Source organism: Pholis gunnellus, assembly GCF_910591455.1.
Source record: "Pholis gunnellus genome assembly, chromosome: 20".
Lineage (NCBI taxonomy): Eukaryota > Metazoa > Chordata > Actinopteri > Perciformes > Pholidae > Pholis > Pholis gunnellus.
Genome location: NC_136547.1, coordinates 16799944 through 16944122, shown reverse-complemented (window position 1 = coordinate 16944122; position 144179 = coordinate 16799944). Strand labels below are relative to the sequence as shown.

The window sequence follows — 144179 nt, the reverse complement described above, 5'->3', positions numbered from 1 at the left end:
GCGACATTTTCTTAAAGAATTGATGTTTTGGTTTTCCAACTCAATTGACAAAAAAACTGAACAAAAACTGGGATGAAGTAGTGGCTGGGCAAAGGAAAAGACAGAATAGAAACAAGAAGTCTACAGCCAGCTGTTTATTGAGGCAGAGCTTTGAGCTAAATGCTAACAAAACTATTGTTATCTCTATTAAGAGACATTAAGAGACAAGAGACATTTGAATACAGAATCCTTAGGCAACGGGACATCATTTTGGTGTGGGAAGCATTCGGGTTTGTAGTCCGAGTAGTATTGATCGACCAATCACGTAGCAGGCTTTCGTTTGCATTCAGGTGAACAGCCCATGTTAGCCCATGTGCTAATCGAACTGTAAACAATGTGTTGGCCTGGATATCAGTTATCCGGATATCTACTGGCTACCTGGAAACTCCTGAAGGATTGGCCATTGACGCCAGAGGCTAAATCAGAACGATGGTTTCCGAGATTGCCAGAATGGCAACATGCTAACGACCATAGGTATAGTGTTTTAACCATCTTAGTATAGTGTGTTAGCATGCTAATAGTTGCTAATTAGCACAAAGTACAGCTGAGGCTGATGGGGATGTCTTTAGTTTTGTAGGAAAAAGAAATTCTGACGTGATGATGGGATCAACAAAGTGATCCATCACATGAATGTTCATACAAAATTCCATGACAATGCATCAAATAGCTGTTAAGATATTTCAGTCTGGACCGAAGTGGAAGCCTGCATTGCAACCCCGAGAGACCCATGCCACTAGCTAACAAAATATAATAATCTATCTTTAGTGTGTCAAAACTCTCCAAATTACAGCTAAATTTAGATAATTTTGCTCAACTCTGTGGTTAAATAAAAGCTGCGCTACAGTGGGTGTTGAGTTTACACTCTGCTCTGCTGTAGGCCAATAAAATTAGCAGTCCCATTATAAGCTTACATGCCTTTCATGGGTGTCTTTATACGTCTGACTGTGTGGATATGTTCTTATATGCTCTTATGATGGTTTCACTTAAGTCATGTTAACTTGATAACATACCCTCTGTTATATGGGAGACGTTTGTTTAGTCTGACTGGTTTCCCAGCACTGTTTTAGGGTGGGTCTAGTTAGAGTCTTTATTGTATATTACAGAGGACAAATAAAGTGTAATTATGCGCGTTAGTTTAAAGGCCACCAACTGTGCTACCAACACACAGTGAATGTGTTTTGCTTACTCAGTTTTGCTTACAGTTCTTAATTTATACCCCAAAAATAATTACAGAAAGTTCCCAACTTTGATATTTCCTGCAATCTATTTTCATTGCTGACTCAACTGCCTGTTGGGTCTTTAGGTTTAAAGGAGGGTGCTTTAGTGGGAAAGCTATTTCCAAATGTGCCCTTTGGTTTGGTTTGTAACATGGTGACATCTCACACAAAGTTGCCTTTCTTCACTATGTGTGAACTGTGTATCCGTACATGTCACAACTGGCAAAGAGACGCTACGAGCGGTGATTAGCTCTAACGAGAGGTGTGGATAATTAATAGAAATTACTTCTGACAGTTGCTCAACACTATTTCTTGTTCAATCGGTGCAGGAAAACACTCCCAGGGTGACGCACATCGACAAAGAGCAGCATGAAATTAAGTTGCAGGGTTGCAGTTGTAGCTGCCCGGGGAGATTTCGGGGACGGTACTTCCTGAGGAACAAATGGTAGCACAGTTCACACAGCCTTCTTAATAGCTTCAGTACAAAATAAATACTTTGAGCCAATGAGTTCCTGACATTTAAGCAAAGGAATAAACAATCACACTGTTTTTTTCTACACACACACACTCTTTGTCGGCCCATGTGACACAGGTGGGCGGGCGGCCAGAAGCAGACATCACACCCACACTCCAGCGCCTGGGGGGTGAGGAGTGATTTTGGAAACTTTATGTTCACTTGGCCCGTCTAATGAAGCATTTAATACACAGCCCTGGGAATGCAGAACAAGCATGATTCATGCAGCAATTAAACTGTGCTCCAACATCTACTGGAAAGTAAAAAAAAAATTCTAATAAAATGCTGCTGCCGCTAGCTATGCTGGACCTCAGAAAGAATCAACCAACGTCAATAAAAAGCTGCATGTACACAAGGTTTGATGTGAAAATCTGTTGGCGTGTATTTGGTGCTGATGTGTATGTTGTGCACATTTCTGTTTGCAGCATTATTTTATGATAAGGTGGAGTGCAAACATGGGTCAATAATAATTATTTTGCTTTTGTTTTAGCCCGTTGGATGGGAGCTGCCATGCAGAGGAACAAGGCAAGTGCCACTAACTGCCAAAAAGCGTATGAAAAGCATTCGAAAGACAACTAATATAGCACTTAGCTAATGCTAATGTCATTCAAATGGCATGCAATATGTTTTTTGATACGACTTTTTGACAACATCCATTTGTGTTTTTTTTAAAGAAACAGCTAGTATATCACAACATTATTACAGGGTTACAGAAGAAGACACTATTACAGGACATGTAAAACTTAACTTTTATTTCCAAGTCTAAGAGTCTACCGCCGTGCTAAAAGCTCTGTGAGGCTCTGAGTAATTTGAGCTAGATAGTTGCAATGACAATACTAACATGCTGATGTTAAGCAGGTATAACTTCACCATGTTCACCATCTTATTTTAGTGTTCAAGCATGGTGACATTCACTAATTAGCACTAAACACAAGGTACAGCTGAGGACGAGGGGAATGGGAAATGTATTACAATTATTTACCAAGATCTCTCTGTCTTAGCAAATTTAACATTCGGTTAATATTTTATAAAATGGAGACGCTGTATGGCATTCCTGCCATGCACAATTTGTGATTAGCCAGTATTTTGCTCCCGCTTCCAATATACAGTTGTTTTTCCGCTCCATCCATAGCTGACATTTAGTTCCATCGCCTCTCCGTCGCCATGACTTCTCCATGGTGGGAATTAAAAAAAACTGTGACTTTTCTATTTCCAGTGAGAAAAAACAACAACCAAAAGGCCGACTCAAGCCTCACATTGTGAGGGGAGTTTTTCAAGTGGCGCAACTGCAGGACTCTTTTGAAAGAAAACATTATGATTGCATTAGATGAGCTGGCAGTCCAGAGTCAGCACTTCTCTGTGGTTTTTTTTGTTTTGCGTTGTGACAGAGCTTGTTTACGATCTCCATCCCAACTGCAGGCCGGCGGCGCGATCTAAACACAACTGTTCCGCAATTCAAACCAGCACGCCGTTTATTCAGCCAACTCACTGTGTATTGTTCCTGAGCAATTACACCGCCATCCCGTGTAGGACACAATGCAACCAACACAAACAGAAACCTGATATCCCTTTGAGTGGTTCACTGTCCATTCAGCCTGAGAGGGGGAGAGTCAGTGTGTGTGTGTGTGTATGAGGGCAGAACAACATTATATTTTATTCCACAAATGATTCCTGTTTTCCCTTACAGAGCCAGAGGAGCTTGAGGAATGCAGGACTATCTTATCCACCGGCAATTAGTTGCTATAGCATCAAGTTTTATGATGACATGCAGAGATATGGGTGCATACTGGACGCCACCCTGCTGGATTATTGATAATTGGGAAATATTTACAGCACTCCTTGGCGGCTAATGACTCGACTTTATTTACCTAGCGATAAGGCTTTATTGCGTTTATGGCAGGGAACTAAAGCAATTACCAGTTGTAGGGCAAACAAGCTGCAGGGTCCCTCCCTGTGTTTGTCAGAGTGGCCACAGACCTCGGCTCACCTGCCAAATACCATCTGTCATTCGACATGCTGAGCACTGACGTTTCACTTAGTGGTTCATGAAAATCAAACTTTATGGATCTGTTTAATGTGAAATCCTCCTCAGCTGGCTCCCTGGTCTATTGACTTTGTTGGGAGTGTTTCCCTTTGGTTTCCACCATTTCTCCATTTCCCACAAAGCCCAGACAGACTGCTGTTTTTGTAGTCCGGAGGATTTTGAACTTTAACGTTTCATTCTTGCAGCTCGGAAACAACGCTTTGCAAAACGGTCTCGCCTCAGGGCATGGGGCAGCGGTAGGGTGGGACTACAAACACGGGCCTATAGCCCCACCAAGAAATTACCATTGTTGGCTCCCATTGTTCACTTGATTCGATCTAATAGCTTCCCCAACCGCCACCCTCTGTGCCCTTGAGTACATTAGCGGTGTGATGCAAATGCATGTTTGGTTATCAAACGATCTCGTCAAGAGGAACCAGAAGCTAGTAAAAAAAAATGAATGAAGTGGCATCAGGAGTTACAGGCAAACTGAATTGAATGCCACAAGATTAGTGTAAAAGGCTTCAGCAGCACAGGGTTCAGCATGCACAGAGAGAGAGTGTACTTTATCTTATCACACCCAGTATGTCGTTAGACGCTGTAGTATATATATAATTTTTTCGGAAAAGCTCCTTTCTGATGTATGATGAGTGCCCGGTCGGACAAATATTTAGCTATGAAACCGCGTGATACCCAACCGCTGGAAACATCTAGTGTCGTAACGCTGGTGAGAGCCTGACAAACACTCAATGGAAGCTTTCCCTCCACATCAGCCCAATTATTGCGACTGTTTTCTCATCGGGAACATGCTTCCCATTTTAATAGCAGTGCCGTCATACTGCCACCATTTCACATAATCACAGATATTGACAACTGCGGCGTTCCGCCGGGCGAGCGGAGCTCCCAGGTCCTCATATAAACACAGACGCTGCGTTAACAGACTTTTTATAGGAGCGGACTCGAACGAGGCAGGCGGGCTTCAGAACAAAGACGGTGCGAATGTGTGAGCCAGTTATCGGCTCCAGCAGAGCTATGCGCGGCCTCCAGACAGGCCCGCATTGATGTGAAAGTGTCGCCCCCCTCCTCTGTGACCCTGGAGCAAAAGGGTTGGGGGTCAGGAGGGGCAGACAGAGTACGTTGAAGGCCCAGGGTGCGATGGTTATCTCTGGGGTAGAGTTTCAGAGAGTGGTAAGGGGGCGTTGGAGGGTGGTGGGCACTGGGAGTCTTGTCTGTGCACAGAGGGAGCCACTGTTTCTCCAGGGGTCCCTGCTTTCTGCCCCCCCCCCCCCATCCCCAATTCACCTTCCCGTCACACAGCCGCATTCTGCTCCAGGGAAAATAAGAATCTGCACCAACTGCTGCCTCCAATCCAGTCACCCAGCGCCGCTTGTCTCACACATACACACACACTGTGGACACACACACTCAAACAAGTCCATACAAAGAAGCTAACACATCATTCAGCCTTTAATTAAAACCTAAAACCAATTGAATTCAGAAGTGCAGATTAACCATTGGGTATGCACTGGGTACAAAAAAAACATTGAGGGAAACTCCAACGATTTAACTTGAATAAAGGTTGCTTAAAGCCTATCGTGTCTCCAGGGGGAGCTGTGCGGGAAGTCTGATAAATGTCCTCAAGTAACGTCACTTGAGTCAGCGTAGGTTGGGGCCGAAAACTACAAATTTGAGAATGAAAACAATCTGGGGGTGTGGAGTTAGGAAGAAGTGAGCTCACCAGGCCTCTGTGGCCCACGCCTCCTCTATGCTGGAGGCTCCGGGCTACATTAGTCGCAACTAGTCTGACACACCCGAATCACCCGAACAAACTGCCAGCGGTCAAGTTGCATTGTGGGTAATGAAGGTGCCAGGTTTTGGCAGGGAAGAAGAAAGCGTGGAATGAAAAAAAAGACGATATCTTTGTTTCCGCTGCATCCAACTGTGTATCTTGAGTGCAATGCTAAAGCACTGGAACATCTATCCCCGATCTTAAATTCTTTCACTTTGACTAAAATAAGTGAGCCTTTTAAAAGAGAAAGTTGCAGTGGTGAAAACTAGACCACATGGTTTGTTAGTAAGTGCACTGTTTGCGCCCCAGGCTCGTAGCCACAGCGTGTCGGGGCCTGTCCGGATGGCCAGTAGTCAGCTTCTTCCTCATCCTGAGAGAGAAACCATTATCTCCTCTCCCATCACAGTCCTCAAAGGGAACTGCTATCTGCTGGAAGGAGGAGAGGGAGGGGGGGTCTGTGTGTATTATGTGTTGTAAAGGCACGTGGACAGGAACTTCATACATGCTACATACTTCTTCACACAAACAGATTTTGTACGTCGAAACTAATATTAAAGTGAACTCTTGATGGCTGCCATCTTCCCCTGTTATCTTCAGTCTGTGCTTTACATTGAATTCCTGGAGATAACTCGTGATGTCTCGTAATGCCATGCTGGTCGGTGATGCAGAGCAGGGTTCTCGACTACTGCTAATAATACTACTTGGCATAGTTTTGTGAGATACTGTGTGGATATTCATGCTCTCCAGAAGATAAAGTACATTTTTACTTTGTACGTCTTCTCATAGATGGCGTTTGTGAATATCTGTCTCTTTCTAGCATTCAAGAATGAACTTTCATGCTCATATCTTTTGTTATAAAGCACCCGATGGTCTTCCCTCTAGTGCCACCCTCAGGACAAACTTTCACCCTTTTTGTTTTTTTAAAACCTGTAATGAAAAACAGAAAATACAGTTGTTGATTTTTTCTTTTTGTACTGTTTTTGATAAAGAGAAAGACAAAATGCCAAATGTGATTTACAGTACTGTTTTTATCTTAAAAAAATGTATGAAATAGTTTTTCTACTTTTTATTTCCTTTCGATATATTGTAAATTGCAGAGTGTGCACAAACAAGAAGGCAAAAGATGCAAAGACAAAGTAGAGAGAAGACAAATGATAGTAAAAGACAAGAACGGCAGAAGAAAAAACCCCACACAAAAAAACATGTAAAAACATGTCAAAAACATTGACTAAAAACATGTCAAGTACAAATAAAAAGAATAAAAGCAATAAAGGGACAACATCACATTAAAACAAGTAGAAAACCCATAAAAATGGGTTTCAAGAAGTGATTTAAAGAGGTCACTGATTCTGCAAGCCTCATCTCCTCGGGCAGGTCGCTCCACATGAAAAAGCCGTGCAGCACATTAACATCTGCATCCTAAGCTGGGATGTGTGAGGAAGCAAAAGCTCCAAGAGAAATAAAGACAGTATTCACGTTTCTCCATCTTTCTCATTTCATCGCCCAATTTTAGTTTCCTCTTATAATTTCCATTTTAGCTGTGATCGGAATATCAAGATTAGACATCCTCCTCTTTTGGCCCTGAATGAAATTAACCAAGGACTGCGATGTATATCGTCATTATCTATGTGGAAAGCCTTAATTGTAAGTATTTTCCCTTTAAACCAATAACCATAGGTCTAATTCTCTCTATTGGCTATCAGGGGGCGACTCCTCTGGTTGCAAAAGTCTGATTGTATAGAAGTCTATGAGAAAATGACCCTACTTCACTGAGTACACTTTGTAAACGGGTTTATAGTCTCACCTGCTAGTTTCAAGTCTTCCTCAATCCAGAATGATGTCCATTTAGTAAATGCTTTAGGGCGTGGCTACCTTGTGATTGAGCTTTGTCCGGTCTGGAGTTGTCCATGTTTTTACTCTTACAACTTTAACCCATTCATAGTGTGTTTTCAGCTCATGAAAATTATTTGTAACAATTTGTAACAAAAATGTCTTATTCAGTCTTTGTAATTAGCTCCAACATCTAGTGTCACTTCTGGTTTCAAAAACCAAGATGGCGACGGCCAAAACACTGAACTCGAGGCTTCAAAGCAGCAGTCCACAAACCAATAGGAGACGTCACAGAGACTACGTCCACTTCTTATATACAGTCTATGATCCAAACCCTAAACCTACCCACTATACTTGGTCCAAAGGTGTGAATCTTTCGCTCTCTCTCTCTCTCACTCACACACACACACACACACACACACACACACACACACACACACACACACACACACACACACACACACACACACACACACACACACACACACACACTCTGCATAGTGCTCTGACCCATAAGCCAGAGCTTGTGACCAGAAGTCAGTGATCTAATGAAGCCTGCTCTGCTTGAGTGGCCTGGAAGTGTATGGAGAGGTGGTGCAAAGGCCATCATTCCATTGACCCATATTCCACTTTACATAACAACATTTACTCTGATGACATTTACAGCAGCCTGTTAACGTCAACACGCAATCCACTTCAGCTCCTGAATGATCCTGCTTCCAACTTGAAAAAACATGAATCACTCCTGGTGCTGGTTCTCATTAAGAAATAATGCTCTGGAGAAACTGATGTTGAGTTTGTGCCAGAGCCCTGCGGGGAGAGAATTTCCGTCATATCCAGACTGTGACCCAGGAAGTAGACTTAGACGACAAGCGTGATACTGTAGCCAAAATATGTCTTGGCAGCGATAAAGGGAGCGTGTGTATATAAATCTAATCTGTCTCAATGTGGTGCATGGAGCCAATGGTTAACCAGCCCGTTGTTCAGCGACAGCCCTCAGATAGGCCGGGCTCGCTGAAGCTGATTAGATATACTAAGAGTAAATACAGAACCAGGCCAGTGCTTTCCGGCACCGAGCTGCAATTAGACTCCCAATTATCTTATTAAAAACACAAGGAAGGAATGTGCCTCCTGTGTCTATTTCCAGCTATCTGCATATGGTGCTATCTGCTGGATAGTAAAAGGCTGAGCTGACGTTATTGTATGACTGTGGTACTGATGTCATGCCCATAGCTGAGGATTTGTAAAAAAAAAAAAACGTAAACAGTTGTGCAAAGAGTTATCTGATACAATGTGTGTTTTTGCACTAGGGTTTGACCATTATACTGTATATTGGCCTTTTACTGAAATAATGTGAAAGCCAATCAGGGTCCTGTTTCCCAAAAACATCTTAAGGCTAAGATGATCTATGTCCCATTATTAATGTATGGGTTATGATCCTCTTAGTCTTATGATATAATGGACATTATGCAATTGTTTGGTTATCAGTCCAAAACGTATGCTACAATAAGTGGCCAATTTTGTATTTTCCAAAAGAAAATTGCCACAATAAAACATGCACGAAAAATAATTTACAATATTAAATTGTGTAATAAGTTACAACAGGGCCGGATCAACCCACTACGGGGCTCTGGGGCAAATATGTGCAGTGGACCCCTTTGGTTGTCCCCTGTTTTTTTGTGGAGTAAATAAAGACCAGGCTGAGAAGTGAAGCCAATGCCGAAGCGCCTTAAACTTCCATTCTTTGTGATGGCAAGCAGTTTTGGTCACCTTAAAATGTCTTTTTCACCAGGCCGTTGTATAGGCTCCCCCCTCACGTGTCACCTCTGGTTGCAAAATGACAAAATGACGACGGCCAAAATGCTGAACTCAAGGCTTCAAAACCGCAGTCCACAAACCAATCGGTGACGTCACGGTGACCACGTCCACTTTTGTTGTATACAGTCTGATTGAAAGACAACATATGTCACGATATACTGACGGACTCTGGAGTACACTATTACATATCACTGTCGCAAGATGAGAAGTCAAACAAGTGGCAGTAAGCAAACACATGATTTTAAGTGGTCATTTAAGTTTTAGTGATGCATTCAATACTGAAATGTATTGAATTCGGCGCGGCCAACATCCTCCATGAATCAAATGGATAATGTAATACCTTGGGGGCGTGGGCTGTTTGAAGAAGACAACTCAGGGAAATAAAGTCTTTCCCACCAATTTACAAGAGAGCTCTGAATTCAATTATTTTAATGTGGAAAACAGCAGTGACTGGTGAAATTGGCAAGCATTCTTCCCAGCCCTCCAGACTCGCAGGGGCTTGAAGATCTCGCACAACACTTTGACTGGTTGAATTTTAGTTAATACGACAATAACACAAATTCCTTGAGGGATTGTAAAAATTCTCATTGGTTACATTGTAAGCCCTGAGCCGGAACTGATTTTGCTGCATCATCAATAAGGACTACACGAGTATGCATGTTGTTTGTGATTTCTATTACTGTGGCCAGTTTTAGATGAGGCTGCAATAGCCTAACAAAAAACAGTTGAACCATCAGTTTTAGTGTGTGCACTCACGTCCTTTAGGAGCTGACCCGTCCCTGCAGCCAGTCTTGTTAGGAACCCCGCCCTCACCCCCTATGGCAGTCTTGTTAAGAGCTCGCCCCTCTTCACCCCCGGGGCCTCTGGTCCCCCTGGTTTGACCTGGCCTGCCACTTTTCTGCCTCATCTCTTCTTCCTATCACTCCCCTCTCTGACCTCTCTGTCAGCCGGGGCCACAGGTCAGCAGTCCCTGGGATAATAGCCTCGAACACCGCAGGGAGTGCAATGCTTGCATACGAGCACAAGGAGAGCACCGAGCTTCTCCTTCTGCCTCTGGTGTGTTACTACTTACCGTGTGGTTTGCTCGGTGGCAGCAGGGCTACTTTGAATGTGTTCCCCAGATGTGCCTGAGCGAGGCGAACGAAGGAAAGGCCGGGGAGTGCAAACAGGAAGTGGAAAGCATCACGCGGGGGCCGGGCAGCATCCTCCCCATTCCTCAAACGGGGGGCTCAGCTAATTGGCTTGGCGGGTTAAAGGCTTTTAGCACATGGAGAGGCTTGAGACCTCCCGATAACACCGACTCAGCAGACACTACAGCCTCGTTACTGACAGGGAGATATGACAGTCCCGCCGCAGTGCCACTCAAACACTTTCACAGTCGCAGCGCAACAGCGAGGCAACAGCAATTATTTTCATGTTTGTTTTAACTGGCTCTGACTCCCCCCAGACAGTTTCCATGTCGGGAGCTATTCTCTTTACCCTCTCAGTATTTTGTGAGCCATCCAGGGCTCCTAAATTAGACGCTTCGGACTGGTTTTACTCCGGCCTATCATCTCCTTTTGGCATTGTTGCAGACGTCAGGCTTCGTAGCCCTTGTTCTGCCCGGGATGAGGCGATGGAGGATTCTCTCTCCTGCTTAAAATTCATCATTCTTTTGGTTCAGAAGCCGCAAGCAGCTGCTTCAGTAGGCACTAAGTTCTGGGCCCGAAATGGACTTCCAGGATATGGTCTCCCCACCAAGAATGACATATCCATGCAAACCCCTCCTTTGGTATTGTTCCCACTCATAATACCCCATCTGTCATGTCTGGGGCAGTAAATGATGGACGGGAGGGAAGGAAGTTCCACACGACCGGCTGAGCGGTTTGTTTGTAACTTGTCATAAACAACAACGAGAGCAAAACAACACTTTATGCATAAATCTCGCTGCCAGGGTTGCATGGTTGAGGCCGGATTTAGGCCACAGTAGATTCCGGTATGCACGACGTGTGGGGCATAAAGTCGAAGGCTGGAAGGCCAAGATAAAGAGCAGACTGCTAGATAGGGTTGAGAGTAGAAATAGAGAGGAGGGAGACAGATGTGGAAGGTGGAAGAGATAGAGAAGCAGAACAGAAGGAGTCTGGAGTGCCGGGCAGGAGAGGGAATATGAAGGAGCTTGAAGTGGAGGGAAGACAAGCGGAAGCAGGATACTGGCTGCTACTCTCGGTCTGTAGAAGCTCAGTAACACCTCCCTGCAGAGAGCCTTCATCTCCACAACCTCCCCCCGCCCCAAAAAAAAAAAAAACTGATACGGATAGCTGCTACTTACAGACATGTGCATCTCTGCACGCAACAAACTCACAAACATGCACACGTTTTCAACAAATTCCGACATTAACCCATCCAAATCATTATTAGATGGCCACAGTAAGTGACAGTAAGTCCGCTTTGGGGAGAGAACTGGGTGGATAGTTGGGTCAAACAAACTTTAGACTTTCACCCAGGAGGCCGCTGTTTGTTTCCTGAGTGAAACCAACGCAAGATTGAGTTATTTAACGTAGTTTTGTTACATAAGTTACATAGTGTGCATACTTATTGGACGTAACAAACGTACCAATTTTAACCCAGCCCCCAATATTTTCCTGAGCCTAATCCAGTATTTTTGCTGCGTTAGCAAACCTATAAACTAAGTAAACCTACTTTTATTTTATTATGCAAAGGCACTATGCATGTCCCTGATATGTCCGAAACAGGCGCTAGAGGGGCACCTAGAGGGTCATCGTTTGAAGCATGAATCCACTAACAAAGCGTTTGAAGCGTTGCATTGAGAATGTAGAAAACATGATTTTTTTTACTTAACAAAATTTGCTCAATATCGACGTTCTTGTCCGCTGATAAAGTTGACAGAACTTGGTTGCACAGATTAGGGATCAGTTATAAATACAGTCAGTACAAGTGTCGAAGTTGCTCTTTTTAATCCTGTCGCTTTAATGTGACAGTGAAGATCACAGGGGCAAAGACAATAGGTTCTTCCACAGACCACACATACAGTACAGCATAAAACACTATATATGTGTCTAGGAGAGTTATCAAATTATCAAATTAAGTTAATTTGAACTGTTGGATTGCAATCTGTCTTGCATTTATGCATTTTTTGATACGCGATGTGCAACAACATGCATGAAGTGTGCAAGTGTAGCCTACAATAGGGTGAACGCACATGAATAACGGAAGGAGTCTAACACTATGTAACTATATGTTACAGAGATTTTCCTCTCGCTGGCCCAGACTGACAATCATATTGAGGACGTTTTATAGTCGTTTCCATTTCGCCCTTCCAATTCCATACTGAACACACTTGAATGTAAACCATGTTATAGTACTTGTATAATAAGAAGCTCCATATTCTGCTCCACAAGCCCCTCGAGCTTGTCAGTTTCCAGTAGGTATGGAAAAAATGAAGGCACCACATTGCATCATGCGTCGACTGTCAGAATTCATGAGCACGAGGTCATTTGCATAACGTCTAGAGAGAAGTCTCTTGACATTTTACAGTGAGCGGTTTAGATTTTTTAAATTCATTCATTCATGTGTCAGCATTGGCACCCTCACTTTGACTTATGTTTTCTTAGCTGCGTTCATGCACGGATGAATGAGGAAAGCAAATGTGTCTCCTGCTTTTAAGTGCCAGCTGGAGTGTCTTTGCTTTGGTGGAAACTTGGCGGTCGCACCCAGCCTGGGTCAGGGGAGTGACAGCGAGTGGGGGACCAACACGGTACGGGCAGTTCTGGCGGTGGTGATGGTGGTGATGGTGGACATATGGCAGCGCCGCGCTCATTCCATCCCTCCCTTCCTGAGACGTTGTGTCCCTCTGCTTCTTGGCCTACCGAGTGCAGGAAGGCCCCCGGACCGTCCCCGGACGGGACTGAACCGTGGCTTGACAGAACGGCCCTTTTCCTGTTTACTGTCGGTCTGACCGCAAAACCAACCGTAAACACACCTCTCTCTCAGTCCTCCCTTCCGCCCTCTTCTCCATCCGTCCATGCCTTGAGGCTGCTCTGGCTTCTCAGGGACATCCTGGTTTCTACCTGGACTGTAGTCAGAAAAAATGCTCTCCCCAGACAAGACACCTCAACGCAGTTAGTTCTGAGTTCATAGGCCAAAAAGGCAGACACAATTATTTGATTTACCTATCTCTCACATTCCTTTAGTGCTGCTATTGAAGAGAATAATCAACCAGAAGACATTAGGAGGGATAGCGAATAAGAAACAGATAATGAAGGATCTCCTTGCCGCACCGAAACAGAATGCATACTTTCATTGATTTATATTTAGCTCTTCCAGCCAACTCCTCCCCCTCCTCTACTCTAACCCCAAGAAACCCAAATCACCCAGAATAAAAATAATTGGTGGTCTCGTCTCCAGTTCTGACTGGAACGAAGTCTGTATGGATGAGCCGCAGCTCCTGGCAGGCTTCTCCGCTCCAGTCTTATCCCGAGGAAGAGAGGATTTGGCCCCAGAGCGGGTAAACATGCCGCGGTTTTAACCTCCGTCACCCGACATCCCTGACACGGCTCTATCGGAGCACACCAGGCAGTTGCATTAAAAGCCACAGGGCGGATCAGCGAGCACAGGGAGATGAAGCATCCTCCTCGAGCCAATATGGCGGCCAGCGCTTGACGTGTCAAGCTTCGCTTAACCAGACAATGTTACATGCTTGTGAAACACGGGGGCATCACTAAGGGTCAGGATCTCCCCTCAATTTAGGGCTTATTGTGAACCTCATCCAAAATGATTACATCTGTTAAATCACTGATGAGTGGAAGTTTAACATCGTTGAAGACCCTTTTCCTCCTCAACCATCAGTGCCTTGGCCCCTTCTCCGCTCTCTGCAAAATGTTATTTTAAACGGCAACGCTTGTTATAAGAGCTTTGTTATAATACAGGGACTTGGGCAGGAACTCTTAAGAGACGATGTGACCGGGTTTGTTTGCGTCAGGGTCAGGTCTCAGTTTGTCGTTGTATGTACGCACACAGTACGACAATGTCTCGCATGATGCTGATGTCACGGCAGAGAATGTTTTCATGGCACTTAACGCTTTGCTTTGTTCTGAATTCATTTAGAATATTTCACAAAACATGAAGCTTGAACTTGGCATTGAACACATCTTGACTTCGCTACGTACAAAATCTGTTCTCTGCCAGACATACAATTTACAGGTGTGTCGGAGGGACAGAATACCTGCTGGGTGTACATCTCCCCCATTGCTTTTCAAAATTATAGTTTTTTTAATACACGACTTACTCTCCTCATGCATGTTTTTGAACACAATAAAATAAAATTGCACACAGTAACGCTGGATTATATGCACGCATCATTTCTTGTAAATTCCCTCATGTGAAAGCAATTAGAATCCTGCACAAGAATGGCGGACTCCACCACTAACAGCGCAAACTGCCATATAGAGGGGGTAATTACAGAATGTAAATACATTGAATGAGTGTTTGCAGACAAAAAGTGCCACCCATAAATGCTATAAAGATTGGAGTTTGATTTCACGAAATTATGACTTAAAATGTATATTTTGAGTTATTTATATTTTTCTAGTCAAAGACACTTTTTATAACTTTTGTCTGTGTGTCAGTTAGACATGAAAATACATCGTCCCATCAATTAGACTCTATAATTTACAGGCTTAGTGCAATAATAATACAGAACTATGGGCTGCAACTCTTTTGTTAGTCTTATGAAAGGCATGGAAACCAGTTACATCATAACATGTTATTGTCTATGTTAATATATATGTATGCATAAATGCTTAAACAGGTTTTATTCTGGTTGAAGAACCCCAGACTTTGTGTCCCTCTGCTTCTGACACCACACCCACAATACATACTTGAGAATTGTAATAATGAGTTGGATTTATGGGGCACGTTTGAATAAAGTTTGAAAAGGAACTAAAGATACTAAACCAGAGTTATTACAAAGGAACAATGAAAAATGAGTGGGCTGCACAGTGGGGGAAAAAAAACAATCCCCAAGTCCCCTTTAGTCCATTTAAAATGGAAACTTTCAAATTCCCTAACAACGCAAAACATATTACTATTATGTCTCCCGTCGATTTATGAGCTATTTAAAAAAAACAACTACTGTATACTGTCATTGTTCATTCAGCCGCTTCCTCTGCTTTCCATTCAAAGCAAAAGAGTGGAGAAGTGAAACAGAGTCCGGGATAGGGTGTGGAAGGCTGATGATGTGGAGGCTTTGACCCAATTCTCTCACACACACACACACACACACACACACACACACACACACACACTCACACACCAACCGCACATCCAGCTTTTCCTCGGCACCACCATCATCAGTGCGTATTGACCTGGGAGTGGTGGCGGCACACTGGATGGAAGGGAGGGACGCCGTAGGGCCTTATTACAGTGCGGCGCTCGGAGAGTCTGATGACAAGGCTGCTGAGACATTTAGAGGAGGGTTTGTGCCTCAGGACTGGACCAGATCTAACCAGAGCCTCTGTGAAGCCTCAGCCAAACCTCTCATCACGGCACCACACTCTCTTACTGGGCTGCACTTTAGCTCCGAGTGTGTATATTTGTGTTTTTAGTGCGAGCATGTACAGTATGTATTTAAGACTTGTACGAACTTGTGTGTGTAGCATTGTACGTGGGTGTCTCTGTGTGCATGTGTGTGTGTGTGTTTGCATGCATGCATGGATGTGTGTGTGTGTGTGTGTGTGTCAGTTTCACCATCCAGCCAGGCACCAGAGGAAAACAATGGATTTTCCCTGAAGGAGGTAAAACAACAGTGGATTTATATTCCCCCCCCCCCCCCTCCTTGCTCCCCCCGCCCCCCTTCACCGCCTACAACATATTACTTTCATTGGACTGGAACGCTCTCTCACCGTGAAAAGGCTCTGGCAAAACCCTCGCGTCTCCCTTGTGCAGAATGTAGCGAAACTTGGACGCCTCCCTCCGCATTAGTGCCGCCACACACATCGCCGGGTGGGGGGGGGGGTTGTAAGGAGTCGACCCCTCGCTGTGCCCCCCTCTTTTCCCCCTGCTGATGTTAAAGAACTGATGACTTAACAGCAGTAAGCCTTCTCATTGTATTAACTACCTGCGGCTGTTGTTGTTTCTATGATTTGGCTCACATTTATTTTGTGTAAAAGCAACTTTATGGGTTTACACGACGCCAAGCATGAAAGCTGCAGCGAGGAAAAATGGTGATGATTCAGTTTGTCATATGCGTGTTGGCAACCACAGGTTTTCACAAAGTATTACAGCCATTGTTAAATTTGAAGTTTAACAACACTGTGTGAACAACAACGTCTGCAAAACACCTTCATTAGTTCAAGACAAGAGGTTTACACGGGAATGAAACTCAATGCCAGAAACATGCCTCTGGCTGTTATTTGTTTAAACAAATCCATAGTAATTTCTACGAATTGATTTGAATACAAACCACGTAGCCTTTGCTAAAACATGTTGTCGGATTGATGTCACATTCATTCGCGGTGCCACCACTGCCCCATTTGAGAAGCTTGCTTCCATTCACATTCAGAATGCTTCCATTCACATTATGGATACACAGACTGAATATAAGAAGTGGCCGTCTTTAGAACCACAAGTGACCCGAGTGAGTGGAGCTACATACAACCACTGAAAAAGACAATTAGATGATTAACTTTCATCTTAACACTGTGAAAGGGTTGAAGTTTTAAGAAGAAAACACAGAAAACTCACAGACTGGACAACGCCGTGGTAGCGACTTGTCAAACACAAGGTAGCCACGTGCTAAAGCATACTCTGCATTATGGTCTGTTTGACACTAAGTGGACCATAATTTACCAAATGAACATCATGCTGTATTGAAGAAGACTTGACACTAGCGATTGAGACCATAAACTCATGTTTACAAAGTTTACTGAGGTAATAAATCAAGAGAGAAGTAGAGTAATCTCATAGACTTCTATACAATCAGACTTCTTTTTGATGGCCATTATAAAGAATGCAATTTTAAGGCACTTCCTCATTGACTGAACATTTTAGACCCAGAGGTTGCAGCCTGGATGGGTATTGAATATAAAAGTACTGGTATTGGAACTGGTAACACAATTTTTCTAGCAATGCCTACTGAGCTCATGCTATGGGTCAGATGAAGAGTGCATTTTATGTGTGGGAGTAGATGACTTGGGCTGTTGCGCGAACAAGGTTTCGTTTTGTTCTCATGTTTGAAGGGTAGTTTGAATTTCAAATAAAAAGTGACAGCCCTAGAATCTCCCCAACTGGCGGTGCCAAAACTGAAACCCAAAACCTGCACAACATTATGTTTCTGTCTAGGTGCTTTAGTAATGTTGCAATAAAAGCCCAGTTCCCCTCTTCAGACAGATGCATTCTCACAGGTGCAGTCTCACAGTGGTTTGCTGCATTGGACTGAAAGCACCGTCTGCTGAGTTACATCGGTATTTAGGCTTGACATTTTACATTTTTTTTCAACAGCTTCATATTGACCCAAACCCAACAGAGCCTGAACCAGGCAGCAAACATTAAGCACATCGAGTCAAACACACCTTCACTTCTGAAATGAGGCGATACCAGTAGATATAGAAATGACTCCCTAAGGGCCGAGTGAGCTCATCGCCGGGACAGAATCGCCCCGTGTTAGTGATTGCAAATGAGGAGGCGAAGAGTCCACTCAGACAGCGCGCATTAAGGAGCTGTTGGCCCGGTGAGGAAAAAGCCCCTGGCAGCCAGGCTGTCTGGGGTTGAAGTTTCATTATCATCTGCTATCAAGTGTCTTCCATTGAGCCCGATGAATCGCAGGATTACAGGGGAAACAGTCCATTGTTGTCTGAAGGCGTCAGTGCCTGTGATCCATGTCTCTCCCCCGCCCACCTCTGCTCCCCTTTGCCCGCCCTGGTCATAAACCCAGGCAGTGCCCCCCACCCCCTCTCGCTCTTCTCTCCGTTACTACGTCTATGTCTCGGTCCGTCTACCTCTCTACCTCTGGTCCTTCTGCCCCCCCCCCCCCCCTTCCTGATGGATCGTGAGCTGTAGCGCCACATTAACACACACCGGACTAACCTCTGTAGCCAATGGCCAGGCTTTAATTAAAGGCATAACTCAGCAGAATGTATCAATCAAGATGAGAAGCGCCTGGCTATCTGCTAGACCGGGCTCTATTACCGCACCAAACTGTACATACGCTTACAGCAACATGTACATATTCTGTATGCTGATGTAAAACCAGATAAATGTAGTTTTTTATATCACAAACTTGAAGTAACAACTAAGACGGGGAGAAAGAGAAGAATGTTTTGGCCTCTTGGAGGTAGCGGACACTCGAGCGGCATTCAGCATTCATTTGAAGTTACCTGATGAATGTATGTCTCTCCTGAAAGAAAAATGTGGGATGTGACTTTGTCAACGGGCCTGAAACAATCTAAGGAAGATGTATTTTGTGAATTCATCCTGCTCTCTCTCTCTCTCTCTCTCTCTCTCTCTCTCTCTCTCTCTCTCTCTCTCTCTGCCTGCCCGATGCATGAAGCGCGGGTTTGTCAAAGGAGAGCTGTAAATGGAGGCGCTCTGTTCCGTGAACTGTGGCTGAACCTGTTGGAAATGGGCAGGAACTTTGGACAAACACGGCGTCTGCAAACCTCAGAAACGTCGTTCTTCCGGCCCTGCCTCAAACTCCCTCCCCCGCCCACAGCCCTTCATCCCCTGCCAGTCCACGGCCTGACATTTTCCAAGGCTGCCAGGACAGGGGCCTGCATGTAAAAGTAAGAGAGGGGCTCCCTAAACTAGATTTACTGTACGTCAGAGGTTTTTTTCCCTCTCCGTGAACTTTTCCATATTGCGCGGTTCAGAAAGGTCATCAGTGGGAGCCTCACTTTCCCCTTCTTGGTCTTTATTTGGTAATTCGCTGTTTTTTTCCCCTCCTTTTTCTGATTGGTTCAAATAGTTTTCATCACCAAATGGAAAGATTTCCTGTTTGATTGGTAACTAAACAAATATATTAGGCAATTGGAGGGTAGATAGCAAAGAACACTGTATGGGTGGTTGAGTTTTTTCCTGTGTCTTAGTCACAGTCAAGAGCGGATGCCATCAGTCTTGACAGCGCTGTGTGAAGAAACCAGAAACATAAGTGTGGTGAATCGCCCTTGTTGTTAGTCCACTGTTGTTTTGGAAAAGCCTCCTTCCCCTTACACCTCCTCACCCTACAGCGACAGGAATAACAATCTATCGCCCTCCCCTGGCTCCCCCCTCCTCTCCCACACACATTGCCCGCCGACAAAGACGCCCATTTTATGTGCCATGTTTGATCTGATAAGTGGCAAACCTGAGTGACGGGATGCCTTTGTGAGATGGAGAGGGAAAAATCCCCCGCTCTGTTGGCAGAAGACAATTATGACTAAGGGACTTCTGTGAAGTTTGCAGTGAGAAGGGAGTGTGTGTGTGTGTGTGTGTGTGTCTGGGGGTAGAGAGTAAAATTGAGATAATAACCCTGCCTATTGTCTCACATTCAATTATGAGACAAAGGTGTGTCTTTGCCCGGGGACGGGGATGAGCGCGGCCCTGCCCGAGGCTTCTCACGGAGCTAGATGGCGTGTAATGGACTTGAACTGTAAATGTTTGAACTTTCACTTTTTGGAACAAGAAGAGTTCACACGGAAAGGTACACAGTGACTACAATGGACCTCAAATGGTGTTGTCGGACCTTTGTGCACTGACGACCGACTGCTCTCTGAACCCTTCGCCCGAACGGAGAAGGTCGAGTCATGGTTTAGCAACGGTAGCTCGGCGAGGCAGGGCCCAAGCGGCTTTTATGGGGTTGTAAGAGCGGTACAAAATGTACAAATGTCTTTTTTGAATTTCTTTACGAAAGCAAAAATTACAAGAGCAAAAGTTGTAAACCAAAGTGATACTCCTCGTATTGTGCTACTTGGGCAGCCTTTTGTGTAGTATCTTGACACATAAGGCTTGCGTGTGGTTACCGATGTCAAGTGCCAAAATAATTTTTTCTGGTTTTGGAAATTCAACAAAATGTGCATATCTGACAAAATGCCAATGTCTTCCATTCATATATTCCTCACCAGCCATATAACATGTCTTCTGCACCAACTCTATTTTGTCTGGTAACATTTCCAAAGAGAAATGTTTTCCCACAATAAATACAAGTGGATCATGTCAAGCCCACTTAGTCACCAAATACTGGTCGACCAGTAATGCAGTTCCAAATATGAGGCTCAAACCTCATGAACCGTAGCTGTCCCGTGTTATTGGAAGAATCTTGATTTTTTTTTTTAAAGGAAAATCCTAAAAGGTCATCCGTTCTGCCACACAACCCCATGTAACACTCTGTGTAGGACCCATTCTGAAAGAAAAACAAGAAAAAAATCAATTTCCCTGTCACATGGCTTGACCCAAATCAGGTTGAAGTGAGTTACATGATCCACAAGTTTCCTTCTCTAAACAGAGAGACCTACATGGGGGTGGCAGAGAGAGACAGAGGCCCCTAAAGAGCCCCAGCCAAGTAAATACTTTGTCTCAGAGAAAGCCTTTATGGCAAAGGAAGTGTTTTGTCAATTCATAACCTCATTTCCTGAGACAGAAAAAGACACCACAACACTGACGACATTATCAGTTCAGGAAATAAGTTTCAAACCAAACATTCTGCAGCATATCATTCCAATATTACATTGCTGCCACAGAAATACTTTACAGATATGAAGATAGGATGTAAGCGGAAACATGTAAACATATAATGTGTAAGATGTGCCAAGGATTTAAGTTTAAAACATTTAAGAAATGTACAAAGTTACGGTATCAAAGACGTCTATGTATGGCGTTGCCGACCTGTCCTGTCCTGTAATACCACTTGTACCTTAAGAGACAATAATGAGTCACTGAGGCGTGCAGTCTGTCCTCTGTCCAACATGAGAGGACAAAGAAGTAGAGCAGCCCTGGAGGGCTTGTCAATCACGTTGAAGGTACAGGGACCGTGTACAGTTTCACAGTTTGCTTACTGGATTAAATCTAAAGTGGCAGAAACGAGAAAACATCTTGTATTTTCATTTCGGCCTCTCTGCCACCAGGAGAATACTTTGCTGGGTGGGCTGCGGCTTCGGAAGAGGGACTTTTATTTAGCAGTTAGCTATAGAAACCTCTGTTCAGCCAGGGAAAACCCCAGTGCCAGTCATTTTTGATTTATTTTTAACAAATACTTATAACTGATGACTGTAACTTTAGATTGTATGTAGTAGAGGTGAAATGCTGCCCCCTATTTGTGTGGAGCATGTGGCCAGGTATTACACATTGCACCTTTTAGATTTCTTCTAAAATATCTAATGGTTAATGGTTAAAATACATTAACTGTGGTTAATTACCATTGTCTCAGTATCGTAAACCAGCTTCAAAAACGTATGTTTATATTTGGTACTATATATCCAGTTCCATGCACAAGTTATTTTTATGGATTCATGTCACAAATGGAGACTCCTTCATGTACAGTACATTGTTATTATCATCAATCTTTACTAATTCATGGACAAAAGCTTGTACCTTTTTTTTAAATCTAAGAATCAGATGTTTTCCCACATGGTTGATCATCTTTTTTTCCTGATGATTCAGTTTCATGCCCGTCCAAGCAGACATTGTCTCTGCAGAAAATACTTCCGGGTCTTTTTCCTTCCATACCTGTGGAAATTGTCCCGATTCCACACTACATACTAATTCTAACAGGTTTTAAGCATATATATATATAGTCACACAGGGAAAAACATATAGCATTATAACAGTAAAAACAACACAAAGTCAACCCCAAAAGTCACTATGCACACCAAAAAAAACATGTTTTTGAAGTGTTCTGTTGTATACTTTTGTCCAACAATGAATTGCACAAAGGGAATGCAAGTGCTCACAGCTGCAAAAGATTAAAATTACGGGTGGTGGTGAGACAGCTACAGAAAGATCTGGGAGAACTAACAAAAATAAGTATTAAATCTTCATAAAAACATTTTTTTTCTTTTTTTTTGTGTGAAGTTGAATAAGCAGGAGCAAGTCACAGTTTGATTGATGGCCAAAGGCACACATATCAGATCATATCCTGTTAGAACAAAACAATGTGGATTTATTGTATCAGCACTGCAGCAACAATGTGTCGTATGATAATAAGTAGTGCCTGGAGGTTAAGTACTGATTTTATCTAATTGTATCCAAGTACGTCAGCTCACACTCGCACAGATTTTTGCGTTGATACGTTCAGACTTTGTACAACACACATTGCATCTGGCTATGTGCTTACTTATATTCACTGTTGAAAATAAAAATTGCAGGAGGTGGGGAGGAATATTGTTGCCTTTCTGACACACTGTTGTCAGAGTTAGTCAATATTGAACTTATAACTGTATTATGAAGTATTTTATTTTATGGATTTACATAGAATTGAATGCTGCAATGAATGAGAGACATGTATTCAGTCAGTTTGCTGGAGGCCCTGCTGATGTCGACCAAACGACCCTCGGCTGTACAACACACTCACCAGGGAGCACACACACACACACATGCGGGTACACAAAACCCATCAGGGCTGTTTTGGCTGCATACTCCCAACTACTCCAGGCTTTATTTACTGAGTGAAGAGGTAATGATGGAAAATCAAACCGGAGGTGGTGATGACGGAGGAGAGGAGAGGGGGTGATGAGGAGGTTGACTGATCCAGCTGAAGGGAAATGGGACTGGGATTTGTTAAAATGCAAAATTAAATAGTGCTTTCTTTCGCTCGGCCCCGTTGAGGGTTTTTTTTTGTTAGCGGATATGTGGGATTGAGTGTTTGTTTGTTTGTGCGGGTTGGAGGGTGCGGCGTTTGAGGAGGCCACAAGGAAGCAGAGGCCCAGCGGAGCTTTTGTTTTTGGGGGCGGCCAGCGAGGGCTGTGGAATGGGGGAGGTTAGTAGCTGCGTTTTGGGGGTTGAACGCCCAGAACACAGCAGTGCGTCATCAGCGTTTTACTGGACCCTTCTCCACCAGCGCCGTCAAGAACAAAGCCCACAACCAAAACACACTGATGAATCACAAATGTCCAGGCATAGCTCCAGGAAGCCTTCCCCGGGCCACAGAGTGTAAGGAACACACGCACACACATTACCGAGGGAAGGAGGAGATGGTTCCTCTGTGAGGATTTAAGGGAGGCTTTCGCGTTCATCCGCATGCCTGATGAGCGTGTGTGTGGGACGGACGGGGAGGAAGTAGGATGGACGGGCGGACGGATAGGAGAGCTCCAGAGAGCTGTAGCGTTTCAATGCCAGTTGCTATCAATGCACTGACTCATTCATCTTCAGAGGACCAGGCCTCCGCGCTCACCACAGGAGCCGTGGAAAACAAAGACTTTTTCTTTATGATGGAAAAACTCTGTTTAATGCGGATTACACTTTTCTATTTCAGCCATTGTTTGGAGTAGAAATAAAGAAAAAAAAAGTCATTTCAGCGCTGCAGCCAGACATTTTGAAAACATACATAGTTTATATAAACTGTGTGCAGTGCTCACATAGGTACCGTTTCAGCACTTTGTGGTTTTTGGACACAGGAAATCAAATTTGGTCAAACGGCGTTACGGTTCCTGCAGTGATCTCAGAAAAAAAACGAGTTTGTGGGAACTGAATACAGTGTTTGTACGCTCTGCAAAAATACTAGAAAATCCACATATGCATCCGAAGCACATTTGCTGGTTTTCATACATGAAAAATCCCATTTCCCCCCATGAAAATTTACTTTTGTGAGCTATTTCCCACGAAAATTAAAGGTGCTATGTGAATTTTATTGTTGTAAATAATTACGTTTGTATAATGGCGGTCAAAATTGGTCGAAAAGGACGTTACAATATTCGTTCTAAAAGTATGTCCATGGCTGGCCGCGAGCGACGTAGCATTGCTTGGGGCGCCGGTTTGGAGCTGGACTTTAATCAGATTCTCTGTTTCCATTTATTCCTGTCGCTCCCTTTGAAAGTGCCACAATTGGCGAGGAACGACTGATTGGTGGAGCTGAAATGAGACACTTGAAGTAAGCAAGTTATGTGACAAGATCATCAACTTTGACTTCTCATCTCACACGGGAAATGGACAGCGGCCTCCTGGCCGAAAGATCGCTGTCTGCCCCGCCCACCCATGGTCGGCTTATGCGGTTATTATACTTTCTTGTTCATGATTACGTAGATAACATACAAAATAAAATATGAATAGTGCAACGTCTTTGGCGATTGGTCTCCATCCTGAAGTAATATAACCGAGGGTGGGGATGCTGAGGTCACATAAGGCCTAATCCCTCTGGAGTCCAGACATGACTGGTGATGAAGGGAGTTGCTGCAATCCGCTGATGAATGAGGAGCATGACTGTGATGCCGACTGGACGTGACTGGGGTGGAGGAGGGAGACTGAGAGATTATGAATGAAAAAGAGTGTTAATATAGTCTTCCTGACTGAACTTCTGCTTAAGCTTCACTTTGTGTGATACGAAGTACGCCACATTACTTTTCGTAGGTATAGTCACAAATGCTGGATGAGACCAGCCTGAATGAGGAATTACCTCCTCCTTTCACAACAAAAACCTAAATATGGTGGCGGCTGAAAGGTTTCTACTTGCTCTTGGCTATATTTTATGTGTTTTCAAGTAAATATCACAATATGCAACTTGTGTTTTCTCTTTTCTGTAAAAGGCACAAACGTCAAAAGATAGCCAGTACAGCTAGCCCATCTTTGCAATTGCTTGCAAGGTCTGCAAGTTTGTTTGTCTGTAACTGTGTGTTCTTCTCTTCTTCTCTCTTTCTCTTACAAGGGGCCTATTCCAGCTCACATGCTAGACATTACCCCTCCCCTTTACCCTCATAAATGCAGCTTCCACAGCAAAGACGAGCCCAGGACTGACAAGACACGGCAATTTACTCATTTCACAAATTGTTTGGGGCTGCTGTGATCTCTCGCAGCTACTGTGTCCAATTAATGCTGTGTTCCGCTGAGGCCGACGTGGAACTGAACTAATGGCCCCCGAAGGTATGCCCTGGCTCTGCGTCTTCATTCCCAACACACAGTCACACACACACACATACACACACACACACACACGCACAGGCGCGCAGACATACACCACATGCGCCCTCGCCACCGCGACCCGGCAGTTTGGCACCAGTGTCCGCTGGGGTGGGGGGGAAAAAGGAGGAGAAGGGGGGAGGCTCAGCATAAGTGCAGTTGTTCTAGCACAGTGCCCCCCCTCTTCTCTCTCTTTCCCCGTTTGTCTCCGTGGAAAGGGGGGTTGAGGCTGCCTCGTCCCCTCAGTTACTCCTGTGCTACTTATAGAGTCAGTCCTATAGTAATGAGGGAAGTTTGTGGTTGTAAACACCGGCCATTGCCCGTCTCGTTCCAGTCCCGGAGACGTCAGCATGGTTTGGAAAGCCTCTCAGAAAATGCGGGGAATTATAGCCCTGTGTGTCACTCACTGGACCCGGGCAAGAGACTCGCCCGCCATTGTCTCCGCTTCGCTTCTTTAATGTAGTTTGTATGTTTGTGGTGAAGTGAATGGGGTTCCTTTCATGTCAACTTTTTTCCTATGTGTGTCTTCGCCGCTGCACCCATCTGATCCCAAGTGTGTTTACCGTTTGCGGGTGAAGCGAATGGGATTGCGAGCGAGCAGCTACTAAAGAGCTTCTGTTTTATGCTTGAGTTTCCATTGCCTATTTCCCTGATCTCGTAAATGGGGTTTATTTATATATTTAAAAATAAGAGCATCGTTAAAGCACATCCTATTTCCCCTCACAAACACTTAAAAGGGGCAAACTTGCCCCAAAACACACCAACTGCTTCTTTTGTGTGGTCATCCAGCCAGAATATGCCGAGCTGGCTGACAGCTCGGCGCGTACTTTGACTGGCCGTCCCCGCCAGGTGCGCTGAACAAACAGCAGTCCTGAGATTTACCGAAGCCATTGTACCACTGAAAGACACAGCTCACCATCTGTGTGTGTGTGTGTGTGTGTGTGATTCGCTGCGCTGCCTTTCACACTGTGTGTTTGCCGCCTGCGCCCGGGCCAAAGCAAACACGCCGCCCCGACAGCGTCTTTGTGATTGTTAAGGCAAAGAAATCCATAGCTTGTGGCTAACAACATCATTCTCTGAGCCAAAAAACTTGCCGTGATATTGAAACGCATCCCGGGTCAGAGTCAATTTCTCTCTAACTGAAACAAACGTGGAGACCAGAAGCAGACATTTTGTTCCGGGTTGTCACAGTCCTACGACAGCCTGAACGCAGCTTAAAGTCAACTGCATGCTTCATAATGCATCATTGCTGTGTGTGTACGTGTGTGGATCCAGCCTGTATTGCTTCTCAAAAATGTGGCTGCGCACAGTCTGCTGTGACACGCATGGCTGCGTGTGGCCCACTGTGTCAGTTGCTGATGGCGTGAACGCGACTGCGGAGGCACGTTCACGCCTCAAGAGCTGGTGATTTATGGGGTCATTTTTTGTACTTCTTTTACCATCTGTTATTGCTAGAGGCGGCAAGTCTGACTGTCAGACTGTTTGGGGGAATTACATTAATGTCTAATTGATGATTTATTGATATGACCTGATATGAAAGCGCGGAAGGAGGAAGAAGAAGAGGATCTTCACCCGGTCTGTGTTTTATTCGTTATAAAAAGAACCTTCTAAAAACTTTTCAAAAAGAACCTCATCAGTTGAGAAAATAAAATCTCGGCTCAGAGTAGCGTGCAGCTACAGCACATGCTGCTACCAGCAGGTCTGCACCGTAACTGGACCGACTGACCACTCAACTCCAACCATGAACTGAACTGAGGAGCTTCTCTACCTCTGGCTTTTCGACGAGAATCAGACAAACCAAATGTAGTTCAATTAAACCCAATGAGCAATATTTCTCTCTGGGATACAATATCACACATTCCAATTACACTAACATTGAAATATGGGCATAAAAAAAAAAAAAAAAGACTGAACCAATGAAGAACCAACTCTGGTTCCAAGTCCAGGTAACCTCCCAAATCCATTGGGTGCTCTTACTCCATGTTCATCATGCTAACCTAGCCTCAGGCCTTAAGCTACATAACGCAGAGAAGAGAGATGCAATCTCTTTATTGCCAGCTGGATTGATTCAATTATAGAGTTGCCTTCTACTTGTCTATCAGAATCACATTTATTTGCCAGGTACATGTGTCAATACAAGGAGTTTGAATGTTGTATTTCTTTATCGTCTCTGTATGAACTCACACAGAAATATAATCACAGCTAGGAATAAGGACAACAAAGCTGAACAAATACAGCTGAAGGATGGACAGGACTGTAAAGAATTCTGTTCCAGTGAAAACTACGGGATCAAGATCAATAGATACCGAAATAAAGTGACTGCTCGTGTAATTTACCAACAAAATAAGAAAAACCAAATGTTGTTTTGACCCCTTCTTTGTTACAGTATCCTGTTTTCTTATTAATGAAGTATGATACTCCCATTACAGAGAGGGAGAGACAGAGGAGACAGGACAGGTGGAAAGGCTGATGGTGGACTTCATCATGAAGACTCATGATAACGCCACACAGCTTATGGCGTAACAAATGCTCCGGCTGCCACCAATATATATTTATTTCAAAAGTCCCTGTGTGGGGCAGGAAGTGCTCGTCTCTTTCGGGTGATGCTGTGCACTATTAAAAGCCCGTTCAGTTGTCAGGCAGTGGATCACTCTCCTGCTGATAGGCTGCTGCGTATCCCTCAGCCAGGACAGACCGCGGCTTGTGTTGGCTAATTTAAAACATCAGCAATATCCTGAGCCCACACTACCCCCCCCCCCCACTCCCGTTTGTTTGGATATCTCATTTCCCTGGCAACTGGATATGTTGTCAAGGGTACCTGGATCCAGGTGGAAGGTAAAAGCAGCGCACTTCCTTTGCGAATTGGTTAACCGAGACGGACCACCTTTGGAGCCTGAAAGTTCATTTGACGCATTAGTAAATAGAGGAACAGGGAAGAAGGACTGTTATTGACCCATGCAACAAAAAAAAAAATCCCCTTTTATCTTTACAGGTTACAGGAGCAAAGAGCAACATTTGTCCGTGGCATGCTTGAGGCTTAAACAAGACTTGAGAGCAGCTGTGCCCACTGACTCATTCGGAGCAATATTCTACCAACGGGAGCCAAGCACTTCACTGGACGGGAATGCAGAGTGTGATGCTGTCATTTGGTTTCCGGTGGGGGGGGGGGGTGAGAGGTGGTGATGGTTGGGGGATATTTTCATTAGCGATGGGGTTAGAGGGAGCGAGTGAGCTGGAGAGAACGAGGCCTCGGTTTACAAGGTTCAGTTGTTTATCCAATGATTTTTCTTGCGTAATCACCCTGCTGAGCCATCGCTCCGCATTAGCTTGTGATGTGATACATTTTGTGCGAAGATTTTTTGGAAAGCGAATCCCAAACTCATTACCGGTAATCAGGAGCACTTATTCAAGCTGTGCTGGCCAATCCAAGAAAAGCACAAGGAACCGTTTACTTTTGGATTAAATGCTCTTTAATTCTAAATTTGAAATCGGAGCCAATTACGCTGAGATTTTTATTTTAATGGAAGTTAAACATTCAAGTTACATTTCCCTGCACACTAATACACATCACTGGAACTCTCAATATCATATTATCTGACAGTTTTCTTTGTCGATTAAACTCATATTTGGTTATCAGCACCAGCGGCATCCTGAAGCAATGGAGACGAAATAGTGGCAGTGTGTTGAAAAATGATCCAGACAAATGATTTTGTAGCTGTCAAGGAATATTTGGCTCACATTCGTGTGAACATAAATCAATAGGCTCGTTCAAGATGAGCTGCGCCTCGCCTGGAAAGTAGACGAGAGCAGGTGGCAGCAGCAGGGGGTGGTGACAAAAGGCTGCGGTCAAGTCAAACAGTTTTCATGTGTTATATAAATAAGCTTTATTATTATCACACAAGATATGTTTTAGATTACACCTTCGTCACACAACATGAGACTAACAGCCAACAAGCATTCAATAAAACAACTACACAGAAAAACAGCATTTTCTACAAAACGTGGTGTTTGTTGTAAAATCTAAGAGCCAATCAGCTCTTCGATGAGGCGACATCCAGGCTTTTCCCATCATGCCCTGGGTCTTGCAGTCGGTTGTGAGCAACTGCGGCGCCTGGGTCCAAAAACTGCGGCCGCCTCGATCTCGTCAGGTTAACGTTTACCAAGTGTGCATGATGTCAGAGCAAGTCGGGACACAAATCTAACCAGCATGGATTGTGCGGCGATTGCCGGTGACCGATTCTGCGAAGGCCAGGCTCATCTCGAACGAGCCTAAAGCCTTTTTTTTGGCGGCCATCTTGTTTGAATAAAACTTTACTAGAATTGTCAATGGACTTCAGGATTACATCTGATCCAACTGTAACAGTGTCAGGTTTGACTCTGCGTTAGATGTCCTGGCATCGTGTGTGAATCTGACACAAACCTGCCCTGTCTAAACTCTTCTGCCTTTCATTACTTTGTGAGAACCTGCTGTGAACAACCCTTGCATGTGAGGTAATCTTGTAATGTAAAACCTTTGACAGTATGTTAGGAAGTAAAGGTCTCCGGTAGGTTCATGCTGCGTTCTCCCCCCCCCCCCCCCCCTGTCCTCAGAGACCAGAGATAATCTGTCTCGGCTGTCCAAGTCACTTGGCAGTTAGTTGCGGCTGCTGGCTGGAGTCGTGACAAGTCTGATATGGAGATATTGTCCAGACCACGAATGAAATCCCTTGATGCTGGCATCAATAAGGAAAAACAGCTGCACTACACTTAACACTAATATCATGATTTATGTTTCTCAACAATCTTGTCCTTCCAATATGTTTTTCTCCATCCAGGCTAGAGCAAAGAAAAATATTATATTTATCGTGGGACACGTAATGACGACGAGCACCTATCAATATCCTGAGTGCATCATTATCCTCTCAGTTCCTGCAGATTACATCTATAAAGGCAGCCAGACTGCAGAACACACTGTGTGACTGAGTCCACTCAGCGCTGACGCAGCATCCGAGTGATGGAAAAGACAAGTGAGTGGACGGGCGCCATAAACAACGAGAGAGCGGCGGCCTCAATCAGAAGCCATTCATTTTCGGAACCGCTGCACTGCGTTTATTTCATTTCCTGTCTCACTCCGTCTTCGCAGTGGGAATAATGGGCCGGGTAATATGAGGGGACTGGGATAATGGGAGACTCTGGCCCCTGCCTCTGTAATGAGACTGTGGGCTCTGCGCTGGAGGAGAGGGAGAAAAGAAAAAAGCCACAACCATGGGGATATTGAGAAGTGTTGAACGTCGGCGTGAGCTTGTTATTGTTACGCGGATGGGGAAATCAGGGATTGATAGTGTACTCAAGTTACTGTGTTGTGTGCGACTTGAGAACGGAATGATGAGGTAAACGTATCACTTTTGACATGTCCGTGAGCAGGATTTAGGGGGAAAAATCTGAATGAAAATCCTCGGAACTTATCAACTCTCTCAATCGATACAAAACACACACACACACACACACACACTGGAGTGGAACCATTTCCAGGCAGGACTATTCATCTTCATGAATAAAACGAATGAGCCCAGCAATCCACAGAATTATTTTTATGAATGGGCTGTGAGACGACTGTGCGAGGGATTTTTCATTTAATTCAATCAAATAGCTGTCTGCCATGAGAGCTTTATTAGAGCGCCATTTTTCCAAGCTCACAGCTAGAACGCATCACACGGCACAGTGACTCTTTGTCCAGCAAACAAGACAGAAAATAAGGATATTTTCCACAAGTGGAAGTCACTCGCCCCTCTTTCATAAATCAACCTTCTTCCTCGTGGGGACCTGTGGCCTTGCAGAGCTGTATCCTGTTTCACAGCCTGTTATTGTATAGACAGACTTGTTGGTTATTTCTTTTAGCAAAAGAGCACACGCATGCATTTCTGCAGAGGCAATATTTATCAAAAGAGAACCCAGGGTGTTTGGATGTACAGGTTATAAATGTATAGGTTTGCAAAACCACCCATGTGCAATTACAGTGGTATGCTCTGTTTCCTTCATTTGTGATGTGAGCCTGAGTCGCCTGGCCGTGCAGTATACTGTATGAATGTGTGTACAAATGAGAAAATGTGGCCCCAAATTGTCTCCATGTGGGTCTGATTAACGCCAGTAAGAGGGGAAAAAATAAAAACCCAGTGTCCCGTAGTAAGTGTCCCACAGTGGGTCCCCACCCAGCCTCCACAGGCCTCAGGGAGCAGGGGAACACCCAAGATGGCACCTTACTGGGGTTACATTAGTTACATTATGTCCTGACTATGAAGCGCTCATCATGTTCCAAGTCAAGTCTATGAAGTCCCAAGTCAAGTCCTAAGTCAAGACTACCCAGTCCCAGTAAGTTCCAAGTCAAAACCAACACGTTCTAAATCAAGTACAAGTCAAGGACAACAAGCCCCAAGTCACGACAAAGAAGTCTCTCGTCGAGCCCTCAAGTAAAATCCATTAAGCCTCAAATCAAGCTCAACAAGTCTCAGGGCAAGTATCCAATCAAGTCCATTTAAGTCCTCGGTGTATGACAAAAAGTTACAGGTGAAGTCCCAAGTCAAGTCCATTAAGTCCCACGTCAAGTCTAGCAAGCCTTAAGTCAAAACCCAGGTCAAGTTAAGACCATCCAGTCCCAACAGATCCCATGTCAAGTCCAACAGTTGCCAAGTCAACAAGTCTATGGTCAAGTTCTGAATCAAAAACAACAAGTCCAACAAGTTCCAAATCAAGTACCAAGTCAAGACCATGTTTTAAAAGTAAAATTAATTGTGTTATTCCTGTGACAAGGTTTGGGGTTGGATAGCATTTCATCAACTCTGAATCTAATTTCAACTCTCTAAAATGATGTTACACTCAAAACTAAAAGTAAACTCCCAGTTACACAACTGAAATGAATGTGAAGCACGTGGATCTGCCGCACAGTTCTTAGTAACATAACTTGCATTTGTTTTTCAGATCATTACAAGTCGAAACGCTAAAGCTCAAGTGCAATCACAAGCCATTGGTCTCAAAGTCAGGTTGCAGGTCAGATTCATGCCTCACATCTGACTCGGGTCCACATCGCTGCTGTAGTTGTGTCCCATTTGCTTCCTGCGGACTCTGTACCCACAAACAAATCCCTCATGTCCAACAAGGCCTCCCACTAAGTTCACATTACCTAATCGGTAGCTTAAATAGTCTGCCAAGTAGCCAGCGTATGTTTTAATCCTGTGAGAATTCAAGCGACTTAGTCTAATCCTTTTGTGCTTGTTGGGAGAAGCCGAGTCCGGACGTAGCGTGAGAGCACCTCTGGAGATACACAGATATCTCTGCATTTCACTTTTTTTGTTGGAAGATGTTGGTTTTCTTCAACATGCAATCACGTCTTGCAGCAGGATTGGACACATTTGTTCTACGTTTTTATTTCATCTACGTTCTCAGACATCAGTCTGAAAGATCTCGTTGATAAAAAATGTTTCTGTCTCTCACCGTGAGTTTGGGGGTCTGTCTCGGAGGCTTGTGATCCTCGGAGGATTCAAGGACGTGGAGGAGGGGAAAGGAGGCGGCGGTGGAGGTGGGGTTGATATGAAGAGGAAGACAGGGAGAGGAGGAGAAAAGAATGCGTGAAAGCCACATGTTTTGACAAATATTGTGTGCTAATGTGCGTCGTACCAGATCATATCAGCGGACTTGAGCCTCTGCCAAGTTGCTGTATCTCAGAGATAGTAAATCACTGCAGAATGAGACTCACAAGATTAGAGGAACAACAAGAGAAAACGTCCCATGAATTCCAGCCCTGGATGACACCACGTTTGTCATAAGAAAGAAAGAAAGAAAGAAAAAGAAAGAAAGAAAGAGTCCTTACTTTTTTGGCGGGGCTGCAGAGTTTCATTTCTGCATTAATGTGACAGCTCATTACACTGAGCCCTCTCTTCCTTTACTTGTAATCTCCGAATCAGGAAATCAGCGGTGCCTGGAAAAAATAAAATGGAAAGAGCACACTAATAATTTGCATAAGTCAAGCAAGACCTCTGGTGAAAGAGAAGACGGATAAAGGAAAAAAAAACAACCAGTGTGGGAAATATAAAACAGTCTGCAGCAGTGTGAGGAGAGGGTGGCTGGAGGTGGTTTCCAGGGAAATGAGGCCGTATCTGATTTGACAAACATGCTGCCAGGTTGAGGCCTGTTTTTCGGCAAGACCCACAGAAGCCACATCTCTCTCCCTCACCCTCCGTTGTTATTTGAGGGTTTTCCTGGCAGCGTTACGGGCACAGGATGCAGGCCATTTGCTGCAGGAAAGTATAACCGCATTGTCTGAGCTCGGACGGCCTAATTGCCCCACAACAAACAGAGTGTAAACTGAGGCTGATTATAATTTGAGCCCTGGGCCTCAGTTTGCTGATTGTAGAGGGGGGCCTCCAGCGTCTATTTCATTAAGTCCCCGAGGCCAGCAGGCTATAAGGAAGGAGCTCTTATGGATATATATTTACCCACATTTCTTGTGGTGTGTGGGCAAGCGAGGTTAGTACCGAAATGAAGGTCTCTTTTCATTCCTCGCAGCCCAGCAGTAAATAAGTATGTAACACAAGCGCAGGCCCACGGACTGTGATAGTCCTAAACACCTCTGTGTGTCCCAATGCAGAGGTGACACAGTGAAAAACGCAGCGCACTGATCCAGAGCAGCGGCAGCTTTGGATTCAGCTTTCCGGCTTCATTGCTTTCTCATGTCCTCTGATAATAATGAACAACATCCGGATCGTCAAGGAAACACTTCACACGTCCTTTCTTTGTCTTTCCAACAAGTCTCACTTTAATGGTGTCCTAATGTGTTTGTACAGTGTTCCCAAAAAAAGCAAATACCCCCCCCCCCCTTCTTCATCGCTTCTGTTTTCAGCCGTTCGAGATCCCCATCTGAGCCTTGGACTGTGGAGCGGACAAGTGGAAATAAACAGGATGTCCAATACGTTTGTACATCTAAGATCTGTTTGCAGATGGCTATCCGAGAGTAAATCAACTTATCGGTGCAGGATTTAACCGAACTTTCATCACATGCCATTACATTTAGTATGGTTTTCCAAGTTTATTTTTTTTCAAATGGCGGCACTGTAAACCATTAAGTGTTACGTAAAGTTTGTTCTTTTGACAGGAATAGGGCTCTGCATGTCCTCCTCTCAGATGGTTCGATACAATTTGATTCATCTGCGAAGAAAAATTCTAATAATGAATCAGAAATGCCCCAGAAATCTTTACTATACTTTGGGTCCGTTTTCGGTTCAGTCTGCGTGTACAAAGGTTATTAGGAGTTATTTCACTTTGACTCTGCACTGATCCACTGTTCGCACCGATCCCTTCTCCAAATTATTATTATTATTATTATTATTATCTCAATTTACTTTATAAACGCCTTGGACTTGGTTTTACATCCATTCAGAATATGCTAAATAAGAGTACGATTACTGCGTTCACAACAACCCAAATGAACCGCACCAGTGGTTGATTAAAACTGTTTGCTTTTTTCACTTAAATGTTGCACACTCTGTTTTGTTTCATGGGGTCAGTGTCCGCTCCTCTCAGTAACTTTGCCGGCTGTGCACACGTCACCTTCTTAAAGGAATGGCTTGTCTTTACTCGCTTCCTTGCAGAGAGATTGGATCTGTGGTGTCTCAGTTTCGCGTATCGGTTTTCCAACCCATATCTGCACACCCCCCGTACAGAAAGAAATATGTAAGTGGTGTATATATTCCAGGTACAATAATAAAAACACTGTGGCGCAGTAGCAGAGCCCGCTCTCCTGGCCCTACGGAGGACATGTACCAGCCAGTGGGGTCCTCTTGTGTTAGGGAGGGCTGATGTTTGCAGATCGTGTCACACAAACTGTCACGTTTGGATGAAATACAGAGAGGGAATTTTAAGTGGGGTGACGGTGAGAGTGAGTAAGCAGAGAGGAGAGGAGAAAACGAGACTGCGGAACAGAAAACACAGCAGATCAGAGTACTCCTCACTCAGAAGCTTGTCTCTGTCCCCCCCTCCTCTCTCCTCCCTCCTTCCTCCCGTTCTCTCGGGGGGTTATTATTGTTAATCATCCTATTACTGAAGCCAGAGTGGATCCCAGGTTCTGGGCCAGATGAAAGGTCGGCCGCTGAGCTCCGCAGACACCGAGCCGTCAACGGATCAAAGCCGACGCTCTCTGATGAGCCCACACCACGCCGCTTTGATACTGTAGCACACAAAGGAGCGTAGGCCTTGGCTGGATGACAAAGTTTGATCGCGCTTTTCAACTGGTACCTCTACCCTTTTTCCTTTCAAAGTCATGCAGTGTGCCGTCCTGATAATGCAGCTCTTTTATGAGCCCATGTTTTGTGGCGCATTGGGCCGGCCGACGCGCTTCACTCACCTTGTTGTCATGAGAGGGGGTCCTGGAATATACAAGTCTGAAAGAGTGGGACGGTAAAGCTCTCTGTGTTTGTGGCTTTTGAAGTTAGGAATATAGTTACATGTGGAACTTAGTTCTTTTTGTAGGTTTGGGGATTATACAATGTTATGCTGTAACCGACATCCTTTTTTGTAATATGTCTTATGAGTTAAAACACAAAAAGACAAATACCACAAAGAAACATGTTAACACAGTTCGTCTGGTTACCACTTTGGTCCAGATTAAAATATCTCAACATGTACAGGATGGATTGGCACACAGTTTAAACAGTGGACAGGGCTTCAGGAAAGTTCCAAGATTGTTAGACAGAGTTTTTACAAAAAGCAGTCACAAAATGTCTTCAGTGATGGACAAGATCAAAACTGACGTTGCAGGTTGTATCTGTCGCCGTTTTTGATAAAATAAGATATACCACATGTATACTCTTGAACTGTAGAGGACAAGAGGGGAACAGGAAGTTGTAGTGCTTATCCTTTTAATTGCCTTGTCCCATCACTAAACACCTAGTCCTTGTCTCTGCACTCTTTGGCTTGATGAAGTGTCTCCTGTCAGATTTTGACTTTATGAAATCACTTTGAGCAAGCTCTGTTGGCTACACAGCGTCCACAACAAACATTAGCATAAGCAGATAACACATCAAGGTAGATCGTGTTCTCCAAGATGCATACTTCACTGTCTAGACTCCCGACAAACTTGATATCTGCTATGATACCGCTGCTCGCACTCCGTCTGTTTTCCCACACAGCGGCTGTTTAGCTACCGGAGGCTCGCAGACACCCGACAGGAGGCCGCCTCCCCCCTGTGGTGCAGTGCCGCGAGGTGTGAATGAGTTTCTGTTGCGACCCCCTGACCTTTTCCTGTCTGAGGACCTGCAGTCAGCTCAGGGTCAGAGGTCATCTCTTCCTTGATAAACCCCCCTAAACGATGGCTGCTTCGCGCTGCCTGAGACTGGACACGGAGGGGGGATTAGCCTGCCCTTTGATCGATTAGCCTCCCAGCCCAGGGCAGGAAGCAGCAGATACGGACCTGACGCTGATTGGATGAAATGTTCCGTAACTTGTTTTTTCACTTCTGTTTCAATACCATAATCTGGCGAGATAAAAGCAGCCTGCCAGGGCTTCGGTTTGAGCACGAGTGACAGTTAAGAATGGAACGAATGTGAAAATGAAGTAATGAGAACACTTTCATTGAGGCTAAATGAACACAGAACAAGAATAGATTTTGATACGAGCAGCGGCCGTCAGCCGAGAGAGATGTCTGGCCTTTCAAATCAAACCGTGAGGCTGTTGGCCCTCAATTCTGCACACATTCTCCAGAACTGATACGGAGAAAGTCCCTTTTCCTTTATCACAGGCCTTCTGATTCAGGATCCACTCATGGCCGCCCCCGTCAGGACAGAGAGGTGAACTGTGTGTGTGTGTGTGTGTATAAAGGAAACCTTGAGCCTGGTTGTGATTATCCTTTCGTCAGTAAGATAATTTGTATCCTTATGATTCCAGGGTGAGCAGGTTTATTTGGCCAGCTCACCAACTGTCAAATGATGACACGCATGCCAGGAGCTTATTCGGTAGAAGGCAGCAGAGCATGACTTTGACATATTTTGTTGAACAAATATCAATCGGAGCTGGATGAGTTTTGTCAACAAATCCTTTCGGCTGCTTCGATAGAAAGCAAAAACAAATCAGCTCCACATGTATGTTAGGATCTTCCTCTCCAAACCATGACCTCAGCCCTTGGCGGACTGACCTGTTATCTTTGTAACCTCAGAGGAGTCTTTCATATCCGAAACGACCAGATCAAATTGGCCGCTGGGACCTCCGGCCAATCCCAAAGCTGAAAGAGACAACGCCAGAGCGTGACAACAATGACATCAGTGATGCTTACCGTATGGGACTGTGTTTATGTGTGTAGACACATCTGCAGGTTGTGTGGACACAGATCGGTGGACAGAGACAGGACATACTGACAAACAAACAGTGGGAGAGCCTCTGAGTGTTTGACTAAGCAAAGTCAATGACAGTAACTTGGTGGCAGACACACTGACAGGAGACATGCCTGAAAGCATGTGATCATAAGCAATTCTGTAAACACACACACAGAGTGCATATTTAGGTAATAGCTAGCCCAGACATAGCTGCATTTTCTTTCTACTACTCAGAAACACTAACATGGTGATGAGTGGGCTGTTTATTTAAAAGGTACACAAACGAACATTTAGCAGCTTAAGTGCCATATGTTGCTTCCTATACCTGGCTCTTTATATTGATGTTGTTTCAGTTGGTGGAGACCAAAACAGGGCAAAAAGACGTGAACATTGTACTTGCATTCATCAGGTGAGCAGAAACGCGTGCCCATTCTGAACGTTATCAGCCGATGAAATGCTCAAACACAGTGTAACAGAAGCAAAAGTAGAGAAGAATCATAAAGTCAGCAAGCTCTCTGTCATTTCAGTTACACAACAATAACTCTAGTTTACTATTATTTGAGGATTCAAGGATGTTCGCATTGCCATAAAGCAACACAGGGTAGAATAATGAAATGCTTCTTAACATTACAGATTCAACATCAGGAAACATTGTCCATCACATTTGCTATGTTTGACCGCCAAGCATCATTGACGTAAACAGAGTGCGCCTCCTCTTGTCCCACCGGAGTCCTGCTTGATCCGGGACGACACTATGGAGCCAGGTCTCTGTGAAGATGTGGCGTTAGCCAGAGGACATTAGCTGCCATAAGCTAATGGTCGTACCGGACTAAGTAAGGCTGCAGCTGTTTCCCCTCTGACCACAACCAATCAGAAATGTGCTCTGTTGCACCTGTAACCACACCCAACAGTGATGTCACAGGGTCCTGGAGTGTACCAGTACATCACTGCAGCAACGTGAGAAGTTCAGCCACTGTAAGTTGACAAAAATACGTTTTTCAGCAGGTGTTTACTTACTTTTAAAGATCCAATGTTAGAACGAATGTTTATGTTCATGTAGAGTCCCATTAGAAGCTAATCATGGACCTTGACAGCAACACAGTCTTCTCTTCTCCAGAATTTACAATGATAAAACCTCCTCTTTCATTTTCAATATTTAATTTAATTTCAGGATGTCTGTTGTACTTTGCAAAGTCATTAAATACTATTCCCACAGAAAAAGAAAAGGAAGTCAAGGGGGGAATGGGAATCGCTCGGCCAAACCAAAAAATTGGCCAAGTGTATACTTTTCCCCCAGAGAAGTCTCCGTGGACTCCTAACTGCTCCGAGGGAAGAGGAAAGCCCTTGTCTGTTCACGTCTTTGTTGGAGAGAGAAACAGGAAGCCCAAACATATGTGCGCACATTAGCTTTTCTGGACTTTTCAACATCTTTACCTCTGCGGTTGGATTTGAAAGTTGGCAACGCTTATCTGTCAGCACGCTCTGCATGCTGGCAGTAGGCAGTTTACAGTGGCATCTGTTGAGTTTCCTACTTCTGTTTTGTATTTAGTTTTCGTTCTAGCAAAAATGTTCGTGAGTCTTTTTCATTGTGCTATATTCACTCAGGCAAAGGACTGAAATACTGTTTCCAACACTGAACACCTTTAACTTTGTGTTTCTTGACCGCCACATGACTGCATTTCGGCATTAGATCGTCACACCCTCAGGTGGCAGCATGGGTTCCCTATCTGCACTGTTTAATCCCTTGAAGCCCTCTCTTTCTCCTCAGCCTCCCCCTTGCAGCACTGCGCCCTCTGACCCGGACAGGAGAAGCTTTTAGCAGGCACAGATTGGGAGTTTATCTGCCTGCTCGTGGCTGACGTGGAGCCCTCAACCTCATCAAAGAGCACTTATGTCTTCGGTGGGGGACACTCGCTTTAATGAGCCGACCCCTGTGGCCTGAGGATATGGAGACACTCTGTCCCTCTCCGCATGAGGCACGCATCAGCTATTTACTGTAACCTCTTGTTACGCATCGCTATCTGGCCACAGACTGTGTGTGGGAGTGTCGAGGAGACGCTCTCCGTCCTCTCGTTGCTTGTCTGCGCTGTTGTCTCTCTTTCGCTCTTTGTCAAGTGTGACTTTCTTTTTATGTGTGCCACTTTTGTTCCCTTTCCGCCCTTTCTTTTCATCTGTCTCCATCGTGCTTACCGCACGGCAGCTGCAGACATGACGGTATCCCACGGCGTATCACCATGACGCCTGACCCCCTGCCTCCCCTTCTCCGCTCGCCGCCTCCGAGACATGACGTTACTGTGGCAGCAGCAGCACTCAGACTCGTATCTTCTCTCCTGATAGTCAAGGACAACACATTCCACACTACTGTCTCAGCCTGTCACGTTCCTGCTCTCATCATGGCAGCTTCAGACCGCTAGTTTGGAGATCTTGTCTTCCTTGGGTTTGATTTAAGACGCTGTAGGGCGAGTTTTGTGTCTCCGACCCCCTGTATTTGACAACCTCTTTTAGGTCAGCGTCCTACAGGCCCCTGCTGTCCTCACAAACCTCAGTAGCAGCCCTGGATCTCCTCACCCCACCTCGAGCCTACACGCTGACATGTTTACACCAAGTGGTAGTTTGATTTATCCCCTCTACCGCAGAGGCGCAACAGTGACAGAGTGTCAACACAAAGAGTTTGTGGAAAGTGGGGCCGTGCTGACTGAACAAAGCCGATTTGTTACATGGGGAATAATATAAAAGGGGCTAATGCAACAGATTCGGGAGTTTCTTGTGAATGGGAGGGAGTCGTGCAACTGTGCTTATGGGAGACTGTGTGTGGCGGAGCTGAAAAATGGGCCGGGATGAAGGAGAACTCAGGTGGCCATGTGGCAATTTATATACACAGACAGGCACAAACGCACACACACATACAGTACACACACGAGGGAGTCAACGGTATGGGTTGCATAGGCTGAGGCGCCCCAGCTGCCGAGGCCCCCGGTGGGGTGAAGAGGTCAGGAACATTACCCACCATTTGTAAAGGAGAGAGTAGGCATGTCCAACAAGTCCCACCTGCCACTATATTTATAAAATTACTCATTGCAGGGTTTGGCTTCCATCAGGCTTGACAGTGGGAACCCCAACCGCCTATTAGTCTGGACCCATATCTACCGTGTTGTCTGCCATTTAGAAACCCCAGAGGTCCAACCCCCCCCCCCCCCCCCCGTCAACTGTACACCAAACTAGGCATGCTGTGGTAGCAACAAAATACCTCACTCACTGAGGGGGTGACACTGACTTTCCTATCTAGAGCCACAGGTTTCTCATGCCACTATTAAAGAACTGCCACATTTTTGGGAAAAAAATACTTTCTTGGATATAATTGGATATAAATTGATCTCTTTGCGAATGGAGATCGCTGTACTGTTCACACTACACGACTTGCTGTCTCGTTAGTTTTCACACAACATGACTGACCGGCAACAGGGCGTCCCCCATTAGGTCTCCAAACTACGTTTTATTACGAAGTGGCGTAATACCAAGCACGAGACGGGATTTTTTTATTCCAGCAATCGCCGCAACTTTCCTTGTAGTCACGCTTGTTGATGTCGACATCATGGTTACAGGCGACCCCTCTGATGTGCGAGCGCCGACCCAACGTCGATTTTGCAAGAAAAACACGAGCAAGTACATTTCACTGAAGGTGGTTCTGAACCTTGAGTTAAGAACACATGATAAATAATATACACGGTCTTGGAACATAATCACATAATAAATATTTAATTAGCAGATCATGACTACCGCAGCTAAAGTTAGACAGTTCTCTATTCGTAATTATAAAGAAAAAGATGTTATAACTATACTATGCCAGCCCTGTAGATCTCTGTCCATAAGTCTAAGGCTAACCTGATATTGAATGCACTTTGAACTGGTATCTCTGTGATCAAACCATAAATGTCAAAACATTTCAATTTGGTCTAGATTATGAAGACCACATACCTCACTTCCATCAAGATATGGAACGAGATAGAAAATGTAAACAAGAGGGATGTATTTTTTACTAAATACCTCCTGGACCGGTCCGTCTGACAGATGGAACTCATATTAATCTTCCCATCTCACTCCTGGCATGGTAGCAAAACGTTGTAAAGGGGAATTGTTTAAAAAAAAATAAAGAAAGATATTGTGCATAACTTTATCTGGGAGTGAAACATTTGTAGTTTCTAAAAACACAATGGCTGAAGCTATGCATGGTAGGTGCACAGTAGGATCACTGGTAAATTCCCAGTAATGCATGAGCAGCCAGTGTGAGGTGGGCCCTCCAACACACTGATCCTCTTCAGCTCTGGTTAATTTAACAGAATCACTAAACGCCTCTCACACATGTACAAACACACACACACGGTCACACACACACACACACACACACACACACACACACACACACGGGGCAGTGGCTCTTCTCACATCATATATTTAGATATGTAATCCTGTGGGAAGCTCACAGTGAACGGCTCAGCTCAAAGACCCCTGACTGTGTGTACAATAAGGGAGACTTATTGAAACAAGGCTGGCACTGAGAGCCCAGCGGTGGGGGGATTTATTTGGAGAGCAGCGGGGCACTGGCTAAACTTTGATCAGCACTCGTGCTCTGCCTCCCCTTTCTCTTTCTCGCAACCAAAGACTGGCCAGTCCCCCCCCCCCCCAGATGGTGACCCTGGTATCTTGGCAACAGGGCCAAACCTGACTCCCAGTTGTGTGCTGGAAAGAGGGGCCCTCTCCCTCAGTACGACCATTATTTCATTTACCATGAAATGCATACATATGGTCAATGATTGCTTTCTTATTCTACTAATGGTGGGTGTAGTATTTGGGAAATAAGAGGCAGGCAGCAGAACACTGGATCCAGGTTTGTTGGTTTTTGATACTAATCAGAGGAAATCTGCCCAGTGAATATAGTGACTGTACATTCCGAGGTTTATTTAGTTTGTCTCGGTTTGAATTCTACATGATCGCCTCCGCTGTAATACTAAGGAGCAGCTTTGCCACTCTGCTCCGCCAGTTCCAATGGGAACCAACGGGAACACCACACTGCTGGAGAGATAGGGGATGGAGTTGTCTTTAGCTGTTCAAATTTCCATTTTCTCTGATTGTATCCATGATTCATGATTTAAGCTCAATACCAGCGAAGAAATGGGACTGCAGGTGGGATTGATTTGTCAACGAAAAACATTATGTTTTTTCATAGGTAGCTAATCATAATCAAAATAATTTGGGTATCCACCCTTTGATTCGGCTCCAAAGTGATATGGCTCCCTTCATAGCCCATCCTACATCCTCAAGTTTCATGAAAATCAGGCCAGTAGTTTTTCCGTAATCCTGCGGTTGATTGTCAACTTGACTGACTAACGACTCAAGTGACTAGAGACTCACGAGCGCCACATGACTAACAACACTAATGAGTCACGTGACAAGCCAACGCCAACTCTACTTTTTTACTTTTCCATAGACACAAACATCGGTGTTCTGGATGAAAGCCCTGTTTGTTTGTATCCAGCCACCACCCAACTCGCCCATCCCGCGTGGACTATCTTGCACTTTATACTCAGTTGCCATGCCTGTGGGTGCAGGTGGGGCCCCCTGCTTGGCCCTCTAGGACCCTCCCACCAGCAGCCCCCATCTTCCAACACCAATTCAATATCTGATACACATGCTGAAAGGCCCAGCCAAAATACAATTACATTCCTTCATGAAGACGTGAGCGGAGCATTGGGCACTTTCAATGCCAAGTTGCACCTCAATGAACGGGACAAATTTATTACACTAGACTGTGCAAACTCAGGCCAAGTTATTCCTGACTTAATTTACTATGCTTTATGTTTTCTCTATTATATGTATATGTTAACAAGTCAATGCAACATTCAGACTAATCGAACTTTTCTGTAGTATCTTTTCTGTACCATATGTAGAATTTCCTACATGCAAGTCTTACTGTGCAAATTCTCTGAACTCAGAAAAGGAAGAATTATCGAAACTGGCATCCCGCTCCCATCAACCATAACGCCCCACAGAGAGACCTCCGGCCCAGCAGAAGCTCCTCTTAACCTCCCTGAAAAAGGCCTTTGTGCAAACTTGACCTTGTGGGTTCTTACTCTGGTAATGACACCCCGTCTTTTGGCTGTAGGGCAAACCTGGTGGTGAGCTTAGCCAGAATGATCCTTATGAGACTGCGGTTGGGAGAGACACTTCACATGTTGGAATTTTCCTTCCAAAGAGAGAGGGGTCATCGGGTCAGAGCACTCTCGAAGCCCCTAGCCCCGGCAACGGAGATGAAAGTTAGCCTAAATAATCCAGTAAAGTGCTCAGACGGGGCAGAAAGTCCCCCGAGGGGGGTCTCCAGTGTGACCTCCGCCCCTTTACTCTCTTTGCCCCCCCCCCCCCCGGCCCAGATAACTACATACACTTGAGTTCACATCCATTAGGCAAATTAGCAATTACAGGACTAGTGAACGTAACCAGCCAGTGTTTGTAGAGATTGGAGTTGATGAGAGGGGTGGAGGTGCCTGGGTGTGCCACAGCCAGGTAAAAGCTTACTTTGACATTTTAGACGGGATGGCTCGTCCCCGATAGAATGCTGAGTGACTAGTTTTGGCATGCTGTGTTTCATCTTCCCCCTCTCCCTGCCCTTCCCACCGTCCGCTCTAGTCTACATAGTTAGATAAACACTCTTAGACATATAAAGGGGCAACTTAAGAGACTAATGGAGCTAAAAAGCCCCAATGAAAAGGAACACCGAGCCAATAAATGTCATGTTTTAACGAGTGGAACAAACAAAGACCCGAGGACAGTTTGGTTATGTTTACTCACTTGTACTTAAGGACATGAGGCTGCATGGCGCAACATGGTGTCCCTCAAGAAACTCCTCATAAAATTTCCCGAAAGGTTCAGTTTGAGGATGAGTGTGTTTTCGTTTTCCCTCCAATGTTAGTTTTCCCATCACGAAAAAGCCAGTGACACAAGTGCTGTTTGGCTGATTGTAGCGTGTAACTTCCCATGCCGACATCATTGTTTCTTTAAGGCTTTAACATGAGTCATCAATTCAAACGTTGGAGTTAGACCACTGAGGTCACGCGAAACCTTTACTGGTAGGTTTAACAAAACTTTCTCACAGTTTAGGTAGTTAGGAAAAATGACTTCAGTCCTTCACTAATGAATGGACATGTTTTGTAATTCTTCACTCTGTGCGCGACATGAATTTGGCTCAACACCCTCCTCTTTCTCTCATCTTTAATTCCTTTGTGGAGCCCTGTTTCATGTGGGACTGGTCCCTTCCCACAAACGGGGGGTTCAAACCCGGAGTGGCCTTTGACCCCAGCAGCACGTCTGTAGCCCAAACAACTCACCTCTGTTGTAGGCTGACTGGTTTTAATTACAAGCGCCCAAAAAAGAGAAAGAGTTCAAGTTTGATGTGGATGGGTGGGTTGAGAGGTCCAGAGAGAGAGAGAGAGAGAGAGAGAGAGAGAGAGAGAGAGAGAGAGAGAGAGAGAGAGAGAGAGAGAGAGAGAGGTGGGGGGCTTGAAACGTCAGTGATGGAACTGTACGACTTGTCTGTTTGATGTCTGACAGGCAGGCGGGCTCTGTCACTCAGGCAGAGTCGGGCCTCCTTTCAGAGGCGCTCAACTTCAAAGAGAGGAACTCATCTCTCTCCTGCAGAGGTCCTCTCTCGGGCCGGGACCACCGGGAAGAAAATACAGAGCGAGGATATGGGAAAAGTAATGAATTGAAAGAGGAGGATCACTGTCAATGGACATGCCAACTGGCCACCTTGGATGGTTGTGGAAAGGGGTGATGTAGCAGCAGTGTTGGGGTTAAGGAAACCTTGCAAGCCGTCAACCATGACAACATCATCTGAACCCGATGGGACCTTGTCCATCCCATTCTGGAACAACATGCTACTTGCAGTGTTTCCGACAGTAAGCGCCTGGGCACCGGCGTGCTCACAAACACACTGCATACATTATGCCAGCGCCTCAGTGGCCATTATATTGACTTTCCATTCTGTGTCTCTGACGCGGAAAAGCCTTGGTATTCCAGTCTCCCACAGCTCCCTTTCCCCTCCGCGGTGAAGACAGGCTTTGTGTGCCCCCGCTGAAGAAGATTTTCCAGAGGGAAAGTAAAAAGGGGGAGAAATAAAAGTGAGGCTCACACTGTGAAGAATCAACTCTTGTGAGAGTGCCCTTAATAGCCGTGTTAAAAGTTGAATCCCAGGGTGTCGACAGAAACACACTTTCTATTCTAGAGTCGTATCGGGAAGTTTGAGGGTCATGTTGACTGGATCGGACCTCTAAATACATACAAATATATATAAAGTTCTATTCCACATCCTCACAAGCAGATAATGTAGTGTCTGGCTTTGGTACATGAAAAAATCTGAAGCCTTGAGTCTGAAGAATCCAATGTTCGGTTATTCTCATAGACTGTATATAAGAAGCGGACGTTTGTGGACTGCGGTTTTGAAGCCTCAACTTCGGCATTTTGGACCAGTAAACGGAAGCGACCATATTTAGACTGCTCAGGACTGGCTTCGATAAGCTGTATACGGCTGTGGTGGTGGTGGTAGCGACCTGTCAATCACAAGGTAGCCCCGCCCTAAAGCATACCCTGCTTAATGGTCTATTTTATTCTAAATAGGACCTTTATTTACTAAATGAACAACATGTTGTATTGAAGAAGACTTGAAACTAGAGATTGAGACCATAAACCCATGTTTAGAAGAAGAGAGAGTGCAAGTTTAAGGCACTTCTGTATTGGCTTCACTTTTCAGATCCGAAGGTTTGCCACCTGGTTATCTTCAGCATACTGGTAGGAGTTCGCTATGTGTAGAGGTAAGTGTCGGCAGCAGCGAGTGTGTACAGGAACCAGCAGATGAGTTGAGTCAGATATATAAAGTATAAAGCTAGCAGCCGGTTAGCTTGCCATAAAAGCTGGATTCAACATGCTACAGTTTTCCACAACTTTTCTTTTGCTAGTGATATCTTGGAAATGCGAACTTCATTTATTTCTAGAGCACAATCCTTTCAGAGATTATGACTCAAAGAAAGGGCATCCTTTGAGTGCTGAACCAAAGAGCTCGAGATCACAACAAGGCGGCGATGTCCTCTCTTCGGAGACGGAAACTCAGCACCCGCCACAGATGCACCCCTCTTTTTACAACAATCTACCCGCACAATGGGCACTTTCTTCGGATGAAAGGGCAGGCGGGGCTGCAGGGCTGGGGGTAAGGGGGCGAGAACAGGACAAGGGGATGACAGTGCCGCTCTGGGTGTGTGTCATTTTTTGGAGTCGAGCGCAAGGGCACCGCTGAGGGACAGAGAAAAGGCCTGTGCGCCCGACACTTTGAATGCAGATTATGTTACACTGTACGCGGCTCCCCCAGAGTTCAGAGGGAGCGGGCCATTTATTTTGTGGATATGATGAATGTCGGGTTTGTTTTTCGGGTCGAGCAGAACACGGATGTTTTCGCTTATTTGCTCCACACGGGCCGAGAGGTGGGCTTTTATTTTGGTCATATGGAAACGGAGGGATCACTCACCCCGTAATGTAAAGCCCTCTGCAGTAGAAGTATTTACACTGGCGGAGAGCGTTTAGAAGAAAAGTCGCAGTGTCAAAAACCGGTCGGGTCCCTTGCAAGTAATGACTGTGACTTAAACTAGCATGTGTACACAGTTAAAGCATGATGTACACAATCTGGACATTATAGAAGGGTTAAAAGCTTTCTCTCCGCTGGCTAAAGCACCCAGAGGTCAGCAATAATAACCCAGAGCAGACTTCGCCTGATGAGGGAAGAAGATAAAGCCTCACATGGCAAAAGGGAGGTCCGGGCCAACACAACACCAACATTATTATTATTTTCTCCCTCTCTCTGCCAAAAAAATGTGTGTATTTAGTTTTCTTTTTTTTTAAAAGCAATACCAGTCAGACACGAAGCGAGGCAAATGCTGACACACATTCCACGTGGAGAGAGGGCATTTTTCCACGAGAGGCATCGCAGCAAAAATCAAAAGCCGGGATTTATCGGGGAGATATGGTCGCATTCCACCACGTCTGTGTGTGTTGTTTTAAAAGCGCAGGCGGCGAGGGGGGCTGAGGGGCGGCTTGTTGCTTTTGCGCTGATGGTGCATATTAAATATTTTCGGAGTGACTACTTAGATTTAGAGGGCGAACGGAGGGGTTTGATCACTTTAGTGCAGCGGCTATTTGAATAAACTGAGCAAACACGACACGGACAAACCACCCTTTGTGTGGAAACACGGCGGTTTGCAGGAAAAAAAAAGAAAAGGGTTTAATAATAACTCCTGCGACAGTCTGAGAAAAAGAAAAGCGTGTGAGCGCTTCGGGTGCATACTTGTGTGGGAAAGTTATGTCCCCAATGTTTTTACTCTAATCCTTGACATTTGCTTACACTGCGATTTCTTTTCTTTTGTTGCCTTCTTTAATAATATAATCCTATTTTCCACCTCAGTGTGACTTCCTCCCTGAACTGTATTCTTAATTAAACTGGCCCTGAGTCTGGAGAATTAGCACATATCACTTTGAATACGCTGCTCTTTGAGTGCCAGTGAAAACTAATGGCTGCCTTTAACGGCATCGCGACGCAATCTCGACGTGTCCTGACCCGCCCCAGCTCTAGCTCCATATGTTAATAACTTGACCTCTGCAAGCTGAAAGTGTCCATTAGCTGGCACCCTGAAGGACTGTTTCTGGTATTTAATCACAGGTAGGAATTTGAGAAGGTCACTGCTCCACCATAACTGATGGATGCCTTACAGCTAATAGGAGCAAGCTCAACAACCCCCAGGAACTGGAGGCCTGAGAGAATGGTCTGGGTATGTGTGTAAAGAAGTGTTATCTTACTTACTTACGCGTTTAGCATCAATCGAGCTTCAATAAACATGCCTCGTCGAAAATAGAGTTTAAACCCCAAAAGTGTCTGTTAAAGAGTTCAAATTGTCCAAATGTTCAGTGTGACTATCTATTGTTTGTGACCCTGGCCTCCCCTCAGGGGCCCCTTTCCCATCTCCTCCTGACACCTAGAGAAAGGCCTTATTAAAGGGCTGGGGGAGAAAAGGGGGAGACCCCCACCAGCTTGCTTGGGACGGCGCTTTTTTTTTCTCCCTTTTGAGACGAGCCCAGCTGACTCCATCACTCAGGAGCATGACTTTCAGAAAGAGGTGCGTGTGTGTGTGTGTGTGATGTGGGTAAAGAGAGAGAGATGGAGTGTCAGTCGTACGAGCCCATTTTACAACTGGGACCCTCTGGAGGCATTGGACAGACGTGCTCGACAGGACAGAGGCCCCACGAAGTCCCACAGCAGACTGGAGGTGGTGGAGGAGGGAGGGAATGAAGGGGTACATGGGTCAAAGATCATCAGGACCTCCACATTGAAGGGGGGTAGGAGGACAGGGTAGGTTGCTTTAGGATCTATTAAGTGTGAATCTTAAGTAGAAGCTGTTTACTGTTTACCTTGAACAAGGCTGACAAAAGAAACCATACCGATGTCATGGGAAGGCGTATAAAAAAAAACACGGCATTTCCGCGTGTCATTAGTACGCCATAGGGTTAACGTTGTGAAGCGGCCCTTTGCGAGTCACTTAACACACACATTGTTACTGTGAAACCAAATTACTACCAAAATGAAACAAATAAAACTAAAAGGAAGCCGACAGAAAAAGTTATTACAAATATTATTAATGTATGTTTTCAGAACCCAAGAGGAAAAATGAAATATCTCAAAATTGTCAGGATCCTCTGCATACTCCTTCACATTCTTACTGGATTTCTGGCATGTGAAACACTTACCGTGCAGTGTAATACAACTCTACTCTTTTGGTTGGATGTTGTCAGAACAGGTCTAGAATATCTGCACGAAGTGTAGCAGCTGAGGACTGAGGGTGGCCCACGATGTATGTACGTATCAGCATGCAGCCAAACATGTGATTCTCCTCCAGAAGTGTAAAATCAACTCTGATCCGGACACTCTCACTCTCTCTCACACACTCACTCACACACTCACTCACACACACACACACACACACACACACACACACACACACTGCCTTTCTCACCATAACCAAGTCTCAGTGTTTCAACCTGCATAAATCTTGTCATTTCAACCGTTTTACATGCAAACGGGACAACCAATTACAAGAGCATGAATTTATCAGCTGTCAGTGCACAGCAGCTGGAGGGGTCGGGCCAGGGGAACTTGCGAAATGTTTTATCACATGTCAACAGAAAAGAAGACCAGCATGACAAACCAACCTGACAGCCGTGTAGCTGGAGGTCCAGGGGTTGGACTGGTCGTACCCAACTAGCTGATTTGTTACTGCTCATCCTAAAAACAATTCACTAGTTCCTTAAAATTTGCAATCAGACTTAACGCCTCTTTATGAGATATCATAGATACAACTAAACCAGTAGTTTATTTGTATATATGTAGTATACTTTATCATTTCTGGTAAGGTTGCACCGGTGTATGGCAACATCAAAACATCCATGATTATTGCTCTTTATATACAACCCAGTCTCATGGCAGTTTGTGCATGGACACACATTTTACATTGTTTTGTCGTCGCTCAGCACGACTTTCAAAAGAAATATTAGGATTAGGCGACAAAACCACTTGGTTAGGTTTAGCAAAAAAATATCACAAACGCGCTACTTCACAAAGACCCTTTAGGACAAGTGGATGGCTTTAATTTGTGTCCACCAGTAAAAGGATTCTAATTGACTTTCCTTTGGAATTGTTGTCATGGTGCCGGCACGTCATTTTAACATATTACCTGCCCACCAACGCGTAATTTGTCGTTAAAAGGTCGAGGCCATTTCACGTATTTCTGTGAGACGGGGCTGTTTGGTGAGCTTGCCCAACAGTGACACCTTGACCTTTCTTAACCAGTATTTACTATCATAAACATAGCAGGATGCATCCCTGTCCTATTTCCCAGTGCAAGCAAGGTCAACTATGACTCTTTCTATTATGAATGTTTGATCCATGGAGTTTTTATGGGGTGTTTATAACATGAAAGCAAATGTCATTGGTCTTAATATGTGCCATCTTGGGGCCTAGCATCCAGTTCTTATTATGCATCCATGGTTGATGTCAATCCAGAAAAGCTTCTCTTTTTTCAACTGAATACTCCAATTGGCCCATCCAAGCAAATGTACCTCACCTAATACTTCATGTGATACAGATCGAGACCTAATTCTAAAGACCTAATGTGTCATGATTTGTTGGGAGAAAATTAAATCCTTTTTTATCAGTAGGCAGGTATCAACAAGGCAATGTCACAATACTGGAAAAGTAACAACAAATCCATTCACACTGAATAAGTAACCCAATAAACATACTTTTTAGTCATGTAGATAGTTTCTTTGGCTTTTACTGTAATGGGCTGTCTTCGTCTGTTCAGGTCTTAAGGTCAAACCCGAGTCACGTTAAAATACTTGTGTACGTCTGTCTTTTTTAAAAGTAACAAGCCCACCACTATGCTAACACTATTTAGCTCTATCCTATACTTAGCCCATCCTTGTGCAATAGCCTAACCTCAACATCTTCAAATACCCCTACCTCCACCTTGCTGAATCAGCGGCGTTGTCAAGAACAGTCTCAGCAATGCGTCCGTGATGTCTCACAAACAAAGAGACTTTATCTTCAAATAGCAACCCACTCTTTGGGTTTAAAACATGTTTCCCAAGAGCCACTGAAAGTTGTTTCCTCTCAGTGTTAACAAAATCCATAACCGAGCCAAACATCCTCCTCAAATCACAGAAACGCATTCAGAGCTCTGGTGCCCCTCGGTTGAAAGAAAACAGGAAGCGAGGGGACTCTGGGATGGGATGGTTCCCTTGTCTCTGGCGTGTGTTTTGGCTGGACTCCTGTTCAGTCCTGACTTTTCTAAGCTAAAATAAGCTACATTTACCGTCCTAAAGGCTCCAAACTGAAGATCATCGGAAGTGAGGCATCCAGAAATACACATATCCTCTACTCTGTATTCACGACACAATATCCTGGCCTCCAGGATGCAAGGGAGTCGGTTTAGTTCCTGGCTGCCGTGCTTTTAGTACCTTCCCCTCCTCTCTGTTTCCTCACAAGGGGCAGTTTGACTTGTTTCTGTGTATCCCCAAGACTCCTGAATCTGGCCCTTTTTTTTGTCCCCTGCCCCTCGTTCTCCCAGCTTCCTCTGTGAGATGCATAAACCGGCCTTTATGAAAGAAACCTCTGCTGTGTTATTGGAATTGACAGTGGTTGAATAATGTTTTACACGAGGCAGCGGTTTCCGCCTGTAGCCATGCAGATCTAACGCACAACATTAATTCGGTGTTTTCCCCCCCACGTCCCGGCCTTCGTGGCTGATTTTTATCACAACACCTCAATGGGGACCACTGTGTCTGCCTCTGACCTGACCCTCACACTACACGTCAACTGTCAAGGCCGGCTGTGTGTGCGTTGTGTGCGCACAATGTACGATGTGTTGGCTCCTGTGCCCAGGATGTGTTCAACAGGCATACCAATGACAAAAACAACCCCCCTGAGATGGTAGAGTCTGGGCTGGTGCCAATGGTCCACCACTTTGGTCCAAACTGAAATATCTCAACCACCATTGGTACCAATGACATCGGTTCGGACATTCATGGTCCCCTCAGAATAAATTGTAATCATTTTGGTGAATATTTCACTTTTCATCATCAGGTCAAAATTTCCAATACTTTGGTTCATACCAAAATACCTGCAAAATATTACCATTTCTTTCAGCATCAGTTGTACTTTGTTTTTAGCGCTGTTTAGCAAATATATTAACACTCGTGTTGTACCCTTAACACGTAACATATGGAGTTTGCAGAGCGGCTGCAGCAACACTACGCTTCCACTATAATCAATTAAACTGGCTACATCAGGCGGGAGGACTGCATGTTGGAGGTGCGTATGCGCCACGGAGATACATCATTTGTTTTATACAGAAATGGTTCTATTTTTTTATCAATATACAGGAAATGACTTCATGACTGCCAGTGACTGTATCGGCAAAACAGTCCTCCATTGGGGATTCATTTATTGCTTTCAAGGTGAAACGCTTGGTACTTTGTGCCCCTTTGACACTGAGAAGAGGGTGTTGTACTAAAATCTGTCCAGTAGCATGATATATTTAATGTAATCATCGGCAATTAGCGTTGGTCTTATTCTATGGTCTAATGAGTCATATCTGGCAACCGCACGAAGATGTAGTTAGCCTTATAAACTTTATAAAAAATGTGTTTATGTTGGGCCAATTACTGTCTTCGTTAGTAGTGTATAGTAGTGTACTGAAATACGTTGTTACTAATGACCTATTTACTAATATTTTATCAATGATGACTATTATCTATTGTGCTCCCATCTTTCCTATTCCTGTTTGGATACGAGACTTGGATCGGTCAGTATCCAATCTTTATCCCCTCTTCCCATATATGAACTTTTCTGCCCATCGAGTGTTTCCTACTTCAGTTGTTTCAAATGTATTCCATGGATCTTGAGAAATGTTTTTTTTTTAGACGAATTGTTTAATCAACTGTTGACGTTGTTATTGTGTCAGGTGCGTTTTAATAAGTGTAGCGCGGACTTGTGTGAGGACTCAAAACCAGACTAAAGTACAAACACTGAAATATTTGTGGATCTGGTAGAGAGACTGAACGGATGACAGGAAGAAGACCTTTTGCGGTTTTGCTTGTGAAAGCACACACCATCAATCTATTTAGCTGGGACACAGGGATCGCGAGCAGCCCCACACAGACTCCAGTTGTTTGCGTGTAGAAGTGAGACAAACGGCTCTGTGTGTTCTCACATGTGTGCACGCATGTCTCCAAAGAGCGTGAATGGGGGACAGTCACGACCCTCCTCGCGCCTAAAGAAAAGGCCGAGTGCAGCATTATGAGGAGAGGTCACGACCCCAGTGCAATAAAGACAGAGCGGTGAATGTGCCGCACTGTTCGCCGAAGCCAAGCCAGGAGTGTGTGAGAGAGCCTAAAGGTGGAGGGACATGCTGGTGAGGGGAGAGAGAAAAGAGGAGATGGAAGGGCCGGGGGAATATCTGTGGTCTCACTGAGCCGCATGCCAAACCTTACTCCGGATACCAACCCGCACAGGATGCCGAGTTTCTTCTCTTCTCCCTGTCTCTCTTTCTTTTCTCAGAACAAACAGACCTATGGAAAAATGGAATGTATTAATTAAAAATGTCCACATGCAGGTGGGCGAGGGGTCAGCCAAAGTTCCTTCAAATGTGAAAAACATGGATGGATTAGAGGCCAGATCGCTAATGAAGAAAGGCGTTCATGTCGTGCGGATACAACTGTTGAAAAAAAAAAGTTCAAAGAAGCAGGGAGGAACTACAGAATAAATCCGTAACAATAATGATATGACTATCTTCTAATGTTTGCTTGGCTGCAGATTGAAAATGGCAACACTGATCCGGCATCATAAACTTGAATGGAGGGACTCTGAATTGAATTGTCCTCTTGTCGTGCAATTGTCCCATATGTTTATAATTTTGGAAAAGTTATTATCCAGCAGGACCAACAAATCCTGGAAATACAATACCTTTTCTTTTAAATGTTACTTATTGTTGCTGTGTAAGCAGAGGAGGAAGGATGATGCTATTTTCTGTTTGGATTATTGAAAAGCTCCAGCGGTCTCCCCGCTGTGCAGCTCTTCTGTGACTGAGGCTCAGACGTGTAATTAAAGAGATCTGAAGAGGTTGTGGTTTGCCTGGGGCGGGGCCACAGCACAGGGACAGCGCTGCACGGGACAGATGCACACGCAGAGACTTTAATAAGTCACCAAGTATTGCGTTGTGTCTCAACACATCACGAAAGCTTCTGACAAAATGTGTGAATGCACTTCGGCCGAAGGCTTCTGTATGAATCTTAACCCAGGGATTGTGCCGGGTTTAAGACTTTTTAATACCACATGGAATGTATTTGTAATGGCTTGCCAAGCGTCCGAAATGAAAAAGATCAATTCTTTTCATTTAATTGAAGTTGTGTCACTTAATATCCCTGAACGCGAGTGAGGAAGGCAGTGTGCAGGAGTTTTCTAAATTAAATCCTCTCGGTCCTTTTTTTTGAGGAAACTAAAAACTCAACGCTTTTTAAGACTTTTGCAGAAACCTTGTACATAAAACCTACTGTACTGTATTAAATGTGCCTTATTGAGTCCCTATTTACTTTTTGCCTATAAAGCAAAAACAGTCTCTTTTTTCTAATGAATAATTATTTATAAACTTGTACTTGTTTACATGTAATACATGGTTTTTAACATGCTGTCATGTAGTTGTGTGTCAGGACAGTTAATATACTGTAACTCCTCCTTTTGAAGCATGTGTAACTGGTGTATATGTAGTTAATGAATAATTGCTAGACTTTTGAACACTGTCTGTGAATGATTTGCACATATGTAAAACAATTAACGAACACTCAAATAGTTGGGGGTGTTCTACAACAGGAGGACATTTGTCCACTCTTGCAGAGAGGACAAAAGAAGCACATGGAAACAAGAGAATGTCTTTGCTGTTATTAAATAATAGGAGCAACTTCCCTTTCATAGTGCACCATCCAGTGGAAGTGGACCTCTTCTGACTCGGGCACCACTTCTTAATTAATGGGGTGCTGAGTTCTCTGAAGTGAAAAGAAAGTGGGTAAAGGCAGAGCCAGCACCGGTAGCACCACGGATCAGAGCCGCCCTACTGTTCCTTCCGCCTCTTTGGGAAAGTATTAGAGCCTATTTTTTCCTGCGCATTGGTTTAGAACATTTTCAGCATGCTTAACGTAAGCCCCGCTGACCCGGCAGGCAGTATTAATTTATAACAGCGGGGTGGTGGAAAAAGTGCCAGCGGTGTTTATACGTTTCAGCTAAAGGAATAACATAAATCCTTAAGTAAACCTAATCTGTCTGTGATTGTAAACAGTCTGTCACAGTAATGGCCCCGGGAACAAATGAGGACCTCATGGTGGGGCCTCAAGTAAAAGCCTCCTCGCACCCCCCCCCCCCCCCCCCCCACCACCACCACCACCACCACCACCACCACCACCACCACCACCCATCCCTCTCCGTTTCGTATCTTACCTCTTTAAAAAACAAACTCTTTACACCCAGTGTCCCGGTATGGTCCGGAGGAGGAAGGAGCTGGTCAGAACTTCCTGCATTCCCTCTGAACTCTCAGGATTTTTTTTTTTTTTAAAGTAGGGGGGCACTTCAAAACTAAAACCACCCGAACCCCCACTTTGTCTATCTCCACATAGAGGGGGAGTTAGGGATCAGGGTCCTGACACCGAGGCAGGCCAGGCCAGGATCTGTGCGCGAGATAAGACAGGCAACAGGAAGGAGACAACCCAGAGCCCCGCACTCCCCGACGTGACAGAGCCACTATTCATTTTTCAGGAAGAAAGAAAGAAAAACAACATCAACAATATCAGATGCAGCATGGGGAGGTGGAAAGAGGGGGGAGGGGGGGGGGGGGCATAAAAGGAGGAGAAGGAGCCTAGTGGGCGACTTGACTTCATTTAGAAATGGAGCCTGTCTCTAGAATTATTGGCCTGGATGTTGTTTTAAAACGAGAACAACTCATTTGCCTGTAAAGTTATACTGTCTTCAAATATATCTTAAAGCTTTGAATTTGAGCCGCGACAGTGAATAATCGGCCAAATATTTTCCGCATTAACAGCGTCTGATGATTTGTAGTTCGGCATGTTGTGAACGTTTCCACAAATAAACACTGCTCTGCAGAGTCAGCGCCGTCGGGCTTCAGCTGATTCCGCGGGATAATGGAACGAATTGGCGCCGCCGCAAACCCAAAACACTTGTTGTTGTCACCGTGCACATAAATCATTCTTTTCTCCCCATCGCCACACAGAAGCTGTGGACAATGGCAGGTAAACAGAGATGACGCTGGGAGAAGAGTCTGTTAGCTCAGGGCCGTCCTCTCCCACACACATTCCTAACGGCCTGTGTGTCTAGTTAAAGTGCAGATAAACGGCCGCGGCACCATATGTCAGCGCAAAGCAAACACGCCGGACAGACGAGAGCAGGAGGGACGATTAAGATCACACACATGCAAATGCAAGCAGTCGCTACACATCTGTGTGTGTGTGTGTGTGTGGGGGTGTGTTTGAGCGCACCGAAGACCGTTCACACACATGCACCTTTGAGAAAAAGTACGAACAAATGACATAAATCCACATACCTGTTGAACTTCACGTCACAAAGTCTTGCTTCCATTCAAGTCGAACACGTTTGTACACTCTGCTGAGCCAATAAAAGAGCTCCTCCGCCATGCAAACAAGACACGAGCATGAGGGGCAGAATGTTTCTTTTTGAGTATCAAATACTGACCCCCTGCCTGGATGTCAGCTGGAATCAAAGGAGCTACGATCCCATGTCAATCCAGTCGAGTTTGGTATCTTTTTGATGCACAAAAGACAGATGTTTCTGTTGGAGGACTCCTTTAGTTTCACTCGGACGCTGTATACATACACATTTCAATTAATTCACATAGTTATTTTAAGCTCAACCTTGAGTAACGTGACCATTTGATGGATAATATACGTAAATAAATGGCGCCAGAAAGAAGGGATTTCTTAAGTGTCCACTTAAGGCCTTCTGGCCTGATTTGGCATCGTGGATGATGCAGCAACCCCATCACAAAATGGTCTGTGGTTTTAGTCGAGTATTCCTTCAGCCATAGTTGTACACAGCACAAAGCTAAGACATTGCCTTACTTGAATTACATTCAGTGAGTAGGCCTTATACCGTGCGTATTGTATGATGGCGTAGAGTGGGTGGAAATGTAACTTCAGTATTCACTCAACTTTTAGCTTCAGCAGCTCCTGAAGGAAATATGCCTGTAAAAGCCGTTTTGTATTCTTTGCCCTTTGAAGATAAAGGCTCCTCTACTCTGTCCTGCTATTGGATCATTTTTGTTTGACTCCTTTGAGTAGGTTTCAGTGCTAGTTAGGCTTTGCTGGAGCAGGATGTGGAGCAACAATTTCTTCTGACCCTAGATTATAGACTTTTTAGTTGTAGCCAGTAGAAGGTCAGTGTTTTGGTACTCCATTTATTGCTTAAGGATTTTGTGTATTTTTTGTTTACATGGAATAAAACGAGCTGCGAGCCTCATCATTGGACAGCTAACACAAAAAGTTTAGCCTCCAAGAGTACGTTGGACACGGTAGTCTACACAAGTCAGAACCCTTTACATCCTGCAAGAAGTGGCGAAGAAGGACGGTGAAATAAGCTGCCACTACAATGCCCTTTAGCTAAATGCTCCACGATGTGTTCACTAGCTAGCTGCTTACTTTGTCTGTCTGCTGTTTGGTGATGGGCGGGTAGCATGCAGTTGGTTTGACAATGCTTTCTTGCTAAATAAAAGCGAATGGAAACAAGGCTATTGATGAAAGTGGTGAGAAAGTTCCTGGCCAGAAACCAAAACAATGAAAGCTGCTAAAACGCTCTTAAGCTGAGAGAAACTGTAGAGTTGGGGGATAGTCTTCATTCACATTACATGTAGTTATTTGGTTCATTCAAATATGGATTAGAGCAGCTTCAAAAAGTTTAGCTGCCAACCAAAGTATGAGCCAGATAAACAACTTGCTGGCCTGCCATCACCTCCAAATGCTGTAGCTGCAGCCATGTAAGCCACTCAGCTGGTTTAGAGTAGAATGTTTCAGCACTGTTTTTGAGGAGGGAAAAATGAAATATAACAGGCTTTAGTTGGCTGAAAAAGCACACCGTGAAATGCGCACGAGCGACGACCTTTTGAAGTCATGCTTGGCCTCCGTGTGCTGTCAGGCTGGTGGCCTCTGGCTTAGAGGAGCAGCGGTTTGTCCGGCACTCACGGAGAGAACGGATGATGGCAGAGAGGCAGAGTTTGGGAGGAGGAGGACTGGATTGGATTGACAGCAGCGGGTTGCCCTGAGAACAATGTCGGCTCCTTAAGGGTTGGGTTCCCTGCTTCATGTGAACGCTTGCCGCCTGAAAAGAATGAAAGGCGCCACCTTGCTGTGAGGTCAAGGGTCGGTGTTTGGTCTGAATGCTCATTTCTCTCAGACGAGGTGGTGGTGAGGGTGAAAAACTCATGGCTTATGGTCAAGTAATGATTGATGTCGGAGATCAGCTGCCAGTCACACCAGCTGTTCGTAAGGTCAAACTTAGCCTCTATGTTTACTTTGTGGAGATTTAGCAACACTAAATCAGTTAATGAATTGAATTAGTTTTTATGCAGGGAGGTGTTAATAAATATTTACCCAGTAACTGTCAGGTGTAACTGTTGTAGCTAACTGGACCAACTGACAAAGCTAACGTTAGCTTAAAAATAGGTAATATTGATATAGTTTGATGCATCTGACCCAACAGCATTCTGTTAAATAATGATGTCAACGTTATGTAACATACATAATAGAAAATCCTTTTGTCTTCTTTATGCGGCTAAATTGTAATAATCCGATATTTCCCACTCATTCTAAAGTGCATTAATTCTAGCCTACTCTAAATCACATCTGCAGATATGAATATAACAAAGCCATACCTACATTTACAAAGGATTTGTAATGAAGTTTTGTATCTAAAAACTGCAACGTTTTGGAAGTTATGCTACAGCTTGTGATGCTACATTGACTTTCTTTTTACAAGTTCTTTTGATTGGACAGCGCCAAAGATCATTCCTAGCAGCCGATTTATATTACATTTATCATTAAAGTCTTTACAAGCTTAGACATGTCTTAAGTGTTAATACAATCAAATTTAATAAATGACTAGTTTGAAACTAGGTAGTCGTTAGAACGAACTAAGGAACAGGCTTTACGAATAACTGGTGCAACCTAATCCAGAATCTATCCATTCAGAAAAACTCCAGAATTTACTGCACTGAAATCTTGTTATGTAAGTCTTCACCAATTTAAAAGTGAACCTGAACTTCATATACTGCAGAGGCAGTTTGTGTTGCTGGCATATTTCATCATTTCCAGTTTGGCTTTGAGGGAAGTGAGGGATTATTTGCTGACTATGTTTGAAAGAAACCCAACTCCCAAACTCAATGCTGGAGTCAAATAGGTGCTCAAAACAAACCAGAGGGACTATTGTCTGCTTCTGCTTGCGCCAGAAGTTGTTATCACCACCAGCACACACACTGATAAAGCAGTGAAATAACCCTACAGCTGCTGTGTTGTGAGGCTGGTGACTGTTTAATGAGCTGTAACGTGCACAGTGTGTTTAGACTCCATACTCAATCCTGCTTAATACTCCTCCATTCCCCCAAGCCCGGCCGCAACGGGAGATAAATCTCCTCGGGAGCCACATAATATGCCTCCTTGTTGTTAATTGAGATTTAGTGCTTATATTAACATTTAGCTGGCCAGTGTTTGAAAGCTTAGATGCGTGCCAAGTCCTCTGGAATAGGGATTAAAGTTAAAGAGACAGCCAAAATAACTACGGCATGTCCTGTTAAATCCAACCTATATCCCCCGCTCCTTCAGACAGATCTCTCATTTCACCTGTATTTACACAGACAAGACTCGCACTCCGGTTCATATAGCGGAGAATAAATAGTGAGCCGGCCTGTTGCCTCTGTAGATTGCCATGGGGGCGGAGAAGTAGAGGGGGTTGGGGAGTTGCAAGGTTTGAATTTCAGAAGGAGACGCAAAGGAAGTCATAAAGCTAACTATCTTTAATATGAGACAGTGGATGATTAAAGCTAAATAAACAATGTTTGCAGACGCAGAGATGTTTGGGCAAGTAACGGCACTGAATCACATCCGCTGGCTTTCCCAGCACACAGCAATGGATGGTAAAGTGACTGTTCTCATCAGGGCAGTCAGGGCTTGCATTTGGGGATTAATTGTGGACAATTTTTCTTAATGCTGCATTCGTTACTTCGTGTTTGGTTTTGAGACTCAGAAACTAGCAGCATTTAAATAATGTAGGTAATTAAACCATCTAGGTATAATCTTTTGCCAAAATGCAATAAATAGCTTTAATTTCATAGTGATATTCTATCACACAAGAGGCCCCTCTTTAAACAATAAATAGGGTTTTATGCATCGTGTCTTTTCATTGTAAACTTCCACTGTAGTTATTAGTCGGTTTACTTGTGTATAGAACTACTTGTTTAAGCCTGAGAAAAGATGGTTTATGTAAAAATAGTTGTGTTTGTGAAATAAAATATGAACTACTTAATATTGATTAGTTCAGTACAAAACTAAAATAACTTTGAAATAAGTCAACGTTGACTTGGTTTCACATGGGACACTAACATCAGTGTCCTGGGTGAAAGTCCTGTGTTTGTTTGAAAAACCTTGATTAGTGCAGCTTTGCAGAGAATATGTACGTGATTATTGTATCTTTGAACTCAAAGTTTTTGTTTGTTGAAAATTCCAATCCGTGCATTATACTGTATGTTATATTTATCCCAATGTCCCCAGGTCAGATCGGTAGGGGCTAGCTGTGTGGATTGCTGTCTGCCACAGTGTTTTTTATACATCATCCACTACAGGGAGCCAAAGTCAGAAATGTTCAAATTAAACGCAACCTAAAAAACATGTCGATTGATTTCTTATATATTGTAGATATTTTTTACCCCAGACTATTTTTTTATGATCTCTTTTTGTGAAGAAGAAAAAAACAGTTTTACAGCAGCAGTTGCATTGAAAGGTACCTGTCAAGATCAGACTGACGAGCTATGTGCCTCCACAGCAAGCTTTTACTAGACCTCCTCTTTTGATCTGCGACTCCACGACACCATCGTTTAACTTTACCCAGGATGTTGAATGAACCTCTAAACTCTAAGCCGCTATCAGCCTCGTGTCAGGATTCGAGCCAGTGGGCTCCTACAGTAGCCAGTCGTGATAGTGATCCTGCTTTGTGTTAGCATTTATGCTTGTGTGATATCCATCTCAGAGGGGGTTCCTGTGGGATCAGTGGAGGGGTTGCTGTCCTGGTTGCTTTTTAGCACAGGAGAGTGTTCTGGGTTCTGTGATGTAGAGACTGAGGTACATACAAAAGGGCAGGAAGACCTACATACAGCAGCCAGGGGTTAGTAATGCGATACAGATGGAATCTGACCCTCCCCCTTGATGAGAGGGTCTGTCATTTTGAAGAACCGTACCTCTGCTAGTATAGACCACAATATAATAGCTTTTACTGTCAGCCTCCACCAGATGGGGTCTTTGTGGTGAATGGGGAAAGGTATACCTGACAGCACCGTGCAAACTCCAATGTGAGCTAAATGTACCTGACGTTGGGTTTCTGAAAGGTTCTAAGGTAGTCCTGATAAAATGTCGAAAATCATTGAATGTGATTCCTTTGGAAGGGTTATTATACAGAAGGAAAAGAGGAAAAATACCATGTATACAGGACCACCCGTGAACCTCTTTGAAAGATTGTATGTAATTTGGGCAACTAATGTTTGTGAAACTGCGCTGCAACTCACAAAGGATTCATTCTCTGATGCTTACGGGCTTTTAAATGGATCCAGATTGCTGGCTTGCCAAGATGACAGTCACCCTGTTGTCATTGACTGTAGGCCCTGAGTGAAAAGTCTGTACCGCAGATATTGCCAATGACAACACACAATCTTCTACATGGTGGCGAGCGGAGCGGAAAGTCAGTTAAAACCACAAACTGAGTCTTTAAAGAGGTTTTGTGCCAGCGACGTTCTTGTGTCTTTGAATGTGACTCTGGTGACAAAAGTTTCCCCAGATTGTTTTCTTTTATTTGAATGTTTGTGTGCTGTTTTACTGTGTTTTCTCAAAGTGAAAGGGCAATGAAAATGTGTTTGAAGAGTTGCTGTTCCCCTGGCTGTAAAGACATCATTTGAACTCAGAGGCCAGGCCAACACCAGGGTTGCTTCATTGGAAACCAAGCAGCGTTTCTGTGGTAAGACCATGCAATAGGTTGCTTTAGTTCACTACATTTTGCTCTCACTTTCCCTCTAATATTCCCACTCATCAGTCAGAGTGCAAACTTAGCAAGAGTATCAGCTTATTCTCCTGGGCATTTCCATACAGTGCAGACGTATAGCTCACTTAAATGAGCCTTTCTGTGTGTGACGGAGGCTGGAACACACGCGGTTTATTAGGAACAACTTCGGTTCTGCTTAGTTGAAATTTACCAGTCCACCCGTCCTCAAGGGATGGAGACGCGTCCAACCCACCACCCCACCGGGCATCGATCCCTGCTCACACGGGCCCCCGGCCAGAGCCAGACAGCGCCAAGAAAATGTGGTGAAACTCACCTCAGAGTTGTGTCATGTCCTTCTCAGTCACTCCCGCTGTGCCACAGGTCCAAGTCTCAGCCTCGGTGGAGGGTAACACAAACAGGCTGCACAGCAAGGGGCGACGCTGGCCAAGTCAAACTAAAGGGGGAATTTGTACGCACAGGCATGCTGCACAGGCACACAACGGCAGAAATATGGTTCCTCAAACACGCGCTACATGCACATGCTTCCATGAAAACACACTCCTCTCTCAAAAGCACCTAAAATGAAGTGTACACAAACACACTTCATAATCGCAGTGCAACTGTGGATTGAGGGCAAATAAGCAGACAGCGTGTGGTGTATGCGTATATCCACCAATAATGTCCACACGGTGCAGGAACATGACCCATTGAAATGCGCACACAGAATCCTCATCTGCGCCGTTGCCAGCGTCAGTGCAGCTGCTCATTGAATGGAAGGAGAAGGGAGTCTTCGTGGCATAGCGGCGCACAGGTGTAGGAAACCCTCGGTAGCTTAACCACAAGCAAGACGTGTGCAGGAGTGATTTCTGGAAATGTTGAAGCGCCCTCTCATCCCGCATGCCAATTTGCCTCTTTCACAGCCATTGGCAGTTCTGCCGCCTGTTATTTACGGTAGTTTAATTTATTACATTCTTTTCCCCCACCCGCAGTCTGCGAAGACCTGCCCTACTCTGCCTCTGATTGGTTATTACTTGTCGCCTTCGTAGCAGAATTTCAAATCAGATGTGGACGTTTTCACAAGGATGGCAGCAATGCACGTTGCCTATATGTATGGAATACAATCCCAGATCCCTTTTATGATTTACATTTTGATGTGGTGTCATTATTAAATTGCATTTTTAACATAAATGTTGATATGGCACCCGGGTTATTAAAAATATACAAAAATGGCACCTGATCAAAAGGTGGCCGACCCCTGGCATGGCGTCATGTAAATGAAATGTCAGTGGCTGAGTGTGCTGCTCCGCTGTGCCCCACTCGCCTGCTTCAGCGCAGCACAGATGCAGCTTTGTCGGCTTGGCAGAGGAGACCGGGCCCCGCTCCGAATCCATATTTGTATGTGATGATGGAGCAACTCAAGCTTTTATAGAAACTGCGCCCAAAGCTGCTTCATATAGCCTTTTCCTGTTATTTATTCTTAGTGAAAAAACAGAATAATTTGTCTCTCTTTTGGTATGGTTGCAGTCACTTTTTCAGATGGACGTCTTTGTTTGCATTGTAACTAAAGAGTTTCTTAGTCTTAGTTTTCTTAGTCATGTGTGCCACGAGTCATCCACATTGTGCATATACGTAAACACACGCACTTAAACACGTACATGCAGATAAGCCTGAACACTGTAGTAACTCTCCATCACATGGGCTGAGGCACAGTTTTCACCTGCTGGCTCTGCACTCACAAAGACCTCATTGTGACCGGTTGGATTCCACTGTTAGTCCTGGGTGAGATTATAGGGTTTTGGAACACACACACACACATAGGCATGCATTCTCCTCTAAACATGCTTTCACACAAGCATACAGAGTTAAACTTGCATGAACTGTATATAAGAAGTCATGTGGAGAGTCTCACATGCATGCTATTGTCGAGAACGGCTCAGTCAGGTTTTGCCAATCCTTATCTCAATTTGAAAGCTTTTACATATAAACACACAGCAGCAGCAAAGAGAGGATTGGTGCTGTTTGAGACAAGGTTCTTATTTCTAGAATTTATTACTAGTATGGTAAATAATTATTTTTTTTCTCATATGCTAAATGTAATAAAAAGGGGTTGAACTTTTCTTTCGTAGAAATGCCACAGGCTGATACTCTCATAGTTTCAGTGAATATCATAGGCCGACACCACCATCTGCTGGAGAAGATGCAAACACTCTTATGAATAGCACTGGTACCTAACACTGTGGTTTTTAAACATCAGATTAAAATACATAGCCCCTGGTCTTAGAAATGACCTGATCTTGTGGCTCCATGTTTTGGAGGGATACCGTGTATTTATGTTTTAATTGCAGATATTCTGCCCATAGTTAATATTGGTAAATTCTAACAGCGGCAGAGGTCATTATTGTGAGTTTGGGAATTTTTATTTTACATTTCTTACTTTCTTCGCGGCCTAGGAGGCATCGACTGCCCGATTTCAATATCTTGCAGGCTCTTGCCTCACAGAGTGGACGAGAGGTCATTTTCAAATAATCTATTCACTTGTTTGTCTGGAAAAAAAACATTTTAAGACATTGATGAATAAACTTAATATATGCTTGCATTGGTTTAATTTCATGTGTTGAACGTACCGTCTTAAATCCTTATTAATGTAGTGTTTCTGTGTAAATTCAGGCATTCCACTGCACCCACTATGCCAGGCTGAACAGCCATGTACCAGTCCTCAGGACATGAATGTGGAACGAGACATGAGGATCGACTTTAGGGTGTCAAGAGTCCTTCAACGGCCTTCTTATCATTTTGCACCAGGAGAGGGATCATGGCTGGGGACATCATTTAGAGGTCCTTATTTTTGTGTTGTGGCTGGCCCATGGGGTGTCTTACCGGGTGTCTGCACGGACTTTTGACGTGCCAAAATCCACTATTTGTAGAGTTGTGCACAGGATTGCTAAAGAGATTCGTCGATGTAAATCTAAGGTCATCTTCTTCCCCAGTCCTAACACCTTGGAACAAGTTGGCTGAGGATTTGGACAGCTGGCACAGCATGAGGCATGATGGCTGTCAAATTGGAATTAAACCACCCAAATATCATCAGTTTGATAATTTCAATTACAAGCAGTTTCACTCCATTCAACTGTAAGGCATCTGTGACTCCTCTGGGAGATTTGCTCACATTTTTGACACTTGAATTGTGAGAAACAGCCCCGTTTATTTCAAAGCACTATACCCCCCACCTGGTTCTCTTTTGGGCGATGGAGGCTACCCTTATCTTGAGCTCCCTATTGCTATTATAACCCCTTGAAATTGCCCTGGCCTGTGCATTCCTCCACAATGTGTGCCTCAGACATGGGGATGTCATGTAAGAGCCAGAGCTCGAGCCTGAGGAACTTAGTCCCCCTGCTCCACCTGATGACATCCAGGAGAAGAGTGGCGCCCACATGGACAGGCTATGTGCCCACACATCAGCAACTTAAAGCCCTGTTAAGGAATCGTTATGGCAGATAGAAATTGGGCTACTACATACACCAGTTTATGCGCAGTTATAAAGTTTACTAGCTGAATACTTACTCAAAACCTTGAGCAGAAGCATTTCTGTGGCCAGTAAAATGAGGCTCGCTCTCCATCCGTATTTGGATGGTTTGCTTTGGAATTGGATTTCGTAGTTTGCTGTTCGCTCCCCGTTTGTAAACAAAATAGTAATGTTTGATCAGAGCATTTAGAAATCATCATCGAGCCATCAGAGAACAAATAACTACACACAGATCTGGCAATGAATCACCAGTGAGATTTGAGTTACATGTAAACTTCTTTTTTTTGCAGTTGCAGGCCAGCTCTAAGAAATAAGAAAAGGTGCAACATGCACCAGTGCAAGACGCACCCAAAGCACTGACCCGTTTGCTACATCCATGATGAACAAACTATGTACAAATGTGCAATATTTCCCCCTCAGACGACCATATCTTTCATATGGTGCAGCATGTCCACATAGGCCTCGGTGCAAGTCACAACCAGGGGCCACACGCCCCTGGTTGTGACTGAAATTGTAAAATAAACCTCTTCTCTCTAGATTAAGAATATAACCACATTCTCACTCCCAATTTGACAAATATCAACGCTTGGTCAGTGGCCCTAATCTTCAAAGTATGATGCTCTAGGTAGCCCTCTAGTGTCCGTTTTGGATGTGTCCGCTATCCAAAATAATAGCAATAGCTTAAGACGGCTTGCTCCTTTCGTCCTGTCCCACTTCCATTGTGATCAATGTGTCCTCTCTCCTCTTCTCTCTTGTGCCCCCTCTTCTTTCTCCTTCCTCTCGCTCTGTCTCCCGGCCTGCTCTCTCCGCTTTGCCAGTGCAGTCTCTATAGTCTCTATATTGGAAATCTATTTAGTTAAAAGAGAAATAAGAAACAAACATAAAATGTCATTTTATATTTGATGTCAGCGTGAAAAGTCAAGTCAAACGTCTTACAATCATAACTCGAAAAAAGTAGTGAGGTATGTTGAAAAAGTCCTAGTATTAAAAATATTCATATTATAGAATGTTGAAAAAAAGTAGTAATATAATATGTAAAAAAGTTTTAAAAAGTCAAGGTATAGTATGTCAAAAAGAGGCATGATATTAGCTGTGAATCTTTTTTATTGAAAAAGTAATTGTATAGTTCGTCAAAAAAGCATTGCGTTAGTTCATAGCCCCCAGCTGTAACCAGCTGACAGCCAGCTGATTGAATCACAGCTACCAATCACAGCCCACCCTCACTTCAAGGAGGCTCATTTAAATACGACTCCCTCCTCACTGATTCTTTCTACATCTATGCTGTTACAGACCGTACTGCTGGCAAACCTCCTTCACACCAGCCTCCACCCTTTCCAGTTCAGAGTTCATCCTGCATAGCAAATGGTTGAAATGTATTCAAAGTCTACTTCAGGCTCATTCCTGTACACCCGGGGGGTTGATGCTTGGTGCTCCCCGTTTAGGCTTGGTAGCTGCTGGCTAATCCGGGGAGCATGTAAAGAGCGGAGTCATCAGCGCCAAGTTTAACTGTATTTACATGTCGAAAAAACTCATTTTAAAAGTCTTTAACAAGTCAAAGTATAGTATGCGGGTAAAAGTGTTAAAAGTCATAACCCTAACCCAGTATAGTTTGTCAAAGTCCTAGTATTATGTGTTAAAAAGAAATAATAATAATCATAGAATGTCAAAGTAAAAAAAAAAATCATAGTATAGTATGTCGGAAAAGTCGTAGTATTGTATATTGAAAAATGTGAAAAAATAATCATTGCGAAGTAAGTCAAAAAAGTGAAAAAGGTCATAGTATGTTAAAGAAAAAAGTCATAGTTTAGTTAGTGGATGGTTTGAGGATGGCAGGTCTGAGGATTTAAAGGAGAAAACAGGACCTGGAGGAAGTGAGCAGGGGCTGGAGACATAACAGAAAGCCAGGCATCTACAGTACGTGTGATGGAGACGAGGACTGTACCAGTTAGAGCCACAAGATGGAGCCAGACGATTAGACAGAGCACAATACCAACCAACGCTCAAACTCACCATCTGATTTCCTGTCAGTAGTCCAAACTATTTGAATTATTAGAAACTGTGGTTCAAATGTTCACCTCTTGTTAACATGTTTGTGCATCAAACTGATACAAATGTCACAATTGTATTAATGAGAGCCCTTCAACGATTTAGGCTTGAAAGTAATCCGTGTCAAAGAACACACGATGCTTCATGCAGACGTTTACTGTTTAAACCACTTCATCACTCAGATGTACTGCAGTGGTGGAAATAGAGATTATCATTGATGTGACTCTAAACTTCCCCACTGAATATGTTTTTAAGATTATGTAGTGGAGAACGATAAACTCCATGTTGAATCCAATATAGGATTAAAACTGATGTTAGAGAAGACGTCATCAGATCAACGATCACCAATGAAGGATGAAACTCAAGTACTGATCATTTAAAATAAAAAATTGAATTTGTTAATTTAAAATATTCAAAAATCTACTAAAACATGGGACAAACTTTTTTCCATTTTATTTTAATTTTTTAAATTTTACAATAATTTCTACTAGTGTATTGTATTACATTGCTCTATTTTAGTTGCATATCATCTAACGCCAGAGACTTGGGATTAATAAAGAACAACCATAATCATATGAATCATATATAATATATACAAGCCCAGATATATTGAATTTAGCAAATTGTTGTTTTTATCTTTAAGTTATTTAGAAACTTGTGTGGGCAGCAGCGGCCTTTCCCTCTGCATATACAGTATATATACGTATATTTACGTTTAATATATTTACACGTGTGATATGAAGTGTTTATACATTTAACTACACTATATAAAACAGTAACATTTCCTCCACCTTAACCAACTAAATGCTATTTAGTGACAATGTTACAATAATATATCGCTCACAGATGCAATTTTACTGAATTATGACTACTTTTACTTTGATATTTTAAGTCAATATTTGCTAATAATATTACTTACGTATTCTTAAGTGACATGCAACACTTTTACTTGTAAGTATTTGGCTTACTGGTACCCCATTTGAATCAAACATTTACACTTTATTCTGGTAATGTTAGTACAGAAAGTGTTTCACACCCTCTGATACGTTACATAGAGGAAGATTCATTCTTCCCTCTATGAACCTTGCATTGTCAGATTCCAGTCATCTGACATGAATGTCTGTCAGCTAGCTGTCTGTCAGCAGACAAGGCATCACAGCAGGAGAGACGTGACGATGGTAAGACAGCTGAGAATCTCAACACAGATTGGTATGTTCCACCCTGTTACCAAAACAATGCCCTCAAGGTTAGAGCGTCGCTCTAAACATGAGGTATGGAGCTGTGAGAGTTAAAGTGCAGGGCAGGATGGTGTGTAGGTCGTCATACTTTCTCCAGCCAAACAAGACCACATTATCACCTTGTAGAGAGACTGCACACTTTCCCTAAAGCACTTGTCAGCTCTCTTGACCTTTACTTACTCAAGAATCAAATTAAGGACCTGTAGCGCTGAGCTCAGCACCTTGTTATTTACATCACGACGTGTTATAGTTCAGAAGCCAGCTTGAAATATCTTTTACGATTTGAATGAATACGTTCCTTTACCTACTACATTAGCAAGTAAAATGAATCTGTGAAAACAACACTTTTGATAACGTGGCTATTTCTGTAGCCCTGCTACCATGCCAGACTGAAATTTCTCAACAACTATTGGATGCATTGCCATGAACCTTTGGACAGAGAGTCCTGCTTTGCAGTCTAATATAATTTGTTGATTCTCTGGCTTTTCTTTGCGCTCCTCCATGAGGTTAAGATGAGTAGTTTTGAGATAATTGTCCCCACAACTGTTGGATGGATCGCCATGAAATTTGATATATTGACTGACTTTTCATCTTCATCTTCATCAGAATGCTAATTTGAATACTTCTGTTCATGACCAAAAAGCTGCAAAACTATCAGCATTCCCATTAACCTCAGCTGTACTTTGTGTTGTGCTCATTAGCAAATGTTCACTTGCTAAACTAAGATGGTGAACCGGGTCCACATTATACCTGACAAACACCTGACAATTACATCTACCTGTTCTGTTTTTTTAATGGAAACTACGGCAGTTAATGCCTCTTTCAGAGACAACCAATGCAGAGTCCAGCATAGAGCCCCCCCCCCCCCCTTCCCTTTGCTTCCTTTTTGCTTACATGTGGTAGACAGACATATCTGGTGGCCGACACAAAGAATAACAGGAGATCAAGACGATGTCAGAGAACAACTCTTCATACAACAGCTGAGAATGGGACTGCAGACAGGGAGAGCCTTGTGAAGGCTAATTAGATGATCTCAGTGTCAGGGCCTGAGGTGTGGGGCCTCAAACGTTGAAAGGGTCTTGTGATGCAATGCGGAGGTCTTGGAAGACTAGATGTCATCTCCTATTTTGTCTGAGACACATTTTCACCTTGTCGACAGCTTTACACGTCGCACGGTGCAGAAATAGCTGGTTTGATCCTTGTAGCTACTCCAGAATTCCATCACGTTCCACACTTTAACAAGTTAATCTTATACACCATGATGTAAAAGTCCCCTTTCTAATCCCTAATTGCTGGAGATAAAATGTATTTAAAGATAATTCAATTTATTCTGGGGCCACATGCTGTTAGTGGCATTGTCAAAAGATGGTTGTAGATTAAGTTTAGATCTCCGTTCAACAATAAAACCAAATTTAACAGCAGCTATGACTCCAGACAGCTGACTTTAGAGCTGTTGACAGAAATCAGTTTCATTTTGACCTTTGCTCACAAAAAGAAATTAAACCCTTTTCCTGAATTGCAAACACACACACACACACACACACACACACACACACACACAAACGCACACACGGACACAATGGTAAAGTCACTGCTGAGAGGGACAAACAAAGTGCTTTCCCTTGAGCTCAGTAGACGGAATCCCAAAAGAATTTCACAGGGTTATCTTTGTCCTCAAGGGTAAATAGAAGGAAACAATGCCAGGCCAACAAGAAGGAGTGTGGAGTTACACTGTGAAGTGGCAGTTAGTGCCAATATACAGGGTGGTGATCTGCTTGTTAAACAGCTGCGGTCATGATTTTCACACTAAACTATCATCGTTATATCAGCACGAAAAAAAGACAGCAAAAAACACTTAAGAAAAAATAAGAACGTAAGATGTTTGCAAAAACGCAATTTCATTTAAAAAAAAATAATTTGCAAATGAATTCATGGTGCAAGCACACAGGAAGGAAAACCTCCTTTCTTTTGGTCAAACAGTGTTATAATACACAGAACTGCCCACTACCAAAGAAGAAACTGATGTGTGTAGGTTTTGAAGCAGTGCTGTTTTATAATAGCAGTTTCATATTTGGTATGCTCCGGGGTGTGTGAGCGTGAGACAGAGCCAGTGTGAGGGTGTGAATCCAAGTTTGATATTATGTGTCACTGTACACTTGTGGGATGTGTTTCAGTGTGCCAAAGACATTTGTAGTGGCTTTGTGAGTGTCATGTGGTTCTCTGAGCTCAAGGACAAAATCAAGGAAACAATGTGCCATAAACACCTGTACTGTGGTTTGTTTTCAAGATAATGAGTTGGAAACCTTTTGACTGACTTACAGTAGTCACCAACAGTACTTGGGAGTCTGTAAATCGAAGAAAGATATTCAGCAATTTAGTGTTGTACTCATGTGTGTATGTTAAAGATAAAGCCAGCAGCCAGTTTGCTTTAGCCAAGTTCACACAACATTACTTTTAAAGGCATCAGCTCGCTGTACTGTTCAAACTACACAACTTGCTGTCTTGTAGTTGACTCGAATTCCTGTGGTTTGACCGTCGACAGAAGGTCACACTACAAGATCCGTCACCTGGAATCTCAGATGAGGTCTTCAACCGACCCCTCCGCGACCCCTCCGCCAGACTTTCCCTCAACCCGTGTCTTGCGCTCCAATTGGCTGTAGTTCCCCAACAGACTCCCTGACAGTTTCAGATAGCATGCTAGATATCTGGGATGCATCTACCAGCACCTCTAAAATTCACAAAAAACATGTTATATCTTGTTTAAAAATCTTGACTGTTTCCAGTCTTTATGCTAAACTAAGCTAAGCTAATTGTCTGCGTGCTGTAGCTCCATAGCGTATAGACATAAGAGTGGTATTGAACTTCTGGACATTCCAATTTCTTTTTATATTTACACTCTTTAACACTCTTTAAACAGAGCCCTTTTGTAACAAAAAAGAAAATACAATCCCACTATTATTTTAATCTCAGAACCCATCAGCAATCGGTCTGACGATGATTTAGTCTCTGGGAGCCACAGCCCAAATTTCTGGGGTTCACGGTGTAGCCAACGGCTATCCGGGCCAAGACTCATTCTTCCTTGCGCCAGTAAATTGTTAGTTAATTTGTTTACAGTCCGATTAGCAACCTGAGATGGGAGACGGGAGTTGGAGTTGAGACGACGTCTACAACCGGATTGTTTCTCAAGTAGCCAATTTACAAGTTGATTTTAAACCAATAACTATCAAAATCATTGACAGACGGTTCCTAGATTGCAATGCATTCCGCCTCTTTTGCTCTCCACACGGACTGTTTACCTGCATTCAACCAAAGCCTGCTCAAATGTGATTTGTCAATACTACTCGAACTAGAATGGAAACTGCTGCAGATTCGGCATTCATACGCAGAATTTTTGCTTAGGAACAATGACCAAGCTGCGGTATTTGACGCATTGGCGTAAGAATGTGTTGGACCATCATGTCGGCCTATAACATTGGTGGTGTCACTCTAACCAAATTCCTGATTAATCATGTATTTATTAGATTGACCTCTAATCTAATAAAGGCAGTTCACCCACAAAAAACAATACGACTATGACCCATGACATGTCTGTTAACCACCGGCCATCTGTCTATGTATCAACTTGAAAAAACAGACCGGGGCCCCTGCTACATATAAGAAGGCTCATGAAGCTTCATCGTGAGTGTTGACAGCAGAAGGACACAAGACAGCTGGGAATGACAGCCTCGGCGTTGCCCTTGATGTGGTGGGGAATGGTACGCAGGGTGTAGACAACCAACTGTCAAGACCTACAAGGTCTGAAGTTGAAAGTGTGAAGTTGTTAAAGTCAAAAGGGCTTGTGTGCTTCTTGAGGAGGTCTTCAGGTGGTCCATTCAACAAACACATGATTTAAGGATCTCCTCTGTTAACGCGAGAGTTATTACAAGCATTAACCCCGCTGTCATTTATGACGTGTACATGAGGGACGTGATAAGTGTTCTGCACGACCTCATTTGCATTTATTTACAGTATGGCCTCTGAAAGCAGACAGCTGTCATACTAGATCTTTTATTTTAGATGGGGGAGAGTCAGTGAGGTCCACTGGGAGGCAAACAAAGACCAGGAGAAGGAATCCAAGTCCAAAAATTCACAAGTTTATCTTTGTCCTCCAGGATAATAGAAGACAGACAATGCTATAGTCTGTAGACACACAGAAAGTGCTTATTATAGAAATGACAGACCAACATGTCACGCTGTTGTCTTTAGTTTAAACAAAATGTATATGGCAAAATGTTTAAAAGTGTAAGGAAGCTGACATTTCTATGTAATTAATATTACCACAAAATATTTTCCCTTGAGGAACAAACAGGGATTTATCCACATTTCTGACGATATGTAAAATGTGTAAGAAACATGGTTTATTATAATAAAAATGAAATCAACTTCATACATCAGCTGAATTATATTTATATCTTCTATAATTTAAAGAAATTTCAGTCACGTGAAGGACAAAATAGAAATAGATGCTGATCTAAGACCAGCTCATACGTTTAAATTCACTGGCCAATGGTTACATGAGTGCTATTGTCCACACCTTTATCTCCAAATACAGATCTTACGTTTTTTTATTAGCGTCCTTTGTTTTCTTGCTCTTCCCTCATAGGTTGGCTAGGTGCTGAAGCTCTGCCTCCTGGATGAATATAAAGAGGGGTTCAGAAAGAGGAGTAAGGACAGGAACACAGCACCTGCAGGTAAGTATACATACATTTTACTCCTGACTTAAATATCCTGTCACATATTGAAAACACATTGTGACCTCTTCGTTGTTTCTATCTAGAGACACACAACACCAAACTTTTCAAGAGGGAAAGGAAAGTGAAACAGGTAAATAGCTCCATTACTGTCTGTTTTTCCAAATAAAAACTAAATATGAAAATGTATAGACCCAAAATAACATGAGTAAACATTCGGAAGCACCTCTGAATTATATGAAAATGCCTTTCATCAAACTGACTTTAAAAAATAAACAATTAACACAGCTTATATTATGCATAGAAATGCATTCAATCAGAAACTTGATCCAGGGACCATGCAATCGAAACGCTTTCAAACCATGTTCTTGGTTCACAGCTTTCACGATGTCATGCGACGCCCTCATGGCGGAATTTGGGGCTGCCGCTTCCTTCCTGAGAAAGTCAGATAAGGAGCGTCTGGAGGCCCAGACCCGATCCTTTGACATTAAGAAGGAGTGTTTTGTGCCTGATCCTGAGGTGGAGTATGTTAAAGCCTTAGTTACCTCCAGAGATGGCAACAAAGTCACCGTTGACACCGAGTTTGGAAAAGTAATTATGTGTGATATTAACACTGTGTACACTGTGACCTTTGATGACTTTTACAGCAAATCTAATTGAAATGTTCTCTATGGTAAATATTTTCAGACTACAACCCATAAGGAGGAAGATGTCCACCCTCAGAACCCGCCAAAGTTTGATAAAATTGAGGACATGGCGATGTTCACCTTCCTCCATGAACCTGCTGTGCTGTTTAACCTCAAAGAGCGTTATGCAGCATGGATGATCTACGTATGTAATGAACGCAGATTCACCTTTTTTTTTCCTCTGCATGAAATCTTCAGTCCAAATAAATAGACTATAAATAAATAGTTTTATGTGTGTTTGTCCACAGACCTACTCAGGGCTGTTCTGTGTGACCGTCAACCCCTACAAGGCGCTGCCAGTGTACAATCAGGCGGTGGTCAACGCCTACAGAGGAAAGAAGAGGAGTGAAGCTCCCCCTCACATCTACTCCATCTCTGACAATGCCTACCAATACATGCTGTCAGGTATGTTCAGCTCTTTTTATATGTCATCTCTGATGCAGCACTTTACGATCTCTAACACCATCCAGACATTCAAAGATAACTGAACATTGTCTTTAATCTTGCAGACAGAGAAAACCAGTCCGTCCTTATCACGTACGTTTTTCATGAAAGTGTCATCTCATTCCAATTTGAAGAGTTTGTTTTATCTCTTTGACACAGTTCATGTTTGTATTAATCCGCAGTGGAGAATCTGGTGCAGGAAAGACTGTGAACACTAAAAGAGTCATCCAGTACTTTGCCAGCATTGCAGCTGTTTCTGGCAAGAAGGATGCTGCTCAGGAGAAAAAGGTTGGTTTGATTATTATACATATTAAGACTCTTTTTTATTTTATGATCACATAATATTACATTTTGTGGCCTAAAATGTGCATCTATTAAATCTGCAGGGTACGCTGGAGGATCAAATCATCCAGGCCAACCCTGCTCTGGAGGCCTTTGGAAATGCCAAGACCATCAGAAATGACAATTCCTCCAGATTTGTGAGTTTCCTTATTACTTATTTTATTGAATAGGACCTGCTATTGTGCCCATCAGCTCCCCAAACCCAGATTTCCTCTCCGGCTACTGTTGATGCTTCAATCTCAACACAGCTCACGGTTGAGTTCCCAAACACCAGTTTTTGGAGAAAATGAGGGTATTTCGGGGCACTAAAACAAAATCTGTGACTTTTTCCTGAAGTTACATTTTTGTAATGGTCCAATCAAATTGTCTTTTTCTTGCTTCTCACAGGGTAAATTTATTCGAATCCACTTCGGTGTCAGTGGAAAGTTGGCTTCTGCTGACATTGAGACATGTAAGCAGAGTGTGACATGAACGTCTCCATTGTGCAATACAATACCCTGGGAGGTTGTGCACTATAACAGATCATATCATTGTCATATTTGTCAGATCTGCTGGAGAAGTCCCGTGTGACTTTTCAGCTCAAGGCTGAAAGAGACTATCACATCTTCTACCAGATTCTGTCCCAAAAGAAACCAGAACTGCTGGGTGAGTGCTGGATGAACCATATAATATATTTGAACCTAAAGAAATGCCACATACACCCATAAACTGAAACTTTTCTTTGACAGATATGATGCTAATCACCAACAACCCCTATGACTACTCCTTCATCTCCCAAGGAGAGACAACTGTAGCCTCTATTGATGATGGAGACGAGCTGATGGCTACTGATGTAAGAAACAGAGTGCATGTTAAAAACTCCAAACATGAAGTTTCACAACTAACTCAGATGTAATTTTTGTTGTTTAAGGAAGCTTTTGATGTCCTGGGCTTCACCCAAGAGGAGAAGAATGGCATATACAAGATGACTGGTGCCGTCATGCATTATGGTAACATGAAGTTCAAACAGAAGCAGAGGGAAGAGCAAGCAGAGCCTGACGGCACAGAGGGTAAAAGATCATTAGGACAATATAGAAGAGTTTATTACTTTTTGGATACAAAACAATGTAATTTATGCTTCTCCTAAACACAATCCATTACAGATACAGACAAAGTTGCATATCTGATGGGTTTGAACTCTGCTGACCTCATCAAGGGCCTTTGTCACCCAAGAGTGAAAGTAGGCAACGAGTGGGTCACCAAAGGTCAAAGTGTGCAGCAAGTAAGGCACTCTACTGAAATCCATTTCTGAAGAATAAAGTGAGTTTAAATTTCATTGTAATTGATTTTATGCAATTATCTAGGTGAACTACTCCATCGGTGCACTGGCCAAATCAGTGTACGAGAAAATGTTCTTGTGGATGGTGGTGAGAATCAACCAAAATCTGGATACCAAGCAACCTCGTCAGCACTTTATTGGTGTGCTGGACATTGCTGGATTTGAGATCTTTGATGTGAGTATAGAATGTTTTATTGAGACTTGAGTACAAAATAAACTTTTACTAACTTCTCTCTTTGAATGCTCTTCCTAGTTCAACACATTTGAGCAACTGTGCATTAACTACACTAATGAGAAGCTGCAGCAGTTCTTCAACCACCACATGTTTGTGCTGGAACAAGAAGAGTACAAGAAAGAGGGCATTGTGTGGGAGTTCATTGACTTCGGTATGGACCTGGCAGCCTGCATTGAACTCATTGAGAAGGTTGGTGCCGTGTTAAATTAGATTTCACATTTCCTGTAACAAGCAAAAGCTAGTCTTTTGAACAGGCTTAATAATCAATTTCTTCCTTCAGCCCATGGGCATCATGTCCATCCTTGAAGAGGAGTGCATGTTCCCCAAAGCCAGTGATGCAACATTTAAAGCCAAACTGTACGACAACCATCTGGGTAAAAGTCCCAACTTCCAGAAGCCCAGGGTAATTAAGGGGAGACCAGAGTCTCATTTCTCCCTGGTTCACTATGCTGGTACTGTTGATTACAATATCGGTAACTGGCTGGTGAAGAACAAGGACCCACTGAATGAGACCGTGGTCGGACTGTTTCAGAAGTCCAGCCTGAAGTTACTGGCTGTCCTGTTTGCTGGGTATGCTAGTGCAGATTCAGGTAAGGGGTCTTTGACCACACTGATTATTCATCCTTGAATTGTTCAGATTATCAACAAAGAAGAAAATGACAATCACACCTTTTATATCTACAACTTCTATAAAACCCAAGATGCAGGAAGCAAGGGAAAGGGAACAAAGAAGAAAGGTTCTTCCTTCCAGACTGTATCTGCACTGCATAGGGTAAAATATGGCTTTAAAATAAGGTTTGGTATATGTCCAATATTTAGTATATGGGACCTGCTCATATTCATTGTCTTCATTTACAGGAGAACTTGAACAAACTGATGACCAATCTCAGGTCAACTCACCCCCACTTTGTACGCTGCATCATCCCCAACGAGACCAAGACTCCTGGGGCGATGGAGAATCCTCTAGTCATGCACCAGCTGCGCTGTAACGGTGTGCTGGAAGGCATAAGGATCTGCAGGAAGGGATTCCCCAATAGGATCCTGTATGGAGACTTCAAACAAAGGCAAGAAAAACAATGATTATTGATTGCTCTTTCACAAATCTTGCAATGCACTTGGACACAACATCAGTGATGTAACCTGGTGTCATCGGGCACTTCGGGTCTGACACCCTCACCTGGGCGACCAGGCCGGGATTGAACAGGCCCTACCTTGTGTAGGTATTGTGCGTGGTCTATGAATATTTTATTCAAAGGCATTGTTGGCATTGTTGCTGTAATTTTTTTGCAAATCCATTCAATTATTTTAATTATTTTATGGTTCTACCATTTCAGATATCGCATTCTAAACCCTAACGCCATCCCTGATGGACAGTTCATTGACAATAAGAAAGGAGCAGAAAAACTTTTGGGCTCTTTGGATATTGATCATGAGCAGTACAAACTGGGACACACAAAGGTTTGTTCTGTTTACAAATAAGAGGGTTCAATGTTGGGATAAATAATTGTGCCGGGAGAGGTTATGAAAAACTCTTTAAATTTCAGGTGTTCTTCAAAGCTGGTCTGCTTGGTATTCTTGAGGAGATGAGAGACGATCGACTCTCTCTCATCATTACAGGAATTCAAGCGAGATCCAGAGGAGTACTCGCCAGACTTGAGTTCCAGAAAATTGTTGAGCGCAGGTCAGTGCTTTACTTTTAACATTTACTGTAAAAAATAAAATACCAGAGAGGGTACATAAAAATAGATTCTAGCTAAATGAAGTTGTCTACAGGGATTCCTTACTGGTGATCCAGTGGAACGTGCGGGCCTTCATGGGTGTCAAGAATTGGCCCTGGATGAAGATGTACTTCAAGATCAAACCTCTGCTAAAATCAGCTGAGTCTGAGAAGGAGATGGCAAACATGAAGGAGGAGTTTACGAAGCTCAAAGAGGCTTTTGCTAAATCTGAAGCTCGCAAGAAAGAGTTGGAGGAAAAAATGGTCACCCTTCTCCAAGAGAAGAACGACCTGCAGCTCCACATTCAAGCTGTAAGATGAGTCATTCAGTTTACCTAAAACTTACAACGATGTACCTACGGAAATGTGACAAATAACACATTTGTTAAATCCACTGTTTGCAGGAACAAGACAATCTCTCGGATGCTGAGGAGCGCTGTGAGGGTCTCATCAAGAGTAAGATCCAGCTTGAGGCCAAAACCAAAGAGCTAACAGAGAGACTGGAAGATGAAGAGGAGATGAATTCAGAGCTGACTGCCAAGAAGAGAAAGCTGGAGGACGAGAGTTCAGAACTCAAGAAGGACATCGATGATCTGGAGCTTACTCTGGCTAAAGTGGAAAAGGAAAAGCATGCCACAGAGAACAAGGTAATGAAAGCAGCCGGTTATAGGTTCGCAGTAGCAAACCTGTTCTGTAGAGTGAAATTTGGACCCAAAAGGAGAAATCGGACAGAGGTTTGCAAAGGTTCACAAGCAGCTTTACTTGAGAAATGGGTGGTGATAGATTGTGGTGGAACAGAGCAGACAGAGCCTTCCTGTTGAGGCTTTCAAGGGGTCTCAAATGTCAGTCAAGGGGATTAACAAGTTAGCCATCGACTTGGGTAAAAGTGGCCAAAAAAAAACCCAAAACGGTTTAAAGACTGGTGACATGAATTAATGAAGAATGTTTCTATATTCCTTATTTAACACCAACTGTGATCTGATTTCTAAGGTTAAAAACCTGACTGAAGAGATGGCAGCTTTGGATGAAATCATTGCTAAATTGACCAAAGAGAAGAAAGCTCTTCAGGAGGCTCATCAGCAAACACTGGATGACCTGCAGAGTGAGGAAGACAAAGTTAATGTTCTGACCAAGGCCAAAACCAAGCTGGAGCAGCAAGTTGATGATGTGAGTACAGCGGCATTTTCAACTAAATCTCAAGTTCTCCGGCTACAATTTACGGAGTAATGTTTGGCTTGTCTGTTAGCTTGAAGGATCATTGGAGCAAGAGAAGAAAATAAGGATGGATCTGGAAAGAGCCAAGAGAAAATTGGAAGGGGACTTAAAGTTAACCCAAGAAAATTTGATGGATTTGGAGAATGACAAGCAGCAGCTGGAGGAAAAACTCAAAAAGTAAAGCTAATCTTTTACAGTTGCAAACACAATACCCATTGTGCGAGAACAGATGATTACTCAAGTGAACACTTTTGTCTTTAAATGTAGGAAAGACTTTGAAATCAGCCAGCACCTAGGCAAGATTGAGGATGAACAAGCCATGAGTGCCCAACTCCAGAAGAAACTAAAGGAGTTGCAGGTAAATAAAAAAACAGGTCTCATTTGTTGCATTATCTTCTACCTATACATCTTCTTCCTACTTAAACTTTATAATCATTTGATGAATTTCATCAAGGCTCGCATTGAAGAGCTGGAGGAAGAACTGGAGGCAGAGCGAGCTGCCCGGGCCAGGGTGGAGAAACAGAGGGCTGACTTGGCCAGAGAGCTGGAGGAGATCAGTGAGAGGCTGGAGGAGGCCGGAGGAGCCACTACTGCCCAGATCGAGATGAACAAGAAGAGGGAGGCAGAGTTTCAGAAGATGCGCAGAGACCTCGAAGAGGCCACTCTCCAGCATGAATCCACTGCTGCTGCATTTAGAAAGAAAAACGCAGACTGCGTGGCTGACCTGGGAGAGCAGATTGACAACCTGCAAAGAGTCAAACAGAAGCTGGAGAAAGAAAAGAGCGAGCTCAAACTGGAGCTGGATGATGTGGTGTCTAACATGGAGCACGTTGTCAAAGTTAAAGTAAGACATTGAACGCACTCTTTCACATTTTGTGAAATATGCTGTATTTGCATTCTTACAGAGAGTTAGATGAGAAGAAATTCATTGGGCAGAGCCAGGCTAGCGGTTTCCCCCTGTTTGCAGTCTTTGTGCTAAGCTAAGCAAATATATTGGTAAAGGTATATAAAGGTATTGATGTTCTCATCTAACACTCAGTAGGCTAATTAGCGGATTTCCCGAAATGTTAAACTAGCCTATGTCTTTAATACATGATATACAGAAAATGATTCTTGGGTTGTATACATTCTATGATTTACATATTAATATGAATTATTTAACTTAGACCAACATGGAGAAAATGTGTCGCTCTCTGGAAGATCAAATGACTGAATACAAGACGAAATCAGAGGAAGGCCAGCGTACCATCAATGACTTAACAATGCAAAAAGCAAAGCTTCAAACTGAAAATGGTAACCACTTTAACATATACAGTACTTCATTTTTACTGTTGCCGAAACATGCCCAGACTATTAGTGCATGCAGACGCTGCAGCTTGATGTGGGGACTTACAAATCTTTATTTTACAGGTGAGTTTGCCAGGCAGCTGGAGGAGAAGACTTGCTTCGTCTCTCAGCTGACCAGAGGGAAGCAGTCTTTCACTCAGCAGGTTGAGGACCTCAAGAGACAACTAGAGGAGGAAGTCAAGGTACAGTCGTTCTATAAGAACTTATGCTTTCAAAATACAGCGCCCGATGTCTCCCGGCAAAATGACTTTACCTTGTGTTTCTTTATCAAAGGCCAAGAATGCGCTTGCACATGCAGTGCAGTCTTCTCGCCATGACTGTGATTTGTTGAGGGAGCAATTTGAGGAGGAGCAGGAGGCCAAAGCTGAGCTCCAACGCGGCATGTCCAAGGCAAACTCTGAGGTGGCTCAGTGGAGGACCAAGTACGAAACCGATGCCATCCAGAGAACAGAGGAGCTGGAAGAAGCAAAGTAAGAATTCAGTAGACCCATCTCGAGACAGTTCCTAAATTTCACTATGATATTACCATTTTATCTGAGTGGTAATAATTTGATATTTTCGATTTTGCTATTAGGAAAAAGTTAGCTCAACGCTTACAGGATGCGGAAGAAGCTGTTGAAGCTGCTAATTCTAAAGGTTCCTCCCTGGAGAAGACCAAGCACAGGCTTCAGGCTGAGATTGAGGACCTCATGGTGGATGTGGAGAGATCTAATGCTGCTGCTGCAGCTCTGGACAAGAAACAAAGAAACTTTGACAAGGTAATGACGTATAAAATGACAGGGACTCATTGCAGATATGTGCACTTAAGTACAGAATTAAATTCTGAATGTATAAATTGAGTGTTTGTATAATTGAATTAGGTCCTGGCTGAGTGGAAGCAGAAGTATGAGGAATCCCAGACTGAGCTGGAAGTTGCCCAGAAAGAGGCTCGTTCCCTCAGCACTGAGATCTTCAAACTGAAAAACTCTTATGAAGAATCTCTAGACCACCTGGAGACCATGAAACGAGAAAACAAGAATCTCCAAGGTAGGAAAACAAAGCAAAACATGATGTCCCTTTAAACATACAGTGGACAGGTTGGGCAAATAGTAAAATAAATGAATATACACAAAACAGAGGAAATATCTGACCTGACTGAGCAACTTGGTGAGGGAGGAAAGAGCATCCACGAGCTGGAGAAGATCCGTAAACTGCTGGAGCAGGAGAAGGCTGACATACAATCTGCTCTGGAGGAAGCTGAGGTGAACAAATATGAAATGTTGTGAAAAATGTACATGGCAGTTTTCCATCGATCAATTTGCTGGAATTACCTTTCTGATGCTTTAAAAGATATGCAGTGCTTTACTGCTTTTAACAGGGCTCCCTCGAGCATGAGGAGAGTAAGATCCTCCGAGCTCAGCTTGAGTTCAACCAGGTGAAGTCCGAAATTGAGCGGAAGCTGGCTGAGAAGGACGAGGAGATGGAGCAGGCCAAGCGTAACTATCAGAGGGTGGTGGACACTCTGCAGAGCTCTCTGGAGGCTGAGACTCGCAGCAGGAATGAGGCTCTCAGGGTGAAAAAGAAGATGGAGGGAGACCTCAATGAGATGGAGATCCAGCTGAGCGTGGCCAACAGACAGGCAGCCGAGGCCCAGAAGCAGCTCAAGGGAGTCCATGCTCACCTGAAGGTACTATAGAGGATATACATGTTTGCTTTCTTCTTTTAATTGTTGAAATAAAGGGTTTCAATTTAAAATAAAAAAAATATCTTTGTGAATAGGATGCACAGCTGCAGCTGGATGATGCTCTCCGTGCCAATGATGATCTGAAGGAGAACATTGCCATTGTGGAGAGACGTAACAACCTGCTGCAGGCTGAGCTTGATGAGCTGAGGACTGTGGTGGAGCAGTCCGAGAGAGCTCGTAAGCTGGCTGAGCAGGAGCTGCTGGATGTCAGCGAGAGGGTTCAGCTGCTGCACTCGCAGGTATTTGAAATCCTTATGTCATGGTATTTCAGTATATTTAAGTTGCACACTTCTTTTAATTGATTTTATCTTTTAGTTTAAAAGTGATCAGCGTGAAACTATGATTCTGTGCAGAACACCAGCCTGCTGAACCAGAAGAAGAAGCTTGAGGTCGACACAGCTCAGCTTCAGAATGAGGTGGATGAGGCGGTGCAGGAGTGCAGAAATGCGGAGGAGAAGGCGAAGAAGGCCATCACTGATGCTGCCATGATGGCAGAGGAGCTAAAGAAGGAACAGGACACCAGTTCTCACCTGGAGCGTATGAAGAAAAACATGGAACAAACCATCAAAGACCTGCAGCACCGTCTGGATGAAGCCGAGCAAATAGCCATGAAAGGTGGCAAGAAGCAGATCCAGAAGCTGGAGTCCAGGGTGAGTATTTCTAACTTCCACCTCACAGCACCAGCCTTCAATACAATAAAACTCCATCCATAACTGCTCTTTTCAAGGTGAAAGAGTTGGAAAATGAGGTGGACATGGAGCAAAAGAAAAGCAGTGAAGCAGTGAAAGGTATCCGTAAGTACGAGAGGCGCATCAAAGAGCTCATCTACCAGGTACGCGCTACAGACACAAAGATGATAAACATCCACCAAAAGATGAAAGGTTATGATTTAACAAGCAATATGTCTTATGTACTGATTCAACAGACGGAGGAAGACAAAAAGAATCTGAGTCGTCTGCAGGCCCTGGTGGATAAGCTGCAGCTGAAAGTTAAATCCTACAAGCGAAATGCAGAGGATGCTGTAAGCGAAAATACTCCTTTATTTACTGAAATGTGGTCCATTTGCCTCTTTACGAGTCAGCTCAATCACAATTTCCCATACTCTCATCTTGATTTGTTTAGGAGGAACAGTCCAATACAAATCTGGGCAAGTTGCGCAAGTTACAGCACGAGCTGGAGGAAGCAGAGGAGAGGGCTGACATCGCAGAGTCTCAGGTCAACAAGCTAAGAGCGAAGAGCCGTGACATTGGTGCTAAGGTCAGTAATTATTAAGAATAATGCAACTTTTAATTAGTAACTATCTTGGAATCATGCAAAGCAGAGTGAGTAACTTTAATGATTTGGCAGGAATTTTAAAAGAAATCTGATTTTATAACATTTTTTTCTTTGTACAGAAAACACATGAAGAGTGACGCCTTCAACAGGTTCTTCAAGGATAAACAGTAGTTTGATTGTAGTATTTTAGCTCCTTTATTCTCCATGCAACATGAGTTGAATAAAGAATAAATGAATGCACAACTTTGTTTATGTCCCATGTATTTTATAAATTGTGAATAACTACACTACAAAGAAAAAAAAAGCAAAGTAAAGACCTGCACTGTGAGTTAGTATCTCTTTAATAAAAACTCATGCAGCACCTCCCGACAACAGTGTTCAAACCAAAAGAGTTGCTTTTCATGTTTCGACATGAGAAGAGTGGAAGAGTTCAAACCTTTGCTCCTCGCTGCAAGTGGTTGAGACGCCTGATGGGACTTATTAAGCAGCACGAGTTGGTAAACACTATATGACCGTTTTGAGTCAGGAAAAGTCAAGCTGAATATCAAGAGTTGTTTATGATTGTTAACATCTTGCCTGCAAAAGGCTGCCCACAGTATTCACTCTATAATCAAGCTATTGCCAGGATGGTAGGTCACGTGACCCAAACAGTGTGGAATGAATCCTCACGGGTGGTGAGTTTTTCAGTTAATATTATTTCTCAACTACACTAAGCAACCACTAGATGGTCAAAGAGCTCCACTCACAAGAATGTGTCTCTCCGTGATAATGGAAATTACATCTTTTAATTTGAAGCAATATATCTGTCAAGTGTGGTGGTTAACAAGCATTAACAGGCTAAAAACATTTCTCAGAAGGATAAAATATATTATAATTGTGCATCAAGTCACCATTCAAAGCTACTCTGCACACACATACATCCCCCCAGGCTGTTCGATGCCACCATGATCCATGTTTGTTATTACATGAAAGCTGATACTGCTGCCATGGCATTCAGTAGATCCTATACAGCAGAGAGTGCAGCTTTACAGGTTTATTTAATGAGATGCACAGATGGAAGGAGCCTCAAATCTTTTTCTAACCAAAAGTAAATAAATAATAAAAAAGTACCTATTTAAACTTAATTTTTTTTTTTTTTAAACTTTAAATAGTTTTTATCTTATCTGGGAAAATAAAAGTATTGCCAGTCTGCATCGTATATACTGGATTTGGGTTGTTGATTTGGTATGCCTTAAATATAGAATTTTATTTAACACAAGAAAACATTTCTGTGGACTTCACATACATTCAGTAAACAAGCCAAATACATGAATAGGTAAAGCAGCCCTTAAATATTGCTACTTGTGGTTTTTATCACTATTCAAAACACAAGATAAGTCCCTTGTCGGCCTCTCTTATCAGCATATTTTTAACAAGTTTTTACCAAGGGAACCCAGGGCTCTTGATGAAGCTGCTGGCTGGAGCAAGTGTTGCACCGCTGCAGTGAAACCAGTGCGTCATTTTTTCATGATGACATAGGATGGAAAAACGGTCTCAAAATAATTGCTCTGAAGACTATGACATGATGTAAAGCAACAACGCCTTTCCCAATTGATGTCATGGCTAATAATACGAAGCAGATTGTATCGTTTCCGTGTGGATGTCTCTGTAGGAAAAATCAAACAGCTAAGAGACGGACAAGAACACAAAGTACATCACTAGGAAACATACACGTGCAGCAACAATTTTACAACTCAGTCCACCCAGGCTAATGGATGTTTTGTCTAACCATCACCATAACAGTTTGTGTTGCCACAGCTAAGAACAAAAAGGGAACACCCACTTGAATAATGTGAAACTGTTGAAGCCACACCTAACAACAGAAACTTCTTAAGTAGATAGCATCCAGCAAATCACTGTGATTAATATTGCCATTGGAAACCTCTCCGCAGACTGCAATGTGCCCTCAGGTATCACATCTTCTGTTTGTCATGGCAATACTTAGCATACCATTTCACTTATGATGGCATGTAAACACCGTCATGTGAAACCATGCTGGTTAAGTCTGGATGAAATCAGCAGCCAGAGTGTACCCAACTTGTAAAGCAAAAAGACATATTTAACACAAACTTAAATACAAAAACAGAGTTATTGCTGGAAATATTACATTTATTTATAAAATAGATATATTAAGACTTTAGATAGTCACTGTGCAAATAAGAGCAAGCACTATAAAGCACTTTATAATGTTTGACATTAAATATTGAATTGTAACATACAGTATGATTACATATTACCTCAGAATAAAAACAAAAAGAAGTTTTTCCAACGACATTTTTTCAAAGCAACACTAAGAAAATAAATCTGCGTTATGCTTACAACATTTACCACAATTCATTTCAATCTTCAATCATAGAAGAAAACAGACAATGAAATATTACATGATAGCACATTTATCAACATTACTTCTGCACTTATTAACTAGCAGGATACAATGCAAACCTAAAGATAAGCGTAAGATACTGTTTTACACAGTAGTTTGATCATTAAATCAACTGATGCCATGCAACCATCAAAACTATAAATATTAAACACTGCAGATTGCAGTTCTATACAGTATACTGTACATACATACATACATACATTATTATCTTTACAACTTTACTGACAATATCATGCTTGCTCATTTAATGTCTTTTTGACAACCACCACTTTTGAAAAGCAAATCATGCAGGCAAAAAACACGAGTCAAGCAGAGTAGATCCCTTTACAGAATATGATACATGTTAGCCCATCTTTCTTCTTGTACATAATGAAGTTCAAGAGACTTGACAGAAAGGAGGATTTAAAGCAATTGTTCTGCCTTCACAATTCTGTCTCTTTTTCTTTGCCTTCACCTGTTTCCAAGTAATACTCATCATCGGTTGTTGTGTCTGAGCTGCTGTCTGAAGACTCCTCAAAGGTACTAAGGCTGGATACATAACCTCTGGAGGGCAACAGCCCTCTGGGGGACAGGTTGTCCACTTGCTGTGATGCTCCTGACGAACTGGGGAAGGTGGGGGAGGAAAGGCTGGGAGGTTTTGACTTGCGTCTGGACACTGGTGACAGGGGAGGGGTTGGAGGAGGGGTTGGAGGAGCGTCTTTATCCCATGCAATGTGACAAGTGTTCATGTTAGGGCTCCAAAGGTGGGCTGACTTTGAGGTTGTAGTTGTTACAGGTGGAGAAGGAAAGACATCTGAGCTCCAATTCGCTAAGCGCCTCGTTAGTGATCGAGGAAGAGATCTGGATCTCATTTTACCAGGGTCGCTGGCGAAATATGACAGTCGACAGTCCTTACTGGGCTGGCAATCAGGAGTAATAGACCACTGATCCAAGTCCTTGCCAGTGTCTCCACATGTTAATGCAGAGTCAGAGAGGTCACCCACACTCATGAACCTGGATCCAGTGGAGATACGCCCAGGCCCTGAAGGACGACTGGACAGTACCGAGCTCACAGAAAACGACCTCCCAGGCTCAATGCCATACTTTAAGTCTGCATAGGAGGATGCCAAGCGTTCCTTGTCCTGTCCTGGACCTGCACTTGGAGGACCAGTGGATGCCCGGCTTCTTCTTGAACCCCCCAGGCGGATTCCCTCTCCCGGCTCACATGGTGAGAGGGATTCTCTAGCACGCTGTAGCTTTGGGCTATAGAAGACACTGTCGTCTGTAACATCCATTGAGGAAAATTGGGAGACAGGGGAAAGAGAGGAGAAGGGGGAGAAGGGACTCCTGGGACTGGGTGTGGACTTCCTGAACTGAGTGGGATAGTCAGCAGAGGGGTTAGGGCTCCTACAAGGACTGGGATCTCTACAATAGAGGAACTGGTTTGTTGGTTTATAATCTGTCCCCTTGTCTTTGTAAAGGTCTAATGGGTGTGTTGTTGGGCTGGTTATTGTCAATCGAGGTTGGTTTTGAATTTCCATGTGTTCTGCACAAGCAGTTTGCTCGTCTCGGTCAGTTTCCGGAGTTGATTTGTCTGACCAAATGTAAAGCTCATCTCCTGCCACTGTACTCCCAGCAGCTGAGGGTGGTATGACAGTGTATCTGTTTCTTGTTGTCCATCTATTGGTAGCATCTGTTCCTTTCTCATTGTCCTTAAGCAACATCCCTTCCTCCTGCTGCACTAGCTTTTGGGTATTCTCAACAGTGATATCAGTGACATCACTTGATCCACTGACAGGAGGTGTTTGAGAGGCTCGCTTCCATTTCCATGGAAACAACATATCATCATCAGACCGTATGGTGCTGAATGTTTGTCTCAGTCTGTTAAAGACCTGGTCCATTTTGGTATTAGTCTTGCTGGCCTTTTCGGACTGTGATCTTGACAAACTGGAGTTTGGTGTGCTGTCACTTTTCTTCAGTGCAAACCGGCTTCTCTTTGGACTTTGTTCATTGTTGCTCTCCACTGAAAAAAATCTGCTTTTACCCAGTACATTCTCCTTCATTCTTCCGTTAGAGCTTGAACTGCTTCCACTGGAGCTCTGATCTGAATGACTATATGGTTCTCTTGCAGCTTCCTTACTTTGCATTCTGTGTGACTGTTGACTTAACTTGGTCTCCATAGAAGCCTGTGTGTTTGCAGTATGTTGCAAAGGTTTAGGCGTGGCCTTCCTTGGGGCAGTTGTAGCTGTATCTTCTTTAGATCTAACACTGTAAACCAGTGTCTCAGTTACACATGTTAAGGAGGAGCTATGTGCCTCGTGAAGTCTGTTGTCAACAAGCAATATTTGACCATTCTGGCAATCTTGGCTGTTGCTCTTGCTGTGATTATTGTTGACTTGATCAGTTTCTGAAACCCCGCCTTTTGCACGTCCATGGGTGGCGGTTTTGACTTGGAAAGGCAAAGGTAGGGGCTGGGGTAGGCTGATAGGCGACAGAGGGGGTTTGGATGTGGGCAAGGTCATGGCTGCAACTGAATCAGTACACATAGAAAGATGTGGGGTATAATTTGACTGAGACTGTTGGAAGAGGGGTGATCTGGGTAATATAGTCTTAGTTTCTCCCTGTGTTGACCTGGTAGACATGAGAGTAGAGTAAGGTGGGGAGCTATAGCGAAGCTTATAACCACTTGAAAAGTCGGCAGGGAGGGAGAGAGGCGCAGAGGAACGACACTGAAGTGAGCCAGGCTCCACCGAGAGTGTCCTCTCCTGTCTGGGTGTGGTTACGTCCCTTCTTCCCTGGTCAAGGATCATAGTGTCAGTAGGTCTTTGCTTAGACCTCTCTTGGTCTCTGGACAATACATCAGCAGAGTCAGATGACAAGGATCGATACTTCCCTCCTTTCACCACCTGTATGCTGGTTGTTTTTGGGCAAGGAGAGCAAAGGCTACTTGATTTGTGAAAGGAAAAGATGGATGGAACTTTGCAGCTTTGCGGCGAGCTGGAGCCCGTTGAGACTTGAAATGGCTTTGCCTTCTCAACTGTCACAGGCTCAGAATGCTTCAGATCCACTGAGTCCTCCCATGTTACTCGTCTCACTCTCTTTCCCTCTACACGGCGGAGTTTGTTTGGGTCACTTTCTGGGCTGTTTGAGAATGTCCTTCCCTCCTTAAGACTGGAAGTGACTGAGTCGATGGAGCTAATAATGTTAGGGGTGGCAGGTGGGGTTAAGAGAGAGGTGATAGTGGTTGGAGAAGATGCAATAGCAGGAGTTACAGGAGGATTAAGGAGGGATGTGCTGGGAGCAGTTATGGCTACAGGATGGCTGCCAGCGGCAAAAGAATAGCTGGTGGAAGCAGTGGATACTGGACTGTAGTTTGTTTTAGAGAAAACATTGACTGTGGGACTCAGACTAGATACAGTTTTAGGCTGGAAAGGCTTGTGAACAGAAGCAAAGCTTCTTTCAAAGCCAAGCGGTGTGGCATGGCCAGTGTATGGTGAAGCAACTGGATGAGAGTGGATGGAAGAAGTAGTTTTAGTGTTTGGGGTTATGGGTCGACCAGAGATAGTTTTAGAGGTAAGACCTTGATTATTGAGAGTGTTGGTGGTAGCAAGAGAAAGAGGTGGTTTGGGAAACTTTTGAGAGTCCTTGTTGTGTGAAGATGCGGGGGTGCTGTTGGTTTTGGATGTGCAATGATTATTATTGTACTTGCTCCTGCTCTCAGTGGGTGTATTTGAGCTCATGGGATTTAGCAAAGTAGGTGGTAATTCAGTTACGTTTGCTGTAAATGAACTAGTATTTACATCATGCCTGCTGAGGTCTTTAGGAGGATGACTCAGCGTTGTTTGCTCTGTAGCTCTGCTAATTTTAGAACTAGACAAATCATCAGGCAAACTGTAAGGCTTTTGTGGTTCTCTGTTGTTCAAGTTGAAGCCATATTGCTGTTTGACAAGCCTGTCTGATCCGTGGTCAGGTGAATCCTCAGCTATTCTTTGTTTGACGTTGTCAGTTCCGCCCTGTTTTTTCATAAGAAGGTTCATGTTACCTTTGCAAACTGACTCTGTTGTGTTATTGTTGTCTCGGTTATTGGGGATTTGACTAATAAATCTTCTGTTGTCAGTTAGACTTGGAGAGGCCAAGTCTCTATCATCATTCCAGGGTGGAACTAAGGGTGTGTTTGATTTTTCTTTGATGTTCATTGTATCATTGAGGGTTAGAGGGGAAGTACCTTCCTGGGTAACTTGTTTCCACCAAGAAGTGGATGTCAGGGTGCTCCCCCTAGGGAGGGAATGGGTATTTAGGAGGGAATGTCTTGGTGAAGAGGCAGAGCCCTCCGAGAATACATTTGTACTTTGGTCTGAACCCTTGCAGTTTTCTTGCCTCTCTGTTGGCTCTCTAATTGGAAATGCGTGTTTGAAACATGAAAGACTGGGCTGGGTCCTAGTCATTGTCTGAGCTTGTTGAGGGTGTGAAGAGGGTGTGACTTCTGCGTCTTTGCTCGTGGGTGAAGCTGAAAAGAAGCGCGTTTCAAATGTGTTCCTTTCTCTTTGGTTGGAGGATGATGGGGAAAATATCGGCCCAGTTTCAGTTGTCCTATGAGAAATGGACGATGGAGAGCGTGGAGGCTTTGACCTCTCTTGTCTGTTATTATTGAGAAAGGTTTGAGAAAGGTGTGTTTTGAATAATTTTCCATCTTGATCACAAGGCAAACTGCTTATAGGCAAAGGATTTATCTCGGGGATGGGGGAGGCAGCATTAGTGTTCCTGCCATTTGAGTTAAATCTTCTTAAAGACAGAAGCATACTGCTGGTTGTTGGTTTCGAGCTTAAAGATGACAATCCTCCTTGATGACCAGTGTGTGGATTCCTCCTTTGTTCATTTGGTTCAAGGGAGAGGGGAGACACAGCTGTGGGTACAGGGCTTACAGCTCCTGCATACATTTCTTTATTGTCCATCCTTCCAGAGTCTACATCCAAAGAGACAGTCTGAATTATTTTCCTCTTAGATTCATAGTTCAAGCTTGCAGGTCCACTCTTTGTTGACCAGCCCTCTGTATTCCTCCTGGTACCCAGAAATGGCCCCCTTAAGTGGGCTTGCGATCCATCTGTCAATGACCTGTCTATATTCTCCTGAAAGCGTTCATGGCCACGGTTTGCCGCAGTGTTTGTCACATCTTGTAAACTCGCCTGGGCTTCAAAATTGCCTGTTAACCCAGGTCTTTTTGTCCGTCTTAGCCGGCCATTCCAGTGAGGAGCAAGAACTGATACCACAGTGGAAGACAACATGGGTCTAGTAGGGTTGGACAGTTCCACAAGATCAGTATGTTTCTCAAGCCCTGTATGGTCTTTTATATCTTCTTCTAACTCAACTGATCTAGTATCACTTGTTGTTTGTGGCCCACATGGAAATATGTACGAGCTATTAAACTCATGTGATCCAAACTCCCCATTTGAGAAACTATGAGTTATACTCAAGTCCTTGGTAATCTCTGGTTCATCGCAAACAACTGAGATAACCTCTTCTTTCTTCTTGGCTGGAAATGGTATCCTTTCAGATAATGTAGAATCACTGGCTTTCTTTATAGAGGTGTGTGGTGGGGACGTTTGTCCACTAACCTGTCAAGAGAAAAATAATTAATGCAAGTGACCAGATATTGTATCCTGATTTATTTAGTCATGCCAACATCTGGAATCTGCTATATATTTGAATGTTTTTAAATACATTTTGATATCTAACAATTTATATGACCACACAATATCTTACACTAGATGTTTGCATTGTTACCACAGATCAGCATTGTATAGTGGTATTATTAAAGCCTAACATCATATGCCAACTTTATATCATATGAATGCAAATTACTTGCATGCTGAAGTAAAATGCTTTCTTTTTACAGTAAGTATGCAACAGTGGCCTTCTATCTCAATTGTAAATTGTGTGCTGGCAGAGGCCAGAGCTTTGTTGAAGCTTGAGTTCCCATGGTGTAGCTATTTCAGAGATTCAGGCCTTGACAAACAGGTTATTTTGAAAGACAGGAGAATTCCAAGGACACACACAAACAAAAGCAAACACACCCTGTCTCTTCTAACGCCTAAAATAATAATCATCCTGATGTTTTTAAGAACACGCAATTTCACTTATGTTGTGATGTTTACACAGATAATTACTTTATGTGGATTCAAAACAACGTGTTCGTCTTGGGTACTGTAAGTATTGATTTGTTGTGAATATGTTTAACATTTGTTTTTAAATGGTGTTCTATGATTCCAGCAAATTCTTACCTGACAGTTGCTGTTCCAAGTCTCAACCTGATGTGTTTCAGTTAAACTGGCAGAACATAAGAGAGGGAAGACATGAAAACCATTAGGCATACTAATTAGGATTCCACCAGGCACTTAACTGCAGATTGTACATAGTATACAGTATGCAAAAAATGTTACAGTTACTCTCTATGAAGACTGAAGACTGTTTCCTTTATATCTATGATATGATGAATATGGTTGCTGTGGAATCTTTATTAGTAAATATTTCAAAAGGAGAATACTAAATTCTGATTGGCTGCAGGGTGTAATTCTTTGTAATAGACACCTACTTAGTAGTTTTAGTTAAACCGTCTGCTCTCCGGTTTAACATAACGGAGTCATGGGAAGGGACATTGAGGGGGCAAAAAAAGAATCGTAAAATTAAAAAAAAGATAGTTTTGATGTTAAGTAAAAACAAAAACAATTGAGGCTTCCAGAAGCATGCTTTATTATTGTTATTACTGGATGTGTTATTCACATCAAAAATGAAGGCAGTAAGAAATTCCCTATCAGTTAATCAACTACATGACGCGAGTTTAGCTTTCACTCATTTCACGTATTGTGCAATATTTCATATTGAGATTGGGAAAGTTGAGGAATCTTAATTGTTAAATTAGGTTTGACACAGCAAGACTTCATTGGCAATGGGACCAACCAGCTAAAAACATTATGAAACGGATAATGTGATTGCTGATATAATTAACAGTAAAAGCTAATAACATACCCAGCCATCCTGTGCTCGCTACCGTTTTTGTGAGAAACATTTGAGGGATTGGATGTCTCCCAATTGTCCCAGCAATGCTGATCAACAGGACGGTCAGCATTCCTCTCCTCTGTCCCTCTTTCCCCAGACAGTTTACTGAACAGTTTTCTCACAGCATGTGCAGTGAAGTCACACCTCATAAGCATTTATGAGAGCACTTACAAGGTATTTGTGTGTTGAATATGATAGCGCATGGATCACACATGGGCGTACTGTTCACACACACACACTAGATCACACTCAGTGCAAATTGTCTATATAAGGTCATGTTGGATAGCATGAAAAGACTGCAAGTGGCATGTAGACACTAAAAAGGGCGTGTTCTTTCTTGAACCAATAAAGCCAGTTTGATCAATGACCTCTATTGATAAGGGTTTTGTGCACACACTGCATCACATATAGGCATGCAAATATGCTCAAGGGAAAATGTGCAGCACATGTACATACAAACCTTCTCCACCATACACAATGTGAAAAGCAATTAAGTCATATCAGATTGTGTCTAAAGAAAAAGTGAAATCATTTTTCCCTCAGGAGAGAAGCCTAAAATGACCTCCAGCTGTCTTATATTGCTGCCTTGAGGAAGTACTGTGTTGCAAAGAAAAACAGCCCACTGGTAGATGATTTATGATAAAGTAGTTAAAAAAAGATAAAGTCAGGCTTCCTTAAAGGGCGGTAGGAACTTTATATCTTCCTAGACTGGATACCGTGCCACGTAGTGTGAAGTTACCATACTAACAAATATGTGCATGCTGTTCACTCATGGAGAGACAAACAAACTAAATAATCACACCATGTTGGACCCAATCTTCGTGGTCACACAACCAGGTGCACTTCCTTGTTTATACAAAAGAGCTGGCCCTTCCAGATAGTGTGTCACATTCTTGAGTATACAGACAGGGTTCAGTGGTTCAGTTACTGTTTGACTAAATGTTAGAGAGGACGTGTGATTTAAGTGACTCGGAGCACAGACGTTGTACTGTTCAGCTAAATGCCAACACCCCACTGTCGGGAACGTTTAGGGAGTAGCAAGACTCATTTAAGATAGCAAGCAGTTCATAAATACACTAAATTTCATCAATACTTGGCTCAGGAAATAATATATTCCTTTCCTTGCTTGCTTACCTGTTCAAACAGGGGTCTAAATTCTTCTCGAGCCTTAGCTCTGGCTTGTCGAGGCCTAGATTTCTGGAGAGTCTGATGAGAAGGCAGGAGGTGATTCTGGGTCCAGTGGGCTTCTGGTTCTGGACCTTTGACTCAACACAATGAGCAGCCTCTTCTTTTCTTAGTCTGTCTGTCCTTAATATTAGTGCTGCAATAGATTCAGAATAGGGGATAATGTTTTGGTCACTGCTGTAAATTCAAAGATTACCGAAGTGTACAGAAATACTCCTTGTATAACACATGCTGTGCATTTGTCTGATGTGTGTGTGTGTGTGTGTATTCATCTCACCTTTGTGTGTTTCTTCCTGTCTGATCGCTGATGGAGTTTCTTCATAATCATCATCATCATAATGATTCTCCTGCTTGAACCTTTCACTGATCTTTTCATGCTGCTGTTTTCTAAAAAAATATAAAACACAAAACAGAGAAGATGAGGAAGTTAATCTAATCAATTAAGATTTTCACTCGTGGAAAAATGCTCCAGCCCCACCGCCGGCCACAGTACAGCTCCTTAATGAAGCAGCATTCCTGCTGCTAGCGCTTCTTCTACATATAGTTTGCCTTTCGCGATGGCCAGAATGTCATTTAAATTTATTTTAGACAGAGAAAATGTCCAGCAAATATGCGATACAATGTCAAAATACTATCAAAAGATCATTTTAACAGTCTATTTTCGCTGCGAGCCGTGTGCTACACATGGGGAAGAATAGGCGAGACCGTAAATCTCTTGAAAGAACACCGCTGACAAGCAGCTGAGCCGCACCTGAGCCGTGCTCTAGCCTGTAAACATGAGGGCTGAAAAATAAAAAGCAAGAGGTTCACGCAGGCACTGTGGTCCGGGCGTAAGTACCTTGCTGAATGGCAATTCAAGAGTGGGTAAATTCAAGCTGGATATGGTCAACAGAGTGTGAACTAAGATTTTTTTTCAGAATTTTTTTTACGACTTACATTTTAAGCATTCAATTTCTTGCCCAGCATCAAATGGGTGGCCTTCCAGGCCCTAAGTAGGGATGCAACTATTATTTTTATTATGCTGAATATTCTAAATCAATCGTTTTGTCTACAAAACAAAAAAAAATAAAAATATATATATATATATATATATATATATATATATATACACAGACATACATTTAAATAAGTGCCAAAGGTTCATCGAAGAGAAATCAAACAGCCGTGCTTCCCTCATCTTATCAGTTCTACAGCGCTGGACTGATAAGCAGTAGTTATACAACAATTCCGCTCTGCTCACTCCACACTTTCTCTTAAAACCAGAGCTAACACTCCCACTCGCACAGGCACTAAAACATGCACGTACACATTTACTGCTGCAACCCGACGCTGACCCACGCTACTCTGCCAACTGATGAGCACGACGATGGCAGCAGAACAAAGATGAGGCGGTTATCTAAAGACACGTACGTCACTCGGACCTTTGTTCGATGAACATAAATCAAATGCAATCGTCTGCCACACTACATTCCAGGGTCCCTTTCGCTCTTTTTGATCTGATCTAATTGAGCAAACTGTATAAAAAGGTAGCCTGTGGTGCTTCAAGTGATCACAAAGTGAAGCATTTAGATTTCTTTCTGAAATAACAAGGAGCATCTCGGCCTCTCCCTATCCACCCTGCCTTCAGGGGCAACCTGAATGACCTCATTAGAGTTTAATCTCTGTTTGGCTAATGTAAAAGCCTAACATGACATGACATGACATGAGATGAGAGAAAAGCAGGAACTAATAAAGGGAGGGAGGAAGAATCTTCAACAGCTTTTTCAGTGCCAAGGCATGCCTTCAATGTGGATGGAGTGTTTTTAATCCTACGTCTCGCCGAGGCAGCAGAAGAACAACATCACATCGCACTAATATCAGTGCTTATAAACCTGTAGGTAACCATGTTTGTATAGTTGAAGCAGTAAGCGTTGATGGGTGATGTTTCCCTCTCACTTTGTCCACCTGAGTCTGAAGTTTAAGAGAAGCGGGGTTCAGTCCATAAGAAAGTCAGAAAACTGTGAGAAATGCCCAACACAATTCTTTAGAGCCCACCGGTTGACGTCTTCAATTAGCTTGTTTTGTCCAACAAAAGTATAAAACTCAAAGATATTTCTTTAGTTAAGGTATAACTAAGATATCAAGTTCTCCAGGTAACCGTCAGGAACGACCGCAGAAACTCCTGTAGTACAAGCATTACCAATTGGGAATAACGTCATAACATTGAGCGTCAAAGAATTCAATCAACAACAACATTTTGTTGATCGACAAACGTTTTGAGTCGTTCTCTAGTTTCAGATACTAAAATGTGAGGATTGTTTCTGCTGTTCTATATCATTGCATATCTTCTATCTTTGAGTTTAGGATCGTGAGTCAATCGAGCAAAGTATTTCAAAATGCCAGCTTGGGCTCTGGGAAATTTTAGTGGCTATTTTTCTCCCTTTTACAGCATTTACCAGACATAACCGGTCACTGGAGAAAAATAATTGACAGATTAATTGAAATATCAAATATTTTGATGGTTGCAGCCCTACTTTAAAAAAGGACAAGCTTTCCCAAAACGGTTGTGGTGAGGGGACATATGATTTAGTACGGATTGTATTTATTTTATAGCATACAAGTTCAAATTAAAAGCTTAAAAAGACATTAGTGATGCTAATCCTGTGTTGACGAAACATAAACAAACTGCAACCTCCAGTCAACGCTGCAGCCATGTAGCGTGCATGTTATTTGGGCTGTGTGAACTGTGTCTCAAGTTTGTTTTGATGGTTTGTGATATAATGCAGAATTGTTATCTTTGGAAGGCTCTTTGGGCTGCTCCATTATGCCCAGTGTGTCTCATACAAGTGTGTTGGTGTATTCTTCACTCAGCCTGGCTGTGGGTGTGTGCCCAGATCTGCCAGCCCACACTTACATAATGGATGCGGCCTGAGTGTGGGTGTGTACTCAACACTGGCAAATGCGTGCAATTTTTTTCCAACAACCGCAAAAAGGATTTACAACCCTAAACGTCTTCTTTTAATGACTTTGCAGTACATGAGCGGCAACAAAAAAGGACAGGGCAACGTGAAACTTGTTCTGTTTGCTGCCACACCTTCATTGACTGTCAGATTTCCAGGGGATCTGTTTATTTACTGAGCCTATATGTGGGTATACAGTAGGTGGATTTAGAGGGTATTAGCAGGAGGATGTAGGGGTAGGGCTCCAAACATGCACAGGCAGCTGCTTTGTGTATCTCTGTAACTGTTAAACTGCAGACCTGGGGGTGCATGCATGAGCTCGCCTGCTAAGCCACTGAAATGGAACTGAAATACGTCCACTTGATGATGCTGGGTTACAGTGGGCATATTTGGATTACATTGTTTTGTTTAGTGTAGCGCAAACGCATACACACGACAGTTTGGTATTAAACGCGTCATTCATACATGATGGGCTTACATAATAGCCACAGTACTCAGTCCAAAACCTACGTTCAGAACCTTGGATATTTCATTCAATCTCTGAAAGTTATCTCGAGTCCAGATGTGTCACGCAAACAAGAGTTAGGTGTCAAAACAACTTATTCAAAAATCTGTCAAATTGCGTAAACCGAGACCAAGGAGAACACAAGTTCAGTTCGAATCGTTACTGGCTACTTTCCACCGACAGGACACCTGTATTTATCCAACATAACATATTAAACACGTTTTAGTGCAAATTCGACTCCCTCAACAAGTTATCACCTTCCTTTAAGCTTTCAAACACGGTCGGCAAAGTCGAGCGGTGTGTCATCATGTGAGTGAGTGTAACACGTTGACTTAATGGAAAAGCTCAATGCCGAATATACTCAAACATGGTCATGATTCGTGAGACGTTTTTTGTTTAACTGAGCGACACGTATATCTTTGCAGACACGCGTTGACAACTCAAACACACATATTAATACACGCAGTTCGGCGTGGGAACTCGCGTCGCTGCTAAAGAAGTCTCCAGAAAGCAAACGTGAAAAAAGTGCGAAGCAACATGAATAACAAGTCGATAACAAGTACAATGAATACAGGATAAGTACAAACTCGTTGTTAGAATACCCGTTAAATAGATTGTCACCTACCTCGCAGTTGTAGTACACGTTGCTCGGCTGGTTGCTCGTGTTGTCCTGTACAGAGGCGTTGCTGTCTCTCCTCCTCCAACTCTGCGCTCCAGCTCTCCTGCGTCACTTGTTGACATCCTATTTTAACCGGTTCAGTAAGCTTTCACTCTTCGGGCGGACAGGACGATGCACCTTAAACATGTCGTGTGGAATTTAGCGCAACTTGACCTGCGGACAGGCAGTTTATGTCCATGTGTCACTGTAGCGGTGAAAGTTCAACACCTTGTCAGGTGAGCGGAACCAGTGCGATCATATAATCACGACTGGCCGCGTCCCTTTCCGAAAACGTCCCCCCCCCCCCTCGGTCATTGTAGAAGAGATACAGATTGTGACAAACTACACATTCCCAAAGACATTATTTACCCACATTATAATTAAACATTCAGGACAATCTGTTTTTGCAGATTTGTTTTGTGCAAAACCTTGAATACAAACTTTATAAATCACAAGATGCACATGTGCCAATTCAGAAATCACAACACGATTCAAGTCCCAATGTCATACAGTCACCAGCTCCTAATTTCAAAACTAATGCAATAAAATATGGCCTTGGGTGCTTTCAGATTTTTTTTTCTTCAGACAATTAATTCCTCAGACGTCAACCCCATAATCACTAGTGCACTCTCACCCCCTCCACCACTTTACAGAAACTCTCTGCAGCTTTGGCTTCATGCCGTTTCTGCACGAAGACGAGGAACAGTGCCCCCTTCCTGTTCTGACTGTTACTTTTGTTTCTGCTGGCATAGAGAAGGGGATTTCTGCTTGAATTCATCTACAAGGATGCATGTTAGTGTTCAAATCAAAGTGTTGCCAATACCACATGAACAGGTTTCGAGTTTTGAACATCAAATAACTAAACAGGGCAGTCAGAGGGAATCAGTCAGGTACTTTTTTTGTACAGAGTTCCTTCGTGTTTCCCTGAACAGCGTTTCCTTGTTGAGCTGCAGTGAAGGGATTGTGGCACAAAGATGGAATGCTGCACTGAAAACACTGTAACTTTGGAAGATTCCTATTTGATTAGTGCTTAATCTGGGTAGACTGAGCTGGTCTGTGGTCTGATCGAGGTGCAATTTAAAAATAAACCAGACGAGGTCAGTGTTGTCTCACAGAAACCAACAGCAGTTCATCAATTCAGTTAGACAGATTCATTTTAATCTAGGTGATCATAGATAATAATTATATAACAGTGATATCATAATAATGATACATGGTATTGTTTTATTCCAGTGCAATTTAGAATTGGAGAACATTGATATGTTACTGTTTGTAATTGACTGTTTATTCATTTGAGTTATTTGTGCATGTGTTCAGATGTCTATACAATAAGACAAAAAGACAGAGAAAACGCTACTGTAAGCCTTTTTTTCCCACTGTTACATGTTGGGTTCAATTACATTTAAATGTCTCCAACTCATGCTGAGGATGAAAGGGTTGACTCTCAATTACTCGGTAAACATAATCCAGTAGTGCTTCGGAGGGACCCTCCTCCCCCTCCCCCCTCTCCTCCCACAGAGGATGCAGGACAGTGTTGAGTGGTCCTGAGCTCGGACTCCTGACTGCAGACAGAAGTGGTCGCGATCATCACAGAAATCACGCTCTTGGATCAGATTTCTTCTTCTTGTTGTTTGTTTTTTTTTTGGTCCGGCTTCCCCCTCCTCCGAATCCTTCAATAATTTATCTTGGCTCACGACAGCATGACGGAGCTCGGACTTGCACATTCGGGATGATCTTAATAATGGTTCGCTTCAAACGCACATTACCACGGAGCTGCAGTTGAGGTTTCAATATCAAAGTCCGACTGGATTCCCGCAGCGTGATGGATACAAATGAGTTCACAGTACTGAAACTTTTTGTCGTCGGGATTTTGGGTGAGTATAATTGATCTTTTTTTTTTTTTTTTTGTTAATTGGTAGATTTCAATACATTATAACGACTGAAAAATGGATATTGTGTTAAGACAGGTAATGTCACAGCATCACACAAAAGCTCCCTGTTTGAGCAGATTTTGCCCACTTCCCCAATAGTCAGGTATCTAATAGCCTATAGCAACTCAATAGTATTCTAGTGTATTACTGCTCCAGTGTATTACTGTTCATCCTGCATGCTTCTATCCATCACATTATGTGCCCCTCAGTGCTGCCTCAGTTTGTCAGGTTGCAAAGTGCACATATTAAGGATTGCTGTGAAGGATCAGGAACATCAATCACATCTCATAGCACATGCATTGAACGGGGAATATACAGTACTGCACCATGCCATCATGCCCCAGTGGACAGACCTGACCTATATCGTGGCCAATGGGGATTTCTGGATCTGGCTCATTAGCTGGTGGTGCAAGGAGGAAATCATGTATGAAATCATGTTTAATGTGTGTGAGCGGCGAATCCTCGCTGAAACGTACACACTAGTTGAACTGTTGTCATGATTAAGATGTTTGTGCCGATGCTCCGAATGTGTCCTGCTCCGTATTGACGCCGGAGTGATGCTGGGCGTTGATTGAGATGGGTCCAAAGCATGAATTTAGATAAACTGCTGTTGTTATTCTAAGCCATGTTATCTCTTAAAACTGTAGCAGTGTAAGCAGAGCAGAGGCAGTACTGGGCACATATGACTCAGTGCTGAAGAGGAGTTCAGATATTGAGCTGATATGCAACACAGTGACTCTCTTCAGGAGCTGGTTAACTAAGCTGAGCGCTCTTAGTGAGCAGTTGTTGAGCTGATATTTGGTCTTGGCACCACCTGGTCTGACGCTGATAGAAATGACCTGTGGACGCTCGAGCCGGACGATATAGGATTTAAATTTCAAGGCCTGTGGTTCAGAGAGACTTCAAACTGAGCCGCTTATTATCTGGAGGAGTGATGCTGTTTACCCTGGGCCTCTGGAGCGGTAAACCTAAACATGGATCAATAACGAAAGATGCAACACTCTTTAGGAAGGCTTTTTGAAAATGTTCAGAGTTTTACGTATAGATAATGTAGAATGTGGTTCATGTCTGGCCAAGTCCTTCAGCCCGGACTCCTCTGGATCTCAACCATGTAACAGCTGTGGCCCTGCAGCACTGTACGGCCAAGCAGAGAAATAGCTTAGATATTGACTTAAAGCATGTATTTTGCTCGGTCTCTGAAAATGCTCGGGTAATGGGAAACAGAGAAAAATATTTTTGTGTGATCAAACTGACTCATCTATGACAAATTTCACAGCAGCTTCGGCTGCTATCAAAGCAATGAGAGGCTATATTCTGCGTGCTGCGTGTAGCCACAAATCATTTCCCATTAAAATCTGCATTGGAAGGAAGACGGGTGGAGGCCAGGTGCCGTGCGTTCAAGGAGAACCAGATCACCCTGATTACTTTCAGTTTGAGGCAAGTGTAGTTGATGCAGCAGGAACGAGAGTATATGGTCCCCATCTGCACCGCGGAAATAAAGAGCGTCTCCATCTGACTGCGAAGCATCTGCTTACCCCAATAAACAGCTATTTATACACTCTCACAGCAAGGGAAAATGCCTTGGGGTTCCGCCGTTCCATCTGAAAAACAGCACTTTTGAGAATAATTTCAGTGAAATGCTATTCATAGTGCTATTGCTATTGTCAGTCCATTGAGCTCAGTGATGTCCATATGCCATGCAGTTTCTTTACACATGTTATACTCTCGTTATACACGGTGGTGTTTATCAACTGCACGTTCCAGGAATGAAATGCTTTCAAGTTCAGCGATCATGACAAATCATTTGTTAAAATGAGAGTAAATGTCCCCTTCTCTGAATCAAGGGCGTAAGGATAGAGCGTGTTACACACATTTTATGAAATATTTTAAACCATATTTTTTAAAACTACACAGTTTGTTCATTCTGCCACGCTAGGCCTGTTAGGCATTCAGACGTCCACATCTCTGTATCTCAACATGTAGACTATTGCAAACATGCTTAGTGTAACAAAGCCTTGTACGGATCAAATGTTTTGCTGATTTACAGGTTTGATATTTCTCCATATAGCTCATCTCAGTGGAAGCATGTTAAGAGCATTATTAATCTTTCAGTTGCCTGTAAAAGATTCATGTACCAGAAAGGTCTTGATCTTTGTCTCTTCCCTCATCAAAGTCTCATGCTGAGGTCTTGCTGACTCCAGTTCGCAGTGCGTGTCTGACTGCAGAGGCGTTTAATACTTTATAGATGAGCATATTACCTCAATGCTTATCTGTTATGACTATAACAGAGAAGCGCACCACAAACAATGTTGTTACATTAGAAATATACTTGTATTTATTAGCAATGATGATGGATTCAACTTTTTAAGTCATTTTTAAGCAAACACAATGAGCATTTTCTCTTAAATTCATGTTCTATGATAGTAAACTGAATATCTTTGGGGTATTAAAACACATTTGAAAATGTCGACTTGGGCTCGGAGGAATTGTGATTGACATTGTTTCACTATAGACCAAACAATCAATTGATTGCTCGAGAATCTCCCCTTAATGCGCAAGAATAAAAGCTATGCAGTCAATGCTACTGCATATATAATTAATCTATAAAGCAGCTATATCTTCAATAATGACTCTCATGGCGTCATTTGTATGACAGCTCAAATAGTCCGAGGAAGAAGCAAGAGGACAAACCAAGCGCTCATTATCCGATCTCATTTGCAGAGGACGTCACTGGTTATGGCTCCTCAAAGGAGCAGCAAGAGGGCAGAGATGGAGGGGGAGGGTCGTTAGAGGTCTCTTTATATCAGAGTATGGGAGAGCTGACAGAGAGGTGGTTTTCTGCCACACACCAGCCAGATACTCTATTTCAAAATGGAATAATGAGCACTAATAAACTGAGCATTGAATCTTAACTGGTGATTGAAATGAATGATGACAGACTGAAATTAGCTAATGATGACAGGAGAGGGCCAGAAATAGTTGTATACATTTTTGGTTGCACCGCCAAAAAGTAGTTGTCTAATGAAATGAGTAAAAGTGACTACAGCAGACACAATGTAATGACTTGAAACTGTCTCACAAACTGAATGAGGAAAATTCTCACATGTGTCTCGGTTCACCCGACGGTAATCCACTGCACCCTGTGGGATTGAGTTGTTGGTCGATCCTTTAAAGCCCGCTGAGATTAACCTTTACTTATCATCCAAGCAGCCTTTTACATTTAGAAACAGATCCGGACTCATGTTGAGGTGTTAAGAGAGGGCTTTGGTTGCTGAGGAGAGACGTTTTCTCACCACAGACATAGTCTGCAATAATCTGCAACAGCTGTAAGAAGTTGTCAAATAAAGCTAAAGCTCACATGGTCCTCCTTCGGTACAGTGTTCAGTTTTTTTTTAAAACATGAACGACAAGTCAGTTTTAAGCAACCCAATCCTGTTCTCATGCAAAATGACCTAGAATCACTGTCTGCAAGTTTGGAAATGAGAAAAATGAACAAATCTGGGGGCACGAAGTCAGAGAGAGTGTACCAGACCTCTGCTCGCTCCTCGTCTCTGCTTCAGGCTAGCAGTGCATTCATTCATGTGTAGACCTTGTGATGGTTATTACAAGGAGAGCGACCAGACAAATTAGCACGAGTCAGATTTTGTTCGTTTTTGATTAATATAGTGGAGAGCAAAGAGAGCACAGATACTTCCACAGAAGCGCTCCCCCAGTGATGTTACAGTTCTCTTTGGTATTGGACCCGAACAAAGACGTCAATGAAGGGCTTAGATTCATTAGTGCCCTTTTCACACTCCCGTCTGTCCTCACAGTCTCTGACCTGGTGTTGCAATTTGAATCCATGACTCCATCACACAGTCTCTGTTTCTGCACGCCGAACTTTCTCCCTGTCTGTCTCCCTCTTTGCCTCCTCTGCTTGTCTTTTTCTCACCGCCCTTTTGTCTGTCAAACAGGCAGATTAACAGCCTGTTGGCACAGTCCTGCTGCCTCCAAGGCAGAGAGGTCCTTGGCAATGCCGGTCAAACAACTGACGGAAATAAAAACCTTTTCTTTTTATTTCTTTGCTCAATTCCTTTTTATGCAATAAATTTTTTCAAGGACAATAGGGTAATTAAATGTAAAAGCATTTGACCGTCGCTTTATATGATTGCTATATAATCCCATCTGTCCATTTATATATCCATTACATCCCTGATGAGAATTTGGCCAGAGTCGGGGTGATAATGCATTCCTTCGCTGTGCTCTGGCTTTTATCACACAGATTGTGCCACGGTACTGTAATTTATGGCCAGAACAAGTTGACATATTTATAACCGATCGGCTTTGTGGGGGACTGCATCACTCACAGGAGTAAAGAGTTTACTGCTGCTGTGCTTTAACAAGTTCAGACAAGAGTGCATCAATTTCATGTGTCATTTAGGCCAAAGGAGGCAGAGCAGTAAAGTGTCCTGCATTTCACACTGAGCCCGAATTTAAACACCCGAGAAGAAAAAGCAAACCCTTTCGATTGAACCTCTAAATATATAGCTTTGTCTTTGTGTCTTTCCTGTTAGAAGCGTTTGGTGTTTTTCTAAAAAAAAAAGCCTACATAAAGGGGATAATTAATGCCTGTCACGATGTATTTTCCAAACAACAAATGTTTGCTTTTTGTTGGAGTCAAGCGCTACAGCGCAGCTAATTTTTGTGGTTTGTCAAAAAGGGGGTGTAATAGAGTGGCTTTCGGCCATTTTCGGCTTTCATCTTTTGGAATTATACAGTTGTCTGTAGTGGAAGATACGTGCATGGGGAATACTGATGAAAGCCTGAATTGCTTTGCCTCTCTAATGCTATTTTTCCGGTTAATTATCTTTCCTAACGAAGAACGATTGGGAATTCATGTGTGCTGATTCTGCCAATTCAGTATTTTATAATCACATCCGTGCTCCTTATCAGGCCTGCCGTGCATCTGTTTAGGCTCATACGAATACCCTTTTTCACCAAAACAAATGCTAAAAGACATTTTAAATTTCCCTATTTCGTTTAAGCGCTCCACCACAGACAAAATGTTCATGCGACGCTGAGTGCAGTGATAGCTCATAAACAGATGGATTCTCTCCGCGGGGGCCTTTTCTGCTGAAGCTTGGCGGTCATTTTCCTCTCCACATGGTAAATGGACTGCATTTATATAGAGCTGTTATCCCAAAAGCCCTTCACGGAGCCTCGTATTCACCCACAACATGCTGTCAAACCACAACCGCGCAATCACAAGCTGACCCGCTCCACCACCTGCCTTACACACATACAAACAGTGTAACAGGTTTAAAAAAATAATAACTGCATTTCCCTCCGGAAAGTCCCCCATCACGGATTCTCTCTTCTCCGCCACTGGCATTTTATTCTCCTCCCTCTCATCCTGCTTTTGTTTGCCAATATTCTTCTGTCTTGGACATGTGTGTCATTGTCCAGTCTCCTCTTCCTCTCTCTCTTTGACCCCCTTTGACCCCCCCCCCCCCCCCCCCCCCACACACACACACACACACACACACACACACTTTGACAGGAATAGCCTGGATCCTTTCACTCAGGCCTGAGAGAAGGGAGTATCCGTCTGTGTTTATCTTGCACTGCATGTAAAGAAGTGACACTCTTTCTTATCCTTAAGAGGCTTTGGTTTAAAAGGAAATCAGTGGCAACGTGAACTCAACCATAAGAATACAATATTTTGCCTTTAGATTTACCTCTTTTTCTGCTTTTCCCAACAGCTTTCTTGTTCATTCCTCACCTGGCTCATCAGCTGCTTGCTGAATGATAATCACCCATCAGTCCATCACTGTGGCCTTTTCCCACTGAGAATCCAACAGGCTTGTTTTTATGAGCACTGTGTGAGAATAGAAACTGATTACGTACTTTCCTCTAATAGTTTTCTCATCTCCAGTGGGAGGTGATTGCTTTTGAGTAAAATAACGTCCAAACTAAGCCAAGGACATTAAAAGAATAACGCGTTTCTGGCAGGTCTGTCTCCGCTGTGACTGTGGTAAACATCGGAAGCTTTTTATCAAGTCTGAGGCTTTAGAGGAGCAGCAGCGGCAGGCAGCTGGTAGCCATGGCTGACTGAGGAGAAATGAAGATTTAAATGTCCTGTGTTAGCAGCAGTCCTCTCAGTCATTCACAGCTGACATATCCATTTTATGAATGATGTTCCTAATCTGTAAACGTGCAGTATTTGTTGGATATGAGCTGGCAAATGTGCTGAAATTGTTCTGAAAGCAGAGCTAATCAGACAGCTTGCTTTAACCAAATGTAATGCTGTAAACACATTACTGCTCACTTCCATACATCTACTGATTTCTACTGATGCTAATGCTGATGCTATGTGCTAAAAATAAAGCTGCTGTAATTTGGCACCTTTCCAAGTTAGGAGAATATAGAGAAAATCCAGAAAAAAACCTGTATAATATTACAATAGATCATGATTAAAAAAAAAAAAATGCAGCTTTTAGCTTTCTGAGATATTCTTGTTGCTCTTTCCAAAAGCAATATCTTAGTTACTCAGGAAAATCCCCAATCCACTCTGTGAACTGTTTTATTTGGAACTATTTTCTACTGCATGTGAAAAATAGAGAAACAGTCCCTTTGATATCTGATATCAGCCAGTTAGGATAGATCTTCTGTATGAAGGAGAGTTCTTTGTGAACACAGCGACAGAAAAAACTGTTTTAAAAAGAATTTCAGTCTCGTAAGCTCTTATTTGTCTGGGCTACTGAAAAGAGTGTGTTACCCGCAAGAGGCTTAGATGCTTTTCAACCCTGAGAAGGAATTATATTATGGAACATAAAAAAAGGAACATAGCAATTTTTGGATAATAGTAGCAGAAAAGATATTAGCTATTGAACAGTGACACAAAAGTACAACGATATCGGTACGCCAAGACTTTTATTACTGTGTGTAGGGACCATAAATACAACATGTCTACTCTCATAGCTTAATACTTGTTGAAACACTGACCAATTTGTCAGACTGAGCAGAACTTTGTTTATTTGCTGTTGTCAGATTGTTTTCTTTTCTCTTTTCTAACCTCGTAGCAGCAGGGATCCTCTCACATAAACTAACAATGATTTGTAGTGATGCTCGGTAACCTAACGTGACCCGGGAGGGTCCGTGTTTCTATCACAACATCTTTTCCTTGTTGCTTTGTCAGATGAGGATGCCACGGTGGCCCCCTCTTCTACAAGGTCATTTATTTTCCTGTTAGTGAGCTCTACAGATAACAGGGATGACAGTCTATTGCAACACATTCTCACTACCAATTAGTCAAATTCTGAGGCTTTGTCAGCGGTCCTACGCTCCAAACTGTGGCGCTCCAGGTAAAACTACTTGGTTAGGCTTAGGAACTAAATATGGAATGGGTTAAAATAAGTATGTTTATTATGCAAAATGCGATTTTGTAACTGGCATTAGTTGAGTAAGCAAGTTACTCTACAAAACTATGTTCAAATAAGTCAACGTTGACTTGGCTGCTGGAGGGTCATAACACTGAGAAGCTGGGGAAGTCAGTCCTGTAGCTTCTGCCTTCAGCTTGTTAAAGAAGGTAAATGGTAAATGGACTTGTACTGCGCCTTTCTAGCCTTCCGACTGCTCAGAGTGCTTTTACACTACATGTCATGCACCCATTCACGACCACTCACACACCGATGGCACAGCACAGTTAAGTGTCTTGCCCAAGGACACATCGACGTGGACTTTCTTCTTAAGCTGCTACACATCATATTTCAACATTAAATGAATCGGATGTGATTTTGATAATAGGATAAGAGGAGAGAGAACCATCAGTTTGTTTGGAGTAATACGTTCCTTTGAACTGATGGAAGATCCCTACCTATATATTGGCATCCTTCTAAGCCAAAGGGAAAATAAACTACCTTGAGGAGGAGGAGGAGGTGAGATAAGCAGCAACATCCTTTGTGAGGAAACACTTGTACTATCATGTGTGTGAGGCTAACAGTCACCTGATTTTGTTCGTTCGTCATGCTTAATTCAGTACAGGTGTTACTTGAAGCACTTTTCAGATGTAAAATTGTGTGATATCTGCGTGTTCCCTGTGTATGCCCACATCACACTCTCCAGCACCCGCCATTCACTTTGACTCTGCTTATGCCTGCTGTGGTTAAAAGGCTTGCTATCCATCTGAAGGGGAGTGGGAATATTTCTTAAAAGCAAGCTCTCCGCCTCAGTGACCTCAGACGGATAACCTCAGTCATTGTTTGAAGAGCTGTGAATTCTCCTGGATCTGAGAAAGAATAACACAGCAGAAAGCAGTAACTTTATCCTTGTAAAAGCAGACAGAACTCTAATTCTGTATCTAAGGAGTCTCAAGGTGTTTTGTGTGACATATAAGGAAAACATTTAGTTTGTCTCTAAAGCTTCTTAAAGTTGTCTTATTATCGTGATGTTTTAAAATCTTTATCTATTCGAGTTTCCGCAAACAAATCTGCAAAAACAATTTCTCACAAAAGTCTCATTTCACCTCTATTCTAAAATAAGATATCCATTATATTCCTTTGCTTCCTTCTGGCCTGCTTAGATGTGATCTGCAATGCAAACAAAATAAACATTTCCTTCGGAGGGTTGTGTTCTCAGTTGTTTTTCTGCAGATGGTTGGACATGGGGGGGCTGCGCGGCTTGAAAAGCCAAGAACTCGATGATCTTCAAAGTGGAGTGAGAGGTCAGGCTGTTATTCATAAATGCTGAGCATTGTTGGCAGATAAAAAACGAGCCTCAAATGTATTCAGCAAAGCAAAGATTGTGTCACATGTCCACAGTTTGTTCATAATACTTAAGTGGTCTTCAGTTCTGAAGTATGTGAACACAGCACTATAACTGCTGCTGTTTTCAGTGGCTTAGGTCTGTGGAGGAAGACACAGTAGAAGACAGATGGTGCAGCAGGAAGACAAATAGACAAAAGGACACCTGATTTAGTTCCCTCTTTCAATTTCTCAGATTAGATCTTAAATACAGAATACATTATTGCCCTAGGCATAGATACAGAGTGAGACAAAACCTTCTTCATATCCTGTTTGGGATGCATTATTGCATCCTCCCATGTGCTTGAACCAACAAAAGATTTTGTAGCGTCATAAAATCAGAAGTTCAATTTGCAGAACAAGTGCAGCCAAATGCCAAAACTTTTCTCACTAATCAAATCGGACCTCTACTACGAACCCCCCTCTGCACTGGTACCTTCCTGTCCTGATGATGATGATGACAAGGCAGACCTGATATATGGTGGGGGTTGTTGAACAAGTCCTGCCACTTGTGCCTGTGCTGTTTGGACAGTTCTGGCAATTCATCTACGTTCCTTCATCTTCTATTTCCTCTCATCAATATTTATCTTGTCAACCTAACAGGCAGTGGATGACAGGGTGCCAACTGAGCAGATACTCGATTGGCACGCTGTCAACCGGTGTGTAAAACCTTCAAGCACCTTGATTTAGTTATCTCCTAGTTTGAAATAGCCCTGCTTGGCCTGCATAATTCACAAGTTTATTGCTGTTTCAATGTAGCACTAAGGCCATATTTCAGTTGACTCGACAGTTCTAGTTCTGTGCAAAAGATTGGTTGGTTTAAAGCTCGCCCCTAATGACAAGTATTTACTTTTTTATAGGTGCACGGATCCTGTTCAAGGGGATTTGGTAGGGAGGCTTGAAGGAAGCCAATAATTACAGCCTGTTAATACATAAATTAATAAATAATAAATTAGCTTCTTGCTCATTTTAAGCCCTGCACGTGCAGAGAGTCTAATGAACATCCTGCAGTATGTGTGATTCCTTCCTTTATAGAATAAATTAAGTAACAAAAGAAGACGTAATTATGCCACTTTTATTATGTTTGTGTCATTTTAATATTCTATTAATAGTTTAATAGTTATTGCGCCATAAATAGCAATTTGAGGGTACTTTCATACTGTAGCATTTGACAAGGCAAGAGGCCTTTTTATTCAAAGCCATGACAAATGGTTGTTAAAAAGCTATTAAAATATTACTTTGCCTATGATGTTTGACAAAACGTTTATTCCGACATGCAAGCAGTTTCCCCTTTTCATAATCATAATTGATGTGGTTGTATCATGAAAAGCTGGCCTTGATCCATGACCAGCAGCGTCCACAGTGGCCGGGAAAGGCTTCATTAGCATAACTGTGAACTTTAGTGAAGAGGAACCTGATAAGTGTTTAGAAATGAGGTGAGAGCGGCTGGATGAATGAACAAATACGAAAACCATCACCCCACATGTGACTAATGAGAAACTTAACGATTCAGTTGTCTGTAGTACCCCGTTGTGGTTCTTAATGAGCGCCTTCAATGAATTGAAATTGATTACTTTTTAATAAATATTTCATTTCCATTTTCTTAGAAGTGACAAGAAATACACAGACATCTGTCTCGGCTCAGCTCATGCAATTCAAAAAGGGCTGTTGCACAGAGATACTGCCAATAGACACTCGTGGGTTTCGGTAAATTGAAAAGACATTGCTACAATCCACGGCTCGCAGCCAACTCACCGGTTGTGATAGTAGTGGCAGCAACGGATAAAATTGCATTGCTGCTGTTCTTCTCTGCAGGAGTATACGTAAGAGATGCTGCTGGAAGGCTGTTATTTGTTGGCGATTGTCCCCTCTGATGAGCTTTGGGCTTTTCTAGACCATGAAAACAGATATTACACACATACATGCAGTATGTACATCTTTCAAAGCTCCACTGGCTAATGTTTTGGTTTTTTAATTCCAGAAACAGGCAGCCAGGTTTGTTTTTTTAGGATTTGTTGCAGACCAAGATTATCCTAAAATGTGTGCGACTATGGGACTTAAAGCAATAGATTGACATTTAGAGAAGTCAAATTTGCTTTCGTGTGGAGAGTTTAATGCGTTGCCGATTCCCATCTAACTCTTGGCAAGAGAAAAGCAAATAAGCCTGTTTCCCAAAATGTCGAATTATTCCTCCATATCTGTTGGGTGTGTAGATGAACAATTGACTTTCACATTCGCTGCGGCAACTTTACAATGTGATAATGTCAGTGTTGTGTTTACAGCTTGAAAAAACAAAACAGTTAATAATACTTAAACAGTTGGTTAAAGTCCCATCTCTGTACCTGCCATCTAAATCCAGAATGATTTGGCAAACTGTCACACGCCAGGATGAGAGCTGCACCGAGCAGCTATAATTCATACTCTGGCACTGTAGCCTATAAATCAACCAAATCTCCCAGATACTCACTGCTGATTCCCGCAGCTCATACAGCTGATAGAGTGGATTTAGTTTCAAACTTCCCCCTGCTGCTGTTGTGCAGAGCTCATGCTGACGGGAATCCTGCCGCTAGACTGTTGTATGTTATTTTCAACAGTTCCTCCATCCTGCTTGTGTTTAATTTATCATTTCAATAACCTCTTTGATGGGTCTATGTGTCAACAGGTCATGAGAACCTTACTCGAACAAGAATAGAAACAGCATGAGTTTGTGCCATCTGAATAGTGAAAGCCGCACTCGCCTTGAAAGCACCTTTGATTTCAGTCTTTTCATAATCATTCAGCGGTTCCTATGAAACTCTGTGGTTGAACTTTATGCCTAACAGAAAGCATTGTCCGATGCAGCACAGGTTTATTTTAATGAGATTACTGGGAATACTGGGATCAGGCAATATACTCTTAGCTGATTTAATTTTTACATAATAATTTGCATACAACATGAAGAAGATATCAAGATAATCAAGAGACAAAATAGTCCATTAAGCAAACGCAGACACCCAAACCCTGAAAATGAAAGCATTTAGTGGAACTATTGCAGCAGATTTATAGTATTTTGTTTTGTTAATCGAGACAGTGTTTGGTAATCTGTTCATGCACTTTATAAAAAACATCCAAATCAGTAATGTTAGACAAAGACATATTCACTTTCTCTGTTTAAATTGGTGAAATCAATGACCACCCATTCACATTCTTGACCTACAACTACACTACTTAAATGAATCTATACTGTAGTGTGAAATATGTCAGGTTTTTAGGGAAAATGAAATGCAACAGGAGACCTGTGGAAACCGGCGGGCTGAAAGCCAAGTTTTGAAGTGGTAGAACTTTCAAAGAGTGCAATTTTCAGAGTGCTCTGTAATTTGCCATAATACTGGATTTGATGTATTGATTACTAGTCACGAAGGACATACTTTCTTGTGATCTTAAGAAATGTCTGTGTGTGCCTTGAAGAGAAGACAGGAAATGGATTTAATGTCTTGAGATAACAATGGGCCTCAAAAAAAGATGAGCATATGGGTATTTCACTTTGTGACATCGGACTGGCTCGGGGATTTCAGGCAGTGCTCCTGGCTGCCTCTCGATCCCGTCTAATAGTCTCGCCTGTCACCTTCAGGGCTCCTTTTGTTCCAAAACAGCTCATCTGAGTCCAAGTCCCTGTCATCCTTGAACTACTTGCTTTTTTTGTTGGAATCCAGCACTGGAGGAATGATGCGATTGTTCATTCTTGCTCTTATATCTTTGAATGCAGCAAGTTCAATTCATAAATATATCTTTTTTGATCTGTCTGAGAGGTTGGGCTTTGCCATACGTCACTTTATTTGTTTTGTGCTCTTTGTCTTAAAAAAACCCAAAATAAAACAAGATCTATGTGTCGACCGGAACTACATATTTGTATAAAATCTGGTTTTCAATGCCAACACTGGTACTTTTAAGTTGGAGAAGTTCTGAAGAATATTAAAGCAATAGTTTGATGTTTGGGGATACATGATTATTTGCTTTATTGCAGTGATACCACACATCTTCTCATCTAACTCTCAACAAGAAAGCACAATTCACAAAAATGTCAAAAATTTCCTTTGAAGGATCTGTAAACTTAATCGTCTTCTACATTAAAAAAAAAACTTGTCAGGGTGGAACAATATAAAAAGCAGATACATAATAATAAGTACAGCTAATAAAACCAGGCCAGAATCTACTTAAATACTTGATCGATAGAATATTTAAAACAAACACACAGATGAATGAATAAAATAATCTCATCCCATCACAAACACTGCACCTTAAAACATCCTCAAACAAGGAAGTCTCTATATTTAGCACGCTAACTTGGAAGCAGTCTTTGTCCTGAGGGGCATCTTTCCAACTGATTCTTCGCTTTGTAAGTGTGTCACTTCAAAGGGAGATACACCTTCCTGTGCAGCAGCACGTTTAGCTTTGCTCATCCGTAAAACACTCTGCGGAAAACAAGTGAGCTGCTGTGAGTTTCAATCAGAGAACAGGGAGGGGAGAGAAAGTGTATTAAAAGTGTGTATGATGGATGCCCTTCCAACTGTAATTTATGTTTGTCTCTTTCCTTTCTTCTTTACCTCTGCTGGGTTGTTCACCAAAACACTGAAAATATGAAAACACAGGAAACTGAAAACGAAAAATGGTCACACAAATAGATGAAAACTCGAGATGATCTGGTTCTTATATGTCCCCAAATAATCTGCTGATGTTTAACAGGAGTTTACCACTGTCACTATCTTATGCAAACTTTAGTTGGCACTAAATACAGAGTACAGCCGAGGCTCATGGGAGGTTTTGCTGCTAGCATGGCTGAACATCTCATGCAACAGGTCAATAAAAGGGCCTCGGGTTGGGCAACCTTGATGACATACTTGTGGTGCTGATTGCCTGCAGTAGGAACTTGCTGACTGCACATCCCCATCACTCACAGTGGCTCTTATGTTTTGAGCAGTTACTCACCTGCATTGTTTATTAAAACTCATTCGCTATCAATGCTGAACCCTACAGAGATTGACAAGTTGATTGCAATCAGTTGATCAACGGTCACAGAGAGAAGCAGAAATCAGAAAATGTAAATTAAGAAATATCGTTTTTCTTATTGAATGAATGTAACATGTGGGAACCTTAGTCATGTACTCTGTTTGACATTCTTTTTTTTTCTTTACAGTCAATGCCTGGATGATGAGGGGGTTGTCAGGTAAGCATATCCATCATATGACATGAGACCACACTGTGTCAGTCTCTGGGGGAAACTGAACCCAATTGCTGCAGAAAAATAGCAACGATAGGAAGCAGCAAAGAAGAATAAGATTGCTGTACTGGGACGTTGAAACTGACATTTCCACTGTTCCAAGAGGGTAGTGGGTGAACATTAAAATTAAAATGGAGAGTATAAAAAACATAAGTCACAGCTTTCTGACAGGACATAATGAGAAAAAGAAAAGAAATCATTTTCAAATTCATAGCTCACAAATAACACCAAAATGCAGGCCAACATCCATCTTTGTCATGTTTCATTTCAGTCACTTTACTGACATCGCCATTTATCAGAGGTAAAACCCACTGAGCAGGATATGTGACCTCTAAGTGCTCTTCTTCTTTCTGTTCCCGCAGCCACTGACAGTTTCAACATCGAGCCCACTCCCCTCCGGACGAAGAAACCCTGCAATGAGTCCCGTCTGCAGTTGGGGGTGGAGGTCTGTGGAGAGGGCTTCAAGCGGGACATGGGTCACATAGATCCACAGTACTGGTGTAACCTCACACACTTCATCAGGTAATACATTATGTTTATGTATAGTGTATAACAGTGTATAACAGTGTGTAGGCACGTGCTATGTTTTTGCAACAACTCCTTCTGTCAGGATGCTGTTATCAGCTGTAACCGCTGTATGAGAGCAGTGCAGAGCTACTGCCGTGAGTAAAACGTGTTAATGTTAAAGATCTGATGGACATTAATAGGCTTAGTGGAAGAAAAGTAAGTTTTAACAGTGAGTAAATTCAGGTCTAAATTGCATTGGGCCATATTGCATGATTTTCATTTTGTGATTATCTAAAATTGGCCTGCAGCAGAGAAAAGCATCCCTTCCTCGAGAGCCCATATATTCTCCATGTTGGCCCAAAATAAAGAGCTGATGTTGAGAATAGTAGAGAATCTCTTGTGATAAAGAGTAAAACTAAACTGTCTCCTTATATAAAGTCACCCTCTTATCTTTGTCAGTCCTCTTTCCTCACGTACTGTTGTCTTCCTGTCTGTTCGCTCTATATTTGCAGTCTCAGTTAAGGGTTTTCAGTTCTACATGGTGGCACTTTCAACAAAACACTTGATTGATAGAAAGACTGTAATCCATCTCAGCCTCATACAGCTGCTTGGATGTCTGTGGGAGGGAGAACAGCTGGAGGTTTGTTTCCCAAAACCAGAGCTGTTTTTAAAGAGCATCTGAGCCTTGACCACCCATCTGTATCTATCTTTATCCCGCTTTCCACCTCATTCCTTCCGCTCACCTTTGACCTCTCGCATTCAGCCTTTTTTTCCTTTTAACTGAGAAGCCAGAGGTGGAGGGAGAGAGCCATGAGACTTGAGGTTTCTTGCACACACGTACACATGGGAGCTTAAAATCAACGCCAAAATAACCATCTGATTCAAAGAGTTTCAGGAAAAATGTAAGAAAAGATTCTGGGAAGAGGAACCACGAGCTTCATCCATCAGCCATTCTCTCTCTGTTTTTCTTTTAAACCATTATTTCTTTCCAGGAAGATTCATCATACCCTTTTGCAGCAACACAGTTTTTTTTGTACGAATACAGTTTCACACATTCATACACTGATTTATTTCAGAAATAAAAAAATTAAAGGAAATCCAAAATGTGAGATAAAGGTAAGCTTTTGGATCAAATTAACCACATCAAGAGTAACTGTGTCAACTAAACATGAAGCTCACAAAGCCAGATGGCTGACTATAGCCATTATGGTCAAGGTAAACATTTGGGAGGCCAGTTAGCAACTGACTCTTGCATTTAGACATTTCAACAGCCATCTACTGGTCTGGCTGTCAGCGGTGGGACCGAGTCTTTGTCGGCACTGAAGTCATGAATGCCTTGTGGAAATATATATAAGGAATGCTTGGACAGAAACAATAATTGGATAGAAAATAGCAAAACTGTAGTGCGATGAAATGTGAAATTAGATCCAGGCAGTTGACAAAGCAAACCAAATGCCAAAGCTAAGTTAAAGCTGCTACAGTCAATAAACTTCTAATGGATCAAAGTACTAGTTGTGTGTCAAACAACTCAGTCATCAGATTCTGCTGTTCCCTCTGAGCTTTATGGAGCGGTTAGTGTTATTCAGATGATTGTTTTAGTCGTCTGGCCTGAAAACGTACTGTTTTGGTTCTCTCATAGTTCTCTCACTTCCAGACACAGCAGGCAGATGTTTTGGGCGAAAAAGCTCATCCACTGTGCGCAACACCAAACAACAGCTGGCAACTAACTGGTGAACATATAGTGGAACGTTTAGCATCTAAAGAGCCAGATAGTTCTAATCTAAGACCAAAAGCAGAGCTAACAGAGAGTGATTGGACTAATATTCCTTGGGTAGGCACAAACTAATCTCAGCTCCCCTCTCTCTTAATACAGTTTAGAGACACTCCAAAAAATACTCTGATTTTCAAATAGAGCTACACTGAACACTGGCCTGGATTTCTGCTCTGGCTCAGAACATGAAGCTGGTCCAACCATTATTCTTCAAGTGGGAGTATTGAAGAGTATCAAGACTTTTACATGACAGAGCTCAAGTCCAAATGGTGTCTCAAGTAGTGTTAAAGTCAAAGTACAGGTAGGTCTTTTCTGACATTTGTCAGGTAAATGCATGACAGGATCACAACAGGAGTCCGAGTCATAAATATCTGCTGGCTGCGACATGCGACATGCGACACAACCCTGTGGGATCTGTTGAATTTCACAATGCAAATCCTTCAAAACGGGTAAAAAAAGAGTAGTGAAACAGCTTGAGGCGGTTAAAGTCAGTTTGATTGTTTGTTTTTGAACAGGGATGCTGAATGTTGAATACTGTCTGACTTTCACTTTGAGAAATACAGATAGTCCCTGCTGGTTTCAAAAGAAACACCGTAACACAGGACCAAGTAGATTTGTTGCCTAAATATAAGGAGATTTATGACAGAAAATCCTGAAGGCAAACGTGTCCCATGTGCACATGGACTCCAGGTTGAGCTAATTAGAGTTTAGTGGTTAAATGTCACTGTCACCTCACAAAACACGTTTTTGTCCATAACTCAAGAATTCACATGCTAGTTATGACAATTTCACACAGATTTCTTACAGCATAAATAGCTGACGTGATGACATTTTGGACAGCCATGGGTGTTAACCGCAATATGATTGGTAATTGTAGTTATTTTTGGATGGTGTACCTGAAGTGCAGGCCGGGTGGTGTAAAGTCTGAGCTCTGTTCTTGACATTTTCTTCTTATTCTGCTCTAGCATTAATGCTTACCGACTCAAAACTAAAGGATTTCAAAGAGTCAGAAACACCTTTCATCAACTTCTGATCCGTTCAGTGACGTCTTGACATATCAAGTGTGATTGACAGATGAAAGAACATATTAACAAAGACTGTTTCATAGCCAAAATGTAGCGGGAAACACAGCATGACTTGCCTTTCCGGGAACACTGCCTGCATTAGTCCACATTTTTTACGAGAGGAATGTTTCATTTGGGTGTATTTGTGTATGATACTTAATTTACACCGCTGTAGGATATGCAGACTTTCTCAGCGGCAGTTTACTTTGGAGCCTGGAGGAAGGTGATAAGAAGGCGGGAAAGAAATAGGAAGAGCGAAAGGCACAAGAGGAACAAGAGAGTGGTGAGAGGGGATTGGGCTTGGAAGAGCAAGGGGCCTGATGTTTAAACAAGCAGCGACCCCTGCAAAGCTTCCTCTCTTTGACAAATGAGCCGTGCCTCTCCGCAGTGCTAGCTGCTGGCCAAACACTCAGCCAACGTGATTGTTATCGTTGGATATAAGCCGATAACACACAACCTCTGCGTGTGTGTGTGTCTGTACGAGTATTTACGTCATCTACCTCAAATAATAATAGATTTTCTGCCCAGAGAAATGTGCAGCTCAGAGAGTAGCCAGCCTTAATGTTGAGCACAAAGGAACAGTAGTGTTGGCTTATCTGGACCTTTTTAATAATATACTGGATATTCACTATTAGGAATTAAAGTCATCAGAGCTGTTTCCTACTGCCACTAAAGATAACTAATGTGCCATTTAGATGAGCAAGCCTCATTTTAAGTGGGTTATGTGGTCCACACAATTGGTAACAAGACTGTTACCAACAACTGTACCAGCCAGCCATCCATGGAAAGAGAGCACGGTTAATGGTTAAAAATGCGAGAAATTCGGTTCCGCACTGTTTAAGTGTCTATTCGTTTAATCTGATTTACCACTAAGCAGAGCCATCAGTCTCAGAAGATAAACAAACAACTGAAAAACGGTAAATACCAGTGAAGAGAAGCAGCATTGCACAAAAGCTAAGCTCTCCGTAGCTTCAGTATAAGCTATTGGTATCTTTTGTCGTCAGAAACTGGCATGCACAAATATAATGTGTCTCTGCCAAAATATCATGTGCATGTGCTGTATATTCTTTTGAAGTCATGTTCTCAGTTATATAATGTATTCAAAACTAAGTTATTCCTTCAGTAAATCAATTGTGAACCTGGTCAAGCTATGTTTTACCCTGTTTATTATTTGTGGACAGTTTGAAAACCAGCTAGCTGTTGTGTAAAAAACTTCAAAAGTCTTGTTATTCCCTACAGTCCTGCATGCTGCATTTTGATCACTTCTGCCTGAAAGCTCTGATACTTCCATTTTTTATTAGCAACTATTAGTGGAGTGGCGAAATACAGTGCTTTACATTATGTTCTAGATGTGTTGCTGAGAATACCAATGGCTCCAGGATGTCTTGAGAAACAAATCTGGATCTGGCTGATTGAAATGCAAGATGGAGAAAGAAGAAGGTTTAGGGTTGGCTGAATGGATTCATCAAAGCAGAGCTCTGAGCCTGGAAAGCTTTACGGAGGCTCTGAACAGCACTGAACACTTGTATATAGCCAGAAAATAAAAGGCAGAATATCCCCGGTCACAATGATGGATTAGTTATCGAGCCTTCACTGCTTCGAGGAATACCAGCTAAACAGTAATAGGGTTTTAAATGATTGTGTGCCCAAACAGAAGTCAGTTGTGGTTTTCTTCTAATCCTTCTCGTCTCTTTCACCCATTTCTCTTCCCAGTGAGTACCACCTCTTCACCCTCTGCACGGAGAAAAAGGCCGAAAACGTCAGCTGCTACTGGCCCAATCCGCTGGTGGAGAGCTACATCATCCTGATACACAAGCACTTTTTCTCCAAATGCCCCATGGATCAGGTGGTATGGGTGGACCCGCCGGACGAGACGCTAACCATCCTCATTCTCATCCCTGTTTCCCTCACATTGGCCATGATCGCCCTGGTGGTCTGGTGCAGCAAGAGGAGTGATATCCTGGCTTAGGAGGAGAGGAAGATGGAAGAAGATGGAGACGGGCTGAGTTCGGACCTCTCCACTAAAACAATTCTGTATAGAGGCGTGCACAAAGGTTTTGGAAGGTTGTTTCAGCTGGTCAAATTACCCCATAAGTGATGCCACAAATCACCTACACTTTCAGGGAAAATGAGGAAGGTAGTGCCTTGGAGTACAAAGTAGTATTTTCTTTAATATTTTTAAATATTATTTGCAATTTCACAGGACTGACAGTGACATACTATCACTCAATATGCTCAACTGTTCAACAGAACTTTTAAGCACAGGATTTAATTGCGCTGTTGAACATCTGATGTGTTAATAGTTAACAGTAGAATTTTGGGGAAATAGTCTTTTTTGCCGAAAACAGGAGGAAACAGGCTGCTTGGCTCTTTCCAAAAGTAAAAGAAAAAAACAGCACCCATATAGCTTACTTATTAACACACTCAATCACGTTAGTTTATTCCGTACCAAGACAGAAGAATGATACGTTGTGGAGCAGCATCTGAACAAGAAATAGTAAAGAAACCCCCATAAAACCACAACTTATATATCGATATAGTTCTGCTGTTGTTAAACGAGGCCCCCATTTACTCCGTTTTCCTCAAGAATTCAAGGTAACACATGGTGAATAATGGAGTATTCCTTTAAACTAAGCTAAGCTAACCAGTTGCTTATTTTTTAGCGTACAGACACGAAAGAGGTATTGATCTTCTCATTTATCTCTCGACTAAAAAAAACAAATAAGCCTATTTTCCCAAATGGTCGAACTCTTTCTTAGAGACGCAGAGGCGTTTGACATTGACATCACTCAATGGGTAAATTGACCAGCGGGACAATCGACCAAATCTTTGGGCATTCTTTGAAGCTCATGGATCTGGACCGCTGACCTCGGAGATTTATGTCAGACCTCTGAACCTTTGCTGAAGTCCAAAGTATCCACTAAGCCTCTGAGGCAGTGACTGAAGTCTAATCTGGTGGGAAATGACTCCCAGAGAACAACATTGTAACATGATACTGTATGATGGCTTGGAGAAAAGAAAAAGAAGCCAAATTTGGACTTAATACTGATTCTGCAAGTTTTATCTTACTGTTGAGTTCCTTAAAATGGCCGTCGCCACTGGAAAGGATACACTGGTTGTGCAACCCAAAGACAAAGCAACACGATGATCCATATATTTTGGGACTAAAATTTCTTGTGTGACTACCTGAGCCTCAAGGGACTGTTTTATAACATTGTTACTTATCAGATACTGTTGAGTAAAATACTGTTAATACTCACAAAGAGGGGGTTCTCAATGGAAACAAAGAACTATGAACTGACATTGAAACCTCATACTGTACAGTTATGCTCTCTGTCCGTGCTGTCTACTGTATCTGCATTGACTCTCCAGTGTTACTTAGACCAGTGAGAAATATACACTGATGCTTTGAAGTGAATCCCTTTGGGGAACGGCTTGATTTAATGTACGCACTTCATTGGTTCTTTCAACCGCAATCCTCAACAGCCACGAGGCAAACTAAACCAAGCTATTTTATTTTCTGCCAAAGCATAAGGCAACAATCTCTGTATGTCAGCCCTCACCTGCACACTTTTGTCTATGGAAACTGATTAAATCTCTCTTAAATTAAAGTAGTACTCTCCTTCATTACATGAACAAAGCAAGTACACAGAAAACAAGTACTTTGCAGCTCAATTTTTGCGATGCAATGTCTCTTAGCTTATATCTGTGATTTAACTCATTGGGTCTCACGCAATAAGCACTCGTACAAACAGGTTTGCATTCACCAATTTTCTTATAATTAAAATGTTTTCTTAGGTACGGACACAATTTACGAGTGGTCCAGACCTGTCGTAGGAGTCAAGTGCAATTAGTCCGTTGACCAAGTTTTTCACTAATGGATTGTATATTTTATTACTTAAAAAAAATGTTGAGCTCATTCTTCAATAGTTTGGACTTCAATATCGGACATATGGGGCAGGATGCATAGCCCTATATGGTATTATTGCGGTGTTAATTATGCTAGATTTCTCATGAACGCACACTCATCTACGCACACTTCATATATCATGGTTACGCTAGCCATTTACACAGTTATCTGAAGTTAGGAGCGTTTGATGAATCTGACGAGGCACACTCGTACCGGAAAAAAAAAAGGACAGAAAGTTAAGATAAGAAGACGAGAATGTTCTTGCATGAGGTCGATTGTGCAGGAGTGTTTTGCAAAACCAGAAGCATCTGTTGCTTTCTGTTCCTTTGAAACAGCTAAAAAAGTGTATCTTTTGATAACAAAAAAGATCTTTGCCTAACATTCATAAACCACTTAGATGCCAACAAGTCGATATACTTGTTGGATTGCCAGAAACCTCTTAAACTCCAGGTACTCAAGTTAAAGTTAATATTCTTAAGATTTCTCAAAATCAAACCCCATTTTTGACACTCTATGGTTGCCATTTTTTCCTTCAATAGCCACTCATTGTATTTAAATTCTGTAACTACCTCTCTATACAGTCTTTTTCACTGATAGTGGCAGGGTCCGCCATTCCCATGCTGGATTCAAACTGCCTTCCTTCAGTTTTCTACTAGCGATTGCTTTTGTGTAACCTCCTTTTGAAGGAGCTCCAGCCCAGCGCAGGGGTCATAAGGTGCAGAGTCATCTTAAACAAACACTCACATGCTCCACATTCAGTAAGTGTCATCATTCATCACACAGCCTACAGGTGTTTCCTCCATGAAACAAACCCGCCAGGAATCTGGCGCCTCTGAAGTCATTTAGAAGCTGCTCCACCCGCCTGAGCGGCCCCCTGTTTACAAATAAAACCTGCCAGGCTATCTAATTCATCTAATTCATCTCATTAAGTCATTTAATGTGTCATCTGAGAGGTTTGATGAAGTGCGTGTCAGTGTGGCACTAAACATCCATCACTGTCAAAATGAAACGCAATCATTACAGGCTTGCATCGGCATGTTCATTTTATTATTTGAAGATCTGCTCGCTGACTTATTTACTGTAGATATAAGGTTACAATTGCACTCAAACCAAATCTATGCTTCCTGTCCCAGTTTGCCTTTTCTCACGGTTTCTTTCGCCATCGGGAGGACACACCATATGACACAGAAACTGACACAAATACATGAAGCTGCAAACGCATCCAATCTCTGATCGATCCAATCTGCATTGTACCATAGGAGTATGAAATTAAGCTTTTGCTCTTTATATTTACCTCCATGTTCAGCACCATTACCAGAAGAAAAGATTACAGCCTAACAATTTCTATGACAAATACATATTTGAAATGACGGTGAGGTCACAGGGTCACAGTATGAGGATGAAGAGTCACCTTCACAGATATTTAAAGGCCGTGCTGGTGACAGCTGTGTCCAGCTATTAGAAATACATGAAGTCATCAAACTACGTGAACCAATAATGATGACTACGTGTTTGCGTGGTTAAAGAGCAAGTATGTCTCCGGCCTAATTTGTACCGCACCAAACACCTGGTCACACCTGCATCTGAACTGACAAAATGTATCATCAGTGGATTAGCTAGTGAGAACACATTGTGCCGTATTAAACGTGCTGTTGGCTAATAAACCCCATTGACAGAGCGTACGTTTGTGCAAACTGAGAATCTGCATGTCCAAAATGGAGGAAGACATCGTAGCTCATTAACTGTGTTGCAGCTTTTGTTTTTTTAGTTTCATTTACTAAGCCTACTTATCTACCTACTTTTATTTAGGTTATACAGTTTATAAACTGTTCCACAAAAGTGGTATGTCTTTTAAACAACCATGGTACAGATATCTCCGTTTGATAAACTCATTAACTTAACTGTGCCGAAGCGACCTTGCGAAAAAATGCCAGGGGGGAGAAAACAGAAGGAACGGAGAAAATAATAAGTAACTCGTGGAGCTATTAATTAGAACTGGCATGTTTTGGATCGCTAGGGTGTTAGCTGTTGCCCGGTCAACTTCACCAACTAAACCTGCGAGCATTACCTCACTAAGCCTTTAACTTACACTCTATATACAGGAAGACAATCGGCAATGAATACATTTAGTGTTACCGTTTGCTGGTGTAGCAAGCCCTTTATTGATTCAAAGCAAAACTAATACGAAGCTGCGTTCTTTTCATAATGGAGATATCGTATTTGGGAGTTTACAACCTGTAAATACCGTTCATGTCACATTTAAGTACGTACGACGGGAAAGGTCAGACTTTCTGAAAGCCTCCACATCGCTTATTAATATGGAAAATCCTAAGGAACCAAAAATAAAACAGGGACTACATATGTGTCTCTATCGTAAGTATTTAGTGCGGTTTATTGTTAATTGGCATTAGTTTTAACTCTCACATGGCCAAGGTCAATACTTGACCATCTTTTTCGTTTTCGTCACATCCAGTCCAGTTTTCAGTTTAGTTTAGTTTAGTTTAGTTGTTTAGGGCTTTTAAATAGTAAAGTTTGGAGCACAAAAGAAGTGTCGTTTGGTGTCTGTAACCTTAGCAGAATGCACCACTCTAAACTCTGTTTCAGTTTTTTCATTCTGCCTTTCCACTGTCCTTAGATTAGGTGGAAAACTTAATGTACGACTTCTTTCACACTCCAGAGAAAATGTGCTTTTGGAAAATGAATCGAGTTTATTCAGCCTCAACACCTCAGAACACTGTGAGAGTTTACTATGTCAAGCATGTGTGTGTGTGTGCGTTCAGACTCAGACCTCATTCTTTTATTAAGACAACAATATTATCTTGACCTTTACAAAGAGACAGGACAGCTGAATCCGTGAAGGATTTGCTGTGTGTCTGCGTAAATCTTGAAACAATACAAAGAAAACTCAGTGGTGCAGTTTCAAATCTTATCTTTGCATCATGTAAATAATCTCGGAGTCAAACAATGCAGTCATCTCTGTCAGTGTGTGATGGTCAATGATGTTGACATTGCTGTTGAGTCCGGACTGTGAGGCACAAAGCCGGAAAAGAAAAACTCAATGACCACAAAACAATCACAGTATCACTACGTGCTCCTCCTAAACAAACAAACGGCAAGATATCAGGCAATATTTATTCCATCTGAAACTGTCCAGGAAGCAAAACAAGAGGTTTTTTTTTTGTTTCTTCTGAGAGGCAAAACAACAGGGTTTAGAGACACAAACAGAGTAGACAATAGTTCAGTCTGTGTTGAGGCGCAGTGCAGTTGCCCTCAAGGATGGCTTTTTACAACGCCTCCACGGCCAGCGTCTCGGAGGCAGGAAGGATATTAAGGCTTTTTCCCAGAGTTGACAGAAGAATACAGGGAAGTGGGTTGACCCAGCGGTTTTGACCAAAAGCAGTGCAGGAAGTGCGAGAGTGCCATGCTTCCATGCATGGCTGCACTGTTGTGACGGGTGAACTGCTGGCCAGGCACAAAGCACTGCGGCCCAACTGTGGGTTTTTCAAGGTTTCTGTCAATTTCTGACGTTTTATTAAAGTTATTTTCGGCTAATATTGTACATTTGAAACTACTGAATTCCTGCTTTGGGATTTTGAGCCATGTGCCATGCAGCGCTAACAATCAGCAGGTTCTCACTCTACCAATCATCTCAGCAGGAGACTTCGCTGACGAGTTCACCCCCTTCACCTGAGAGGAATCAGGGAAATCAGCTTGTGAAGTATTTGGTGTGGAATAAAAAACTGCAGCCCTCCATGCCCCATGGTTCTCTGTTTCTGTTATATGAAATCTGATTCAAATGCTGCATTATAATGAGGGTATGAGCTGTAGTCAGGGAGCATCTTATTCATCCATCATCAGACATGAATAATAATGAGACTCCCAACACTTATTAAGCATGAAATCAGCTTCATGAATTGCCATATTATCATGTCAGTCTAACCCCACACTGCACACACACCAGCGCACAGACTTTCACAACTTTACACTACATCACATTGACGTCTGCTGTCAGATACAATCATTAATTGATAGAAACAAGCATTACATGTGTTTCCTGCGCCTCTACGGTGTTTCCTAAATTAAGAATATAGAGAAACACAATATTGAGTTTAACCTAATTATTGACCTCTAGTATAAAAGATGGTGAACCTGCTCATAGAGGCTCTGCAAAAAAAGAGTCCACCTGTTTAGATTGGCATAAATCTACGCTGTCTGTAACAACATTACATTCCCATATTACTAAACTGCATTCTCAATTACGTTTCGAGAGAAAGGTACTTCCTACCGGGTTACGGTAAACGTTTTAAAACACTTGGTTAACATTGTAAATGAAAAGAAAACATAAACACAACAAAACTTATTGGATAGGTTGAGTAAAGACATCACGGTTTGGCTTAAAATGACTTAGCCTAGCTTAGATAATGTAACAAACGTTACTTTTTTAAATTAGGGACGTGAATTAAAATAAGTAAAAGTTGACTTTTGGTTTCACACGGAACACTTACAGTCTCATGGGTGAAAGTCCTGTGTTGGTTTGACCCATCCACCACACCGACCTCCTCCCTTTGAGGATCTCCAAGGACTATGATTATAAATGTGTGAGTTTAATTTGTACGAAACAGGGCTGATACCCCAACATGCCTTTCTCACATTTACACATTTAGACATGTCACAGGAAAAACAGCTCAGTTTCAGGGTCCTGGTATAGTGCATGCTGGCTCACTGTCACGATGTCTTATGAGGTTAATAACAGTAAAGTGTTTGATGAGAAGCTGTATGAGGGCTGCAAGCCATGCTGACTCCTGTGTAGTGTATGTTTTTTGCCATTTCACATGAGCGAATTTCACCTGACGAAATCAAATGTGACTGCAGTTTAACTGGGAAACTTGAGGGATGTTATTAGGTACATAAGTCAAAATATCTATTACAAAAATGACCAATATTAAATCAAAAAAGAGTCCTCTCTGCAGAATCAAAGTGGCCACTTCTTTACAGATATACTGTACTTTAATTTAAATGGTTGCTGCTCCTTCCATGAATTTCCTCCTCCATTCTGTTGTCTTGATCCCAGCATGCGCACACACACACACACACACACACACACACACACACACACACACACACACACACACACACACACACACACACACACACACATGTTTACAAATGGTTCTATTTTTGATGCAATGTACACAGTGTGACTCATCACTCCAGGGGTCAAGTGGTATGCTTTGCTTTTATAGTTCATGATAAATGTCTTGTGTTTGTCTTTGTAGAGGCCCAGAAGTAGGGGAAGGAACACTCTTCTCACACACAAGACACAAATACATACTGTACATATACACAAATGGTTGTCTTCTACATTTGTGGGGACATTGTATTGACTTGAATTCATTTGGCGGGGCTCAAACACCGCATGCCCAGCTCCACAGAGCCTCTGTCAATGACTAAAAATGACCATGACGACCACACACACACACACACACACACACACACACACACACACACACACACACACACACACACACACACACACACACACACACACACACCTACACACACACACACACACACTTTCCCACAGTAAAAATCTCTGAAGCACATGACCCAAACAGGACATCCTCCCAATCTTTCACCCTCTTCTGTTCCCACTCTGCTCCTCCTCCCCCTCCATAAACCACCCTTTCCCAGTTCTTTACTTTTTTTTTTGTACTTATTAAACGAGCCAACATGCTTTCTTAGCATCAGTCAGATTTGGACAACAGAGAACAAGGAAACTGATTGATGTAATAAAACCACCATGAAACAAATAATAATCCTTTTGTTCTTAAATTCATTAATTTCCTGTGAAAGACGAGACGTTTGAAAATTAATTCTGAGGGAAATTTCAGCATCAGATAAAATAACAGTTAAGTCATTTCTTTGAACAACTCTGTCAACCTTTAATTCACTATCTGACTTTTCAAATATATCCATGTCTCCTAGGAAATGGCAACGTGTCCTACGTGTTGTCAGGTTTAGGATTCTAAAATGCTCAGCTAAGCCTGCTTTAGCTGATTTTTCACCACTTGAGAGGAGTGGGAAAAAAACTGTAAACACAGCTCAAGTTCACTATAAAAGTCTCCTTTTTTATGTTGATGAAAAACGTAATCGAGGTGGTATTACATTGCCTACAAAAAAAAACAGAAAACTTTGCGTATTAGTTGTATATGAACAAAACTTTTAGGAAACGGGGCTGCCAAAATACGAAACCCCTGCTCCAGCGTTTTAGGCTACTGCAGCCGCCTTATACTTGATCCTCCATCTTTATTTCACCATCCCCAGTTCTTGTTCCTCCTCACCCGATGACATTTCCGCTATCACTCTCTAATCCTCTTTTTCTGCTTTCACCTTTCTCATATATTTCTCCTCCTCCTCCTCTCTCCTTTTCCCCAGTGACCCCTCTGCCCTATTTTGATTGACTCCCCCTGTTGCTGGCCAGATCACCACACAGCTGGACTCTGTCACACACACACACTTACACACTAACACAGTCTATATCTTTCTTCTCTCTCACACACACACACACACACACACACAAACTTGGCTGAAACAAAACAGCTCAATCCAAGAGGGCATTACTAAATGAATGTGTGCCATGTTATAAGCCCAGACATTTTTGTTTGAGTGTCCAAATCCACAGGCTGGAGCCACTTTTGCACAACTTTTGCAATCTCGCATTATTTTTCCAACACCAGCATCAACATGGTGGCGTGACAACTGGCTCTATTTCAGATATTATTCAGTTTTTGCAACATCTCTCCCTTGAGCATGTTGCTTAGCATTTTTTTTAGAGTTCAATGACGATGTGTATGACCAGTTATTGTGTCAAACGTTCTTCTGTTTCCTGGATCGTTTCTCATTAGTCTCACTGATAAGATGCCGATGGAGAAATCAGTTTGACACTTTAACACTCTCTGCTCTGCAACAAGCCAAAACAAATATCTTTTTGTTTTCTTTTTGAGTGCAGAAGTTTGTTTTCTTCATAGTTCAATATAACTGGGGGCTAAGCGGTGCGTAATGCATGCGTGTATTTGTAAAACCCAATTCCTACATCTTTATCTGTAAAACTCCACCAGATGGAATGAGATGAAAATGAAATGTTAATGATTCCCATAAAAAAAATAAAAGAAACTGGATCATTGCCGCAGAGAACACGCTGAAGATAAAGATACAGGCTGATGCTGACTTCCTGTCAGTTTGAGTGAAATCTTATTAAGTTCTCTTTCTGACAGATTTACAGGCAGCCAGATGTTTGCAGTTTCCACGTCTTGTTACTTCTTCGCTCTGTTGATGTGACACAGTAATCATTCAGCTGGCAATATTTCCTGTTAGCAGAGGCTTCTCTAGAAGCTGCTGGGTATGAATTTAGTAGGAAAGATCCTCTGGTGCATGGGGCATGATAAGAAACTAGTGCAAATATGCATCAGTGACTTGTCGCATGACTTTATATAGTAGGGACACCAGAATGCATTGTTAACATTTGCTATTAAATTCATTGACAGACTTTTTGTCAAATCTTCATGCAAGAAGACCAGCTCACTGAAATGTAAGATAAGCAAAGCTGATTTTTCTCAGTATTATATATACTTATTCTGCGAAATTATCTAGTGTGAAAATATGCTTATTTGCTTTCTTGTTCAGAGATGACGAGAAGATTGGTACCACTCTCCATATGTTTTGATGCTAAATATGCCATCTAATTAGCTTAGCTAAGAATAAAAACGTGAAGTGAGGGGAAAAAGGTAGCCTGTCTCTGTCTAAAGGTGGCCAAATCAACCAGCACCTCTTAAACTCAATAATCAGTGAGTCTTGTTTGTTTAATCCCCACAAACACTCACAGTGAAGCCCATTACATACAGGGGGAATTAGGATTGACTGATTAAATGATTGTGATTGGATGCTAGCTGTGACCGTGTCACGCTGCGAGTTGGTGTATGGAGAAGTGTAAAGTTCCAAGCTATATCAATTAATAGTAGTATATGTATTTGTGCAGACCTGCTACGTGATTTTCTTTTCTACTTTTATTTTTCAAGAACAGCAGAAAAGGGCCATATCAAAATCCCTCTCAAGCTGGGACAAACCTGCACAAAGGTTTCACGGGGGTTTGTACGGATGTGCAATGTTGTTGTTTGTAGGTCTAGTTTTGTTCACAGCAGACCTACCAAGTGCCAGAGGAAGTTCCATATCTCCCTCCAAATCCAAACCCAATGAAACGGAAGTTTAACTCCGCCCAAATTCGACGGATAAACCAATGAAATCAATGGGTGGGATTAAACGTTCAACGTTGGCTGCACACAGGTACTCCTCCCGTAGTCCGAAACAAGAAGGAAAACTGTATTACTCCTTTTGACCTTGACAAAGGCAGCACTTACCAGATTCACTTCTTCCGGTCTTTCCTTTCACAATAAATTCCCTAGACATGTACACTGCGTAACAGTTCACAAGAGGGAACGCAAAGTCCTTCTGAGCATTTCACTAACAAGCAAACTCATTGGAATAGCTTTCAGTGTCTTAGGCTATACATCAATTGACCTGGTACAGACGGCCAGACGCTGCTGTGGGCCAATAGGATCCTGGTAGTTGGTCCTCTCCCAGCATCAATCTATTCAAATCTTTTATTGAAACTGTTGCAAATTTGCATTGCTGTCGGTATGAACAGTTTTGAGGAAAATCATTCGCAGGCGAATATTATATTATGAGAAGTATGTGAATAAGTTCATGGATGACAATTTGTCCGTATAAGTGTTTTTTATGTTTTAAGTGTGTCTCTGAGCTATTTGTAACCTCAGAAGTCAGTTTCACTTTTCCGGTGACGTGTTTGTGCCTTGTTGTATTCTGGGTGTTGCATCCTGCTGCTGCGAGCACAAAAGTGGATTCAAAGAGGCCTTTTTCTAAAAGGAGGTGCGTCTTCCTGTTTAAATCTATTCTCGCACTTATACACACACACACACACACACATTTATATTTTTCAGTTTGAAACCTATACTTGCTGACTTGCATTAACATAATACACGCACATTCCTTGAATGCAAACAGCTGCTTACTAATAAACACCTGGACAGATTGATTGTGTGAATATTTCATGCTGGATATTATCTTCCCCCCAATACATTTTTTTCATGTGCATCCAGGCAAAGCATGAAACCCACTGTGGTATGCAGGAGTGGTTTGATTTATTAACATGCCACTAAATGAGTCATTCATTCACATCACACACTTCTAGACACAGTGGCTCGGCCGGCTCCAGGAGAGACTGGATCAGAAGCAGGAGACAGAAATAGTGTCTGAGGGATGAGAAGGATTCAGATGAGTCACGCTGAATCCAAGAAAATAATCCCGACACACATAAGAATGCAGCTTGAAGCACTTTTTCTTTTCTTTTTGAGGAAAAAACTCACTTTGAATAATATTGCTTCACTTTTTGTTACATAAAGCCATGGCGAAGGATGGGGTTGAAAAAATAAAAGTCGAGAGAAGCTGAGAATAAAAACCCTGGAGATACATTTTTGATATTTTGAATCAATGCACTCTTTCTTATTACAGCAACAAATGTGTTTCTTCAAATTGTATTGCCAGGAGAGGAAAGACAGAAAGAAGGCCATTGAAAGACATAAAGAGAGAAAAAAACATTGTGATCTGTACTTATTTTACCTGCTATAGATCCATATAATAATACAATCTTTTCATATGAACGATTTTGCAGTTTCAACAGTTATTTTTTAGTGGATATTTAGAGTGTTTTCCTGTTTGGTGTGATAAAAAGACTGAGCCTACAGCCATGCTAGCTGTGCTATGAGGTTGTATTGATGCTCTGAGCTAAATGAGAAAACTCAGCATGCCAGCACGCTCACGACATGCTGATGATAAGCAGGCATAATCTTTACCAGCCTGATCATAAACACAAACATGAAATGACCACAACCTCTGAATTACATGGAGCCAACACGTAATTTGAACCACGTACTGTGTTCAAATTATTATTGTGAAGTTACATTTGTGATGTGTTTACGTACTTATTTTAAGGCCAACCATGATGTTCTTCCTAAACCTAATGTTAGTTTTGAAGCCTAAACCTACAATGTTACATAATTTCCGTGGCGGGCAGCGCATCATTTTTATATAAAAAGAAAAGAGTTGAATTTGAATAAAAAAGCCTGACTCTTACTTATATTAAGTCGTGGGATTTGACTGCTTCCAATCATAAAACGTTACATTCATTTTACTCTTTGATGGTACGCGTAACTCTTACATTACCTTTGAGGCTACCACATGAGGCTCGATGCAAGTTTTTGTGTGTGTGTCCTCATGAGTTATAATCAACATGTTGCAGCTGCAGCCTGCGGGTTTTTAATTGAATATCCTTATAAAGGCTGTGAGGGCTGCTCTGTGAGTCAGTCTGCTATGCATACGATGTGTTGCATATACAGAATAGGTTGTATTGACCTACTAGAGGTCACACACACAAACGCAAAGAGTGATATTAGCAATGTGGTGTGAATCACATGAGTGCAGGTAGGAAATCAGCTGGAGGTGTGGCCTTGTCTCCTGCAGACCCCCTAACCCCTCAGGGAATCTGCCTGCTGCCAAGTCTTTGTATTGAGGCGTCAACACCAGGGAGAGGAGAAACAGTCGAGTGTCACAGAGGGTGAAGCAGTTGAAGGTGAATCTGTCCCTGCAGGATACCACAAATGCCAGTGAAAACATTGAAATTCAAGCCATTCCTGCAGCATTCGTGTGCATGTTGCCTATATATATGTATGTTGTTGTTTTTTGCATGAAGAGACAATGGGATGTTTGGCATTGCTGCTGATTTGTATGTTGTTGTTTTTTTTTACAGCAGGTGAAGGAGAATTTAATATATCAGTTTTCTATTTGCAGGCACAAGTATAATGCTTTTATATGAAAGGTTGCAGAAATCACTAATTAGGTGTTTATAGTGAAACATGATTTTTCCAAATTGATTTAATAGATCCGTTACACCACTCAGTACGTGTTTGGAGAAAAACAGTGTAACAACAAACTAAGTTCGGGACCTGTCAACATATATAATATATATATAAAATTTGGATCCTTTTTAAAGATCGGACTATTAATACAACTTGAAATGTGGTACAAAGGAACTGTAGTTATTTATGCCTGCCAATGACTTGCAGCAATTTCTATAGGATCGTCATCACTCAAACAATCAATATTTTAAATCAAATTTCTTCAAAAATTCAACTGCGGTTTTTTTTAATGATTTATGGCATTATAATTGTGTTGTGCTGCACAAAATACATTTTTAAGTTCCCCTTACTTCCAGCCATGATTGTGCTGTTTACCGAGAGGTGCAGAAATCACATACTGTAGTGAGAACCAAGGCCACAGTGACAGGAGCAAGAAACGCCCTGAAACTGTTGGGGTTCAGACGGTTAAAAGATATGAATAACGCATGAAACAAAATATGTTTTCAGCTATGGGATTGACAGCCAAGACAGCAACCATTACGTGCAGTTAAGTTACCTTGGCGACCAGCCAGCATCCCACTGGATCTTGGGCTGAGTGACATGCAAGACACTTGATAGTGGGCTGTGTCACACCAGAAGCAGAGAGAGAGAAGATGTTGAGCCGATACTGTGAGAATGTGCCCTGAAGGCTGAGATTGCTGTGAATCACAGGAGAGGATCTGCCGTGGTGAACAAATCTAGAGGCATTTGTGTGCATGCTGTTGTGTGCGGTGCTGCAGGTATCAGACATCATAAGCTCATATATACATGCAAAGTAATCCATGACCTCTCTGGGACTTTCTCCTGTATAATGTACTTTGCCATCCTTCTACAAATACTCATTCACATAATCTTGTGAAAATATATTCCAAATCTTTTAAGCGTTCTCGCACGAATGTCCAGCAAAACTTGTCCGTTTCAGCTTGTTACATGAATACAGTTTTTCCAAAACAAACTTCTGTCTCTATGGGAAACAACTTGGTTAGGTTTAGGCAACACAACTACTTGGATAGGTTTAAGGAGAGATTGTGGATTGGGTTGAATTGACTACGGAAGTTTTATTACTTAAGTACAAACGTCAAGTCAACTTCATGGTTTCACACAGGACATGAACAGCGTCTCCTGGATGAAAGTCCAGTGTTTTTGGATGCACCCATCCTTCCCATGGATATATAAAGAGAACTGGAACTGTGGGCACTCGCGTTTCCTTTCAGCCCGCCTCACAACAGCTCCGTCTAGGTCCAATTTAAATCAACCACAGCACGAAAGTACCTCTGGATTTCATAATTAGTGGATTTGAAACCTTTTGGCAAATAATAATTTCAATAAGCGCTATTCATGTGTTGACTTAAGTAAACTGATTTATAGTGGTGTCTTTTACACTGTAGATCTATGGGGAAAAGTCTATATGGGCCTATTGGCATCAGATGACACACCTGGAAGTTGAAGTTACACGTTTTGGCCACTACCAACACTTGCTTCAAAGCCCGGCGCATTTCCTCAAGGCTTGATCAAACCTTGACTTCCTCCCTACAAAGAGTTTGTCGCTCTTAATACTTACTGGTTCACGATTACGTGGATTACTGATTTGGTGGGATGTATGCATTACAGTGCATTTCATTGAGCAGGTATAGCTGCGGTGTATGAGAACACGACCGCTTACTTCAACACTAAATCATTGCCTAATCAAAGCAAAGTGTAAGAAAGGAGCCAATGATATATGTGAAGTGGATGATTTCTTCACAGATGATGTTATAGACCATTACGGATGATCGTTGCTGGCAGTGTGCCATGTCCTTATTTCGTATTACATCCAGACTCTCCCTCCCTCGTCTTCACTGTCTAGACGCTTCAAGAGAGGCTAATTATCTCTGTCCGCTGCAATAGAGAAAGACAATCCAGGACAGAAAAAATAGCTCTTTATTCTTTCAGGAGGTGTGTCTGTGTATTTTACCACTGAACACAAACTGAAAGCTAAATGGCTTTAAAGTTTTTGTGACAGAAATAACTTCTTTTACCTTCTGACAGTGTGAAGGCAGGCCAGCAGTTTGAATTAACACTACCGAGAGGGAAAATAAAGGTTTAAAGGATGAATGGGACATTTATAACTACCACCACTGTCAACTTAATTGTTCAACTTTGTACTTGTTAGCACACTTACCCATCTCCATGATTTGTTTTTCTCAGTCGTTGGTTCATGTTTCATACCGAGATCTAAAAGGAGAAGCCAGATGTAGATCCTACATAGACTATTTTGGGTTCGCCTTCAATCATATTCATTTAAATATGAGTCTTGAATCTTCCCGCTTCTGTAAATGTCTGTTGTCTAATCAGTATGTATTGTGTGTCTTTTTGTGGCTATGATACTGCAATTTACTTTCGGAGCTTGGATACATCAAAGAGTCATAATTTAACACATTCCTTTTGTTCTATAATGAGTCACATGTTGCAGTTTTTGAGGTGTTTGTGATTTTGTGAACAAAAAATGTTCCACTCTTCCAGTGCTTCCAAACAGTCTCAGCAGTGATTTTGTCTGTCCTGAGCTTCAGGACGTGCAATGAAAAACTTTGCGGTGCCAAGAGGAGGGTCAATCAAGCCTTCAGAAGCTCCTTTCATGTCAGTTAGTTCACTGCTGTGCAGCAGTTTTTGGCCTCTTTTAAAATTTAAATTTGAAGATGTGCATAAACGTTGAGCTGTGACACGAGGATCACGAGGCAGCACACTGAACCCCACACAACAGCTCAGTCAGATGCTCTTTTCACAGAGGGGGTTTATGTGATGCAGCTGCACTAAAATGTTTATTTCTAAGAAACTTCAGCACCATCATTTGCTGTCACAGCACCGGCTGAACACGACGACAGCGGCCCTGAAGTGTTTTCAACAATGACACAAGATGAGACAATATTTCTTGACCTCGCTTTGCCTTTCACATCATAAGACCTCAAGTCACTGCAGACCGTTTTTATGGACATAATTTAGCATAAAATCCTCTTCATCTTGCTGTTTGGGAACAGGAAATGAGAGTGGAAAATTACGGCTGAGGGCCAACAATACGCTATAGTAGGATAAACAAAGCTTCTGTTTACCAGCATGTCGATTAGGTTTTTCCATCCAAGTGAGTAATGATGTCTGAAGGCATGACGCAGATTCTCCGGTCTGAGAGTCAAAACCGCAGCTGACCTCGTGTTGGTGACACTGTCATGTTTATCTTTTATCCTTGTTTTAATGTTTGTTTATCATTTTAAAACTCAACAAGTTGGGAGTGAATTGTAAACACTCTGGGTTCACACTGCTGGAGTTGTCTTTTCACTTCCACTACAGCTTCATGGAAATTACAGTATTTCTTCATCTTTCTGCTATTACCCAATCAACATTGCTAGCATATTAATCAGTTATATAACAATGAATATTTCTTCTAAAAGTGAGTACTGTACCTGCTGCTGCTGCCCTGTCGCTGCAGGTACAGATACGTTGAATGTCAACATTTTTGCATTCGGTCAGAGCAAGTGACGTAGTATATGAGCAACCGTTATTGAAAGTTAAGTGGTATAATCGTATAATCGGTAAAGTAAAGAGTATATAAGTGAGAAAGTCAACTATGGACGGGTGGGTCAAAGAAAAGTCAATGTTGACTGAACGCTTCTTACTTTAACAACGTGTCATTGTGTCTTTCTTCAAGCGTTATTTGAGGCTGATATGGAATTTATTCATGAAACGTTCAGAAACACCGACATTCAACATATCCATGGTTTACAGAAACGTACAATGAAAACAAACATTCTGGTGACTCGGTTGGTTGTGAACAGACCGAATGAAGAGCTTTAAGCTGAGAGCTGAGAAGAAATAAACAGTAAAATTGTCAAGTGGTAATAAATGTACTATGTGGGTTTCATGTTTGTCTCTGAATAAACTGTCTAAACATTGCAGCTGCTCAAAACCCAATTAAAGTTCCTTTTGTAAAGTTAAGGTGGTTAGCCCGACGTGAGCATCCATCAGCCCTGGAGGCAAAAAGAAGTGTCTGCTGTGCTTCCCCAGCACGAACCGGAAAAACCTAAAACAATGCAATCAAACAAAATGAGCAATAGCATTGAGCGAGAAGACAACACCAAATGTTTAATTGAAATTTGGTCCGACGACTTTATAAAGAGTCAATTGGAGAAAACAAAAATTGTTTCATTTGAGGATGAGAGAGAGAGAGAGGACACGAGAGGGCGGGAGAGCAAACTACCCAATGTCAAGTACAGGCAGGCCTGTCATGTAGAGATCTGTAGTGCGCTCGCATTGACCGAATCACATGCATACAACGTAACAAAAGCACAACTGTTGGTTTGAACTTTCAGGTGGGAAAAGGCTCTCACGTAACATGTACATACACTGTCCTGAATTTGGATCCTCGAATAGATCCTTATTTAACTGCACACATCTAAGCCCCTCTCTCCCTCTTCGCTGTGTCGCAGTTCTTGGGAAGGATGTTTGGCTTTATCTTGTGTTTGGGCTAAAGGTCCTGTGGAGATGTGTTGTGTAAACACACAGATAATGTAGTTTGGTTTGACCACTGGCCTGCATCCTGCCTGTCGCTGACTAAACTAGAGGAATACAATGGACTCCCATGAATCGTCCTCAGAGGTCCCAACCCGTCTGTCTGGTCCTTTCCAAACATGGATTTCTCATGCTGCTGGCTACTTGTCACAATGCAACCTCCAGGTCTGAAGAGAGTCCCGTTATCGCAAGAAAACTTCTAATAATGTAATAATAACTAAGACGGTGAACATGGTAAACATTGTACCTGCTTAACATCAGCATACTACTGTCGTTGCAGGCATGTTAGCATGTATATTTCCTCACTATACTGAGTGAGCTTGTTTTAGATCACTGAGTGCTGTGTGGTGTTCAACCTGAGCTGCTCCATGTTTCTGTGTTTCATTTATTTAACGTGCCTCATCTACAACATCTGAGCTCTGCATGATAATCAAACTGCTCAGTTGTATCATCTTCAACTTGCAGTAGGCCAATTGCAGTTTTGACTTTTTTTCTTCCTTTTCCTCTTCTCGTCTTTCTTTCCCCTTTTCTCTCCGGTATTTTGATTCCTTTTTCTTGTAGAGGCCGCATGCTTTCTATTTACCCCTCCAGCATTTCAGAGCCTCTGATCAATGAGACCTCACTCAATGGTGTATGTTTGTGATTAATGGGACCTGGGTGTGCAGGCGCCTTCTACCCCTATATAAACCTCAGAGGCGATTACTAGGTGGAGATTGGTTTTATGGGAACTTTACAGAGAAATAAGCCGCAATGAAAGGCACTTCAATGTGGGAGATCATGCTGAGAATGACAGATTGTGTATTTGTGAATGAGTGGTTCCTTATCCTTCTGGCACTGGATTGCATTGCCTGACTACAAGGAGGAAAGTAAGTCGTTGGTGATGCTCTGCTCATGGTATTATGGTTTCATGGTCTAAAGATAGGCTTTGCAGGATGTAGAGGCCCTTATAAATGTTAAGTTCTGACCGACAGAGAGATATTTTAAGACTCTGAGAGATGAGGAACTTGGAGAGACTTATTCTTCACATTTTATTTCCTTTGGTTTATATTAAGACGTATTTGCAAATTTGCTATTTGTTAAATAGCACTGGGAACAGGCTAACAGCATTTTTTTAAAGATGGAACGTAACAAGGTGAAACAAAAACATATGATTGTTTGAGGCTCCACCCAGTTAATGGAGCGCTGAAATAAGTTGAGTCAGCTCGACATTAAATTCTAGCGTGTCAGTTTCATGTCACCGACTTCCATTGAAAATGACTTGTTAAATGTTGCATTGACGGTCGTTGTGTTGGGTAGTGATTTTTTAATGTTAAAAGGGAAATCAGTCTGACGTTACATGTTTCCTTATATTTATAGCTCTACATTGTAATACAGCAACAATACAACAATGCAGCTGATGAGGACTTTTTGTCTGGGATATGTAGATTTTCATTCTTTTGGTGCAATATCGTGAAGTGGTCAAATCTCATTGCGCCAATTGTCATCGAAAGGACTTGAAGTGAGAAATCTGAAATCTTTTAAATTAATTAAGGACCCATTGTTTAAGAAATCACAAAGAATCTAGAATTGTAATCCGTTATCCAATGTTATCATTTTAAACTGCATCTTGCCGCGCAAGAACAGGTGTAAGAGGAACTTAGGGGGGTTGGGGCTTGCTGGTCATGAGCTGCTGTGCAGAAAACACCGTCTGTTCTGCTTGTATCTGCTGTGAGAGTCACTGAGAATGTGACAAACTAGGGGAAAGGTCCAGGTTCTGGCTTGTGGAAGTAACCCCGGCCATATTTGGCACAGAGAGCATTTGCCCTTTGGTTCAACGAGATATCGCTGTCAAGTGTTAGGGATGGGGGGAGACCACTCGATAACCCTTGGAACACACTCCATCAGTTGTGTGGCGTTTAGATTAGATGGCTTGAGGAGCAGTGCTCTCGGTGTAGTGATGCTAGACAGCAGACGTCCACTACTTCTGTCTCAGCACCGCACATCATTTTGTTGACCGTTTTGGGATTGGATGCTCATCCTTGATTACAACTACTGTGTTTTGGTAGATGCAAAATAAAAAAATCTAAATACATTTTTTTTGTAGTAAAGGCTCATTATTTCCTTTTTGTCACAGCCAGGCCATGCCTCCTGTTTTCCCGTGTGTGTGTGTGTGTGTGTGTGTGTGTGTGTGTGTGTGTGTGTGTGTGTGTGTGTGTGTGTGTGTGTGTGTGTGTGTGTGTGTGTGTGTGGTATGGGCGAGGCTCCGACCTGGTCTCCTCCCGGCTCCCTCCTGATTGTGATTCATTCACCTCACCTGTCCAGTCTAAACCCAGCTGCCTTCCATCAACTTATCTACTCAACAGTTTACCTTCCCCCGGTTTTACATCCACTCTTCACCAGATCGTTGTCACAACCTCCGTGGTATCTTGTTCATTCTCGGCCGCTCAGTATAATTATATTCTGAGTTTATCCAAATGTTTTCTCTTGTCCTTACCTTGCCTTCCTCCCCGCTGCCCCATTACATTTTTCCTTTTGTGTCCTCCCAGAATAAAACCCTTATACTCTCTCACTCCCTGGTCTCTTTTTGTCTTTCAATAACCAGTGTGTTTTTCATGCAGATTTCATGTCCTCATGCCACCATGCCTTGTGTTTTCTAATTTAACTTTGACTGTATGCGTAACGTTTCACAGATTCTTAATTTATTATGCAGCGCTTGGTCCTGAGTGAGCACAGTTAAATCTTCTTCTCTCCTAGTACAGATTCTGCTGAGCGTAAATTAAACCATTGCTTTCTTTTTCTCACATTTAAAAACAATTCCATTAACTACTTCACCGAGTAGACTACATTGGGATAAATAATACAATGATGTGCATCAAGGATGTTGAGGCACAAAAATGTCATTAGGGGTCAGCTAAAGTAGGGGTTATGATTGCCGCTTCTTTCTTTGATTCCAGGTGAGACTCGTTTTTCTCATCTAATTTCAAGTCATTTCTCAACCAGTTGTATGAAATAAAGGAACTGAAAACTTAAGATAAAAGAACTTCATGACTGAATTAATGTCATTTAGGCTCTGAGTTAAAGCTTATGGCTGAAGTTTTGCCTTCACTGGGGCAACGTTTTTTGTCGACATTCTCAATCCACTCAAGTAGTCAGCGGTAATGCTAATAATAATGTTTGTCAGGAGTTCAATGCCATTCGGCTGCCTTTGTATTCCTTTAAAGACAAGTTATATAAATGTGGGTAGTGGCAGATCTTCTTACACAGCCTCTCTCCAAAATAAGTAATCCACTTTGTTATTTTCTTCTTCTTCTGGGCAAGTTAGCTAAAGCAACACATTAGTCAGTGCTCGTAAGCATCAAACTATGATGCTCTTTGGACTCGTCAGGGACGGCGTGTCAATATACACTCGTTACATGCGTGTCTTTCCAAAATAAACGTGTCTGTCTTCGCAGGAAGTTAGGTTTAGGCAACAATACCACTTCGTTGCGTTCAGGAAAAGAGCGTGGTTGACGTCAACGTCCCTGACTAACAACTCACTTGACCATCAAGTGACAAACAAGCCACGAGACTAGCGACTCACGTAAGAACGACACAAGCGACAAATATCTGACGTGACTAAATGTCAACGTTTGCTTTTAGTTTCTCACGCTGTCTTGCACTTTATGCTACAGTCAGTCTCTCTGAGCGGGTAATGAGGACGTGGGTGTGTTTACATTGGAGCTAGTTGCGAGGCTGGTTTCTAGCATACAGGCGCTCAAGATTGTGTCAGACGCCGAAGAGCACTAACCTACCTTTTTAAAGCATTGAGAGTGAGAACAGATTGGCCAGAGGTGCACACGCCACCAACTGGACTGTGTGGAACAAAACTGGAGCATGCACAGTTAGCGACCAGTCCAGTTCAAATTAAAGTCAATACACAGAAAGTACAACTTGGTCTTGAGTGTCTCTGCAGTAAGGTGCTGTTTACTTACTGAACTGCTGTCAGCCCAACACAGCCACTGCTGTGTGTGAGAAATAATGACCAGACAGCACAGATTCCCATATGTTTGGCCAATATTAATAAACAACCATATGGTGTGTGTTAGAGTGTGTGAGTGTGAGTCAGCCCAAGTCAATTTAATGAAGAGGTAATTATATGAGCCCGTTTATTAGCTTTTAGAAAGTTTCCTGCTGCCATATAAAAGAAAAACAATTACCAAACAATACTAGTTGTGTGTTATGATAAGAGGCTCACTCAGTTTGCTTTATTGCACTTCGTTCTGGGATACACTTGAATCTGTCCCTCAGGCGATATTAATTATTTGTTACTGATTAGCACATTATGGTCTGGCCTGCAGAGTGGAAAACAAAATAATTTCTCTCACCCTTCTCAGGATGTTGCAGTTTAATTTGGGTTTATTTCCACCTTACTATATTAATAATGCAACTGACTTTTCATAATGAGCACATAGCCTCAGGTTCCTAATGTTGGGATGTGAGCCAGATGCATTGTTGAAAGGACCTGGTGTCCCACTGGGTTTGATTCATTGTCAGGATTTTACTCACATTCAGAAGGAAATAACTGGGAGGGATTGATAGCCACTGAAATCAGATAAGGCTTTTCTGACGCTGCGTTGAATTAAGAGAACAAAAGCAAAACTTTTATCTTTTAACTCAAAAGCGAAGCAAAACCTTTCCGTCTTTCTTTTCTTCTCTTCAGCTGTGTCTGAGAAATGGTGCTGCATACATGCTTTGCTTGCAAAGGTTGCATTATAGACTGCTTATACTGTACACAGTATAATCTGTGATATACATTTAAAATGCTCTACTTCCCCTGTCCTTGAAGGCTAAAAGGAAAATCTGACCTTTAAATGCACAGCAGCTGCATAAATCTAGCAGAAACACTTTGAACATGTTTAACATTTGAACCTTTAAAAAATAACTCTCCAGAAAACACAGCTGGGTCTCCAGCCCGCATGGAAAAACAGAAAACATGAAACATTTAGTGTTTGTGTGCATTTCGCTGTGAATGTGAGTATGGGTTCCACTCTGACTTCCACTCCAGAGCTGTTTATTGATGTAGATATCGAGTGCACTGAAACCTGATTAGGAAAAATAATTATTTGTCAGTATTCTTGGTGGATGGCCAAACAATGCAGGAAACCTCCACCTCCCACATCTATCTCTAAAAATGATACGGCTTGTCCTGGCTTCTAAAATATTTAGGCCTACATGCAAAAAAAAAAAAAAACACATAATTTGTTCTATTTAAAAAATTACAGCTGACTGTTTGATACTGTATCTGACCTTTTTTGATGCAGTTTCCACCAGTGTGATACTGATCTATTCTGCTCATCGAACTCTGTTGTGGAAAATACCGCACAGTGCTTGTAGGCATGTGGAACGGCTTTTTGGGAAATCTCCACAGTAGCAACGTAGTGCTTGAAGAGTGCTACCACATTAAAGCTGCAAAGCTATTCACTGCCCTGACCGCAGTATAACCCTGAGGAGACAAAAGGATCAGCACCCTCAGACAAACATCCTTAATTATAGCATCCTACACAAAAAACGCCTTTGTTCCAGCGAGTGAGAGGCTACACTGAACCACTGTGAGGCGAGAATGGCACAGCCATTCATCATCTAGCTGGTTGTTTGTTGTGTACTTCATGTGCTAATCCTGTTGACCGTCGGTCGTGTGGCCATCAATGAACAGGTTTATGTTTATGTTTATTTTATTTGATATGGACATCACAGTAGCATTAGAATTGTAACATACATTTATGCACAAAGCCCAGATGCACTGTGTTAAGTGTTTGTAGCAAAATGCTAATTTACAACACCTGTCCACAGGAGGCTTTTTTTCTTTTTAAAAAGAAGTTTAAAATGGAAATAAAAAGAAGTTAAAATAGAAAATAGGAACAGAGAAAGAAAATATATCCACAGATACATATACAAATACAGATTCGTACACAAAGTGCAAGTGTGGTTACAGGGGTAACCTTCAAACAGGTATCTTCAAACATTTGTGGTCATTGTGGAATAATTAACCAAAATGTCAAATACAGGGGTCGCAGGAAATATTACATAATGTTATTACACTACAATAAAAAGGGGTCATCAATGCCTCATATACATTTCTGAGTAGTTTGTCATTTCTCACTTCAGCTCTTTAGTGTGAGTCGCGGGTCCCAATCTTTTAATTGAAGTCTGACAATTTTAAAAACGAGTGCAGTGAGTTTTAGGAACTCTCTGTGGAAG

General features: G+C 42.6%; 1 protein-coding gene, 1 long non-coding RNA gene and 1 pseudogene across 3 annotated transcripts; 2 read left to right on the top strand and 1 right to left on the bottom strand.

Moving 5' to 3' along the window:
• Nucleotides 1–74521: 74521 nt before the first annotated feature.
• LOC306712376 (myosin-7-like) lies at nucleotides 74522–84668 on the top strand (annotated as a pseudogene). Its single transcript, XR_013767719.1, has 36 exons — nucleotides 74522–74725; nucleotides 74822–74965; nucleotides 75069–75225; nucleotides 75330–75357; nucleotides 75447–75743; nucleotides 75994–76057; nucleotides 76153–76251; nucleotides 76335–76438; nucleotides 76517–76655; nucleotides 76749–76867; nucleotides 76950–77099; nucleotides 77178–77348; nucleotides 77440–77749; nucleotides 77861–77931; nucleotides 78018–78223; nucleotides 78494–78617; nucleotides 78704–78840; nucleotides 78933–79188; nucleotides 79281–79523; nucleotides 79867–80043; nucleotides 80123–80268; nucleotides 80359–80449; nucleotides 80546–80935; nucleotides 81258–81384; nucleotides 81502–81620; nucleotides 81712–81908; nucleotides 82013–82196; nucleotides 82299–82464; nucleotides 82555–82679; nucleotides 82796–83104; nucleotides 83197–83400; nucleotides 83515–83811; nucleotides 83889–83993; nucleotides 84087–84182; nucleotides 84284–84418; nucleotides 84556–84668. The product of XR_013767719.1 is annotated as a myosin-7-like (transcript).
• Nucleotides 84669–86544: 1876 nt separating this feature from the next.
• LOC306712009 lies at nucleotides 86545–99231 on the bottom strand. Its single transcript, XR_013767538.1, has 5 exons — nucleotides 99145–99231; nucleotides 95353–95462; nucleotides 95025–95211; nucleotides 93116–93161; nucleotides 86545–92449 (listed from the first exon to the last, which is right to left on the bottom strand). It is a non-coding gene; the product is annotated as an uncharacterized lncRNA (long non-coding RNA).
• Nucleotides 99232–100999: 1768 nt separating this feature from the next.
• LOC306712407 (receptor activity-modifying protein 3) lies at nucleotides 101000–122087 on the top strand (the record flags this gene model as incomplete). Its single annotated transcript, XM_079181678.1, has 4 exons — nucleotides 101000–101051; nucleotides 115062–115091; nucleotides 115508–115667; nucleotides 120201–122087. 4 exons carry the CDS (start codon nucleotides 101000–101002, stop codon nucleotides 120454–120456), a joined length of 498 nt encoding a protein of 165 aa, XP_079037804.1. The 3' UTR covers nucleotides 120457–122087.
• Nucleotides 122088–144179: the final 22092 nt, after the last annotated feature.